The following is a 130,863-nucleotide window of genomic DNA, read 5'->3' on the forward strand; positions in this document are numbered from 1 at the left end:
TCCTTTGCATCCACTCCTTCTCATCTTATTATTTTGTTCAGTTCTATAGCTACCATCCCTACCACATGTTTCCTTGCATAGCTTGAAATGACCATTGTTTATTGGATTCTCAGTAAAAAAAAAATACCACATATAAAGAAAGACCAGAACAAAAGCCAGCATGACTGAAAAGCAGGGTAAAGTCARCCACTAAAGCAAGAAAGCATGCTTCAGGAAACTCAAGTACGAGCACGTTAAATGAAAAAGTCAAGACAAAAAAAGAACATGAGAAGAAACTTGCAAAGGACATAGAAAAACTAATAGCAAGCCATCAGCAACCGCTATTCACTCCAAAGTTCTAAGGCAACTCCAGATGAAATAGGAAAGCACTAATTGTGGTACACCACCTCTTGCATAAATTTGCTTYGGTATTAAAAGATGGCCAGCACAAAGTCAAATTTTCTTTAGAAGTTCGAGAGAGGAAAGGCAAATCATAATCAATGAGTTGCACAATACTATGGGTATGTTAGTAGAAGTTATTCGAAACAATAAAATTACAGCACATATGGATAAATATGAATAGAGGAAGAGACAACATAATTGGTATTATTTGGGGCTTTTTTTAGGAACAGTTGTGTCTCACAAATTTAACGATTTTTTCTGAATAAGCAATTAAGAATATAGACAGAAAATATCCCTTTGATAGTGTCTCCTTGCATTTCCAAAGGTCTTTAAATAGTGTTCCTCAGTCATAAATAAGCTAAATAACATGGGGTAAGAGGAAAGATCCTTCCATGAATGAAGAATTGTTTAGAAGATCAGAAACAGCCTAGGAATAAAAAGCTGGGAGAGTCCCATGGGTTCTGTGCTGAGACCTGATGTCTTCAACATATTCATAAATGAATTAAAGGGGAAAGAATAGTGAGGTAACAAAGTATGGTGATGACAGTAAGTTAGTTAAGGCAGTAAAGGAGAGAGTTTTAGAAAAGCTTCTTTATAACAAATGASTTGACAAAGACACTGTAGATGAAACTAGCTGAAATAAAAGCACATGGGGAAAAGCATCCTGAGCTTTATATATGAACTTTGGCTCTGGGCTTACCCATTACAAAGCAGGATGTACATCTTGAGGATTTAGTAAGTGGAACATAATCTCAATACTTTAAAACAGTCAAAAAAAACATGTAGAATAGTAAGAATTACAGACACAGGATTATTCCACTGTATGCGTCAGGCAGCTGTATCCTGAAAATTGCGTTTGAGTCCTCTTTCCTAAAAGAAATAAAGCAAACTTGGAAAAGATAGCAAAAATGGCAACAAGTATTACTGAAAGTAGGAATGCTAAACATTTTTTCTCTGACTACATTTTATGAAAAATAATAGCTACTAGTATATTTGCATATTAGTATTTAGCATAGAAACTGCAATATCTTCCAGAGGCCCCTGTCAGCAGCAAAATTTACTGCATTCACACCATCATGCAGACTTTTGTAYGAATAGTACTCCAGAGGTTACAGCCTCAGAAGGCATTTAGTATACAGGACATGARACACAGGGAAACAGCCAGATAAAATATTTTCGTGAACTTCGTATTTAAACAGTCAATTATTCCCACTAGGGCAGCTGTGCACCACTGCTCCCTTTAGGAAGGAAGAAATGGAGAGTGATATTCAAGAACCGACTTTAATCATTCCCATCAAAGTCTATGTAAACATCAATAGCACCTCCAGTAAAAGATATTAAAGGCATATGCTGAATTTGATAAAGTATCAGAGAGAGATGTTCTTCTTCCCTCAGCAGAAGGAGTTCACGAGTAAGCACAAAAAGAACACTGCCTGCAGAATACACAATAGATAAGATTAAACCTACATGTTGCTGGAGACCCAACATCATGTCATTATTACGACTTATACAGGAGAAGGAAAAAATCAAAAAAAGAGAACTTTGATGGAGTAGAATGCTGAAGAATTTTGTCACCATAACAAGATGGTTCACCATGATGAATCCTAAAGGAAATCCAGGGAAAAAAATCCTAAGGAAAATGGTACCTTAGCTTTTAGATGGGAGGAATTCAAAAATAAACTTCAAACAATGGCTGTAACACTTTCCTAGTGATTTTTACCAACCAAGAAAAAATTTGCAATCACATCTCAAAACTGTTCCTACAGCTCTAAAATGCTAGAATGGAGCATTGGCTTAAGCTAAAGCAAAGATGACAACTGCATTTGCCTCCACAGGACTGAATTCTGCAACAATGAAACAAACAGTGTGGTCCAAATGCCATGATCTTATGGATTCATTTCCATTATAGGCTAAAAAACAATGCAAACAAAACTCTTTGCTAGGATTTGTTCTACCAGCTACACAGTAAAAGCTATTTTCAGCTACAAATTTAATTTCAACTATTGTTTATGTACTTAGGTAGTACATAAAGTAATAGAGGTTTTCCTACAAGTTACAGAAACCATACTGTAATTTCTTCAAAATCTTCTACACAAAAAGAAAAATAAAAGCACAGAGACTAATCTCCAAATTCTTTCTTCTTGAGAAATATTATGACTTGCGACCAAATCCAGTGATACCAATTTCTTCTGTGGAGTACAAACAAATGCATCCAATTACTGCAACATTGATGTTAAGCTTCTGAAATCTCTGTTTTTTTTTCAGTTACCCTATTTTACAATTACCAATCTGATATTTCTCCTATTTTAAGGTAAGCCATACTGTTGCAAAATCRTCTGAGGTACTTAAGGGCCAGTCCTGCAAAAGATATAAAACCACAAATGTCTTTGCATCCTGTCAATAATTCCTCATAGTGATTAAGAGCTATCATCTTTATGAAAATAATAAAAAAAAGAAGCTTCATTTTATTGTCCTTCAGCCTATCTTCTTCATTGTAGGACAGCAAGCAAAACCAGTAATCGTTCTCAAATTTGACAGTAGTTCTACTGAAAAAGACTTAGGGTTTTGGGCTATAATTTGCTTAGGCACATTGGTCACAACAACAGCTCTAATTCCCAGCTTTGTGTTGAAAAGTACAAATAAACAGCAGAAATGTGTCTTTAACCACAATGAACTAGTTGCAGCAGTTGTCTTGAACCTTTGGTGGGATTTTCATGATGAAATAAAGTACAATTAAAAAACAACGTAAAAGAACAACAAMAAAAAAAGTATTACTTGTTTGCATAGTTAACCAATATAAGTTGTTGATAATAGGAAAGAGATGTTTGTTTATTAATATAAATTTTCTTCCACTGTTCATCATTATTTTGGAATACTTCAGAAGAAGGCCTGATTTCAATAGGAATTCATACTAATTTTAATATCAAAGTTAGCAGTGCTCCAGCTTCCAAAGGTATGCTGGTAACACAMAATTTTAGTGCTCACCTAAAATTATGGTATTTCTTTTTCATTCTACAAGTTGTTGAGCAGCTCTCTTGAATTCTAGTTACAAAACCTCTAGCTCATGACAACTGACAAATTCTTTTTTTTTCCTGGCCAAAAGGCTTCTTGGCTGATGATCTCCTAAAAATAGCAAATGTATCCTTGAGCCAGTTTTCATTAACTACATAGTCAGGAAAGTATTCACAAATATTACAAATTAAATCATGCTTTATGTTAGATATGAGCAATGAGGTTAGAATGGATTTTCAATTCATGTTCAGTGAAGAAATTATTTGAGGTTAAAGAAATTTTGGAAGTCTCTCTTTTCTGTATCTGTAGTTGTGAAGCAATGATTTCATGCTTGCTATAAACATAAAATAGCATCATTCTTATGAGCTGTTAAAATCCAATTCAGCTCTTTGAAACATGTAAATATTTCAACTACTGCCTCAACAATAAGAATTGATCCCAAAGCAATCAGACCACAGTGAGGTGACTGTAATCACCTCAAAAGGTGACAAAAGACAAGTTGGTCCCTTTCCTTGCAGCCCATCTCAATTTAATGTACAGACGATTTTTTGTTATCCTTACCTATTTTCATGGCACAAAAATAAGMAATTGTGAAATGCAATAATATTGACAAAAATTATATTACTTGGTGAGCATTTAACTGGGCAAATCTGCAAATTCATGTCTCATGACAGATACAACAATAATTGCAATTGCATCAAAGTCCACCTGTTGGATACTTTTTTCCACAATACAAACACAACACAGCACAGTGCAAACACATTTTGCACTATTTACAGTCACAAGTGTAGAATACAGTTTTGAGGGGATATATCCTCCTATGGGAAAAGTCAAGTCAATTGTCCATTCTTAAGTAGATAGAGCACCACAAATAGGACACAGAGAACAGTTAAAAAGACTGCCACTTCAGTGGTCAGCAAAAGAAGATTGAGAGCAGTGGTACACTGCATGAATTCTAGAAATCCAAAAGAGACAAATAGAATAACAGGCATGTTTAAGGTTTTAGAATAAGGTCCTGGAAAATAGGTATGTCATAATCTTTATTTAAAAAAAAAAAAAAAGGTAAAAGTGCACCTAAGATGGTTATAAACTTGCAAATAGCATGGAGTCTGTTTAAAGATGCCCCACAGGAGGCACATGTTGAAGGTAGACCACCTATTTAGGAAGATCTACAAAAAAGGAATGGTAACAATGTGGCTAAGTGSGTGGGTGAAAGAATAGAAACTTCAAAAACTGAAGTGGTATCAAAATAAAGGAAATAAAAAGAATAATTAAATCTTATGAGTGGATTTTAAAAATAGCATGCTTCAGAACTGAAATTTGGAAACAACTTTCAAAACCTGAAGAAATAATAAATTTTTCTTGAAATAGATCAGAATCTGGAAGCCTGTCAGAACAGATAATTTCTATACTAAAACAGATCACTCCAGTAAGATCACACCATAACAAAGATGTTAAAAGAATATTTTGGATATGTGTTTATTGTGGAAGACCTTTGGAATATTCCCATGATGGAATCCATCTTTGCAGTGAATTTAGCTGTCTGTTTCAAATTTAAGTGACTATAGAAAATGTTATGGAACAAATAAACAAAATGAACAACTACAAACCACYAGGGCCAGCAGTGTTCTAAAAAAAATCTCAGGGTAAAATAGCTTAATGCTGTTGTGAAACAACTCTCCATATTATATTGGTATCTAAGGACTGATGCTATGCTTTCCAATGGAAATCTGTAGAACTTGGGAGCAGTAAAGGACAAGTTGATAGACTCTGTAATAGAGTTACATCCACCAAAAGAATTGGTGGAGAGAAATCTGGTATACTGAGGAAACATTAGCACAGTTTTGGTAAAGAAGTTAATGTTCCCAAACTTTCTGGGTCAAAGCACTTGGAAGAAAGAAGCAACTAGTGAAAGGAGATCTGACTGGAGTCTATTTGGATTTCCAGAAGTCTTTCAAAAAGGTCTTGCATGAAATGCTCTTAAGGAAATTAAGTAACCCTCACATAAGATGCTTATAAGAAGAAAAAGGTTGGAAAGCAGGAAGCAGAGGTTTGAGTAGTTTTCACTGTGAATGGAGATCAACTGCAGGCTACACAGAGATCTATGCTAGTCAATATGTTCACAGATTACCTGGAAAAGTAAAATAATTTACGACTTTTTTAACGGAAACACTCAAGTACCATAGAGAACTTTTAGAAGGACTTCAAAAATTTTATGGATTTATAAAAGGAATGGAATGGATATTCAGTGCAGGTAATTGACCTCAGTGGAGAAAAGATCAATTCCAATATCATATATAAAATGATGTAGCCTAAACTGGCTATTACCAGGACAGATTTTGRCAGTACTTCTGAAATAATATCTTCTTAAAACTCAGCAATGGTGAAAAAAACAAAACACACACACAAAAAAAAAAACCCCCACAAAAATCAGATGAAGAACTATTAGAAAAGAAATAAAGAACAAAACAAAAAATGTCTTTGTGCTATTGTATGAATAGCACATCGATGCTGCGGTATTGTTCTCTTTATTTCAAAAAGGATATTTTAGGAATGAGTTCAGAGGAGGGCTACAGTTCCAATCCATATAGCAACCACACAAGCAAGATCTCCTTGACTCTTTCATTTGGAACATGATCACTGGGTTGGGGAAGTAGGGAAGATATGAAAGATCTGTCAAATCACTAGTATTAAGGCTAGAGAGAGACAGACAGTTCATTGAAATTCTAGCTGCACGTATGTACAGACAGTGACAGGGAGTATATATGCGTGATGACTCCATTGAGGCTCTATATAGGGCCAGACCCTGAATCCTCAGTATGGAGTAGRTGAGCTTTGCGAGACAGATTTAGCCTGGACAATTTCACCATGCCCTGCAACTGCAGTTGCTTTCTTTGGGCCATCAGGACAGGTCTCCAGACTGTAACATTAGAACTCCTTTGAGCCATTTTCCCATTTGCAAGCCTTAACTCTGTTATTTTGCCATTGGTAGGGGTTACATGTGGAGTTATCGTCCATTCCCGCCATCATGGCTTTTGAGGCAATGTTGGCTTACAAAGATAAACAGAATATCTCAGATAATTACAAGACAATAAACGAAAAGATCCTAGTCCTGGCTCACACATTCAGGAGTGGACAAATTCAAGAGTCTCAGGGTCTTCTTTCTCGGATAACATATGGAAAGACAAGAGAAAGAATATCCAATATATTCCCCAAAAAGGCAGGACTTTCCAATTCCTGCTATTTACAAAAGAGAGAGTAATGTCTAGTGGATATGTTTTTCTCTTTTGCTTCCAACACCCCCCAAATCATTTTATCTCGGCCTGTCTTCCAGCTGTTAGCTACATGCCTGTCCAATTTCCTTACTTCTTTGCACACATTCATACATGCAATAGATGCTATTTGTAGGAGGAAGTGAGGAACTGAATGAGTTCCCTGCAAATTCAGACAATATTCCTATTCATAAAATAAAAACTCATTTTGACAGGCACATTTTAGAAACATTTAATTAATTTCCTTAACTAACCTCCTCTAACAAAGAGAGGTGTTAACCTGAATTAACACTGACTGCATATAGATACAGCTCTAGRGTTAATGCATCCCTTAAACCACCCACCTCATAAAAAAGCCATCAGTCTGAAAAGCCATTGAGTTGCTTGGTGCAAACATGCATTGTGTAGCTTATTTGACCAACATCTGTGGAGCCAGCTTCTTGGAACATCAGTTAAATATTGCTTGCCTCAAGGGAGCTCTGGTTTGTTGTCCACAAGAAAGAGCCCAAGCAGAATCCTCCATTAAAAATCCGTACCTGGGAGAGAGTAATGCACAATTTCTATTCCTCTCCTTCTTTTCCACCAGAATCACCATATTTCATGATAAACTTTAAGAAGTGTGATCTGAAAAGAACCCAGCTTCACAGAAGCTGGGCTTCACAGAAAGGGGCTTTCAGTTTTCACTATGAAGATTCTGATGTTCTGCTTCTCATCAAAATTGGCAAAACTAGATTTACCAGATACCAGATTGATCTAGGTGGACTTAGTCTTAAGATCATTGAAATTTTGGGAGGATTAAGGTGCAATTGTGACAATTAAAAACAGGTTAAGTCAGCTAGCAAAGATACAGCATGTTTCGAGTACAGGCGGGGTGCTCTGTCTGACCATCTGTCAAACTCTGAATGTCATACTCATTTCCCAAAGCTCTGCAGCTCTGTGATGACACTTCTGTGCCAAAGATTCATCTGAAATCATATTCTATTGTTTAGCTGGCTGATTGATTTGCTTATTCCTTCTACTTTCAGATGTCCATTTCTGATTTAGACCGTATGCAACCATTTCTTCATTACCTTCAGGTTTCTGCTCAGAACAAACCATTTCATAATACAGACAAAACCTACCACTTGTGGTGTAGTACAAAAATAAAACAGAACTGATAATAACACTCAGAATAATTCAGGTTGTGAATAAAAAGTTTAAGTATTGCTACTGCAGTATGAAGCCATCTAAAAACATTTATAAGCAATTCTTCGAACTAAGTAACTCATCTTAATGAATTATCCACTCCATAGCAGATATAAGCTCCTTAGATTTGGAATATGTTTTTCACCGGGCTTTATTTTTATAAAAACTAAAAACAGTATTGATATTACTGAGCAACTTGCAAGAATTGAGGTGTCTGAATTGAAGGTTTCAAGTTAAAAAATTGTAAAGTTTTAAGATGGCCAAAATTAGAAAAGGAGCCTAAATTTCAGTAATTTTGATATATCAGTTAGACTGTAGGATGATATACTACTTGCATTCAGGTTACTGTTGAGGGACTTTCAAAATCATGCTTACATGACTGAAGATCGAGCCCAGTGTACTATGACCTGCACATGGGCATTATCAGCAATGTTATTATTACTGATTTAAAAGAATCAAAAGAATGGAGAATGAGCTCAAAGGATGGAAAATGAATAAAGTCAAGACAAAGAAGGAAATTTCTTGATCATTTTCTTCCCTGAAATCAATGGAAATTCCGCTGTGCCCTTGACTGAGACAAGATTTTACCCAGAGACTGTATATATGGCAGTCAAAAATTGATCTTTGATTCCTTCATGTCTTGACTTGTGACTACAAGGGGTTAAGTTAGGTGATGCTTCATTTCTAACTAGTTTTACTGAAGAATAGAAATTCTGAATCTTACCCAGAATCATTTTTCTTCTTTTCAAATCTCAATTACATTCCTGCATCTTGGTTACAAAGTAGTGAGTATTCACAATATCATCTAATGGAACTGCCTTAATAAAGACGTTACACAAAGGTACAAACTCAAATACCTAATCAGTCTGAGTTAAGCACATCAGGTTTTGTTCACTCAGCTGGAAAACTAATATTTACTCAGSTTGGCAACTCTTTGTGTTTACTGGTGTCTGAATGTAATGTACAGATCTCTCCCAAATGGTATTTATTCAGTACCTGTGCAAGCATCCACTGGTTAGATTAAGCAGACAGATTTCCAAGTGTATTTGACATTTCCAAAGAAAATGTTTTTAAAAATCCTTAATGCGAGTAAGAATGCTGCTTTCCTCTATTTCAGACTGTCAGCTGTGCACATTGGTATGCTTTTATTGTCAGTCTCTTTTATTTTTCTTTAATGTGTGTCATTTAAGATGAACAAATCAATTAAGAAAAGTGGGGGGGTTTTTTGGTTTTTTTTGGTTTTTTTTTAAGCTGTGGGCCAGTCTATCCTTACAGTCACAAAACAGACATAGATGAACTCCCTACTTGAGAGGCAGTCCTATTGTGTGAGTACAGCTCTCAAAACGGGCTATATGTATTCCTGACAAATTGAAAGTCATGTCATTCAGGCTATCAAAGCATTGTCTTTTACTTAGAGTAAATCTGGAGTAGGCTAACTTGTTACAGTAGCATGACAAAAAAAAGGAACTAAAACACATATAGCAGTGCAGTTTTAACTTCAAAGGACAACTTTGGTTGTAACTCACAAGACTGTCCATGCAWGGGTTGCAAACTATTTTCAATCTTTCTGTCATATTATCTGCTCTCCTGTGGACAAAATTCTGTTCATAATGTTTGCATGTCAGCCTATTTACCCTTTCATCCTCTTGAAGAAGGCAAATCAACATCTAGTTGTTCTTTTTCCTCCCATTAAAATCAGTATTTCTTCTTCTTGTAAGTCAGCTCATTTTTTTTAGTATTCTGTGTTGGGCCTTTGTCTGTGATTAGCAAGGACTTCTCACTCTGATATCATCTTTTCCATCTTTAAATTTCTCTCCTAGAATTGCCAAGTGGCTGTTACTGCTCCAGCAAATAGCAGAGATGTTGGATCTACTGCTCAGGATGACTTATGCATGCAGAGCTGCCTTTGTTCTTCTATGACCAAACTGAATTTCTGCAGTGGGGACCTTGTAATCCCACATTCTACATCTTTTCTTATGTAGTATAATTTTCTCTATGTATATTTTATGAATTCTACTTGTTTTGTCCTCCTCAAACACTTTTTTGCCATTATGTCTCTTCTGCTCTTCTGCTACTCCCACTTTGCTACTTCTGCTACTACTTCTGCTACTACTACTACTTCTGATTTGTTCCGTTCTTAACAGTTCTGTTTTGTTTTATAAACGTTCCTATATGGATTTGTCTATGTATCTATGTATTCCTTTGTCAACTTTGACTTAGGCTTCACCAGCACTGGACTGTGGAAGGAAGATTCCCTTGGTTTTGGCAGTAGCACTCTACCCTCTCCACACAGAGATAGGAAAACAGATGAGAGAAACAGTACTGAATAAGTTATGGAAAAGGCAGGAAGGAAAAATAATCCAGTCAAATCAGTGACAGCTATCCTTAAGGCGCTCTCACTAAAGCAGATCACTAGATTACAAGGCAGAAACCCCAGATAYACATTGCACCGATGCTTTTTCTTCAACAAATATATTGTTTCCTTTGTCATAAGATACTGAGTAAATGACATTATCTCATACTGTAAAGCAATYTGAAACTTTAATGGCAAATACGGGGCACATCTCTAGTTGTGATAATAGAAACTGAGTATTAATGTTCAGCGCAGTAAAAGTATGACCACAGAACTGCAATAAGTAAAGACTATACTAACTTATCTTTACRTACATGGTATTGAAGCTTTGATGTTCATTATTGTCATTCAAATAATTTGCAATCAATGATACCTAACATCTCTGGGGAAAAAAGTGATTTTCAAGAAAAAATATTGTCTGCTAGTTTAAATGAACTCACAGGCTCACAGGCTACTTGAAACTTCCCAAGGTCATATAGAGTRTCTCTGTCTACATTAAGAAGGAGTTTGACACAATTTGACACAATAGAAGAGCATCTGTAGATCAAGCAAGCTGTTTCTGATCCTCCTCTGTTTCAGTTTATGTTTTTCAAGACAAACAWGATTCATTACAATGGTCATAAATGTGGTTTGAAATTATCTGAAAGAGCAGTGCTTGGCTATGATGTCTCTGTTGGTGGGCTGCTTTGCTTTTAGTATGCAGCTGGCATGGAACTTCAAGAGTTCAGCTTTCTCTGAAAGGAGCCTTGCAACACTCCAAAACTGCTCTACCAACTGAACTAACATTAAATAATTTTTTTCTCTAGCAAATTGTACCAACCTTACTTTTAACAACTGAGTTTTGATATAAGCTTGTGATCAGATACAACTCTTTTRGAAGACAGCATTATTTGTGTTTCAAATTCCATAGTTAGTTCCTCAAACATATCAGCTGGAACAAGAGATTAAAACAACCATTCAGAACCGTGACACCTATAATGAAATTCTGAGACTTATATTTCCAAAAAAAAAAAAAAAAAAGTGAAATACTGCTGGTTGTACATCCAAGAGATTTTCAGAGTGTCTAAAGGGTATTGCTTTCTTTCACTTTCATGATGTGCAATAAAGCGAGGAGGTAGCAATGCTAGGCAGCATCTTGTTAAATCCTTCCCTTTGCTCTGATTACTGTTTGCTTTTCTCACACTTCAAACTCTTCTGTTTTCAATAATACGGAATATTTCTCATTCATTCACAGATAATAGTCTACTTTGAGAGCGATGAAGCAATCTATATATGAATAAAGAAAATGTCAAAGTGACACTTTACAGAATTGCTTCACTTCCACAGTTCCTGTGGAAATAAAGCTCAGTTTTATTATCAGTTTGAAAAAGGCAATGCAATCATCAAGGTATTTTAAATCACTCAAAATATTGTGCAATCCAATTAGGTTACAATACTTTGAAAAGAAATAGTTTTAAGGCACTTTTTTAAATACAAAGGTGGATAAGAAAGATTTTTTGCAAGGTAAAGATCATATTTACAAGTACTGGTGATTCTTTGCTCTTGTGTTTTTGAACCAGTATAAATTGTATCCCTCCTTGAAGCTTTTTTTTTTTTTTTTTTTTTGCCAGGATATGTGCCAATGGAAAGTCTGATCAACTTTAAAAAATAAATCACTTTGGCTAGCTGTTTGTGATATTCACTGATCTGTTTTTAAGGAAGGTTTGTGAAATTTTAGGAGCAGAAAGGTGATCATTATGTTTCAAAAGTTCTAATTAAGATGTCAGACTGGGCAGTGGAATTTATTTAGAATCCCATGTAATTTGATTGTGTTGGCCTATTTAGATAAATTGCTTTGGAAAGACAAATAACCGAGCTACTTAAAATGTCCAAGGGGCCCGGGCTGAATTCCTGTGTCTCAAGCAATGACTGAAGCAACAGCCTTTTGTAACTAGCAGCCAATCCAACAATAGACATCCAAGTGTCAATGTCTGATACAAAGAATGATACAAGTGCCTGGATCATCGTCATTAATAGAATAAACAGTACACAGTGTTATTTAAGCACAAAATGCTCAGCTTTTTTCTCCCTTTGAACTGCAGACCTCTGGAGACAAGTATTAAAGGAAAGGAACACCCAATGTTTGAAACATCTGAAGCTGAGTCACTGCTCTGCATAAACCCATGGGATTATTTGGGTTTGTTTAGTCAGTGTGATTTCCGCCCAGCAAAGGTACCAAATCTGTATGTCTAACCCAGGATGCAGAATATATAATGACTGGGCTCTCATTAATCTGAGATGCACTCTCAAATCCATAGTACTATTCTTGAAAATTCAAAATACTGACTGAATTAGTAGCTATAGCCAATTTATCAGTCTGTACCACAGCGAACTTTAAGYTTTGTATCACCTTTTCATCTTACCAATGGTGAACATCGAGAGAGGAAAGAGTTCGAAAAGCATGTTTAATTTGCAGAAGAATTAAATTCTTGCTGCTGTATCCACCGCAAGAAAATTTAGGCACGGACAGCTCTCCAATGAAAGACAGTTAAGCTTTTTTTATAATCTCCCCTAATGGCATAATTCTGACTCTCTAAGCAACTTTCCTTCCTTGGTCACTTATTTCATCCACTGCTCCTATGCAACGGACCACATTTAACCATGTGGTCCTGCTTTATCTTTACGCTTTTTTTGGTGGGGGGGGTTGCACAGTTGACTCCAACCTGCTTTTCTTGTACTTTGTGTCTCATGCGACACAACCACCGTGCACTTTCAGTGGTTTAGAAGGAGAATTGTGAGGTTGCCAGAAGAGATGAAACAAAACTTTCTCTTTGAGCTGGAGGCATGGAGAACACAGCAGTGCTCTGTAGCACTTTGGCATCGTGGTGGGAGCATTCTGTGTCCCCAGGTCCGCTTCCTGTTCCCAGGCTGTACTTTGGATTATGCTCTGAACTCCCTCCAGAGTAGCGGGACACTCGACTACATTCATGCCAGGCAGCACCAAGGAGGACAAGAAAGGTATTTGCTCTTTCCTTGGGCAGACCCTGATTGTTCCCTTCATTTTTCCTTGTTAAACGGGTAGAAAAGRCTTTCCTAGCCGGAAAGCACGCAAAGCACAGGGACAATTTTGCACGTCTTTGCAGCTAAGGTACACGGTCTAGCACTGTTTGGAGGCTTTATTGGGATGGATAATTTATACCCAGCTTCACTTCCCCTTATTTGCATCTGAGTTTCCAGAGCTAAATGAAACAAAACTATATAGAAATTTAACTTACTGTTCTTCTTTTTTCTTCAGAAGATAAAAAGAAGACTAAAGCAATGGGAGTTAGGATAAGTTATTGCTATAGTTAATTCTGTGCTGGTACCTGAAGTACTAAATCAATCCAACTTCCAATTCATTAATCTGGTTTAAAGAAGAACAGTGTGTTATGGCACAAAAACAGAATAATCCCAAAGCCTTGAGGAACTGCAGCTCACATGACAGGCATGTATAGGAGCTCCCAGCCAGGGTAGCAGGCAAATTATGTGAAACATTAGATACAGGGTAGGACCTGGCATGCTCAACTTCCCCAGCGTGTTATTTTATATAATTAAAATTAAATTCTTTGGATTTCTTTTCTTTCTTTAAATAGCAAAAAAGATTGGAAGCAGGACTGATACTTCCTGACAGCTGTGACCAATCACAGATTCCTGGCTTTTGAAGTATTTTTTCCTGCCCTGACGCGTGCATTTTCCTTCAAGTTTTTCCTGTGTTGATTTACTCCCTGTTCTCGTGACTGATATCTAATTCTTCTCTGCTTGATATAGCTGTGTCCCCCCCAAAGAAACAAAAGTAGTGATGTAAAATGTACGTACATAATCAAGGCCTTTTACTTTATCTTTAAAAAAATAAAAATAAAAAAATAAAAAAGAACAGCAGAATGACCCCCTTCATTTTAGGGTAGAAAAAAAGTGCCACTGAACCTTTTTTTTCTGCTTAGCCCACTAACAAAAGCAACTTGTTATATTGTTTAATGTCACTTTTAGTGCAGATAAAGAACTTTATCCATAAATATCTTAAGCAGATTATTGCAGAGTTAGAGAAAGTAGACTTGGGACCAGCACTCTTCCTGGTTTAGCCAAAAGCTTGAAGCTTTGCTTTGGCCAAGGAACTTTACATGCCTGGAAATTAAGCCAGAAGTTAGAAGTGGATATCACTCCTTAGCTACCACATGAGAAGCAGGAGGGCAAATTTAATTACAGCTTTGGCATATGGGAAGCAAAACTACAGAAAGAGTGAGTGCCAACAGTAAAAGATTTTGCAGAAGCACTAACTCGCTGAGGTGACTCACTATACGAGGGGCCATTTTTTATAGTTTTTTTCTTGAACATAATACTAGTTATTTTATTTATCAGCCATTTTTATTGCATCCACAGTATTTGGCATTCAGCCAACACAATAAATAATCATTAAAACTTCATCACATGTACAACAGAGAAGACAAGCAAATACTAAACAGAGTAATGGAGCAATGAAAAGTAAGCTTTTATATCTCAACCCCAGCATAGCCTCCAGCATCATGCTGGGACATTGTTTCAGTACTGACTCAGATGGAAGAATAACCCCTGTTGCGTCACCCRCATCAGTCCTCCTGGCACCATGGAGGACACTGCTGTCTGCACTGACTTGAGGGTAGAACAGGCCCTCCCTTTCTACTGCCTTTAGCACAGATACTGCCAGCAGCCAGCCAAAACCCTGGTGGTCATAGCAATTGTTAGGGAAGAACACTCCTCTGTTGCACAAAACAATGAGCTTCCACCAGAATTACTAAATGAAGAGGGCAAAAAAAAGACTTTGACTTTTCAGTGTCAGGCAAGAAGGAAATACTTCCAGGGTAGGCAGAGACCAAAACTGATTTTAGAACCCAGTTGAGCACAGCAGTGACTGAAATTTTTGTACATCGAGATGCTTCTCCACAAAATGGCAGTGACAGAACATGCGGAATAGTTGGAGTTTCCTTCATGAATCTGACCAGAAAGTACCCTAAAGAAGCTGGAATATATAACCTTACTTGGATTGTCAAGAGGCTTCCTTAACAGAGGGATTATGTACATGTTAAGTCATGATTTGATATCAGGAAAAAAATCTCTAATTAACTTGTGACAAGTTAATTGCCTTCTGGCAGAAGGCAGTATCTGGCTCCTCCAMGGACAGAGGCTGGAGTTGAGAATAGGCAGCAGGAAGAATCAGGGGACAGATTAGAATGACTGACAGAGAACCACCCAATGGGGACAAACGAATAAATATGAATAGGCACATGTAGATAACCCTGCAGAAGACTTGTACTGACTGTAGCAATATAGTTCAGGGATTTGACCTGCTCCAAGAGGGAGTATGTGATGAGGCCTTGAGTCAAGAAGACACAAAGTGAAGAAGATGATTAAGGAAGTGGAGCATCTATCATATGAGGAAAGCCTAAGTGAGCTGGGCCTTTTTAGCATGGAGAAGACTGAGAGGGGATCTGATCAATATGCATAAATACTTGAAGGGAGAATGTAAAGAAGATGGGGCCAAACTCTTCTCAGTGGTGGTCAGTTARTAGGTATAAATTAAAACACAGGAAGTTCCATCTCCATGTGAAGACGAATTTCTTTCCTGTGAGGGTGACAGAGCCCTGGCACAGGCTGTCCAGGGAGGTTGTGGAGTCTCCTTCTCTGGAGATCTTCCAAACCTGCCTGGATGCCACCCTGTGCCCCATGCTCTGGGTGTCCCTGCTGGAGCAGGGGGGTTGAACTAGATGATCTCTAGAGGTCCCTTCCAACCTCAACCTCAATTCYATGATTCTGTAACAAGAGCTGCAAGTGGATTAAACTAAACTCTCTATTGACAGCAAACTCTCTCTAAAGAAGACCACACAAGTTTTTAAACTGGAAAAGACAGACTTTATCAGAACAAAAGAGAGAAAAAATATTCTTTCTAAAAAAGAGAAAAGTTGAAATGATTAAGTAAAGCTGAGTAAGATTGAAAGAAGCTATAAACAAGTTTTCTCCTGCCCMAAAATCAATCCTTTCTTCCAGGCTTGGTCTCAGACCAACAACACGGTGGTCTTCTGAGTTGCAGCAAATTCTGTCTGGTCCTTTCTAAGGCCCCAAGGATGTTTATTTCCATTTCCCCGTGAGTTTCACTGTGTGTCTGCTCCCTGATTCTCTCTGCAATATCCTTGTTTTGCCTCTTGGTGAGCTCTCATCCTCAGACAGCCGAACCCCACATTCTACAATCTTTCCCTAAGCATGTTCAGTCATCACTTGGGCAGGAGTCTTCTGGCCTTCCTCCAAAGGTTGCTGATCCGGTGTCTCTCTCTCTCTCTCTCTCTCTCTCTCTCTCTCTCTCTCTCTCTCTCTCTCTCTCTCTCTCTCTCGGAACATAAAACATAAACAAATAAGATAAATATGACCTATTGTGTACTGATTACAAAACAAAAGAATTTGGGAAATCAAAAATTATGAGTGTCCTGAGTAAGGTCAGGAGATGAGCTGCCAAGAGAGCAACTCTGAGGAACTCTCAAGACATGACCAAAAATCTGGCCACAGAATCTTAAAACCCTTTCTCATAACTTATTAGGACCATAACAAATTGATAACTAGGACTCACYTCTGTTGCTCTTGTTGGTTACAGTGGTAGGTGCAGCATATCTCACCTCATTGCATTTCTGGAAGTCATCACAAAATTGACTGTTAGATAGCTTGAATATTGCTGCAGAGAGTCCATTCCAGAATTATTAATTCCTTAGATAAGAGCTAAATTTTCAGCATTGCTTATAATTCTCTTTCCCCTTCCATGTTTCTCAGGAAATTTTAATAGACCCAGTCTTGCACTCAGGTTCAGTTCCTATCTGAACTTGATGTATGAGGAGGTATATGGGACCTCCAYATACCAGATCCCCATATTACAGCTTAAGCAGCTCCGGCCTCACACAAGCATAAGGTGAGGGCTACACTACAGCAGGAGTGTCTATATGAGACTATAACAAAGGTATTTTCTTGAGCTTACCACTAGAAATCTGGGGAAAACAATTCCTCTACAGCTCTTCTTTTAATCAAACCTACCTTTGTGACTCAGTGAAAAACCCTATTTGAGCTGTAGTAGGATGCACAACAAAATGCACAGAAGTTCTTACTCATAACCCTCCTGTCTTCTGGAAGACCATTCGTGCTTCTAGGAGTGGTTTTCAGGTGGCTGCTTCCAGATAGCACTTGCCTCTGTTTAATTTCTACCTAAAAAGTACCTATTAGGATACTCAAAAGGAGACTAGAATAAGCGTTATGTTTTCACATGGAGTTGGCCCACATCAAGCTGATTGAGGAGAAAGTATCAAATCAAACACATCTGAATGGTGTACAGTGTTTGCACCTCACCTGCCACAAGTTTTGAAATCTTAGGATGTGGAGAACTGTGGAGCTGCACAGGTTTGCATTGTCAGGATCTAAAGCTTAAGTTTCCACCAGCAACCGTATACTGGTGCCCTCTTCGTGGCGAGGCAGTGACGCCCCATTGCGTTGTGACCGTACACAAGGTCACATCACACTGCTGAGGACTAACCACACCAGATCGAYCCCATTAATGCTGATGTCCACCCAAAATTCCCAGGAGTTCTGACAGATCTTTCTTCAAAACCTATTGACTCTTGAGAGCATTCTCTAATCTGTCCCTTAAGAAATATAAATTGAAACAAATTAATACAAAATTTGCATACAGATTTATACTTTCAATGGCTTTTAAAAAGTATCTGTAGTAAGCCTTGTTCTGTTTGCCTTCTTACTTCTGTTTGTATAGCATTTAGCACAATGGGATCCTGCTCTCTAACAAAGAGTTTTAATAAGGCAAATAATATATATTTGATGTTCCTGACTTCTTTTTTTTCCATTGTGGATACTTACTTATTTATTCTGTTTTTTGTATTCATTTCTTCTTATAAAATGCAAGCAAAAYTCTATCATGTTCTCTCTGGAGTTCCTGCAACTTTAGTTAAGTACAGACCTTAGAAAACATTTTAAAATGTAATATAACTGCTTTGCTTTTAATGTGTTTATTGTAAATAAGAAACATGCTAGCTGGCTTAACATCTGAAACATCCATCGAAAATAAATATCACTAGGAAGTAGATAAAAGTAGAATAAAATATACAGTATTTTAAAAGTTGCAATGTATATGTCAGCCACCTATAATAACATTTTTACAATTTATTTACCTCTTTAAAACATCTTCCAAAATCCAGTATCTTTGAGATGAAGTTGTGCTCTTTGTTCCACTGTAAGGTAAAAATACCAGCCAATAAAAATCACACAAAACAAACAAACAAAAACCAAAATGAACTTGTACTTGAAATCTGACCTTCAAAAGCAGTGGGAAGTTTTTGAAAATAATAGTTTGTTAGAGCAGTGTTCCCTTCATCCCCCTGCTTTAGAACCACTTGAAAACATGCTTATGCTCATGCAAACTAACAACCATATGGGAAAAGTATTTAAGAAATCCAAGTACTTCTGAGATGGAAAAATTATTTAAGAAATTCAAGTAGTTCTGAGAGCACTGGAATTGATGAAACCCCATTTTCTACTGTTCTGCACCTTACAATTGAACTGTAATTGCTGCAGCCCCTTTCCACCTTGGCCTGACCTGCCAGCTGGACCAGAGGCAGCTCCAGGTTTGGCTAGTTGTGAGCAGCAAGGAGCTGCCAGCTGCTGGCTCGTGGCTGCCAGGGGAGCCAAAGAGAAAATGCTGCCTCTCAGGCACCTGGAAAAGAACTGGGAGAAAAGCAGTTTTAGAAAGCACATATTATGCAAGTCGCTTACAGGAATTTATCATCTTTAAAAAGTATGTTCTCTGTTGGATCAAAGGAAAAAGAATGCCCAAAATCAGGCTAGTCTTGTGAAAAATATAAATGAGCTCAACTTGTATTATTGCAGTTAACTACCCCTGTTTTGGTATCCTCCAGGCTCAATTTCCTGTAGCACCTTGGAAACCCAAATATACAATAACTTCCTCTTTCATTTTGGTAATAATTTGCAAATACATTTGTTAGAAACCTCTGATCTTAGACTAAATAATACACTCTCCCATAGTTTCAGTTTTTCACATGAAGGTGACCAAATCTTTCCCTGCTTTCAAAACATATTTTTTTTCTTATTTTTCTTTTGTTTTCTTGACACATTCTTGTTTTCCTCAGTGGTGTTTTTTTTTTTTTTGTTTTTAAATCTCTTCTGGCTTACTACATTTTTTAAATCCAGTGTTGCTTTCTTTGGTTGTCCCTGTAATATTAAAGCATAATACTGTCCAAAAACTTCTGTGGTGCTGTAAAATCATTTTTGCTACTACTGTAAGTCCATATACATTTACCTGTAAGGAATCCAACTACAAAATTTGGACAAAAGATATTTACAGGTTATATTATATAATAAAATTGCAGATTTATAACCGAATTTGTGCTCCTACACTTTGGAAACCAATTCAAACACAGAAAGATTATATACCTGTGTGAACAATAAAGTGTAGGATGGTTCTRTGTTCTATAACTCACATTCTCTCTTGCATTTCTCTGCCCTGATCACTTTTGGACCTATTTATAAGTTCTCACATGGAAAACAGTAGTATAGAAACACCACATCAATATGAAGCAAGAAGAACTCCATACCTTGTTGAAATGTTAGAGGATAGGCAAACTGCATGCAACAAATTAAACTGGAATTTGGCAAGAACATCCAGATTAAAGGATGGATGTTGGTGAAATCTGCTAAGAAATGTATCAAGGAAAGTGTTGGCCAAAAGCTTTATTTATTTTAAATAATGACAGCTGAGATTTATTCATACTTAATGTATTTTAGGACAATTCACCTCTATAACACCATAAAATAGGATTAGCAGATGGGTAGCAGTGGCTGGAGCCAAATATCACTTTTTTATATATCCAATGAAAAGCTACCATTATTTAACCTCAATTACTAAATGTTTCCTTATCATTTCTAATGCAAGAATGTGTTTAAAATATATCCCTTTAAAATAGCATCTATCTGCTGCAATAAAACATTCCACTGTCAAAATTGCTTAATGCTGTTTTGTAACTTCAGTGCATTTAATCTGTATTATTTTCTATTCTTCTATTGTTTACATGTATTTTTAAGTCCTTGATTTCATTCAACAAAACCACAGGACACCAGCTCTGTATCAAGTATCAGTTGTTTTTTCAGCCTTATTGATCTCAGCATTGCAGATGAAACTAGACTTTGACATCCTGATATTAGAGCCTAGCCTAGATGGTCTGAGAAGAAATAAAGATATTAGCAGTAAAACAATTGCATTTCACAAAGCTATACAGAAAATATGCAAAAATGCAATTAACAATATAATTACAGATTTTCAAGGAATGATTTCTCAGCATATAATTAAAGTCTGCCATCTTATCAAGAGAAATCAGAAAAATAAAATTTTGTATGCAATGATAAAATGCATATTATTTTATTTTTGCTTTGTATTTTAATGTATAATGCAAAGCTGTTTTTCTATGAAATGCTTCCATAGAAATTTAGCTCTAGAGTTCTTTAGCGAGAATGATTTTTGCTCTGTTAAACACTGAGATRGCTCAATTTTTACAAGTTTAAGTGCATTTCATTCCAGCAGTGGTTTATTTAAAGTAACAAAGAACTCATTCTGAAATCCTGSTGAAACGCACATGAATGGATCTCATCATGGCGATGGACACGGCAAACCACACCTTCCTTGGAGGCCTGTAATGAAGACCATCTAAACCAGCTGTCTGATTTCCCTTTTTATTACAGAAAGATCTAGTATGCTGTAAGAAAGGCACGTATGCTGTAGAAACCCACATTAGCCAGATGAATCTCTTTCACCCTCTAGCAGAGGCTAAAGACACAACAGCTTTGACTCTTATTTAAGAACACCTCGCAAAAAATCAGCAATTCAAGGCTAAGGGCCAAAAGACCCACTCTTTTTTTAACGCTGTAATGTGAGTATTGCAGTGTATATACTGTAACATACAGAGACCATCCCACACAAAAACCAGCAGGTTATTCTCTAAACAAAGTTTTATACCAGTAATAGAAGCAAAATAAAAATAAAAATAAAAATAAAAATAAAAATAAAAATAAAAATAAAAATAAAAATAAAAATAAAAATAAAAATAAAAATAAAAATAAAAATAGAATGCAGGGCATATCACTGTTCTTAGTGGCAAGTTAAAAAACAAAATCAACCACAACAAATACATATCAAGCACTCATATGAGCAAAGTAATAAATTCACACAAAACCAAAGAGATTCATGACATACAACATACGAAAACTACTGAGTACTTAAAAAAAATGGCAATATTAGGTAAATTAATAAAGATACTAGGCATTGATAGGAAAAATAATTTATTGTTTAGTTTACCAAAATGATAACATTTCATGTTACACTTTAAATTATGARTAATACCCACTTTGATCCTGCAAAGGTATTAATTATCACCTGAGACGCAATAAACACAACATTGCTTTAAGGAACAGTTCGGAATAAGCCCCAAGTCAGCAAAAAGTAACGAAAATTGACATTTCTGTTTCATTGGTTAACATTTTATATTCTGATTGCAGGGAATAGGTACATATGTTGAGTTTAAATAAATACATGAAATTTTCAGGCAGAGCTTTATCCAAGTTTATACATAAAACATATAACACCAAGCCACAGTTTGCAGTAACAACTCAAAGTATGGTACACAGCTTTAGATGTAAGATATAATTAACGTTAGCAACATATAAGAAAATTCTTATTATAGGTACTTGTATTTGTTGAAAAAAATCAAGGGAAAGAAAATATTGAATCATGAGTGTGAAATTCAACTCACACATTTTATCTGGTAAACTATCCGTACTTTGGGAGAGATTCATTATATTGAAAATGCTGCAGTAACCAATACTAGCATGGAAAAAAGAGTGGTAATATTTTTGCATTTTCATCAGTTTGTATTGAGGATAGTTAGAAGTGCAGTGGCTTTTGCTATAAAATTTAATTTGCTTTAGTGTTCCTCAAAAATAAAAGTACCCATAGAAGAGTCCAAATGAACCCCAAACATCATATCTTTTAAAAAAAGTGTAAAATAAAAAATGAAGCAATGCAGTCTGCTATGACAGTATCTACACAAAATAGTGATTTTTTCAATGAATTTTAGGCATCTGTTTGTTCACCAGATCATACTTATTGTATGTGTTGAAATGTGCATGTATTGAATGTGGAGGAAAATATTCTTTTTTTTTTTTTTTTTAACTTAATGTGAAATCCTATTTCCACTGCTATTAGAGACAAGACCTCCGCTATCATCACTGAAGCCTGAATTTCTGCACCATAGTGGACTTCACAGCGCAGGATCACACATGTTTATGCATGGTTATGAAGAAGAATTCATACAATTATGTGGACAGGTCTAAATATAAACACCTTTACATTTGGGAAAATCAAATAGAGAGGGATCTACAATTCTAGTTACTTCAACAAAGTCAGCTTCAATATACCATATCCAGAGCATTTTAATATACAGGAATGAAAAGTAGAAACATGTTTATCCATACACATATATACTTAAACTTATGAGAAAGAATAAACAAAATGTAAATTTAATAAAGATGTTTACACATTTTTTCCCACAGTTATGTCCTCCACCCTCTACTGCGAGTTGCATTAAATAGAAATGTGATCAGGGAAACTTTTTTTTTTTTTATTAAATCAAGACATGCAGTCCTTCCAGCCTTTTATGTCAGGAAATAATTGCATGTTGAGAAATTTTGTTCTACCATGTCTCTCTCCATTACATTAACAGGTGCAGAGAGGTCCAGAGATATTAAAGCTACTTCTTCTCACAGTGTAAAAGCAGTGGCAAGAGTGGACTGCAAAATATGATGTAACATGCAGCATCACATGCGTAATAAGGCTGAGCAATTTGAGTTTGAGAATTTCCTAACCTAAATTCTTGCTCGCATAGGATCTATTTTGTTTCAGACTTAGAATATTAAATACAAAACCTTCTATATTTTGAATTAAATAAAAACAAAAGATCCAGAGAAAAATTACTCATACACCAATTCACTTAATTAGCACTACTTGTAATGAGGTATCCAAACTAGCTTCATTTTTAGTTAATTAAAAAGTGACAATATATTACTTTTTTTTTTAAAAAAAAAAAAGAAGTCTAGAAGTCTCTAGAAGTCAAAAGTGACTGTTTTTTTCTCACACACTCCAAGAGAGAGAAGAAAAAAATAAATAACATTTCCAATATGGACACACAGAAAATTCAGCTTCAAAAATGACTAAGGTTCAAACACAGTGATTTACAGAATGGACACTCTAGCAAAATTACATACAGACTAAATGGATACGTCTTTGTCACCTTCTTCTGGTAATGTAATACTGAGGCAGGAATTTGAATGCCTAATACGTTTGTTAAAATACATTGGACTAGCCAGTCAGTACTCCATATACTAACCATTTTCAATGGAATTGTTTCAAGTTTTATATTCAGCGCACGCTGCACATAACAATGTTCCATACAGGGAACTGTTAAGTATAAATCAAAGTGAACAAGTGTCTCATAATAATAGAGGCCATGAAATGGAGTTGATGTCTGGTGACTAATACACTCAGGGGCTTCAAAGACGGTCTATAAAAGGAGCTACTCAAGTTTAAGAAATGACGTGTACTCATGAAAAGTGTGAAGTGTTTCTTGATTTTGATCATTTTTACCCCCCCTYGAAAAGAACTGATTATTCAACTTTCTAAAAGTTTTGTCAATTTTTATTAGTTGAGATGAGATGGTACTGTCAGAGTTGAAGCCAGCCATGGAAGTTTCACCAAAAATGGTACGATCATTGAGCTCCATACACAAAGTAGGCTTATGCCACAGACGCAAACTTTTCTCTTGGCCAGCAGTAAGCACAACTCATCTTAATCATTTCCCCACACTGATTACAAAACTGTGACACTGGTGCTTTCGGTGGAAAGCCTTCCCAGCTTGATGTTTCTTTAACGATGTAAGTGACAAAGAAAGCCACATTAGCAGAATGATGCTGAGACCATCTTTAGCAAACCTCAACATGACTTTCCAGAAACATTTCCCTTGCCAGCAACTGTTTCTACTGATGGCAATTTGATATTGACACGCTGACAAAATATACGTCATAATATAAGTTTCTAAGTTCCTATGCTAAGCACTTAGGCAGATCTCCTAAAACAGTTAGTTGTCTCTTTTCTGCCTGGAATGAAGAATATTTCAAGTCTATTGCAGTGATGTTGATCCTTTACTATTTCCCACTACAAAGTGATATGGTATCTTTTAGAAAATATAGACAAACTTATTAAGATACAATTATTATTGCCTGTGGGATAATCCTTAAAATTAAGTTGCTTATGTTAGTGAATTTACCTTGGCTTTATTTCAGCAAGCAGAGTGGCAGAATTCATATAAAAAGAGACTATGCAATAAGAAAGATCTGTCCTCTTCTTACTGTCATTCCTTGGGCATATCAACTACTGAAATGATTAATGTGGGTTAAGTGGAGAAGTGATGGTAAGTTAGTGGAATGTCATCTTCTGCTATACTAGTGTAATGTAGATGACAGATGAGAAAAGCAGTCTTATGATTAAAACAATTCCAGTCTGAAAAGACATGGAGTTAACAGATAATAAATCAATAAGTCTGGTGCCTAAGCAAAACAGCCACCTGTCTGAAAAAATATAGCAGGATTAACCTTAAAAAAGTTATCTTGCACAGATCATGAATTTAAATGCAATATTTAAATAAAAGTATGCAGTACCTGGCTCAAAAATATTTAGTATAAAATAGCACCAAGAGAACACCAGAATAAATGACTAGAAATTACAAAAAAATTATAACTGTATTTTCCCAAGGTATTGATATTACAGGTTTTGCATCTCCTTGTGCAAGGAAACCCTAATTCTCATTCTTAAAGGTACAGAAATTTCAGATGCGCAAATTTAGCTTGAGTAATACAATAACTATTGCTTTTACTACAAAAAATAGATACTAGATGTTGCTGTATTTTAACCATAATAATTTCTTTCATTTTTGCTGTCAATATTCCCACAGGCATTAATCTACTATTTTAAAAGCCCAGGTTATCAGATTCAGTTCTGCTGCACTTCCGCATCCAGAGCAAATATTTTGTTCAGACTTAAAATATCATTTAATTTTGTAGATTAAAGCAGGAAACTAATGAAGTTCGTATCTATAACAACCTAGATATATTTACAGTAAAGGGTTTACAAGAGTTGTGATAAAAAGAAAAATAGCTTTGTACGATAAAAAATTGTCCAAAATGGAATCTTATTTAGGGTTCACTTTTATTTAGAAGTAAAAACTAGCTCAAAAATAGATTTTAAATTTAGACATCAAGAATGTATGTCTAATTAAATTTAGACATCAAGAATGTATGAAAGTATTCTGCAGTTATAATTTATTCATAAACTGCATTTCATTCCTTCTACTTCTATTTGTTTTTATCCCCATCAGTTTCTAAATGCTACAACTAGATAAAAAGCACAGGAATATGTGTGACGTCCTACTGCTCATCTATTTTTAACATCTCCAGATGTTGGTCTGTAGCTTATATTGACTTCAGCATTAATTACTTTGGGAGCAAAAAGACATGGATTAAAAAGATAAATATATTGGTAACATTTTTTTCAATACAGTTTTACAAAAACATGGTAAATTTTTKACATTAGCAATGCATACTTTTATTCATTATTTACAGTGTTATAAATAAGAGAATGTGTTCAGGTTTTATACTACTAGTCTTTTAGACTTAAAAAGCAATGTTACAAAAATATGTATTTGTTTATTATCACAGTAATACTGCAATTTTCATTCATGAAAATTCCCTTCAGTTTTACATGGTGCAGAGACTGCTTTATAAGCCAAAGAAAAAACTGATTCACAGACTCCTTAGAYCAAGAATGAATATTACAGACTGTGAAAACAGTGTTTTGTTTGAGCTAAGGAATTTTATCATATTTGCTTTGGTGGGATATCTGAAAAATGGCTGAAGACGTGGCTGAGGTCTTAATGACGAAGGAATTGAATATTAGCTACATATTATCTCCCATGAAAAATTTGAGAGGCAAATGCTAGAAAATAGCTTTGTTTTATATTGTGGTTCAGTTTTGACCCACTTCATCCCACAAGGGAAGGATACRGCTTCCTGGACTAAGTCCTATGTTCATTTTGATGTTTTTCCTTGGAATAATACAATTACATAATTAAAAAAAAATACAATTTATATATTAGGCAACTGCCTTCTTGAAACTATTTAAGAACACATACTCTTATAGTCCAATGTAAAACAGTAAAAAACGGTTATAGAAGTAAAAAGGAATCCAAGTTTTGAATATTTGATACTGAAATAAGGAAAGTTGAGGGGCCAGCACATCTCTTCAGAATAATAAACCCATTACTGGAAGCACAAAATTGAACCACTATAGTTCAGGATAGCATTTAAAAATCTGATTGCTTGAAATTAGTTTGTTAAATCCATAAATTACATAAATTAGTACACAAATATTAAGTAGATTAATTTACCCAACATTAAACCGAACAAAGACACAAAGCACCATTTGTATGTGTGATCCCACAGTTTTTGATTATTGAAMATTGCTGTGCAAGAATGGAGGAACTGGTCATCAAAGGGTTAAAAATGAAAAGAGATTTGATGACCAAAATGGACAGCAAATTTTAAGATCTGAAATATAGAAATGTTTTATAGAAAAATTATCTGCTTTTCTACTTTAAAAACTGAAACTGGTGAGAGGAATATTATTTCAGGCCAATATGGAAAAAATATTATTTCTCAAACCACAAAGGGACAGTTTCAAATACTGTCATGAATGGAACTTTAGCGTTCAATAAAAAGGAAACAAAAATCACTTTGTAATATGAAGCTCTATCAAAGGTGGAACAGAGACAAATATTATATGCTATCTGGACTGGAATGCCAAGAGGGTAAATTTAAGGAAGAATTTCCTGGCTTTAGAGACCAAAAGCCTACTCATTAAAAAATTCTTTTTTTGTGGTTTAATTTCTTCCCTTCCTTCAGCCTTTAAGAAAATTTGTGAGCGGAAATAAAACTACTGAAAACTACAGTCATGTGGCCAAAGGCAAATATATTGAGCACTGAACATATCTAAGGAGTCTTAAAGCCAGAATTCTTCACCTAGTTGTGATTTCTGTCCCATACTGTATGAAAATTGGTTTAATACTTGAGGTAATAATGAGTGAGTTCTGACTGCTTATCCTCAGTAGTAAAATATCATAAAACAGTAGTGAAACTGTTTTAAGGAAACACAGTTCAGATTTCTGAGGTTCAAGTGAGGAAAACTGAATAAATAAATAAGAGGGTAAGAATTAATATCCAGATTTTTACAAGTTCTTTTGGAAAAGGAGACGATACTATTTTTCAAATACTCCTCAGATGAGGCTCTTCAAGCTCGACCCACATACCAGCAGGCACTTCACATCTCAAAAACTCTTCCAGCTTCAGTAAAGTGGCTTGGATTTACGTTTATCCATTAGCAATCTATGCATCAGTCACCTTTTCAGAAAGACCTCATTACATGTTGTATTTTGAGAGCATGATTTATTGCATTATAAAATATTTTAAAATGACCTTTCTATATTTTTTTAGCCATAATTTGCAGGTACCATAAAGTCTGCAAGCTGCTGACATTTTATTTTGCAATTTTTTAACATTTCACCAGACAAACCAGCTAAAATATTTTAAATACTCTGTTTACAGCTGTGCTCTGATCTAATTAAAAAAATAAATTACAAATGCTGGATACACTTAAAGTAAGTCTGGTTTATGGCAACTGCGGCCTGAGTTAAACACTACTTCATGTCATCCACACTCTTTGTACACTATGACACAGACAGGTTTCTATTTGTCCAGTCTTCTCCACTGCAGGTGATTATTTGTTTATGTTTTTGTTCTGGCCCTGTCATTACTGTTCAGATCAGAAGAGATGGATGTTCCTGCTTTGCTTTCCTGACCTTCTAAATTAGCAGATGTGCCAACAGTTTACAAGGAGTCAGTGCCAGTACCACAACGCATAGCGTTATGCACATACAGAAAGCAAACATTTAACAGCAAAACAGAAAAAAAGGGACCTGAAAAATTGTGAATAGCTGTTTTTATACAATCAAGTAATTTAAGTGCATAGAAAATGCAACCAAAGTCATTCCAAGTTTTTTCCTATTTCCTTTTCTGATTTTGATGTTCTTCGCAAAAGGTTGTGTTTGACACAGGCTGAATACAAGAGGATTCTGTAAACTAAGTCCACTGCTCACAGAGTCCACTGGGACTGCAGGATACCTCTTCAGGTGGAAAGAGACCCATTTTTGTGTGGTGCATAATGACCTGGGAATTATGACCAACAGACCTACAGGGTTTGTAATACTAAAAAAAAGAACCAGTGTTTTATAAGGTGTTCAGAAGGAACAGGCTCCCTAGTAAGAAGGTGACAAAACAGAATCGTTTCACTGGTGCTTGTGTTGCTACAGTACTCTGACAGGTTTGGCCAATTTTTAAGGCACATTAGTGGTAACTTAAACAGAAGCCCTAAAGACAGGAGAATTAAACCAGGAYCATCAGAAACACTGGTATTTCTTGTGACAAGAGAAGATTCTGCTATGAAACGCTGTTCAAGACCACAGTGCTGTAGATAGGTATTCAATTTGTTTAGAATAGAGCCATCAGGCCCAGTACAATAGTGCAATATTGTATTCCCATAACATTTTAAAATCAATATGACATGTCTAAACTTCTAAAAAAAGAACAAAATAAAATAAATACATCAACATTAACCTTTGCAATTAACATTTTCACAGTCAGAGTGCACTGCCCTTCAATGTGCTTAATACAGATGGRTGCAGGTAGGTCTTCATGAAGAAACTCGTTAAGTGCCATACTAGAGCTCATACAAATCAACTTTTTCATAACATTTGATACTGTATATTCTGGCAGGAATAATAACTCTAAACAGTTGATAATAAAAATATACTGATCTGGAAAATATTATTATGAACTCTTGTCAATTTTGAAGAAATTTGTTTAATATTGATCACTTCTCTCTAATCACCTGTTAAATGACAGTTGTAAACTGAAGAACCTAAAGTCATAAGTAACTTTAGCACAAGTGTCTGTACAAGGCATTATAATGACTCTCATAATAAATATTAGGCCAAAAGTATTTTTTGAATTTTTTCATTAAGAACATTATTTAATGTTATAAAACATATGTAAGGAAAACTTCTGTGCAGGTGTTAATAAACATCTAGAAAAGATTAATGTCAAAGCTCTTTCACCTACCAATGCTTCAAGTATACAGCCAATTTAGACCAGGAAGACCACAGAAATGCAAGATAATGGAGCATAATCCTGGAAAACCTTTGGCATACAAATCATGTACAATATCAACAGAGCTTGTTMGTCTCTCTCTTGATGGTCTTTCATCTAAGTTTTTGGCAATAGGTTAATAACGAAAGGTTCATCTCTCTCATAAGCAGACTGAATTACTACTACTTTAAAACAAAAGAGTGGATTCAAATTTACCACAGACAAAGCTGATGCGTTTTTGCAACTACTGCTTCCCTCTTTCTGCTTGTGACTTCATGTCGTTGACAGCAACATTAATGGGGTCTTCCCTGGTGGCATTTATATCAAAAGGAACGATTTTTTTCGTAAGTGCTAGAAATAAATCAGATGAAAAAAGTAATTAAATATCTTCAGATAAACATGTACATTTTGCTGACTAGCGATTAATAGATTTTATATCAATAGCATACTTCACCATGCAATACTATAATACACACAACAAGCAATATGACAGTAATAAATATWCAATGATAAATATAAATAATGTAAACGTTTTAAAAAAGCAGAAATTAAGGAGAAGAAAGTGGATATCAACTCGTATAACATACCTTTTTCAAATGACCTCAGCTACACCATAAAAGTGTATGAGACAGTCCTCCSTGACTGCTATAATCAGAGTGCAACTTTTTGAATAGCAGAGTAAAATCTTAGCAGTATACAACTCATAGTCAAGTCAGGGAGCAAGTCTTCACAGATTAAATAAGAATAGTGAGATGTTTTCACTTCCATAAGAAAAACAAAAACATCATGCTTGGAACATTAGTAAAAGAGTGAATTAGCATTTTTTTGACAAAGTTTTTTTGCATTCACCTAGAATTATACTAGTGTATGCTGTTTTGACAGTATGGTCTTTGAATTTGACAATATTCAAAGTAAGCAAAAGTGAAAAACCATACAAATGAATCCTGGTCACACTAAATTCATTTGCAAAATACTGATTATTCCATATCCTTATTATTTCTAGAAGGCTTTGTTCTAGAACGGTGTCCCGCAGCAACATGGTGTTACAATATAGTATTCATTTTCCTTAGCTTACAGATTGTATAAAACAGTCAATTCAATTTTTTAAGAATTTGTGAAAAAGAGGGATAAAAAAAGGGTATCAGTATACATTGCAGAGGATGACTGTCATGACAATAAAAATCAACATTCAGGAGAACTTGCTTTTATTCAACCATGATACCATTCTTACTGTGTACTGTGTTGACACAATAGYGTTGTGTATCACCAGAGCTAAAGGGTCAGAGCAGACTGTCAGCCTAGCTGCAAAAGTTAAGATGATTGATGGCTATTTTTCTCTCCCTAAASGCTAAGCTAAGGAAGCCCTGCAATAGAGATTCCCAACAATAGAAAGTCTGAAATCCATATGGCTTCTGGGAAACCATCCAGGTCAAAATCTTGAAATGATGAACTGTACAAAGACAAAGACAGGAACTAATTCACAAAACTAATGCAAAGCATCTGTAACTCTTGAGATCTTTGTAATATAAAACTTAAGAAAAGTACAGTGGCCATGAAAAACAATTTCTGAGGATTATTCTTTAGATAACAACTGGTAGCTGACTTTTTAGACCAACCCTTTTGGTCTGATAATAATACAGACTACAAACATGTCTACTGATGGCTCCTCATATAAATTATTTTGTCAGTTAAATCTCTTCCTTTCTAAGAAGATGGCTATAGAAATGAGAGTCCATTCTGACAGCTTTTTTTCAAAATAAATTTTTTTCTGAAAAAGTTGTCATAATTGGAACAATTAATCAGAAAGACGARACATGAACAAGAATTCTGATTACTTTTCCTTTCAACTGTCTGCCATATTGACAACTTAATGCTAAAAATATATGTGGAGGCAGACTTGTTCCTTTCATATTTCCCACTCACCTTTTTATTCCTGCCTATCAATTTTAAATGTCAATCCCAGGATCCTTCTCATAAATTAAATTCCATCAGATTTGTCTCTCCTCCCCAGTACTTTTTCTAATGCATAAGAGAACCATATTTGGAAGTGAACTTCTAGTACTACCTTTTGGTTCTATAATCTTCAAGCTTTCATGACTTTGTGAGAGGGAATAGTGATAAACTAAATCACATAGCTTTTGAAGTACTTCTAAAGGTGAATACATAAATTTTAAAAAGTCTGTTTCTAAAGAAGTAAGGAGATAAATTGGTCACAAGAAGTAAGTGAAACAGATACATTTATTAAAAGTTATAGGAGGTATAGGAGCAATACACCTCAAATTAAACTTCACCATCAAAGCCTCAAATTAATATCATTACTGAAATTAAAAATCCATGGAGTTTATGCAACTTAGTGAAGTGTCTGATCTTACCAGCACTTGCCACTCACTGGCAATTATGAAACAAGCTCCTTAACATTAACATTACTGAAGAATTTTCACAGTTGTCAGGAAAAACAACAAGAACAACTTAACAAAAAGTTCAAAACACACATCTAGCTGGCAAATATGAAATTCAGTCCAAAGAAAAAACATTAAATCACTTATTAATATATTAGTGATTCAAATGCCTTGGTGTTATAGGGTATCRCATATATCCACAAGGGACATGAAAATACTTTCCTAAAGTTTTAAGCACTAAAATAACTAACAGTTCCTTAGCTATGTCTGACCACTTCAAAAGGCACTCTCTACTATTTGGAAAAAAATAAYAGCTAAGCAAAATAGTAATAATAGTAATAACAAATTGATTACTCTTCAATGTTCAATAATGTGCCCCATGTCAGCAAAGTCCCTGTTAAAAAACAACAGAGGTTTTATCCTAACAGTTCAGTCTCAAACTGCAAACCACCAACACTATGTCACTCATATGTGATGTTGTTCACCTACAATATTTATAATCTCTGGCATTCTTCTGTCAAATTCAATCTTCTTCAGTTCCAGCATTTTTACCTTGTTTTCTTTATCTCATCAGATAAAAAAATAAAAGCACTTTTTCGAACATTCATGTCCCTTAATTGCCTCATTTGGTCACATGTTAGAGAGTGAGCGTAAGAAGTTGACCAAAATTTTACACTTTATATATTACCTAAACAAGGTACCTATCTGATGTTTACAAATGCATTCTATTGTGACAGAGGATTTTCTTCACTGGAGAATGTATTTAATTTCAAATCATTCTAACCTAAAGCCTGGAAAGCCAGCATATCAAAGACATTTGAGCTCGTGGTGGAACTTTTCTTTTTTAAGGTTCTAAATTTGGTCTTTCTCCTTAAGCAGCTGTTTTTCACAAAATTTCTAGCAGTTCGATTATCTTGGAGAATTACCTTCTTTTGGTCATTTTTAATTGAAATTTGCTAAATAGTTAATATGTTAYTATGGGAAGAAATACTAAAGACAGATGTCATGACTACATGGATCTTATTTCTCTTGGGAATAAACCTAAAATAGATGAGCAAGTCCTAGTCTACTAAAGTCCTATCAAGTCCCAYTCAGGTTAAGCAATATAAAGATACTTGTAAAATTTTAGGAACAATTATGATGTATCGTTAGTTTTCAGCAAGTTTTTGCAGTGAAATCAGAGAAAAAAGTTGTATTTGGAAGGAAACTGTGGAGATCTGGACTAGCATCCCTGCTCAAAGCAAGGTCAATTACAGCAGGTTGTTCAGGATCACAGTTAGTCACTTCTTGATTATTTGCAAGGATAGAAACTCCATAACCTTTCTGAGCAACTTAGGATTTGAATATTCCAAAGATGAACAGTCCCTTTGACTCCTCAGTCCCTTTGAGTTTGGAAGTACATGCAAAAAATAAAAAGTGTTTTACATAGACTACATTAAACAAAACTAGATACAAAACTAGATAGGATTATTTCTTTTCTATACTCCAAGATGGCAAAGTCATGCTTTGGTGTGAAAAGACTGTGACAGGAATGAGGTTATGGAAAAACACCTTTGAGAAAAGGGGAAGCTGTTCCTGAAGTATGGATGTGATTAAAGCATCGACTCCTATGTTTTATTATCACCTACTGCAGTTATTCAGTATGCTTTGCTAAAGGATATTAATCACAACTGTCAGTTTCTGAAAGGAAAACAAACCTATTATCTTGAACCTCACCAGATCAATCACGCCTTTCTGTTGACAGGTATTAATATACTGCAGTACCTATCTTAGGACTAGAAGAGCTGTAGAGCTACAACCCGAGACACACAAAAGTCTGTAAGTGTAATGAAGCAGGACTTTCTTCACACATAATGTGATTTACTGAACAGGTTGTCTGCATGCAAGCTGGCTATATTGAAAAGAAACAGGAGTGACATCCTTCTGAAGGAAAGTTTTCTGATATGAGCAAGTGAGTATCTCGTACAAACAAACAAACAAAACTTCAAAAGCTTTTCTAAGGCAGCTGTGGAACTCATGAAAAGCACTAGCTAGAGATCTAATATGACCTATCTTTTACTGAACTGTGACAATCCGTACGAAAGATCCTGTCARCTTCCAAGACCACAAGTTGGATGTGCACGAGGAGTTGGGAAGAATAATTAAAAACAACTACTGAAGTAGGAATCACAGAATTAATGAATTCAACTTACTACTAAAATCTGTTGCGTGAGGCTAATTGGTACAGACGAAAGATTAGGAAAAATGCTTTGGTGGGGAGTATCTTTCATCTCTGAAAAGATAAGGACCTTATACAATAAGCCAACTCAACAAGAAATGCAAAATTTAAGGGCAGCTCGTTTCTTCAGTGTGGTTTTGGACGACAAACAAAATTCAGTGCATTTCCCATAAAACAACAAAAACCACGTACAAAACACTGTAATGCAGTAAAGTACATCCTATACGAAGACATCCAATATCTGAAACTGAAATGAAGCAAGACCTGTAGGAAAAAARGAATTCTTCATTCTATTGAAGTAAAGCAGCCTTGAAAGATGAAAATACTTTATTTGGTTTTGGATTTTTTTTCTCTCCATGAAACAATACTTACAATCTGAATCTGAAAGCCGTGTGCTGGACAAAAAGCTGCTTTGAGTTCGCCAACTAGAAGAGGGAAGAGCTGCCTGCATATCTGAAAGTTCAGCATCAATTTTCACATCCTGTGAAAAATAGTTTATTAGTTTATRTCAAACACAGCTATAAACGCTAATAAAGATACAGTAACATACATATGGCTATATACTGTGATTTCACAKAAGCTGGAAAATTCTGATTTTAATTCTCAGAATACTAAATACAGAATACTGCAGTTAGGTTCAAGATAATTTGTTTATGAATTTCATGCCCRTTTCATCATTGCAAAACCTTTGCAAAAACTGCTTTCCCCACAGTTTCCCTGGCAGCACTGCAAGACTTTCTTACTACAGTAAAGTGTAAAAATGTTCTTTTTTCCTGTTTGCATCACATTCAAGGTGCAGAACAAAGCATAATCAGATATCAGTAAGTGATGAGTTCATCACTAGTGAATGAACCACATCAATTTATTGAAACTCCCTAAGTAATAGTAAAGCTATTCATCCCCAAATATTTGAAGGTGTCTTTTATTTTTTTTATTTTAACCATAATATAAAGTCTGAATAAAGTTACTTTTGACACCTAGACCTATACAGCAGGGTTTGTTGTTGTTGAACAAAGACCCTAAGCTAGAAAAAGAAATCATTTTAAAAAGGCCATTTAAAGAAAAATCACTAGAAATCTTAATTAGCACTGTAGTAAGTGGTCSCCAGTTGCAATACCTTTCAAAATAAGATTGAAAGTTTGGCTTGATATCCAAATTACTTAGGTACTTGAAAGAAGAGATGCACAATTTTACCAGTTCATAGAATACTTTAYTTCACTACTGAATTTTCACCATAATTATCCTCAGGGAATTTTCTAAAAATATTTTGCAATTTATCATTCCTGCTACTATTAGGATTTGAAAACCAAACAGAAAACAAAACAGAATCCAACATTAATTTTGAGATACAATGTGCTTTTGTCTCATCAATGAAGAGGGATTTACTCCTATTAACACTAATGGGAATTATACATATTAATCCCCTTGTGTACTCATGAGAGACTTAATGCCTAAAATGTAGATCGGATAACAACAACTTAAAAAGAATATAAATTTTTTTGTCTTTTCATTCTGCTTCTAGAAATGCTATCGYACAACAGAACTTTTAGAACAAGCAATAGTAGGCACTTTTATCAGTATCTGCATTACAAAATGGCCTTTGCTTTCGAGAAACACTGACTTGTTTTACTTTCTCCTGCATGCTTCATTTATGTCTGCATGTGTATATAGTGCTYGACTAGATGGTTAGCTGTTTGCAGCAGGGAAATCATCTTAAAATACTTATATCCATCTCACATACTCATCTATCCTTGGGTTCCTTCTAGCTTTTTTTTTATTATTATTTTTAGACAGTATTTTGTAACATTTTTAACAGATTATATACACATACCACCATTTCCCCTGTTCTATCTACCTCTGGCCTCTTTTACTACAGGGAATCTTACATTTTAATCTATTATGACTTTGCTTCTAAGCTATGGATATTTTATAGGCAACTGATATGACCACTGAAAAGTAAGGAATGGGAACAAATGAAATCATAGGAGGAAAGAAAAAACAACTACCATCAGTGGATATTARCTTTGGTTACATTTTTGCTCCTTAAAATGAAAACAGGCTAACACATGTGATTAAATAAAGCATGTCGTAATGAATGTCAGCAAGCAAGCTGAAAGTAGGTTACTACAGAAGATGGTCATTACAGAGGAAAAWGATTATTTTTGTAAGTGACTGTATGTAAAATGGTTGATGTAAATCTTTTTACAAGAACTCTCCTTTTACAACATGCATTATCTTACCTTCTACCAAATATGTCTACTCTATTTAGTAAAAGCATTAGACCGTATATAAATAGTAATTTGAAACTGCCAAAAAAAGAACATACTCAAGAGTACATTCTTCCACCATTTAAATTTATTGACAAATAGTAAAAACTAGAAAAGCAAAACAACWACAACAAAGGCAATATACTTGAGTTAGACGGTTCCAGAGCAGGGTAAGAAAGGCAAGCATTAAAAAGGGATTTCTTAGACTAATCCAGCCCGATCAGTGAAATCAGATTAGCAGCCGTCTGTTACTTGTTTTTGAACATTCTGTTCTATTTGTAACAGCTGTGACAGCAAAGAGTACTGTATTGTCATGCAAAATCCAATTAGGCCTGTCTAAAAGGAAGCCATTAAATGCTTCCTGATGCCTAAAGAGAGATAAAATATTATTCTGGAATCAGCCGTATTCTGGATTCTTAATATAGAGCTCATATCATGCTAGTTCAGTAGACTCGGTCAGTTTGCGCAGTGTTACACTGTACTGTCAGCTGAATGCAGTTTTCTTCCACTTAGCTTTTCAATGTTTTCCAGATTTCAACAGTTATTGAATTAGTTACTCTGTGAAGGCATGAGAAATTTGAAAAATTGTAGATGATCACTAGCAGAAGATTCACTCTGCCCTGTTTCTTCCTTTCAATCCTTTCTTACAGAAGAACAGCATAGGTATCTGAAATAGCTTAATATCATCTTACACCAAAAACATATTAAATTAAAGGTCTCTGTCTTCATTTTACCTTGTCTATTTTTTGAAAGCGTCATTGGCCAATATGGTAACCTTTTTCGGTAGGATAACTGCTATGGAGGGGGTGGGGAACACAAAAAAGTTTGAATTTAATTGATATACAGTTCCTGATCCTAGATTTTGACCTCAGCTGCTTAAAGACACAGCTGAAAAAATACCAAAGAGTCTTGTCTTGCCTGGGATGGTCAGCAGAAGTATTGACATTGCAAACTATTGCAAACCCTCTGCTATTGGTCAAATGAGTGACCTTTAGCAAATAATTTCACATCTGTTTGCCTGAATTTTCTCTACTGTGAAACGGTCATGGTATCATATCTTTAGTACAGAATACAAAAGTCTACTACTATAAAAGTCACTACAGATAAATTAACATTTCTTTTCTTGGTGGAAACAGGTTTATCTTCCATATGAAAGGATACAGAAAGGAAAAGTCAACAAATAAATCCATAGTCCTTTTTGACAGCAATTTAACTAACATAGGCACAAGTAAATGTTTAAGAGTAGTAAGATACAGTATTGCTTTTCCATAAAATTTTTAAGATTTTGGAAATCAGGGCACTTTTTAATGGAAACACACTTCTGTCATCAATTTTACATGAACCATAGCAGCTATGTGCAAATGTGCCAGAGAAACATAAGAAAAATGGTATATTATTTCAGTCGGTACTTGTACTAYAAAGGTAATATTAATTAAATATTAAATAAAAACGTGGAGTACACACCTTCAACTGCTGGACTCTTTTTTTTGAAACCTCCAGTTGCCTCTGTAGGGAAGTCACTATTTCTTTATACTTCATAAACCGTTCCTCTATCATCTCTCTTCGGCAATGTGAYTCCTAGAAAAGCATTGAAAGGTCTACATGATTTTCTAAGGTCAAAATAATAWATGTTGGTTGGTTATTGTATATGTAGGCATTGCCAAGGATCATGAATACACCAAGAAGAATTAATTACTAATATTCAGAGGCAGAAATACAGGGGCTATATAAATGATTTCTTGTAACTTTACAAAATGCAATCATATCACAGCTTCTAACAAAGGAATTCTGTAATGGGGAAAAATTGCTCTCTTCAGAGAGCATATCTTGATTTAATTGTGATACTGAAACCAGAAGTGACAATCGCAGGCACTGCTTTAGGAATAAAAGGCCTGTGAATATATAAAGCTCAAATTTTTAACTTGCCACTTTAAATATTTAAATAATTGGGAAATTTTATCTTATTACAGTATTTTTAATTACTAACAACTAATATCACAATTCAGCACTTAACACAAATATTCTGAGTCAATCACTATGACTTTAGTTATAACCAGTTTTAAATATTTAGTTACATTAGAAAACATCACGGCAGTCTTAGGTTAGTAATTAGCAATAAATTTATGATCTCAACAAACCTATAATGATAAAAATRAATTAGTACTGACTAATACTATGACTATGACTAATTTTATACATGTTATTGAAAAGTCTATATATACATATCTAGAGGATATTAATTGACCTAAATAATTTACAACTGCTGAAAGTCACATCTTTCTTACTCCAGTATCTTTGAAATCTTCTAACAAGTTCAGTTTTCCAGGAACAGACTCCAGGTGGTCTAAAGCTACTCGAGTACTCTAAAAAACAGAGCACATGATACAACATAGAGAATTAATCAATGCTTTCAGCTTTTCATTTAAATCAAACACTAAAAAAAAAAAAAGCATTGCATCTATGGATTGCATTGGTTGCAACAAACATTGGCTACTTGTAAACAATTAGCAGTCAACACAGAAAAACAATGACAAAAATAAAACCACAGCACATTTCCTTAACCTGAGTCTCCATGAACCAGATTTTTATATACTGCACTTCAGCAAGTAAAGTGCCTATAGCAAAAATATAAATCTGCCCTCATAGTGTTTTTGCCTTTGTAGCTAAGCACATAATAAAACCAAAGCTATAGTTTGAAAATAGTTATTACTTRGCTAAGTACACAAAACTCAAATTCTGTATTTTCACATTAGATTGATATGTACTGTTGAGAGATGAATTATGACTTTAAAGAGAGTTGGGCTTGAATTCAGTAACAAAATATGGGCCTTTCACCTTCATGATAGTGACGCAAAAATCTAGCCAGGAGCAAGATGTAAAGGACTAAAAACTGAGCAGCATGTTTCAGTTCCAGTGCACAGGCAGAACTGATGAATAAAGAGCATTTGTAACACATGAGCCAGATTTCTCTGGAGTTTCTCATAGACTGCCCTCCCATTATTTGCTGAAAAGCACGTAGAAACAATACTCTGTAGAAGCAATGCGTTCCTAACAACAGACAGTATTTCCACTAGCATTATATAAACTATACTTCTTGGGATAAGTTTTTTTTAACCTTGTTTGGTTATCTACTAATAAATGCCTTCATCAACAGTATTACAGCCTAGAGACTTTAAAGCAAGAATTTATATAAATGACAAAATTAATTAATCCTAAAGTCAAAACCAGTTATGCTCTAATCTGTGCACACTAGGTTAACTTGCCCCTAAATACAAAACGGTTTGTTGTTAGTCTTAAAAGGTCCAAATCGTCAAACCAACAGAAAAAAACATCCTTTTCAGATCGTAGGCTTCAGACTTCAAAGAAAGAGTAGAGCTTGGAATAAGCAAAAGAAAAATCAGCCCACACCTCTGGGCAGGGTGCACTCTATCTCAAAAAGCCTTGTCCCTTATCGCTTCAACCTGCATAGCAATCTTCAATAGCTATATAATGATTCAGGACTGTATGAACATACTGTGCTGAGTGTAAGAACCACTTAAACATCTGTGGTACTATTAAACAACAAAAATACTTTACCAGGTATAGATACTTTATGAACTCTATATAGTTTTCAGTGTTACAAAAGAAAAGTTTATATCTGTGTAAGCTCACTTCTTCAGAAGAATGCTATTCTTTAAAAGCACAGCTTTAGGTATATTTATAAACTAAGGTTCAATCACATAACAATTGATTAAAAAAATGAAATGAGAAAAGGAATGAATTAACATTTATGTGAGCTGGCAAGTTAGGATATTATACTAACATTGTCAGTATCAATATTTTCATTAACCTTACTGCTAAAGTTATTAATCTAATGCATATTGAAAGATGTAATATAAATTATTAACATTAAAGTATATTATATTAAGAATATGGCTAGCATTAACATTTATGCTGTTACCATGACTGCCTAGTGACCACAGGCCTTATTTCACTACAGCTTTTTGAGTACATAAACAAGCTGCCACAAGCATGCTGATCTAAACAAGCCATTCTCCAAAGAATTCAAGAAGTAAAATGGCACTAGCAGTTAAGATGGCGATATATTACAATTTACTTCTATATAAAATAGTCTTTTCAATTTGGGTTTTTTTTTCCTTCTGAAACTGATGGGGTTTCAAACCATCTCTCCCATATGGTAAGGAAGGAATTTTCATTTTTAGACTGTACATTTAGTGAAGAAAGGAGTTTCCCACCCCACTGTAGTAGGGATACAAGACTCACTGAGAGCAAAAACAGAAAAATAGACACATACRACTATCGTGTTTACTATACATAGTAAGTAGATAAGTCCTGAATCTTGTCCTGCTACTCTTCACCTAGTGTTGAAGAGAAAAAGCATACATTCAAGCCAAAAGAGCTAGAACAGTGAGAACTCTATAATCACAAGAGAGAGAAAATAATTCTAGGAGAGAATTAGTCTAGGAAGAGTGAGTAGAGAGCCTACAAAACAGGGTAAAAGGATTGATTGAAGAAGGATACTTTAGAAATCAGGAAGAACYGTCAAAAGTAAAGCAGAGATTCTTTAGCCCTTTAGTGAGAATAGGAAAAAAAATCAGGAACACAAAGTGGAGATAATCTAGGTATAAATCTAAAATTACAAGAAAAGCTAAGGTGTTCAGGTATTAACTTTATTAGACATAAATAAACAGTTTAATTTTAAAAATGGAATGGGAATTATACAAGATTGGGAAAATTTTCCGGAAGATAAGCAAGGCACTTTTCCARATGGGCAACACTAAAGACAACATATAGGAAAAAGTGCTTAACTGTGAGGTTGACAACTGACCATAACAGATCCTGAAAAAATCTTGGGAGGACAGGAAGATGCATACTGATGCTGCTTCCCTGTGAATAAAGTTGGGTCTGTTAGAATCTGTTTTGTAAAATTCAAAGTCAGAACTAATACAGGTAATTATTTTTACAAGAAGCCAAATCATACTTTCTTTTTTATAATCAGCTGCATGAGAAATGTAGTTAAATAGATGTTGGGTTTTGGTAGCAAATTTAGGACCAAAAGCAATAAGTATTTTTCTGTCTTTGTAAGAACTCCTGTATTTTAATATATAACTGCATTTGTAATTTCTTTTTTGATTTACAAAATTCACAGTTCAATAATTTCTTAAGAAAAATTATTTTTCCTGTAACATATCTGTCTCTTTACCAGAAAAGAATTACAGAATTTGAAGATACACATTACTAAATTTATATATATAAATATATATACATAAATGTGTATATATATATTTGCATATGATACAAATTAGAAGAATATACATTTTATATATATAAAGATTCTTCTAATTTTTCAAGATGAAATGAGGTAGGAGGTCTACACATTGTTCAAAGTGATTTTCACATACTGTAATATAACACTGCTTTTATATATAAAAAGCTTTTTTTTTTTTTTTTTTTTTTAACTGTTTACTATATGTCTCCACTTCAAATTAAAATTGTCTAGAGGCATCTTTTGATCACTAATATTTCCCCCTTATAAACACCCACCATTTCACTGTTACCCTTGTAAAGTGGTATTCATTCATATCTCATGCGTCATTTACAGTGGCTTTATGTTCATCAAAGACTTGATGACTCCATGAATTTATGATGAGTTCCAATGTTTGTTGCTTCCACCACAGAGCAACACGTGGTACTGGCTTGCATGTGTGTTTGTAAGGTTGAAGAATATAACAGACAACGGATTCTCTACAAACAAATCTATCCACTTTAATGAAAAGAAAATTTAACTATATGGGAAGGAAAATATTGAATCCTAATGTTTAGCAGTCATCCCAGAGTTGATTTTCTCTCCCCTCCAAGTTGATTTCTTCTCCCCTCCAAGAAACAACCMACCTTCTCTCTTCTCCCACACAAACATGACAAACTCCTTCTGCACAGGAAACAAATAACCTAACCAGGACTTTTTTCTTGGTCCACTAGCAAATCAAAGCATTAATATTTTGAACTTATGGTATATGCTACCTGATCTGTTCTCCTAAGGCACTGCACTTCTCAAATGCAGGACAAYTTATATATTTGGAATGTCATACAGAACTAAAATAAATTTGTCTAGGACAGAGGATATTTAATATGGAGGTCTTCAATATACACACTTCATAGTTCATACTAACTTTTCTTTTTAAGTCTATGAAATATTTTTTTTTAAAAAAAAGAAATGAAATCTGCAATCTGTTCTCATCAACAGCAGCTCAGAACATAAACACCTGTCAATGTCTTAAGCCATCCTCTTTATGGCCTCTCTAAATGCCAAGAAAGGCTCTCATCAACTGCCTGCAAATAAAGTTAAGGAAGATACTCATCATTTGTTCTCCCCAAACAAAAAGCTATTGCACATGCTTTTTTATGGAAAAAAATAATAAAAAGAATCTCTACCTCAGCTTGGTTTCATTTATCACTTGAAGCTATCACTACATTATTAAACTTAGTCTTGAAATCAGAAGACCAATCCTCAGATCATATTCATCTCAGTCCTCACATTTTAGATCTCATCAAGAATCCTGTGYGTAAGGGATATCTGACTGATACAGGCTACTTGGACTTCTGAAAGATTTTTGAAGAAATTCCCTCATCAAAGGCTTCTAAGAAAAGTAAGCAGCCATGAGAACATGGAAAAAATATTTTCCTCGTTAGAAAGTCAGTTAAAGGATAGCAAAAAGACTGCAGAAGTAAGGGATCAGATTTCACACTCTAGACTTGTCACCAAGTGACMTAGCTACACCAGGATCTGTGCTGCTGAATACCTAGATAAAAGACCTACAAAGCACAGTGAGGTACCCAATGTCAATGTTTGCTGCTGCTAAGACATCCAGGGTAAAGACGAGGGCCAGCTGTGAAGAACTCTAGAACAACCTTATGAGATTCCTAAGATTTAATCATTACTTTGATGATTGCTGCTCATAAATCACGTTTACTCAGTGCCCAGACACTGAAAAGAGCAAAGATCAACATTTGACGCTACTAGGAAAGGAATAAGCAGCTAGAGAACATAATTCTCTCCTAGTATTAATCCACAGAGTGCTTGCCCTCTGACTGCTGAATGCAGTTTTGGATCCCCACCTCAGAACAGAAACAGGCAGAAAAGGGTTGGGCTCACAGAAGAGTAACTAGGATGATCAAAGGCAAGGAATGCTTTCCATTTGAGAAATGATTAAATAGAATGACTCCAGAGACTAGAACTCTTCAACCAGGAAGACAGATTGAAGGGAGAAATGAAAGAGAAATATCATAAAAGGATTCCAAAATAATAGAAACCACATCTAGGTCCAGACAAATCTGAGCTTTGAACAGCTAGAATATGACTGAATGAGAGAGAAACAAAATATGTGCCTGCCCTGTTCATACACACTTCCTAAGCAGCACTTTTTGGATATGGTTCCAATGTCTTGCTAGACTGACCATTTGTCTTACCCAGTATAGCTTCTTTTATCTGCTATAAAATTTTCACAGTCTTCTGAGCAATTTGTGAAGTGATTTCAAAGTGATAACTTACATACTAATGTTTTCATGGACAAAACTGCAACCCTGRTCATAAAGCCATTGAAAAAGACTGATATGTGGTGCACAAAAAAAAAGTTTGTTAGGGGAACTTCAATAAAAAGAAGAGAACAAAATAAGTTGARGAATGGAAGAGAAAGATGATTAAAAAGCTTTTGGTTGGCTTACAGAATTGATTTGTTAATAATTTAATGAAATGTACAGCAACCTCAATACAGATCAAATGCCACCCTTGTATCATTAATGACTACACTCCACTCTATTAGAAGAGATGGATTTAGCCATTCAAATAAAATGCAGAAAAGGATGTTGTGAACACCTGATGTAGACGGCAATTAAGTATTGTTAACTTATTTTCCCAGAAACTGGAAAGCTCTGTGCCATAAGGTACACAAATAATCCTAAGGAGAGCAATTGCATTTGTCTGTTCATTATTTAACAGGGAACAGAAGGTACTGATATAGTTCACTGATGGTACTGATAAGAGGAAGGAACACCAACTGTACTGAATGAGGCTGCATTCATGGCATGTTACTTAACAGCAGACTCTTCCATAGAGTGCTATTAATCTTTCTGTTTTTAAAATAAAGATTATTTACTTTGAAAAGGGGCGTTCTGTGTTCTCACAGGGAATGATAAAACAAATTACTCATTTTCCATGACTTCATACAAACACTTTGATGTTTAAAGTGCATGCGAACAGTTAATCCTTCTACATTGATGTATTCTTTGTGATAGACAGTTTCACACTGTCTCAAGGGGCAGATCTAAATCAAAATCAGGCACATATTTTATTTTTAGTCTCAAAGCTGCAAAGCTATATGCAAATAAATCAAAGCTGGTTTGTATATAAAGTTTGGCTTTATAGTCAATATATTGAAAACATAAACATAAACCAGAAACCAAACTTTATGGACTTTCATGTACAGTGCTCCTTTCTTTTCTGAGGTAGGTAAAAACAAATGGCTATCTGTATAGTACAGATATTTTTGAAAATTAGAGCTGACTTAAGTACCAGTTAGCTAATCCCCAAAGAATATCCATAAAAAGATTAAATGCAACTATAATTTAAACTGACAGCAATGCATTTTAGCAGGCAGTTACAATTCCGATGAAAGATATAATGTTAAAGGTGACCTGCAATGACTTTTTTTTTTTTAAATTAACTTAGCATGCGGAATACCTAAATAGCAAGAATAGGAGCCAGAAGTTAAGCAGCCTAAAAGCTATCCTTTGCTTTCCAATTTAACACCTCTAAAGCTGTGCAGTTCCAGCTTCAATCTCCAGCACTACCCTGAAATGTTGTAAATTCTGATACTGTGGGATCACAATAGATGCAGAACACAATGCATTAGGTAAACTCTTATTTTATACACGATGTGGTTTTTTTTTAAGACACCTGAGTTTCTTGACCCTCATATACAAAATTCCATGATAGCCTGGACATTCTATAACTTAGTGCATCTTAAGAGCATGAGAAACTTGAAGAGAAAATAACATATATATTTCATATCATTATATTCCAATAAAAGATTATTCCAACTATATAATTGCTTTGAGGATTTCATTACAACACACTATTGCTTATTGAGAAATCGCATTATCTTATAAAGGTGAAAAGCACAGATTTTTTTCAAGTTACACAGCACAGAAGTTCAATTGTGTTTCATTATACTAATTTTTTTTTGAGGTTTAAAGTACTGAGATAGTTTTTCAAGCTGAAATTGCATTCATAGTAATGAAAACCAAGAGACCTTTGTTAACACAGGGATCTAAATGAGAAGGCAGCGCAAATGCCAAAATAACTGAACTTTTAATTTAGATTCCAGACGTTTTTGCATAGTATGGACCATGGTTTAATTAAGAGCTTCATGGATGCTTCCTTTCCCATTTACAGTGACATGGACAGTCTCTTCTCTCATTCTTGAGCACAAAACATCCCTTTGGTAAGTACAGAAATTGTTTACATGGAAAAAATATTAGGGAAATTTCATGAATGTTCATTGTTTGATGCACCAGCAACTGGAAATGCGGAGGAGGCAGTGCTGTCTTTCAGCTATCCATGATGCATCAGCCACCGCTTGGAGAAATACTGGAAATTCCTAGCTTGGGAATCAATTCTTTATCATTTTCTAAAGCTTTGATCAAATAAAAAGACTTTTTAAATAATTACTGGAAATTAAAGGAAACATAACAGAAGACAGAGTGGGTAAAAAAAAGTAATATTATGGGACATACATTGTTAAGGGTATAAAGAATTTCATATCATTCATGAACATTTTCTGGAGTTTTGCAGACTAAAAAACATAATTTATATAAATATTTTGTATGTTAACATCAAATCTTTCAAAAAGCATTACAAACATTTAATTAACAGATGCTTCATAGGAAAGAGGAAATATTCTTGATCACCTTTTAATGTTGAGAGAAATTGCAAATACCAAGGTGCCAGAGAAGGAAAAAACGATTAGGAATCTGCCTTATGGATTTCCCCATTGTAATGACAAGTTACATGATRATGAAAGAATGAAAATCTTATACTGGCATCAACTGGTATAGCTGCTTTCCTAAGACTGTAGATTTCATTAAATATAAAACTCTTAAAACCATAATCAAGGACCTGGCAGCACACTGAAAACATTTTAAGTTTTAGTATGCTGTGAATGAAAAAATTTAACTAATTTTGTGGTAAGTAAACAGCATGCTATGATATCTGTGTATTACTCATATCTGTATATTACTATTATATCTGTGTATTAAAAGCATCCTTTTTTATTACGAGCATCATTCTATGGAAGAATTCATGGGCACGTATTTCAGAGATGAAAGTGTGGCATTCCTGAAAGATTCCCGCAGATGGAACACAAAGGGCCTCCTTTTAAAATTATATTCATGTGTGTATACACACACACACACAGTGTCCAAAAAAAGTCCTTACTGAAGAGCACTGTGTATCAGCATTCCTAGAAATAACCTATGATATCTAAAAAAGTGCATTCTCTTCTTTATAGATTTATTCTGAATTTTTTTTACTTTATCCTTTGAGAAACTAGCGTATCAGTTTACTAAAATCTGACTGAGTAGGTCAACACTTGTAATCTGTAAAATATGACATGTTTTCATAATATCAAAAGGAACGCTCTACTTAGGCAATATTTTATAATATTGAAATCACTACAGGAGTAACTCTAAAGTTATTTTCCAGACAGACTGTTAGACGTGCACCATAGCTATTTAGCAACAACTAAACATGAAACCATCATCCTGAACAAAAAGCAGTTTAATAAAGTTTGAAGCATCCTCTACATTTAATAAGCTGCTTCTCAACGAGTTCAGCAGTAATTTCTTATGTCAATCATTTTCACATTCTTTAACAAATATACAAGATAATATCTATCCTTAATTATATCTATCTGTAAATTTAGAATTCTAAGTCTCAGCACAAAGTTTTTTTAACGAACATGTATATAGTCACATATATATTGATCATATTCATAACAGCAAGATCATACTAATAACAGCAAAATATCTTAATCTTTAACAGAAAAAGCAAAATGTTGGGAAAAAAATTAAGGCTGGCTATATCAGCCAAAAATAAAGAAGAAAAAACACTAAAAGAACAAGTAAAACGTCAAATTCGAAGGGGCGAAGGATGAGTGGCTTAGCAGGGTATTCAAGCAAGACCAGTAACTATGTGCGAGGAGTACACAGCAGAAAGGACGAGCGGAGAGGAAGTGTCAGGAGAAAAGAACCCCTGGGCTGTGAGCACTCGAAGGCACTTCATGGGAGCAGAGGAAGGAATCAGTGAATCTTGGGAAAGTTCTGTACCCCCAGCACAAGGAAGTGAYCCACAGCTACCTGATGAAAGGAAAGGAAAGGGTGAGGTAGGCAGGACAGAGCATCCCTGAACGCGGCTCCTCTCTTAGTCATTTTTACAAGATCAAAGAAGGGCTGTGTTCCAGAAGAACGAGAAGGACTTTGATGTAAGGTCCCTTCTGGCAAGACACCACGGAAGCAGACCAAAGAGAAACGTGTGTTAACCCTTCAAGATTTCCTGAACATTCATAAGTACAGGGTATGGTGGCCAGGAAAGTCATGAGAGCTAATTGAAAGATTTGCTTCTTGATGGAAAGCAGATGGAGAGGACTTGAAGACACAATGAAATAAGGCACACACTGTGCRAAGTGCGTGGGGTACTGTCACCCCCTCCAGTTCCTCTGATAGATAGGGTGATTAATCAGAAAACTGATGCAAGTTTTAGGCTACTGCTAAAGTATAAGAAACTACATTACTAAGTAGGTACGCATAGAAATCTGTATTATTGGTATTCAAAATCTTACTTTTATGAACATAAAAAGTCACAACAGAACACAAATTATCATAACAAAAAGTAAATTCATATAAAAGAGCTATTTTACATAATAGTTACAGAATAATTAGAATTATTCTAAAGTTATGACATTGTAACAAAAAACAAAATCACATCCTGAAAAGCCTGACCCAAATATTCTGACCAACTGGTATCCTCACTTCTGAGTTCTCTGCTGAAAAAAGTCATCTCATCTATAGAGGAAAATATAACACATATGTTCACTGGAATAACTTCAATGGAATAACTGGCATGAGTGATTTAAATAAAAGGTTCTTGTCTTTTAAGTCATTGCCATTAAGGCAGAGAACTATAAAATGCAGCTGAAGTTACAAGCAACGCACATCAGCAAAGCCTGCACCTGCTAGAGGCACCTTTGCTTCTTTATCAGAATTAGATGCACTTCCCATGGCAGCTGCATCAATACAGACTTTTTCCCCAAGAAGAATTATGCACATTTGTCTAGAAAYAGCATAAGGACAAAGTTAGTAGTTTCATAAGAACCCACAATGAACTAAAACACTTATCTGAAGATAAATCATATTCATGATGCTAAAATATCAATATCCCTCTCACATTCAGTAGTGATGCTTCTTTCCTCACAGCTTCTGCTCCTGCCTCCTTTGCACACCCAGTAGGAACAACTAGTTGCACAGCTGTCTAGTGAATCAGACTGCAGAACTGCAGTGGGAAAAATAAAAAAAAACTCAAAATACAAAAGTTTTATAATAGATACCAGGTCAGGTGCAATGTCCTGAAGGAGACTGGAAATACTGCACTATCCTAGGGAACCAAGTGAGTTTGCTTGGGGACAGAAGGTTCAAAAAACTGCAGGTACTGCAGAGAGAACAGGTAGGGGATTAACTACCAGCTCAAACAAATTGCTGAGAGGAGGAGCTGAGAGGCCTCTGAGATGATGCAAAAGGCTTCTAAGCTATAAAAGGAAACTTGGGTTGCTGCAGCTCACAAAATCATTGCATTAGATTAAACTAATCTTGGACGCAAGGACCCGCCCTGCAAAACGAAATAATAGAAAGAGATTTGTTCAGGCCTCTATTCCTGCTCGATCTTACCTATGTTCTTTAAACTTCACAGGCTTAAGAAGTTCATTATCCTACCTTATAGTCAACAAAATTTGCTTTTCTGAGTTTAAAAAGGTTTTTTTTTTTTTTTTCTTTTTTTTTTCAGGCCTCTTAATATATCTCTGAATATATCTCTGAAGTGGATCTGTCCAGGCTGTTGTAATATTTCTTTCACAAATTCTTTTTGGCTAAGATAGCGAGTTCATGACATTCTCACACCAACAATTTTACTGGAAATTGCAGGAGGCAGAAATGAAGTAGATGTTAGAGAAAGGAAATAGAGCAGCCTGCCACACATGCCTTTCAAAATACATCCACCAAACCACAGCCTTGAGGTCATCGCTTAGAACAGAGCTAGAGATTAAAGAACTGCACTTATTGTTAGGTGCACATGATTTTATTTTCCTTAAAAGGTACATGCAGGGTAAAAARAAATCATTTTAAAAGCGACTCTAAGAAGTTTATGGTGGTCTCGCATAGAGCTGCACGAAACTTCATATATTCTTGTGCAGATCAATTTCTTCCCAGTCTCCAACTGGATGAGAAACTTACATAAAAAACACAGAGGAGTTTCTTAATGCAGCAAAGGAGTGGTCCAACTCAAGAAACTTAGCCCTGGATATTTGAAGCTTTTCTATGCATTTTGCCTAGCTTGTGCATGTCATGTCTGTTCACTCCCTCACCCTTTCTTGCATCTTTCAAGCCAGATGAACCTTTCCCTCAAAATACTCCCAGGAAAATGTTGTCTACACAACTTAAGGAAACAAAAATAAGAATCGTGTTGTGGTTTGAATTTTGTTTCTTATGTGTCTGTCCCWCTTCCATTCTCTTTGAACCAAATAAGCACTGTACTTTTTGACTGCATTGCTGTAATCACTCAGGTGACAATAAGAAAATTCTACAAAGAAGAGAATTTTATGAGTATTTTAATTATTATGTATTTAGCGTTATAAATGCTGCATAGATATGCAGCTATGTATACATATATATGTACACACTGTAAATTGAAGGATTCTTATCTCTCTCTCTCTCTCTCTCTCTCTCTCTCTCTCTCTCTCTCTCTCTCAAACAAGAAGCCTTCATCATTCCTTTCCTCCAGGGCTTTTCTATCATAGCTCATGGTGATACATTCAGAGAAAATAAATATTACTCTGTGTGTGTTTAAAATCTGTTAAGGGAAAGGCAAGACATTGTTCCTATCCTTAGGGAACTGAAACAGATAAAAAAGTAAAAATTACTCATGTTTTTACAGTATTCACTACTGGCTATCTAACATCTGACTTTCAAATGTACTTAACTGTGTGTGTATATATATTATATATATACACACACACATATATATGTATGTGTGTGTGTATATATATTATATGTATATATACACATTATATGTATATAATATATATACACACACATATATATATGTGTGTGTGTGTGTGTGTATATATATATATATATAGTGGAATTGAATTTAGCTATTACTACAACTTAGCAAGTTACAACTTAAGCAACTTACAACTTAACAAGTCACTAACCCAGAAAGAGAGGAAAACAAAATTATTAACTGTCTGTGAAAATATCAGTTTAAATGATTTGCCAAACATCATAAAAGAACTTTATGCCAAAAGTAATAATATGCCTTGGGAGCAACAGCCTCACAATGACTATACTTTTCTTGCCTGCAGTTTCAGGCAAGAAAATGTCTTAGCATCATATATCTTCCTGTCAGTAATAATGAAAGCCGTGATTGATTTCAAGTTGGATTTAGCACCATAAACTTGCATCCAAATGCTACCTCCCAATTTGCATTAATAAAGAAAATGATATTTTACACACAAAATAACCTACTTCCTCTTCCTTATCTAGACAAAATATAGTAACAATGTTACTACAGAAAATGAGATAGGAAGTATATATATTTTTATCAAAATACCCAGAAAATATATACATGGATTGAATTTGTATTAAATTGTGCTTTTTGCAATAAATTACTCTCTGGCTGTACCAAGACTGGGAAGGCACAAATCAGTTTATTTCACGATTCCTTGATGKCACCCAGCATATGTTGCCCTTGCCAGTGTGCAGATGGCTTTTGAATATCTGCAATACTCCACAACCTCTCTGGGCGCTCTCGTCCGGTGCTCAGTCACCCTTGCAAGAAGACAAGTTATTCCTCATGTTTAGACAAAATTTCCTGTGCTCCAGGTTGCAGCCTTGATATTGTCTCAACACTAGTTTCTTTAGAAGCTATCTTTTAGATTAGAAAAGAAACTAAAGGCCTGATAAATCTACTGCATATAGTATCACAATGCCTATGTCTACATAAGAGCAAAAAAGCATAGTACAAAAATGCTAGGGATAGCCAAGAAGTCCACATGGTGGAGCACAGTGTCAGCCAGGTGCCTTACTAGCTTGAGGCATCTGGATAACCCTTTTGCATTCACTCATTGTACATAGATGCCTTGAGGTTTATGTCCTAGAAACTTAATTTCTTAAAATAATATTCCTCCATGCTTTTAGTTGCAATGTTCACGTGCACAGAAGAACTGATTCTGCTGGCACTTTCCAGTGTAAACATGCAAAAAGCAAATACTTGGAAAGATTAGAATTGCTACATGGAACAGAATAGTATCCTTTGCTCACTTCTACCACACTTCTCTTGAGGAAAAAGCTGTACAGGAAAGGTACATTACACTGTATGTTATACAACTGGTTCTCAAATACCATAGCAAAAACTTAGAGCTTACAGAAGAAAGCGCAGCCTGTAACTATCATATGTATCTTTATTCACTTTAAGTTAAAATGAATACAAAAAATTGAGAAACAAAAGGATTTTTTTAATACACAAAAATAAGATGTATTTGATAATTTGGAAAAATAAGCAGCAATCTCATTATTATAGGTTTGAAAATAAATTCATTAAACTTACCATTTCTAGGGCCAGAATACGTTCCTACAAATAAAGCAGAACATGCAGTTAGAAATTGAGGAATGTAAATGGAAAATAAGTTGAGGAATGTAAATGGAAAATAAGTTGAACAATGATGAAAATGCCCTTCTTATGCATTTATACAAGTCTTACTGGATAGGGACTACAGGTCTTGACTAGAACTCTGAAAATCAGTCAAGAAAGAAACTTTTGAAAAACTTGCTCCACAATATTTTCTCAATYAGCACTATTAGATTTTCTTACCAGAAATATCTCTGAAGAATGACTGTCATCCCATTAATAAAAAAATCCCATGATAGACAAATAAAAAGCAAATAAAACAGGCTTGTTTCAGTTTTAATCCATCATCAAATAGAAAAAGTATAGAATATACATTATCCGGAAAATGAGCCAAACTAAAAATACTCTTCCATTGTGTATACAGCAGGAATTTACAGAAAGTATGAATTTTAATATTCATTCTATTTAAATCCTTAATAATGTTAAGAAAAATAATAAGCTAGTAAAATCAAGATGATATACTGTGGTACTATTACCACATCTGAACTAGGCATAATATTTTCAGGAATTGAAAGATTATACACTTAAATATTTAGGCAAATTCATAATTATAGTATTTAGACATTACAAGAATTCTCAGCTTATTCATCTTGATCTTAAGAGGTAAAAATTCTAAGCAATTAAATTCATTTCTGCAATTTTGGGTTGTTTTCCAATATTCTGTAGAATTCTAGAGAAGTCCTGAAAAAAAGGCCTACTCGGGTGAACCTCTTATGAAGCACTACACTGTCTTCAGACATAAAACATACTAGATATGTCTAGGTAGAAACCAGAGCTTCCTGCATTTTCTCTCTCTGCACAGTAATAATAGAGGATCCCAGATCTTCTTGAAATATCTAGAATCTAGAATAATAATGTAGAAAAATAAGTGATGTTTTTGTTAAAGGAGTTTGACTTGTCAAAACACATCCATATACAGAAGTAAAACTCAGCTATATCGAGCTTTTGCATACCAATCTTAGAGAAACTCAGGTCACATATTTAGATAGGACCATGTGTTAGGTAAAGGTATCTGATGCGAAACAGCAGAATCAGGATCACTGGAAATGCAGGCAAGCACATATATATATATATATATATATATGTGTATATATATACACACACCATAATATACTCTTATGATGGAACTTTCTCCAAAATAAAATTACTCCTGATTCAATTTGAAGGAAAGCCATTAGAACAATTTGTCAACTACAGGGCTTCACATGAAAACAGATACAGAACTGCTTCACATGAAAGCAGATCCTTTTACATTGATGTAACCAGATACGCACCTGTGTAAACTGCTTGCGCAGACGAGCTCTCAGCCTTGTTGAACTTGAGCTGCCAGAAAGCTAGGCCAACATTTTTGTTTGAACAGGAAACAGCTGGATTGGTGTGTTGAGTAATTTTTGGTTCTTGCAAGTTGCTGCTCCTTACCGGATTAAACTGTTTCTGTTTTGGTTTTKGGCTTTTTTTTGATATCTCTAGCCCTCAAAATGTCCCATATTCAATACAGGAGAAGAGAAGGCTTTAAAGAAACTCCTATGGTCAAAACTCAGACCAATATATAATTTCATTTTACTTAACAGCTGTATCTTGGTTAATTTCCTCAGACATTTTTCTGCTTCTAGTAGAGCTCTAGAACACTGCATTTTGTCTAACCTTTTCAGTATTCATGCTGTGTATCACTTTCTGCAATTTGCTAAAWTTTTTTTTCAGTTTTCTGAAGATTATACACACTAACTTCCTACACTTCAGTGTTTAGTCATTCCAGCTTCGCCGTGCTTTTTAGCCAATTTCTTTTCAAAGGAATACATGCTTTCTTTGACTGTTACACTTAAATACTACTCCAAGCAAAGCCTAAGGTAAATCATACTTTTAAAGCGCAAATTTTAGGTAGTTAGCACAAAGAGTTTAAATGCTAGATGACACAGTATGAGGATTATTCTACCGTATCAAGTTCYAGCATACAGCAACTGTTCCCTTAAATGACAGACATTTAAGGTTTCAGACATTTAATACACTGTCTTTAATTAATATTGAATTAATAAACTGCCTTTAATACTGAAGTAAGAGACTTTAATTAGCAGAGGAAAACAATACATTCCAAAAAAATCAAACCTATCCAATGAAGTAGAATAAAAACCCTTTTTGCACTTTTGAATTCAGATTTGTATATTCATGTATGTTTTCAATTAAGTTAGTAGCATGGCATAAAGAGAACAACTTAAAAGAAGCAGCATTCTTCTCATTGATGTACTAAATTGTGTACAAATTCAGCTACGAATCTCACTAGATATCAGGTCAATCTTTGGCTCCGTATGTTTCCAAAGCTGAACTTATCTTAAGTTTTAAAAATCCTAACAGTGTAATAGTATTTAAAAAAAACTAGATGTTACAAAAAGTGAAGTTGGTTAACTTAATAGAAGGCTTACCTGTAGGGATCCCATTTCTTCCTCTTTCCTTAGGGTCTTCTCTATTAGCTCTGTAAGATGAAAAACAGAACTTGTAAAATTGAACTTACTTTGTCACACCTTGACAGAAAAAGCAAGGGGTAATACTATCTGTGATTTTTTTTTCATAGATTTCACTGTATTCCTTCTGAGCTAAATTAACTGATAAAGAGTCAGCAACTTGATTATTCCCAAGCACGAGCAACTGAAGACATGAAGACAGTTTGGTTTTCAGAAGTGAAAAAAGCCATTCCAGCAGACTGACAGAAAAACTCCCCTATATTTTAATCTTTTTTTAGCGCATATGAAGATCTAAACAACAGAAAAAAAAATCCTTCTGAAAATTAAACAGGGCAGGCATTGTTGACTACTATCATAATAATTATCTTTTCTCAAAAAAATGGAATAAAACAATTTTGACAAGCAAATCCCACTCTGTGAAAACACTGTAATCTATATATAAAAAATATAGATTTTTTAGATTATACACCATAAAATCCTGTCACCTTTTATTCACTTCTGTAACAATTAGATATCTAGGTAAAAACATGCACATATTTAATATTTCACATTACCATGTAATTTCTGAGTKCTGTGGAATGTGTCACCTGACTTTATCTTCTATTTCATTTCTATCTCATTCTACCCTCACAGTCCTTATCAATTTTTGACTGCATGCAAATTTGAATCCTATTTTCAGGTACCAGTCTCTTAAAGGTGGTGCAGACCATGTGCAATAAATTCTAGTTACTTCTTTTATAAATAGACACATTTACTTGCTGCTCTTTCTTCCTAGATTCTATGCAGCTTTCTTCAACTCCTTTCTTAAAATTAACAAAATAACTTTCTTCATATTCTCTCCATGTATTTATGTTTTTCTGGATTATCCTTTGGTTTGCTTTTCAGCACAGTGATTCAACTGCCGTGCAAATTACTGTGGCAAAATGAGTTGCCATCAACATTAGCTAGTGATAGAATTTGGGTTTGGAAACTGAATGCCTTGTATATTTTCCTTGGGCATATTCCAGTATTGTAATTGAGCTGGTAAAGTCAGTATTGGAATAACAGCTTTCTACTCTGCTTTATTTTAACATTTGAAATTTCATTTTGCAGATTATACACACTCTTCTAAGTGAAAAGGATGGTAGTACAAAGTTCCCTTTACAGCAGCTAATTTCTGTTAGCAGTCTCTAAACTTGAAAGATTTGCATCTGAAAATATAGCTATCTAGAATACATTCACTTTATTATACAACAACAAGATGCTTCATAAAATCTGTCTCAAAAAGGACAGGTAAGTATTGCAGTGATGTTATAAATGATTGATTTAGCTGGAAGTGCTCTACTTTAAATACTTAATTTCATTAATGATAATTATATTAATAATAAATTTCATTAATGATAATTATATTAATAATAAAATTAAGACGATCACCACTAAAAATGAGGATCCCATTTAATATTACATCTAAATAACAGCATATTATCTCCAAACTGAAGCAAAGAGAAAAGTCCATTAAGAAACACAACATACCATAAAATTCTTTAAAAAAATGAACATTCTTAAGGTCAGAATATCTTTGCTTACTTAATTTGAAAAGCTCTCATTTCATTTAAAATTTTAAAAGATTTCCTCTACTTAACTACTTCTACTTAAATACTCCCGCAAACATACAYGTTTATATATTCAGTGCCAGAAAATAAAAGTACAATGACTTTAAGTTAGCTAATGCATTTTGCCTGTAACAGACAGAAATTGTGACTGGCGATAGAAATATGTCCTTTCATGCAGTGGACCTAATCTTGATTTCTCCAGCCTTTCTTTCCTAAAGGAAGTTGCAATACATCRTGAGTGTCTACACAGAAGGGACTCTGCTGTGACCTTTTTTCAAGCCCTAACGCAACCACAGGAAGAAAACATCATTCTCCTGGCCCACAGAACACGCAAGTTTACAGATTGTCTAGAAAGCTCAGCATTAACAAAAAGATATTACAAACACACCTTCAGACATTGCTTCATTCTTCCCAAAAGATGATTAACACATGGAAAAAGGGAACTGACTTTTACAATTAAAAGTATTCMTCATCAATGTTTTTTCAAGCTCAATAAGCACCAAACAAAACTAAGCAATACTAAAATAGTAAGAGTTAAACTCCATATAATCTAAAGTTTACATCTCAGCTATAGTTACTGCTATCCACCAGTGAATAGCAGCTGAGTGTCACTGAAGTTATATCACCATAGTTTAGATTTATCGGATCAAAATTCCAGGAAATAGATATGTTATGATTTAAAACATTCCATAAGAATGATTATCTTGTTGTTTGCGTCCGACACTAAAACAGAGTATGCCRCAAAATATTCTAAATTTTGACCTAGAGGTTAATATTTTATACTCCATCAGGACTCCTAGGTAAGTGAGGAAAGAAGATATGCAGTTATTCAGAGAGACCTTTTTCACCTCCCACTTGTAATTTTCACTGATGGTGAAAAGCATCGGCACACAGATTTAGGAGCAGATGTTTAGCGATTGGAACGGGTAAAACACACAGCAGTCCTGTCTTATTTATACTGGCTGATCCACCAGTATGACAATAACTCACTCCAGAATGTTAAAAGCAGTTCAACTCTCTGTCTCTCTACTGGGACTAACAAAGCTGGGAGTTCAGGAGGGTGATTTCATACAAGCTGGAGCAGCTTCAGGAGAAAAGGAATTATTCTGAAAGGACATTCCACAGTCATTAAACATCTTTCATTCATTATTACGCAGTAGCTGAATTTTAAACACTGCACTCCAGATTTTAGGAAATGAAGTTGCACAAGTTCACATTTTAAGAAACTAAAGATGGTGACAGAACATGTTTTGCTGCATATTCTGTACCAAGACTGGTATGTCAGAGAAAAAGCAACATGGCTAAAGACCAGATTTATAATATTTACCACCAAGAATTAAAATTCTATATCTGTACTTTAACACTTTACCCTAGTAAAGGGGAATATGCAAATACAGAACTGTACCAAAAAAAACTCACAAAACAACAACAACAAAAACACAGTTCTTATTATAGTCACAGAGGTCTAGTCAATATAGTAGGTCCTAAAACGTAAATCAGATTATTCTGAAGTTGACACCTGCAACTTGGCTCAGTTCCAGAGCAGATTTTTTTAAGCTATCCCAGATTTCTGCATGTGGCTGGCACAGGACTCGCACCCTTCTAACGAAGTTGCAGGTCATCCAGGAAACTCTCCAGCACCTCACATGGGCAGAGTGCCGGTCCCAGAGCCACTGTGGACCAAACTTGTCCACCTGGCAGAGCAGCTACCTGCTCTCCACAGCCCACAATGGGAGCTGAGCCCCCCAGGCTAAATGCACACACCTGCACTTAGATGCCCATTTCAGAATGGGCACTGCTTGAGTCTGAGTCCCATTTCTCCCTAACATAAAACTAATGGGAATAAGTATATTAATTAGCTTCTTTATAAGTATTAATGAAACTAGGTTTATATAGTGCTATGAATATCGATATTTTGGAAAGAAAAGGTTTAGTGTTATTAATGAAAGTTAATGAAATTCTATATTAAAGAAAGACTCGAACATTAGTTGGGATTCAGTCAATGAGAGCTGCTACACAGACTTTTTAAATGGTGCCCAAAGAAAGGGCAATCTTAATCCTTCTCATCCTGTGGCATTAAAATAAAAYATCCTAAATCTTATTCAGTATGAACTGTGGTTTGGAGAAAAGYGTCTCTGGTTTGACTTTAACATCATCAAACTAAAGACAATTGTTCTCCAGTCTCTGTTCAACTAAAACTCAAATTAGTACTTTCAGTTACAACTTAACAAAATAGTTCTTGATTTTCCCAAGTTTGCAAACTTAAAAACCTATATTTTATGTTATACAAGTATATGGCACAAATTCCTTCGTGGGACATCACTTAATTAGATACTCTGATCACTTTGCCATTAAATTTGCTTTGATCAAAGACTGCTGCAGATTTATTTCAACTCTAATCATTCTTGCTTTAAAATACACATCACATATTAGTATTAGCATTCTGGTAAATGTCCTCTCAGTGTCTTGCTAAAGGTGCAGGAACAGTAGAGGTTGAGCAGTGGTTGAAAGGTCTTAAAAAATAAAAAACCCTTTTCTCTAGAATTCTTTAGGATCATTAGGTAGCTTGTAGAATCTTACGTTCGYCTTACATTACCTGTCTTACCTATCACACACCTTCCCCATACTCAGGCGATGAGATTTTCAAATCAAGAGATTTTTTAGCATGTCAACTGTTTCAGCAGAAGAAAGGACTAAAATATAACATAGAAACCTAATTATCTGGGGAAGAAAAAGYGGAGTTCAGGTTTCTCAGATATTTCACTATTCACATCATATTCATGCCCATGACTTCCATGATAATTTTGTGAATAAAATGTACCATACTGGGTCAGACCACAGCTCCCCTAGTCAACATCCTGCTTCAGGCAGTTAAGCAGTAGTGGATAGGAAAAGGACAGAATAAAAACCAGAATGTTACTACACTGCCAGCATCCAGCAAYGAACAATTTAGAGACTTCCTAAAAGAAAGTCCTGCATCTGGAYCATCCATAACATATCCATCCCCCTTGTAGTTTTGGTTGCCAGAACATTTTGCAACAATAAGTTTCTACAATTGAAGTATGCACTGTGTGAAAAAATTACTTCCTTCAGTTTTAAGTTCAATGTCTGAACTGTCAAGGGCTTATTAACATGTATAAATTTGCTTCTAATTTATTTTCTTCAATCTTTCTTCCTGATGTTTCACACCATTATTTCTCATTGTTCCCTTAAGACTTTTCTTTCCACTTCAGTTCATATTTGAGGCAGCCACTCAAATGGGAACAGTTGCCAACATTTCTTTCAGTAAACCTCTCCTAACTTTTCATTTGTTCCAAGAAGCTCTCCTAAGTTCTCCTCTCCACTTCTAACCTCTCTGTACCTCCCATTATTGTAATTGCTGCAGTGATTGTCTTATACTGAATTAAGTAGTTCACATTCATGCTTCAATAACCAGTAACGTATTTCAGAACATTTCAAAATATCTTTTAATAATTTCTATTTGAAATATGAGAGTAAAGGAATCTATACTACAAAATCATCTACTACATATACTACAAATAMAAAAATAATAGTTCCAACATATTTGTTTTGCATTTTTAAGAGACGCCTTTGGATAAGGACGAGATAGATATTTTTCTAATATTGACATGTGAGTTTTTAATGCTATTTCAGGCTCTGCCACTGGTGTTCATATCCTCTTGGGAATTTTCTATACTTTATTTTTAAAAAGTTAAAGAAAATATTTTTCTATTTTCACAGAGCTGGTGTGAGAATTAAATTGCACTGTAATCCTTGCAAAAGATAGTACTAAAACTGCAAAAGTCAATAACAGCCCCACATTTCATTATGTCCTAGAAATGGCCCAACTTATCAGCTGAGGGAGATGCTGAAGTATGTTTGTCAAATTTATTTTGAATAGTATTCATTCTCAACAGAGACCTAACACAGCAGGAGTAAGAGGAATGGTGACTCTACATACAGGTAACATATTTTGAAGCTATGCAGTTGTAAGCAAACCATTGCTTTCCTTTGAACGAAGCTGTGTGCTGACAGTCATGTTGCAGAGGACTGCAAACAGCACCTGGGGGATTCGAATCTCACGTACTCCTCTCACAAAGGCAATTATAACCAGAACTGTTCTCAGTAATGAGTGTTGCAGTGATCACTTGGTCACACACTCAGAGATCTTGCTTACAAAAGAGAGGAATAGACTGAGGTCGCACTAAGAAATAACAACTTTTTATGAGGAATGAAATCTTAGATAGATTCTTTAATAATATAACCAACAATTTTAGAAGAGAGTATTTTTCTTCTGAAGGGAGAAACAGATACTAGCCAACAAATACTAGCAAGAATAGCTACAAGCCACTGAGGTTTCCGGACATTCATTGAGACCTAAATTCAGGCCTCAAAACTCTATTCACAGACTTCATTGCTCTGAGAAAGCAATTATCATTTACAATACAGTTGCCAAGGGACAAATCTTCATCATGTATCTCTAATGTCTACAAACAGAGGAAATACCCAGTGGCATGGAAAAAAATCAGAAGACTGACCTTGAAATGATAAAGCAAAAAGCTTGCCTTACTCTGAATCAAAGACAGGTCCAATATGAAAATACAATCCAGACAGACAATAACTGTCCTCTAGATTAAGAGCTGCAGAACAACCTCCCTTTCAGAGCAAGCAGTCTCTTGCTGTCAGTCAACATGTTGAATTTGATTTTTTTCAATATAGGCTTTCAGCCTTCTTACATTAAAAATGTTTTCTCAGCCTCTGTTACTATAAAACTTCTATCTGCTTATATGCCAAGGAGCATATTTCATAGCACTAGGAGGCGGRGGGAAAAAAAAAAGAAATAAAAGAAAAAAAAAACCTTCAAGTCAAAGCAAGGTCTAATAAGAAGGATGACTCAACAGAAACAGGTTTAGAAGAACGAGGGAGAGAAGCAAGGCCCAGATGGACTACCATAATATATACCTAATATAGGTACAGAACAAATGCACATGGTTATATATTATTTAAAGAGTTGCTCTCCTAGCCCTGCCACATATCCAGAGACTTTACCATGGCTCTTGTGTCATTAGTAATGTATAGCAACTAATCTTCACATGKGCTAAACCAATCATTACATTCATGGGGGGGATTGTCCACATGACAGTGTAAAACTTCACCAGGATTTGTCATCTAGAGCTATGAATGTTCAGGGCCCCAGCTTTTGTTTGCTATCTGAARCAACGTTCAAATAACCAAGCCAAATGCCACCCAGAAAGGAAACAAATGCCTCCTCCAGAATCTAGTGGGATGATATATCAAAATCAACACAGCTGGGACAGCAGCACTTAGCTATTCACAGCAGCACTAAATAATTGGTGACCCAGAACTGAAACACTACAGAAAAATACCTTCTGTTTTGGAAATAACCAGTTTGTTCAACTTTTCCCTACAAAAAAACAGGAACCCATGAAGTCAAACCACTACTACTTCAGTTTGGGGCTACCTCATTAATCAACAGTTTGCCTTGATCCCAAACAGCCACTTCAACTATCCTAGCAAGAAGTATTACATGTCCTACAATAGCCTTATTCTACAGACTTTCATCTGATTAACCAGCTTAGGATGACATCACCAAACCTTTTCTCACTTGAGGCCTTTCTTAAATGACCTATAAACTAATACCACCTTTATACTTCTATTTTATTTACATATATATTTATTAGCATATATTTTCAAAAATTATTTCATCAAAACAGATAAAAAAATCTCACAAAAAAACAAAACCACAGTTGTCCAACTCATACAATAAAACCAAAACCTAAACAACATTRCAGAAAATAGATCCAGTAAAGCAAGAACACATCTGAAAGACATAGCCATGAAAATTACAGTAGGACACATCAAATAAGAATCCAAATGTCAAAAGTAAATGTTTCCATGTTTTTTAATCTAATAACTTGATTTGCTGCTTTTAAAATTGTTTAGAATTTCACAATGCTGTCATTTCCTGATTACAAATTAAATACCTACTTACGAAGATTAAATTCACTTTGTACAGACCTATCCCAACTGGCCAAATGTTTTTTTCCACAATAGTTTTCATTAGAAACTATATTAAATACTCTAGAAGAAATATATATATATATATATATATCATGATTATATAAACCAAAAAAATATAACGACTAATGTTCAAGTGAGGCGCTTGGAAGAGTTGACATTTTAAACTGAAAATAGTTGACTTTTTTTTTGTATACAGCATGCAATTTTAACAATTTTCTCCCGAATGCAGCAACATTTCCTCTCTGACAATGATTAAAATCTCCCAGGATCATGTCGAAAGAAATTGAATTTGTTTTCATTCACCAAGTACAAACTTGAAAAGATAATTTGTCATTTCTTGTTTTAGAAAATCATGTTGATATGTCTACAGGCAAGGCTGCTACATAAAGCTTATATGGCATATATAAATGACACAGCAGGAAACTGAATGCCACTTTCTTCAATAAGTTCTGTGTCTTAATATCTTAGTTTTTCCTTTTGTGGATGTTTTATTATCCTAACCATATTTATGCATATCAGCAGATTTCCTTTTGCCTACATCTAAAAGGATGCTGCTTATCTTAAACTCCACAAGACACCAGAACTGATCATGGAGCTAACAGCTAAGAATGTGCCTGAGATTAYGGGCATCAAAGTTTGTGAGACAACTGATACAGCTCATTGGGACTGCAGTAACTGGGCAAATTGTAGAGGGCTAAGATAGTACAGCACAGCTCTCCTAGCTGTAGGCAATTCTTCAGRGCTCAGAAATGTGCTTCTTAAAAAGTCTGTTTGAAGATGAGAGGAAAACATTCCATTTGTAACATTCACAGCAAAGGATAGCAGGTACCACAAAAAGGAGAAAGATAGAGGAACTGACATTATTTCTTCCCATCAATCTCAGAGGAAAAAAAAAAAACCAGTGTTTTAGCAGTTAAACATTTTAATAAAGTGTCAGAAGAATCAAGTACACATGCACACACACGCTAACTTTGGAGGATTCAGTCCTATAGAGGACTTACCATTTATCAGAAGTAAAAGATAAGCTTTTAGTTCTACTTGCTTACTTACAGGCTTACTTCTATAAATTACTAAGGTCCAACTTCTAAAAAGAAATTTACTTCACCCAGATAGATACATACGCACACTTGGAGGAATCAAGGCTTCAAGGAATCTGACATCCTCAGTAAAAACTAGAGGTCAACGTTACATCAGAGAACTTCCCAAAAATTCCAGAAGTTCCCTCTTCATAATTAGACAGCTATTAGACTTGACAGTATAATGTCAAGTATAATGACAGTATAATAAAACTAGCGGTTATATAACATTCTATATCTCAAATGAGATTTAGAAAAAAAAATACAAGAAGCTATAAACTGGCAATTATATAGAAACCCACAATAGCAACATCTATTYCCAACTTTCTCAGCTATAGCTTGGCTTCAAGTTTCTCCTTCAATGGGACAGTCCTGTTGTTGTACTGTCCCATGGTAACTGATGATATACCAATGAGATTTACCAACTATAGTAGCAAAGACTAGTGACAATTCACTTATACCTAAAATGCTATTTTAAAAATTCTGTTATCTAAATGCAGCAGCTTTTTATTTGTTCCTGTAATCACATGCAAAAATATCAACAGCATAACAATTTTAGGAAAATTCTCAGTCTAAAACATTTAATATATAAATACCCAAGATAAAAAATCTCCTATRCTGTAAAAATATAAAAATAATTTTTAAAAGAGCATGATCTTAAAGTTAGCAAGTTGATTTTCATGTATAAGGGATATACACAGAAACTGAACTTTTCCCCATCTAAGAAAAGTCGAAGGGCAAAATTGCAGTATCAACATATTCATCCTGAGCAGTGGAGTAAGCATAATTTTCTGCTGATGCTTGGCTTTTTATTTCTGATCATTTTAATTCTGAGAAACTCATCACCAAAAAGCCAAATTTACATTGCTTCCTAAGTAAAAAGGTAAAAGGGGATTACTCTCATCAACAGAATGAAGATTACACAGAGAAGTGAGCTGTATGAGCATTATAGCACACACATAATGTAAAACTGAATTTGTTGTACGCAAGCATTGTAAATTTTACCTGAAGATTTACAAGAGCTGTGAAATAGCTAGGCTTACAATAAAACTGCTATTTTCATTCTCTCAACACTATAAAATTTGTACCGATACAGRCATACAATTAGCATTTAGCAAAGAAGTGGCAAACTGAGTCTGCCAGAATCCCACGAAAATGCCACTGTAAATCTGAGAACATATTGTACATCCCACACACCTAATTCTCATATCTATTTACATCTTAGTTATGTGTCATGTTTAGTCTCAGCAAAATGCCAGAAATGAACTAAATATTGCAAAGTTGACAAAACGTGCGATGTGTCTTCATGATTTTTTCTTATAAAAAAACATTTTATAAAGTATATTAAGAAACAGAAACCCAGGAACATTTTTAATAGCTGAGGTGACATCTCCTAGAAGAGGAATTAATTTTCCACAGTCTCAGGGAAAGAGAGAGGAAGGAGGGAGGAAGACTGTACCAAGCTAGTATTATGCGTGCTCTATTGCATATGTCCAGCCTTAGAAAGTGTAACTGTCATGCTATATTGGTTACTACAAGCTCTATTAGGTAGCTATTGGTTACTCCTTTCATACCATCTCACAAGTCCATATAGCAAATTAGTCTCTCAACATTTGTATTCTGTGATGAAAGTATCATACTTTCACATTTTTATACCCCTTAGCAATCTTAATAAACTGTTAAATTTCTCTTCCCCCATGGTTTTATTTTATTTATTTATTTTTTGCATAAGTTGAAGYACAAGAGGACAATAAAGTCCCTGAMTCTAAAACATTTTAAGCTCTAACTCTGAAATATGTTTTCCACACTGATTCTATTGTCACAGAAATTGGACAATTTACATAAGTTCAAATTATTTGCTTAGATCTAGAATTTCCCCCCTAGATTTACTGTCCAGTCTATGCTCTGAGCAGTATAGGTTAATATGCCAAGCTTCTCAAATAGCTGGTAAAATTTGCATTAGAGAATAGATTAGCTAATTTCAAACTAAACAGGAGAAAGGATCATAAAAAAGGGATGAGATTCCTGTGTGTTAAGAAGATGGCTAATGAAAGTCTATGAGAAGGTGCTATACATCCATACTTCTTACAAAGATTTATTTGCCCATCTCTAATATCTTTCTACTTATTTATGTGATCTTTAGTAACAGATTATGAAATTATTTACTTCTTTACTTAAAACATCAGATAACTGTTATTTTAAAAAGGGCATTTAAAGATTCCAGGGCTGTCAGTGTTGAAAAAGGTGTGTGCGTTTTCTTGTGCTGAAAACTCCGCTTATTGTCCACACAGTAACTAAATTTGACTAGCAATTTTAAGAGCAAGATAGCAATAGTCAACTGCTATATAGTCTATTKCACAATAAGTGTTCTGATTCTAAAAAAAACAAAATTATTTCATGTCATGTTTATCATAATATATCAGGTTTTCAAGCCATATTCTTTATATGGTATACTGTAAATTGCCTAGCATACTGTTACAGTACAACACATTCCTAGTCTTCTCCAATTAACATTTGGCTCTTTAATCTCATTTTTTCCAGGGGATTAACTTTATCAGTTATTGAGATTCCCAAATTAAATAAAGGCTTCTACTACATCTTGCAAATGACTGTCTTAAAACTGGCTTAATGTATATTTTATTCAGTAGGAAATTGTTGAACAGGCTGATAGACAATAGTATTACATCCCCTTTTGGGATAGCATCTGTTTTTGTTGAATCTTTTTTACTCTGCTAAGACAGTGGAAAGAAGAATTTAAAACAATTTAGTTCTAGAATACAGAGTTCTCTCTCTAAGGCCCCAGATTAGGAGCAGAGTTGACAAAAATGAATAATTGTGGATATGCAACTTCTAGCACGCCTAGAAAAGAACACGTACAAAATTTAAGATAAAATAGTGCTGATGCTCTTTTGTTTTGACCCAGAGACTCATAATTGTAACAGTTAAATTGGTGATTCAGGTGGAGGAAGTAGCTACACAGCTTCTGATGACCCCACAGTATTTACACAGCTCAGACAAGCACCCTGATTGCAGTTGGTGCCCATTTCAATCAACACAGATTATTGACACATCTCCAAAATCTGTATGGAACATGACTGGTTCCTGAATGTCTCCAATATTGTAATGATAGCACTTATGTAAATTATATTATTAAAAAGATACCAATTATACCTGTAAATTAGCATAAAGCATAAATCAATTTGTATACTAGGTTAATCAACATAAATCCACTTTTAAAAATAGAAGTCAATTGCAGAAGAGTATATAAGCAGTTGTTAATAAAGTGCTAAATGATAAATGATACGTCTTCCATTGTGTACAGCTTAATTTGTGAAGAATATTTTATATTAGATCTAATCCATTTTTTAACAGGGTGAGATAATAAACTAGCATATGAAAAATACATTCATATATCTCAAAAATCTTATAGTCATACAATTGATTCCTAATCTGAGGAAGGAAAAATAACTTTTCATCATTAAGTAGTGATTTCATCATTAAGCAGTGACGATATTAATATATTGTTTTTATTATAATTCATTCCTCTGAAAGTATAATTTCCTTCTACATAACAAGAGTAATCTATTGATTTCATCAAGACTGCAAAAGAATTATTTTTATTTTATAAAGCAATTCCATAAATCAGAATCAGTGTTTTAAAAACAGAAAAGAAATAAGTTTCAATTGCAGTGTACAGAAAAACACACTGCATTTTAAATAGTCATTTTAAAAGAGCCAGAAAAAGCTTGGAAGCCTTCCAGTGACTATTTTCCCCACAATTAAATGTTTTACTATGCCAAAAGTCAGTCTGGAGATGTTATATTTTTGTGTGTGTGTGTGTGTGTGTGTGTGTGTGTGTGTGTGCGCACGTAAATATGACACACACAGAAAACAAACATACGTATGAACTTAGGGAAGGACAGAATATGTGGATTATTTTAATTTTAAATATTTTTGTAAGATGTTATAAACATTAAAAGCTTAAAGGTTAGACTTTACCTCTTTTCTATTGTTTGTTTTGCAGYGTCATTTCACTGTAATCCACACAAACGCTATGGTACAACGTCATTAAATCCATCTTTGTGCGTAAGTTGCATTGTGCAAGAATGAAGTATTAATATTTTTCCAGCTCTTAAACGGAATGAGCATGCACATAGTTGACTATTTGCATTGCACTCTTAAGTAAGAGGTTACCTCAATAATAAAACAAAGCCCAACACGCTTATAATCCCTTTAGTGTTCTTTATAAGCACCAGCTCAACAGCCTYGGAAAAGGAAAGCTCTTCTTTGTCCAAACCAGGAACGACACAAAACTAGGCAATGCAGTCACACAGCTCGTGTCCTGGCTGAAGCAAAAGTAGCCAAGTATCCATAATACTAAAGTCTTTTTTACTTTAAACAGGCTCCCGGTAAAAGTAGAAATCAATAATATTTRTTAAGAACTGAATAGGGAAACTGTGGATGTTGACCGAACCCATTTTCCAACTTCAGACTCATACAGTATATGAGTAAAATGACTTTGAAAGGTAAATGCCTTTATTAACCTGGATAGTGGGAGTTTTGCAAGCTTTTGTTGTTTTTGTTGTTGTTTTAAACCRATTTCACCATCTTGACAAATTGTAAAAGTAATGAGAAAGAGGTTTTTTTCTAGTCCAGGGATTATCTTCAAGCTTTTGTAAGATTTTACGTACATGTGTGTGTGTGYGCGYACACGTGTGTATATATATATGTACACACACATACATGTATATACACACACATATRTTTACACACCTATATACATCTCCACTAATAAACCATTATAATTGCTATCTCCACTACACCATCCTGATATTCTAGGTACACACTCCCTGAAGTATCCTCAGTTACGCTCAACAATTTAAAACTGCAGGACACAAAGCTAAACAAAACACTCAGCTTAATGCAACTAAATGCTTATGTTGATTGACATCATTAGACTACTGCACAAACTCAAAAACAGAGTCCGTATTTTCTGAAATAAATTCTTACCTACATTTTTCTCTGTGAACTGAACATTAAATTTGCTTCAATGCTCTGTAAGCAAAAAGAGTACAGTTAGCATCCTAAGCTATTTCTAAATAGAATAAAGTAATTTGGAACATGATTCTAAGAGGGTAATAAAGACAAACACAAACTGTATGGCTGACCGTGCATGATACTGTCTCCTAGCATCATCTTACCACAAAGTAGAGCTAAGAGATATATTCTAAACCCAACAGTCTTGAAAAATACTACTACTTAATTAGATAGTGGGAGCCAAAACACTGTGCCAATGTCTTTGAAAGCCAACATAACAATAACCAGATAAAGTTCTACTGCTCTTCAAGCATACTGTGTGCTCCAAGACAAATATCTTTCCAATTTTTTTTTCTATTTTTAAAACAAAAATTATTCAATTTCTGATTCTGAAATTCTAAAAATGCTTAGGCACATTTATAATCCTTCCATTTACTTGAGATTGTGCTTAATTAACACTATCATTTGAACTGTTCTCTAATACAAAAATATGCTCTAGATATTTTAACTATATGCATTCAAATAAAATGTTTACATTAGAATTTTGAATTTGATGTAGTAACTTGTCRAGAGTCTTTTTTTTTTTGTTATTTCACTTTGCAACGTAGACCATTATTTCAGACTATAGTATTTTTAGAGATRAGAACACTCAAGAAACCAATGTATTATAGGCACATCATCAGTAATTAAAATCAGAAAGCCTTTTTTTATTCGGACAGCTGAAGTATGCATGGCGTGTATGTTGATGTATGAAATTCAGTCTTTAGAAGAGGTATAGATCTTAGGAGAAGTTCTTGGTATACTGTTAACTTTCTCTAGTGATATGTATCTAAGCCTATACCAATAATAAATACCTTATTTAAAGGTGCAAAAGTGTGAAAGTAATTAACATCATAAATAACTTGTACATTTAAATGCTTTCTGTTAAACACAGATTGACAAACATAGCAGTATATAATGCTGCCCAAAGCTGAGATACGTACAAACTGAACTGCAATAGAAATGGCTGTATTAAAAATATATATATTTCCTAAAAAAAATCATCTAGAGCTTAAGAAATTAGATGGGCAAAKAGGACAGCTGGATTTATCCTTAGTTCTCCTTTAGTTTTCTTACATAACCAGAAGGAATCACATTAGCTCTAAGAATCAAACTGTGAGTCTCTACAGCAAGAAAACAGAATCTTAAGCAACAAGGTTTAACAAGGTTTAATAACCAGTGACATTTACTATATAGGCAAAAGCACACAATCTATGCACATGGCTATTAAATTACCTTATCAAAGAATGCTACTGTCTTTTCCTCAATAAAATATATTTGAAAATATTCAAATATATGTTCCCATTTTTACAAGARGAGTCAAATTACAAAGTGAAACTTGTTACTTCAAAAACTACTTTACAGCTTATTGTTCAAATCTCTGATACTGTATGAACTATAGAATTAATATGCTTGTCTTGCTTGGCTTCAAAGGCATCATCTCTGAATTGTTTTTAATTACAAAATCCATATTTTTAAAATTAAAAAAATGTTTTTTCACATTCAAAAGTACCATCACAATTCCCATGTTGTAAAATACTGTCAAGAAGATTCTGCCCAAAACAGTAAAGTAAATAGAAGCTGATTTTTAGGGACAACAGATTGTTATCTTGAAGCTCATTATTATGATACATTCATTAAATTGATTAGAACTTAGCAATTTGTCATATTTAAACCACTGGAAGACAAACAAGGCATACCAATTAAGCTGTTAGCTAGTTTAATCTTTATATAGGAAAAGCAACAGCTTTCTTTTTTCAAAGAACCACTTACAATCCCTATTTCTTTAATTTGAAGAATTTTGTTTGCATACAGTCAATACTAAGAAAAGATTTTGCTACTGCTGAACCTTTTTCTCAAAGAGATACATTTTTGATACAGAACATATCTCTGAAATTTCAATTCTCCACCTATATAATACTACTAACTATGCAATACTATTTTCAATAGAGAAGTTTTAAATAGCATATTAGCTAAAAGGATATAAAAGTTTTTTATCACATTGAAATACATATTCCAACACAGCCTGACAAATCCTAGATAAAAATACATTAATACATKAATTTAATAGATATTTATGAAGTGCAGCACTACAAAAGACTTTTGGGTTATTTGTTTGTTTCTAGAGCTTCTTCTTATGTTAAATATCCTAGACAATTAGTAATTTTTGTTTTATTTCTACTCATATTTCCAACAAGTTTTGTTGTCTTTTAAGTAAAAGTGATTTTGACTGCAGCATTAGGTCAGAGGACCACAGATGCCTTGGTTCATTTTCATTTCCTGTAAGGCAGTGTATTATTTAATTAAACAGGCATCTTATCGTAAATTAATAGTTTTCTGGGAAGCATATTTCTACCTAATTAAGACTGACTGAAAGTCATCATGTTTTATTACATACATTTCAGGAACGCTTTGAATTCGAGATACTACATTGAATATGCCTGCAGCTTTAACTGCTGTAAATCAGTGATACTTCTCGTATCATTTATTCACTATGGAAACACTATACAACTGACAGCCTGATAAAGCCTTCCAGACTAAAACTGGAAGTTCTGATAAAGTTGTATGACTGTGTGCAAGATATCTGTTATCATGTAGCATTAAAGCCCTGCTATTGTATAACGATGATATAGATCCCCATGTACAGACTCCTTTGCCACCATCTCAACTGCTGTAAAAACCAAAACCAAATAATCTGAWTAGTTCTTCGAACTCCAGCGCTTTAGTTTTGTTTAAAAAGTCATAACTCACAGAAAGAATAAAAAGATTAATTAACAGATTCTAAGTAGCTACTATGCATTAAATTTCTATCCCCAAGTTACTTTTATTCATTTTGATTTAGTTTTCCATATGTGTAGTTACGTCAAGAAGTAAAACTAATAGTTTTAGCCTCTTGGTATTAAAGTGCACTACAAACTCTGCAATTTAATATTTAAAGGACACATCTTTATAAACCATAAATCTGTACACAAGTTTCAGATTAAGTATTTAAATTATMCGATTGAGAAAGCAGAAGTCTTAAAATAATCTCAGGTACAATTTGACCCCATTGCTTACCTTCAGTTTTTCACAATGGCAGCCATATTTTTATGATTGTATAAAAACATAATGGCATAAAATTTTAGATAATTGGAGCAATGCATCACCAGACTGCTATTTCCACTCTTCCAATACAAAAAAAAGCATCCCACAGGATAAGATTTCCAAATGATTTAGGCTTATTTCCATTCCTCTAAGATGCTGAATGCAGGTTCATTTTGGCAAAGTTTAAAATAACTTAGAAGTCCCCCCTCCTCCTTCCCTCATCACATTTAGAGGGGAAAAAAAAAGYGCAAACATCATTTAAAGGGCAAGAACACTCTCAAGAAGAAATTATTTCAATAGCAATTATAGTCCAGCTTTATGTATTTTTAAGTTCATCATTAAAAATATATATTATGGAGAGTTTTTCCAAAAGCCTACAGATTCATTTTTGCATATTCAAAAAGAATTTTCCTTACTTGATGATACAATTTACTATTTAGTAATATAGGACCTTAAAATATTTTCTGATGTTCCTTGATACCACAGATAGCATATAAGGGTAACAGAGGATAATATGTGACAAAAGTAAAACAAATGAGGAAAAAGGAAACAGGGTTGAAAAGGCAAAACAAGGATGAAAATTATATTCAAAATAGTGTATGTACTTCACTATTAAATTATACATWGTATTTCATAACAGAAAAACAAGCAAAATTAAGATTTTGTCAGTATTTATGTACATTTTGAATCTACCTTAATATAATATCTTTGAATTTGTATTTTCCACAGCTGAAAGAAGTCACAAAAAAAAATAAAAAAAAAAAGCCAGACATTAAAATGAATGGATACCTTGCTTAAGAGATCATTTTCTTCCCAAAAGTCACTCTTTGCATATTTTTGTAGAATATATTTTACCTAATCTTCACAAATGATGAAACTAGCACCTAAAGTGATATGATTAACCAGAGAAGATGATGTTATCACTCAAACTAACCAAAAATCTGAGAGTCTGTTCTGAAACTGTTTTGTATCCTCAAACCTAAGGCAACGCACAGAAATTTCTTTCCTTCCGATTCTTGACTACAGTAAATGCGATTAGGATAAGAGAGTGAATGATGAACTCAATGCAAAAAGCATAAAAACCATAAACTTGTCCAGTATAATTTTGTGTATGTGAAAGAAGGGTCTAACAAATCTACTCTTGTTTAGGGCTGCAATTKTTACCATTCACAAGGCCTTAAGAAGTAGTGTAATATCAGAGAAATYCTAAAAAACTAATAACTTAAGTGAGACTACAGAGCACAGATGTTGAAAAGATGAATAGAACAGTCTGAATCACRTAGGATATGTAAAGTAATATCTTGCAAACATAGTCTTAATATAAAGAGCATCATTGTAAGCTCTGCACAGCAGAACAATGAACTTGCTCTTACAGCACTACAACTTTATCTACACAGATTTATAAAACATGGCATTGAGAAGGTCTTGCTGTACTCACCAGATCTTATTTTGATAATAAAATATATCCTTATTGACCATTGCAATCTTTTTTAAAGTAGCTGTTATTATTAAAAGAGCCACGAAAACTTCATTAAAGAATGATATTGAATACTATGACTAACTTCCAACATTTCAACAGATTCTTCTCAAAATTTCAAATGTTCAAGTGTCTCTCTACATTGTTTTCTCTCTGTAGTCATTCTTTTAACATAAATGAGATGTAAGGCAACAGATAAATAACTTACCTATAAAAGATATTTATGTAAGCATGTAATATTTGTTACCCAAAACCACATACTCTTAACAACTTTAATTAAAAAATTAGGTCAAAATTACATCACTTGAAACATTTCAAAGGGATGTAAGCAATCACAGAGTGCTGCAGCTTAATTTTTCTTTTAATTCATTACTTAATCTATGTATACAGTCAATTGTCTTCAGAACTAAGTTCGAGAATACAAATACTCTAGCACGCAGACCAATGTGGCTAAAGCGAGTAAATTCTCACTAATGCAAGAATAAAAGGATAAAGAAAGGACACCGAGGTAAATAGGACCAGAGTCTAAGCTCAGTGTTATCCACTTAATACATATTTTTAAAAGAAACATGATATGTTCCAAGATAATAGCTCCTGAGCTGCTGAAACTATCCTGAGCTAAGACRAGTAAATACATTGTGAAAAAAACATTCATACTCAGAAACTGAGAATTCATATGCACACCTAAGAGAACAATTTTTTTAAACATATTGTTTATGCATTTATGAAGACGGCAAAAGATTTAAGGGGTTTGGGTAGCAATGGAAACTTTCTCCTCATGAAAAATAAAAAGGAAACTGTGTTTTCTTAACTTTTAAGTTTTCCAGGATAAACACAGTGAGATCTAACTCAAGAAGTCAAAAAGTTACTGAAAGATTACTGAAAGATTTTGAAAATCCTTTATTTGGGCTAAAATAGCTTTTTTCAAGTGCTCTAACTTACATTTTAATGCTCACATATTTATGTTCCAATTACTTCTTGTGAAATAGGTTTCACTCCACTTTAAATAGTAGATGAAAAAATATTACAGCAGTTTAGTTTCGCTATTTTTAAAATTTTACCATAGGTCACAGTAAGGGTAGATCTAGCCTWGCCTACCGATTAATCCTTTACTATTGAATTGCGCTTCTGCAGCAGCTTCCCCTGCAGCTCAAGAATGTCAGTTCTTTCAGTTTCTGTTCATATAAATTTTTTCCATGTCACAAGTTTGCTCTCAGTGTCTTGACTGAATCACCTCACCTTCCTCTATCACATTTTTTGAAACAGAATGAGCACAGAAATTAAGGGTCATACACTGTTGGGCCTGCAACAATTAGCTCCGACTCTCTATTTCCTTGTGGAACTTCCCTTGATTTGGGGTAAGTCATTTTGTCCCTATGTCTCCATTCCCCWTTCAGAGAACAAATAATAATTTTCTATCTCACATAAGCATTTTAAGCATGACAAAATATTCACACACTAAAGGCCTAAGAAGGAAAACTAGAGTCAAGCAGACAGGTATGCTATCCAAGATRATCACTGCAACAGAACTAAATTCAAATTTTCAAGGACAGTGCTGAAATTAGTGAATCCAACCACTGAATCCTATACTTTTTTTTTTTGGTAATCAAATTAGCACACTGCAACAAAATGCATCAAAACATAGGAAAAGAACCTCTATATAAAACACATTCTGTAATTTTATTCTGAAGCATATTGACAACATCAAAAAGAAAAGTATCCTTGCTTAGCTCATGTAATTTTACACCTAGAAAATTATGGCAAGCTTCATGACTAAATTATCCAAGAATGCTTATGTGTTACTTTTGTTCAAGAAAGAGAGCTGACGTTTTCTATTGACCAAACTAACTAGTAACTAAATCCTAATCAAGTCTGTATGACCTGTGGGTGCTACAAGGCTCAAATATCAACTTTCATTGATTTATGTGTTACTTACATGTCTGTGCTTTTCAGACAACCCAAACTAGTGAGATCAAASCACACAAGAGAAATCTGTCCCAGGCTTTGAGGCCAATTCAGGAAGACATTATTTTTCCTACTTAAAAACATTTCTGTATAACAAGATCCTTGTGATTTGAACTAATTTTGAAACAATTCTGTAAGTCTACCTCATTGTGCTCAGAGATCCCAGAAGGAAAGTGATCAAGAGGTTTAGTAAGAAATTTGAACTTATACCTTCTATTTCCTCAGACTTTGCCCACTTTGTCAAAATATTCAATACTTTGTGAAATGCTATTAAAATAGACTTGAAATGGTATTTATTAAGAAATGACATGATGAAACATCAGAGTGGGTAGGATGCTAGATGAAATTAAGCAGTGAAGCGTCATCCACACAAACAATTAAGGTACAAACCCTCAGAACCTGAAAGCAGTATCAGTGTCCTCTTCTTCAATTCTAAGTTTTGTTAGGTTTAATATTCAAAAATATTGGCTTTTTTTTTTTTTTTTTTTTAAATTTCTCAGCTCTCTAGGACATTGTGATCCACCAGGAAGGGAAGAAAACTGTAGCTAATCTCAAAGTACCATCAGAGAACTAAGGAACTTAGGTTAGTTCGCAAAAAATCCTGCAACTCTATATTATATTACTATATTTGCCTTAATTTCCTCTTCTGTCATTCATGAATCTTTACATCAGCTTACTTTTATCTGTCAATATTATGCTGTTTAAACAGTCAGGTTACACCCCAAAGGTGGACTATGATAATACTAACACTTTTGTAGAAATTCATAAGGTGAAGCAAAAATCTGATAAAATTTCCTGAAACATTTCAATAAGTAACTTATTGAAAACTAACGTTTTCAATAAACTAACGTTTTCAATAAGTAAGTTTATTTTTAGGCATATTACCTATTTCAGGCATATCCACTTTATTGTGGACGTCACAGGTCTTTTTATTCTTTCCCACAAGCAAACATGAAGAAATTGTAATAAGATATTTGGGATGAAGCTCAGCATACAAATTTTGAGTTATAGTTTTTCTATTTTGCTTTTTTTTTTTCATTTTTCTGTGAATTTAAATTAGTGGGCTATTTTTATGCACATATTCAGAAAAACATTTCATGCTACACCTTTGGTGCACAGAGACACCCAYACCCACAAGCACATGGTCCTTTTTTATTAACTGTTCCATCTAAAAGCTATATCATTCTAAGTGCAGCAGAAAATAATTTCATCCATTTGCACCAAAATTAACTGAACTATCAATGCAGTCAACTGTACTTCACTCTAAAATGAAAGCATAGAGGAGCTTCCTCCACAAAATAATTTGCTTCATTGCCGAATGTCATTATTCGGTGACTTTCTGCTCTGGAAAATCCAAAAACAAATTTTTGTTTTCTAACATTTTATTATACTGCATTCTCCTTTTGGTTAGAGATTTTTCCTGTGTTTAGTTGTGTTTTTTTTTTTCTTTCTTTCTTCAATTTTCCTCAGGAAACTAACTTTTTAAAACTGTTGGATATTTGWCCTAAATACTCTTAAAACCTTTGCTATTTCCCTTTAAACAGAACCACCTAAGTCATCCATTTGCCTTAATATTTAAACAAAAAAATCAAAAAACAACTTTTTGTAAAAAAAAATTAAATTTCTAGAAATACTTTTAATGAAGATTATAATGGGAGCTTTGGGAAGACTCAGCAGCAGTTATAGTTAGTTAGTTCATCTGAACAATCCTCAATTTAGACTCAATTAGCAGTTTTTGGTTGATCAAAGCCTTTTAAATGGACCAAAAATAACTAGAGGAGGGACATCTAGTCATTCTTACAAGAATGACTAGTAGGAAATTAACTATAGAAACACCTATGGCTACTTATAACTGAAGTCCTTGACTGTTGTTCCAAGTACTTCAGCTAGTGGTTCCCATTTCTCATCTGAGGTTGCTGTCCTTCAGCTGCTGTCTTCATGCCTGTATATACATATATACAAGGGTATATATGCTGACCCCAGGCTTTAAACCCAAACACTGTCGTGCATTGTCTACACCCTGTCGTCTTTTCATACATCCTGTTTCTCATCCTTTATTTAGGAGAATTTAAAAATGCATTTATTTCTTTTCTGTTTTATAAAAAAACTAACAGATCTATAACTGTGTTATTAAAAGCTGTATTCCCTTTTGTTATTTCCCCGAATGAGCAATTAGGGGAGGCTCTTCAATGTCTCTTGAAGTAGACAGAAGAAAATACCATTTACTTGGAATTCCAAAAATTGTAACATGTCAGGTAACCAATGTAACCACACACATTTATAGGAAACCAGGAATGTCCATTCTAAACAGAAGGCACAGGATTACTTTCTTTCCCCCTATTCCATGAAAACCAGTACTTTTCACCACAGTGTAATATAATTAACTATTTTCAGTTTAATATTTTTTCCACGGCAACACAGCAGASAGTTTAAAATTAAAATCCATTCTATTAAACTGTGACTAAGCCTCAACCAAAGCAGGTACTATAGAATTAAAAATTTAATCTGATTTGTGTTGTTTCCAGTGCACTTAAATTAAAAATGGCAACAAAAGCCCCAGGGAGATCATCTTAGCAGATAGTTATTCAAAGAACACTAAAACACTATTAATATTATAACATGGCCTTGGCGCTATCATTTTAAACAAATGAAGGATAACAATAGAAACACTCAAGCTTAAAGGATCAAAGCATGTTCTCTTTCAAAGTTCCTTATTCAAAAGTGGAGGTAGAAAATCTCGATAGGATCTTACTGTTCTTGTAAAGAAAATAATTCGCCTTGTTCTACAAACTTGTTATTGTTAATTGTTATTGATATTGTTATTCTGTTACTAATTGTTTTATTTTTGTTAATGTTTTAAAACATTTGTTAATGCTTGAAAAGGTTTTTTCCAAGAATAATAAAGTCAGCAACCAGAAGCCATGACTAAATTATAGTCTGATCTAGTCCTAGTCTACATCCATCTGAAGTGATTACTATCAAAACRCTTAAAAAGTAGTAAACTTTTAGTTTAATAAAGTTTCATAAAACGAGTGGCCTATTGTTACCAGTATTAAGCCTTGAATGGCAACCTGAATAAAATTTGTATGGACAGCATAAAAACAGAAAATCCAATAGGTTCCAATTTCTTCTGAAACTGAGGCAACTGAAAGTTATTGTCACAACAGTGAGATGTGAAAACATATTGAAGTTTAGTATTTTACATAAAAAGGTTCAATGAGATGACATCAGTCATTATAGACTACACCAGCCCATAAAACATTTCAATGCTGCTCTAGGTTTACCAACAAGTCTAAATTTTAGCAGAAATACTTAATCCTTATTACTCAGGTTAGAGTCAAACTTTAATAAAAGTAAAAAGAATCTCTCATCATGCAGTCTTTTAGTTTTCAGACTTTGGGAAGCTCTTCATTACCAACTCTTTCAGACAAAATTTTGTCAGAGGATCTACTCAAATAAGGAAATTTTGATCCCTGGGCCCAGGGTCAGTCCATTTGCTTGTTGATCATTTTCACAAAGGTGTCCGTTTGCATAATTCCTTTCTCTGAGACCAATATTCACTGTGCTAGCCATCTCTTTCTTTTGTTGGATTGTTTCCCTTCTAATGCAGACTGTCAAGCTCCCAGCTATCCGCATAATTTTGATGCTTTCAGAAGYTTGTTCTTCTGCTAGTGTAATATATTTTAGAGAGCGAATTAGCAAGTGAGCACTGGAGAAGTTAAAAACACTAAGAGGACACTGAGAATATTCTCAAAACAGTGCATGTCTTGAAGTAATTTTAAATCTTAACAGCACGAATGAACTTCTTCTAATGAGCTTTCTTTTTTTCATATGAAAATTTCGGTCCCYGTTTCCTTCGGCTACAGGAGAATGTCCAGAATCCTTCCTTGCAAAGCACCTATTGCTTTTAAAAATGTGTTTTCCTCACCACCTTTGGTTAAATTATTGGCCTCTTGAATGTTTGTTGAATACAGTCAACATGTCTTCAGGAATTTGTTCCTTATGTCACAACACACTGCGAGATGTGAACTTAGAAGAACTTAATTTCTTAGAAGAATGCTGCAGGTATAAGTCTATAGTCATTCATGTTTCAGATACTTTACAGATTCTCAGACTGCCTCATAAAATGATTTAATAGAAGGATCACAGAGGTGTGTGAATAGAATGAGCAGAGGCATGTAATGTTTTCCATACATAGGCCAACAAAATGCAAATAAAATGAAGCAAGATTTTCAGCTTCAAAAAGAGAGCTGACAAAAGGGGATACGTTAAAGGTCTGAAATCATTAATGAAATGGTGATTAAGAGATGTTACTTACCCTTAACTGGCATTGTATAAGCTGCTTAAGTCACATGTACCATTTAATAACAAGGAAATTCATATTTATCCTTCCTGCTTGAGGAATTCTTTCTYGTCTTCACAGAAAGGACCTAAATCTTCCCTTAACTTACCGCACAGTATACAAAGCAGGGTGTATACATCCTTATCAAAGGGTAATCTGAGGACTCTTTTGTTCAAATACTATAAGAATAAAAATCTACATACACTCCTAACTTATCCTTAAATTACCTCTGAGGAACAGCCCAGAATTTGAATATTTTATGAAACTATCCAGTCTGGTTCAAGTCATCTCTTACAGAATTGGCAGCCATTTAGCAGATGAAAAAGGAACAAACCTTAAATTCTAAACACAAATTTTTAGCTGTATTATACTTTTTTTTTCTCCAACCGTTACGTTTTTACAGTCACACCCCAGTGCAAAAAATGTTATCTCCAATTATTATGGGAATATGGGAGTATGTATTAACAGATGTTAATTCTGGTTTTATCTAGCTTAGTCATGTGGGGAGAGGTACACAACATGTAATATCTGACTAATTTTCCAACCACTTAATAGAAATCCCATCTCGGAAGATAAAGGAAACTTCTAAGTATCAGAGCAGTGAACATCCGGAATGCCCTTTAAAAACGTAATGGGGGCAAATAACACACGTTTGAAGATAAAGTTACAGATTATGAGGAGGCTCTCAGAGAGCTGATGACTCAACTGATGATATGCATGAATTCTTCCTRATGATCTATTTTACACTTCATTAAACTTTATATTTAACAAGGATCCATTCTTACATGGTTTGAAAAAATCTGTATTTATATATAACACTAAAATACAGAACTTTCTGAAGATGAAAAATAAAGGCACATTGTAAATTACCTGTGTTTACTAAAATACTTTGATTTTACTATAGAAATATTCTTCATTTAAACAATGTGCTCAATTAAACTTCAAGTGGCACAGTGTAAGTAATCTAGTACATATATGAAGAGGTAAATAATGAAGAGATCTTTCCTGCTTTCCTGATATGCTAGAATAAGCAAAAAGTCCTAGACAGTCCTAAACATCCTAAAAGCAAAGTGCATCTCCAAGAAACTGTTACCTAATAAAGTACAAGTACCTCGGCTAATATTCAGGAATGGTTCTTGTCTCAAGAATACTGGGGCCACCCCCATTAAAAGTCTACAGCCCTCAGTAAAATCTGGGTAGGGTTTCCCTTTTGTGCTAAGTGCAGTCGGTATGGATGCCAGCACCCCCACAAAACTCCACAGCAAGAAACACACACCTATAGCGGAAGCACACTAGACTTRCGTGGTATTCCATACATAACATGCTGTAATTCATCCTATTTAGTAACAAAGCTTATACTACTCCTTTTTACAATTCAAAAGRGGGGATGAGGAGAAAGTTTGCCAGTTCTTTGTATATCTAATTTAAGCAATGGAAGAACTGCAAAGAACTTGGGATATATTTGGAATTTTTTGACAGATGAAAAGCAGCATAAATATAAATCAGTACTTCCTTAAACCCTTCTACAATTTCCACTTCAGGTTATGATTTCATATACTCAAATACTACAGTTGAAAAATAATCATTTCCACTGACCACACTGCAAATTTGTGTGTCATATAGCCATTGTACCAGGCTGAAATGCAGTTGTTGGCAAAAAAAAAAAAAAAAAAACCATACATCTCTTATGCACCATAGGAAGTCTAATTAGGAGTATTTCAAATATCTCTATTGTCTTAGAACAAAAATGGATCCAACAACTCACCTCTCTTTTCTCTGTGGACTTCTTCCAAAAGTTGTTCTTGTTTTCTAATTTGTTTAAAGAGAGACTGATGTTCAGACTCCTTAACCTGTGCCAAGTGCTTGAGCTGTTCTCGGCTCTGCCGTAGGTAGCATCGCAGCTTCTTTTCCTTACTTTCTCTCTCCTTCACCTCCTCACACAACCACTGAAGCTTAGTCTACATTCAAAAAAATATGGATTGTAAAAAGGAAAGAATTCTAATAAAAGTAGCAGGGCATAAGTGTTACCTAAGCAAATTGCCTTTGGATTGCACACAATATTGTTAGGCAGTAATATAAACAATAAATTGTTAGGTAGTAATAGCTACCTTATTTGTAGCTATTATTGTGTAACAATAATAAAAGAGGATTTTCAGTTATATTAAAAGGGCATTGCTCGACTCTCAAAAAGCCTCAAAACGCATACACATATTTTAGCTGATAACCTGTAAATGGAGAAGCAATGCATGGATTTTATATTAGAAGCATAAACTTGCAGGTATATGTATGGAAATTCACACTGAATTACAGTGTATATATAGACCCCAAAAGATATTCCCTCATCTCAGAAAATCTTTCTCTCTCCATGTTACAGTAAAGGAATTCAAGCATTCAACTGCATCAGAAGTCACAGTAATTCTTTATGGTCAGCAAGAGGCAACATTTAAGATTCATTTAAGAGGGAAAAGAGAGCTCATAAATAAGATAATTTATGATCAATATAGTAAATGTAGCAGTATTAAAAGAAGACTACAAATGTATATTAATGACTCAATTCTTTAACTAGAAAAAAAGTCCTGTGTCACTCAGGCTCAAGTATTAACATACTCTGAACCCAAAAAGGCAAAGATACTATATCACAGAGACCCGGGGCTCAAGGAAAGAAAATGAGATATATTCAGTTTATTAACTATAGGTCTGTACTTTTTTTTTTTCCCTGTACCAGGTTACAAACTTTTTTTCTCCCTAACTTCAAATATAAGCTATTTTACACAAATGTAGCAGATCTGGACATCACAAAACAGTAGGAAGATTCAGACTAATGTCAAACTCTGCCACCCACTGACATCTTCCTGAACAGTGTGACARATAGCAAAGTAATTCTTCCCCTTAACAATTTATGTAACAAAGGTAGACAGAGATACTCATGAAATCTAAGCAATTTAAATATACAGAGAACAAAGCACGCAAAAATGAAAATTAAAGAAATATCCCTAATATGTTTTAAACTGCATGAAATGGTAATCAAAATATTACTTGCAGACAGAAATTTTTATGAATAATACTGGATGCAAGCTGTGTATTTAATAGTAACTTTCAGAAGTCACTTCTGAAAGGCTATTTGTATAAGAAGCAAATTTGTAGCTTCTAGAAAGTACAGCTACCCAGTAAGAAGGATCAATAGCCAGATGAAGCAAACAAGCCAGTTCTGAAAAAGAGACAATTAGCAACTAAYTCATTTTCAAAACCAGCTGACAATGTGAACAGAATACTTATGTTAAGAAAAGATCGGTACCAAGGTAGTTACTACAAATTTTCCCTCCCTTGAACTAGATGCAAAAAAGAAAGGGGGAAAAAATAAGACAATTGCAGCTTTTAAATATTCATTTGCAGTTGTAATTACCAGAAATGGAAGTGACTACCTACAGTAGCAAGATATTTTCAGATTTATTTCTTAAATACCTATCTTTTTCACTTTTCACATATGGAGTACGTAAACATAGACTAATGAAATATGGATTTTAAGTTCTCATTCTTTCTAGTTTCACCTCTGCTAGTTAAGGAATCTTATCTGACAAATATAGGCTTATGAAGTGCTCTTTGCCAGGTCTGTAAAGCACATACATCAATAATCTTCATCAATAAATTAGCTTACAAGCCAACAATTTAAATTTGTCTTCAAGAGGTAGRGGGACAGAGTTACAAAATGAAAATAAAGGTTAGATATTACCAGTAATCCCTCTAAAGATGTTTCCAAGCATATATACATGCCATTATAGGATTCAGAAACTTGAAATGAAGAAGGAAAACAGCTCATTTTCCAAGAATACATTCTAWTATTCTTTAGAATTAATAAAGAACAGTCTTATTTCAAAAAGATAATTTCTTGTCTTGTTATAACCCCAAAAGAGAAACTTAAATCTCCTGGCTACATTCTCATGGTTTTTTTATCCCAAAACAATTGACAGAGCRGGAAATGCTGATCTAAAGACTATACATATATTAATGGAAATTTTTGCAAAAATCTGGCTATAGGTATCTTTGGATAGAATCATATTCCAGGTTTTGTAAACAGTTGAAATAATAATCTATGAGTACCAAAACTGCTGCTGTCAAAGGAATGCTGTTCTCTTTTGCCTCTTCCCCTTTGCCTTTCCAAACACTTTCTACTGAGTAATTATAGATGTTGGATACTAGCTTATTCAGTAGAATTTTGGCAATAATCATTTCAGAAAGAAATCGGTATTACCTTTGTTTCTGCTAACCAGCGATGAGGATCATTCAGCAACGTAGGTGTAAGTGATATTGCCTATGGGGAATTGCGAGAGAAAGGAATAGGCATAGAAAAAGGAATTAGAAACACAAAAGAAAGATTCTTCTACTTAATAAAAATCCCCAGATAAATATTCTTTGCTGAGAATCCAATCCGGTAATCATATCTACAAGTGTTTTGAAAGAATTGCTTAACTATGAATTAGTCATACTTAAAGGTAGATTTTGTTTAGAGACACAATAAAGTAAAAAATAAGCTGTTATATCCTGAATTTTAATATACTTTTAAGAGTTACTACACTGAAAAGTGTCTGGCACTTGCTTAGAAACTACCTTTTCATCAATATTAAAAAAAATCTGTTTCTTTAACACATATTTATAAAGTATTAAAAGGTGGCAGGACGAGACAGTTGAGGAAGCAGTGAAATCTAAACCAGCGAGCAGGTTAGAAAGCATTTTCATCTCTAGCTTTTATTTTGGAAAAAAAAAAGAAAAAAGAAAAGAAGCACAGAAAGGAAAAATAAAAAGGAAAAAAAAAGAACTTTAACCTGATATAAGATCCTTTCACACCAGCACACAAAACAAACTGACAAAAATTACTGGCAAAATAAAACAGTAAACACTAGGAGGCAGATCCTCCTAGTCTCTCACTCCAGTGCATGGCAACATGCAGTTCTACCTGCTAAACATCAATCATCTTACTTTTTATAAGTTATCTATACCAAATATGTCTTCCTCAGATAACAATGAASAAATTCTACTACAAGTATCCAAGGAGATAACTACAGGAGACTTAAACCTTAAAATTACTTTGAATTTCTCCGCAGAGTCTCGGGAAAGAATTTCACAAGCGGCATCAATTTCRTTTCCTATCATTGTTAGGATGGATTCCTGTTCCATTTCGAAATGATGCAGCTGATCTTTGAACTGCAGTCTGGCTTCATCCATCCTTCTCAGATGATCTTCATTGCTAATTTGTTTAWCCTGGAGCAAAAGAAGCAAAGCAAAACAAAGAAATTCTTACATTAATAACATACCAATACTTCTTTTTGTCTTAAACTCACACTGACCTCACTTGAGCACTGAGCTGAGATCTTTGCCATGTAATATAACACCTTCTTATCCTATTCATTTGTTCCTCTCTCCAGTGCCTTTATTCACTTGCAAATCARTTAGGTAGAAACTGCTATTGAATCCAAAATCATCAACCACCAAAGCCCATTTTCAAAGTTAAAACCACACAATATATCATAAAATCCTTTTTCATCAGTAGATAAAAAGCCCACAAGCAACACTATTCTTTTCATCTTTATTCTTAACACAAAGATCCCTGAAACAAAACTGTATTTGCAATCTATGCTCTCTCCAAGAAAAAGCATTCAAAGAATAATACCTGAGAGTAGTGACCAGGGAGAGGAAAGCAAAGCATTTCATATTGTGATACAATGCCTGAAYAACCATTAAATATGATGTAATATGTAATATTTACAAGCAGTCTCTTTACCTTATCTACACCCAAAATTAATCTCATTAGGTTTTAAACTGAACACCTATTGTTATTATAAATGAAGTACACAATATCAAAGTAAGAGTTTAAAATTAAATTGAAAAAAATCCACAAAGTTCACAAAGAATCTACAATGCCCATGAGCATCTCTATTCTGATGACTGTTCAGTGTTTCATGAGCAGTGAAGGAAGAATTCTCTTGTACTGGGCTAAGATAAATGATTATATGACAAAATTTATTTTTAAAAGAATGAGAAATTATTAAATTGACRTACAGCTGTAAGAACTTTACAGCTAAAGGCTCAGATATTCTTTTTTTTAAAAAAAAGGATATCATGGAAAAATTATAAGCAATTTCTTGCAGGACRCAAATTTGATCCTTTATTTAATTTACACATCAAATTAAATTTGTCAAAGATGAGAAACAATCTTTCAGTGTTGGCAATAAAATCTCTATGTACAGAAATACTCATCTAAAATCAGAATGTTGCAGAAGAAATTTAACCTATAAGGAGCATTGCATACAATATACTGACATAAATAAAAAAACCATATTAAAATGCAATGTTAGGGGACTAATCATGTAAACCAAAAATAAAACTTTAGAAAACAAAAGAGTTCATTAAAAGATGAAAGGACTACAAAAACTCTGGATTTACCAGAAACGCTGAAGAAAAATTAAAAGTAGTGAGAATGCTGGCAAATACCCAGCAATGGGTATCCAACACATGGATAAGCTGAATAYTAAGCAACAAGATGGGCATGTATCTCTAGAAAAAAAAAATGACAAACAAAAAAACAAGAACAACAACAAATAGCAGCAGGATCAAAATGTCTTTGGAAAGTTTGAAAAAATCTGTTTGTCATATTTKAAATATTCAATCAGGAAATAATTTTCATAAAATTATATATACTTATATAAAAATATAAAGAAACAGGAATTTGGTAGGATATGTTAGTTACCCATATTAGAATTACGGAATGCAACAGGATCAATATTCCTTGCCTGTTGAGGGATATAATCCATGTCCTGGCTAAAGCTCTTTCATCTTATCTGATTTATATTTATACACGTTCTTTAGTTTGTTTGTTGTATTTGTAAATAAATTTGATTACATTTGAAAAGATCTGAGAGACTAACAARTTAGAACGAGAAAAACAGGTACACTTACCTTTTCCTCCAATTCTTGTTTTACAAACTCATATTTTTGCCTAAGTTTTATATTTTCCTCTTCATTCTGGGTTAATTCTTCTGTCAGCTTATCATACTCAACTTTTATCTTTTCCAGTTGCCGACATTGAGCCTTGACTATATTTTTCTCTTCTGCAAGCTCCATCTGATGACAATAGGAGAACAAAGACAGTATTTGAGCTATTTGAAAACATTCCCAAACTGCAGACCATCAGGTACATGGGATGCAATCAGGGATGAATGATTTTATGTCATTTTTTTTACATTTAAGTTACAGTAAGTGTAATCATTTGTATGAAAACATAAAATATATATTAAGCAACTCATACAGTCAAAACTCTTGTATGCTATGGCCTCATATGACTGGTTTGTGATTAACTACTGTAACAACTTATTAGTGCTGTCAAAAAAGCTAAACAATATGGATTTTTCCTTTACAATCTAGAGAAGTCAAGCACATTATCAACAACAGAAACCTAGAGTCCAAAATAAGATTGATTAGTTTAAAGGAATACTGATGTCTGCCTGGTATGTTGCAAAATTCTGCAAGGCCATTCAAGCCTAGCACAATTCAAGGTTTTTAAGAGCAGAAAATCGAAGTCTCAGATTCTGCAGTATAACTCTGCTACACTCATCAGCTGACATCATCTTAAGAAGCCTGGTGCTTACACAACTTTTCCACTACCAAATTCATCTGGAATCAGAAAGTTTATAGCTGTGTCATTTCATTTTAAGGCTAAATATTAAACTCACAATTGCAAGGAAAAAGCTTCAGGGAGTTTGTATTCGTAATGTCTACAAATCTGTGGGTTTGGGCCTATTTATGTAATGCACAACATATAAATGTAATCACTGAAAACTGACTGAAACTGGCAAATTTGCAAAATTCATCACATTAGCTATAGAATGCAAAAAATACATAAAGCAAAGAAGAAAATTATGCATATATTACTTGAAAATAATTTCAGATTAGTGTATTGTGAGTCCCAGTTACACACAAAAATAAACTGGTGGATTAAATTCTTTCCTGAGGAAAAATAAGTAATTCTATTCTTCCAATTACATCTTAAATATTAATTTTACAGAGAAGAAATWGAAGGGGAGAAGTTTTATAAATTAGGTTAAAAAATAGAACTCATGTGAAGAATAAAATCTCCTCCAAGGGCTAATTTAAAGAAAGAACTTTAGTGTCCACAAAGAGAAGATTCCAGTGCCTAAAATGTTTACTATCAATACACCTACAAAGCTTTGTATCCTCTTCAATCCTTTCTGATGGTAACTGTACTATAAARAATTTGCAGACAGACAGTCCAGTGTAGCACTACAGAAAATCATAGAAAGGTAAAGCAGAAAGTATCACACAGRGCCTACAAGAGAGAAAGAGCTGTAWGGGATCACATAGCACTTCTTTTTACAAGCTGAGCAGTAGCTGCTCCTGTAAACACAGGGCTCCGCACCTCTATYGTCTGCAGCTCACTCATAGAAATTCTTACTTGAGCTAAGATTAGGCTTCAGGGTCATAGGAAAATTTTATATCTTACCTTTATTCCCTAAGCAAAACCAACTTAAACAACCCTTATAGTTAAGTTTTCATTATTAACAACTTTGGTACAATGTAACATATTTTGCCCGACTTTTGTATATGCTGTGGAAAAAGGCTGAGGCACAAAATAAGGTCAAGACTGCCACTGTAATGGCAACCAACAATCATTTCTGGGCTTATAAAATATTTACCAGCCTGATAGTAAGTTTCACAAATAAAGTTTTTGCTAGATTTCCCTAACCTCAGTCTTCAAAATAACAATATTTTAAACTGTTTGTTAAAAAGCATGCCAAGTTCACCTTAACTTGGAAGAAAAGTCTGCCCATTTTTACTTGGCATTTACTTTCCAAGTAAAATCTAATTGCAATGAGGAATTCAGGCAAAAAGGAACAAAATCACCAGTGCAATGATTTGTCTTTATCAGATGCTCCCACAGGTTGTTAAGATTATATTTTTCAGTGTACCTACAGCCAGCCTTTGATAAGTATCACACTTCGTCATTTTGTGCACTCATAAATAAAGTTGCCTACCCTACTATCTTACAAAATCCATTTCCCTCAGGTATCCCACTCTATAGACACGGAGCTGTAAAAAAATGCATAAAAACTAAAAGTCCAAGGAAGTCATGTTTTCGCAAAACAAACACAGAAAGTATATTTTCTTAATATCAGGCTTTGGTACAACATTCACTATCAATATTCATCCCACCATCATGATCATGGATCACATTTTGGTTACTTTGAAACTAGAAAGAGCTTTTGACCTAGATTTATTATCAGCGTATGTTTTTACCATGAACTTCCACAATGACCTGCAATAGAATACATACATTTAAAATATTTTAAATCCAGTACTTTGTTAACTTCATCATTCAATAGAGGAAAAAAATGGCAGTACACTTATTCAGAATACCTTTAACATTCTAATCTGAGCCTCTGCATCATTTTTTTCTTGCTTAAAGAGCTTCATCAACTCCTGAACATTTTGCTCATTTTTGATTTTAACGTTCTGTAACTCCGACTTAAGATCTGCCAACTCCTGCTGGTGAACTTCTCTTTCCATCTTCAGTTGCCTGTTAGCTGAAGTCATCTCCTGATGTTTAGATTCCTGCTGCTTCTGGAGATCGGAGAGGGTCTTATGTAATTCCTTTTTGGCTTTCTCTTCTTCTGCTATTCTGTTTGTCAGTTCCACACGTATTGCACTTAAGTTTTTTACGTCTGCTTGCATTTCTAAGAGTCTTTCCTGATCTTTTACATGGATCAAGTTAGTGGTTGCAAGTTCTCCTTCTAAATGTTCCTTTTCARCTTGCATCTGATTTTGTACCAAGACCTGCTTTTTCAACTCATTCTCCAACTTATATACAGTACCTCGGACTTCTTTGATTTCCTCCTCTAGAGATATCTGGTGAGACTTCATCTCCTTCAGCTTTACCTCTTTGCAGTGGAGTTCCTCTTCCTGCTGGGCCCTCTTAGTAAGGGCATCATTCAGTTCCTTCTGAAGATTTTCTATTTGGTGAATAGCAGAGAGAAGCTGACTTTTGAGATCATCTTTTTCCTTCAGGGCCTAGAAAATACGAAAAAGAAATCCATGGCATATGTGGTAATTCAGAAAAATTGTTGGAAGACACTATCCAAGAAAGTAACACATTTTGCTCTGTGAAAGTACAAAACATTTATTTGATATGAGTTCAATTCACATGTATGCAACTTTTCTTAATAATTTAGGCGTAGAACAGGTGTTCTTGAAATTAGATCTGTGCTTAACTGACCAAGGCTCCTGAGTTGGGACAATTCTTTAAACTTTCTGCTTGAATCAAGATGGAATTCATATTACATCTGCCACAAATCACATCAAAACACATATCTTTGTTGCTATAACAAAAGTGATAAAGAGACTAGAAGATATTTTTTTGATGCATCATACAAACTATCGGATTTTTTTAAACTAGCTTAAAGAACTTCTTTAACTTCTTTACTTACACAGAGCAACAAAAAATTCTTTTTTTTTTTTTTTTTAAGGGAATGAGGGGCAGGAGAGGGAGTGACTCCTCCCCCTCCCCCTGGGAAAATAGCAATTTTCAACATTCTGATAACTAATCTGCAAATATTTGGAACATATTTCATAAATGCAAACAACTCCTGGAATCCGATTATGAAAGTTTGCCATCACCTTCTTGAAGGTCTGTACCGGAACCGAGGACATCACACGAGCATTTCTTCTCTTGCCTTTTTTTTTTTTTTTTTCCCCCTCAGACATTGAATTGTCTATATATTTCAAAGTCAGCTAAATTAAATTCATCTAGTTCACTGAAGCTTATCACAAAATTTTGCATCTAGATGGTTTATACCCTCATACGGAAACAGTCTGTGATATTGCAGAGGACATGAAGTGTCATTTGTGGTTTTTTTTCCTCTTCCATAATGACTTGCAGTTTATTTGATATTYGATATCCTCCAATAAAGAGATGTTCTTCAGATGTGAAGAACTCATCTCAAGTTTTTGGCAACATTATGACATGACAAATATATTCTTTTAGAATAAGAAACAAGATTGAAGCTGTTTTTTTTTAAATGGAGGTAAAACCAAAACAACTGCATTTAACATTTGTATGCATTTGTTGTAGAAAATGTTAAGAACAAAGGAAAAAAACACGTCAATGAATCTTATGTCGCAAATCTAAATGGAATTTCAGTCTTAAATAGCAGGATAGCAGAAACCATGGAGCAAGCTAGGGAATTCAGAAGAGAAATAGCAACCCCAGGAGGAAGGACATTTTAGATCTACTAGAAYTTATTAACTTCCGTTAAGGATTAGTCGCATTGTGGCTTCTCCTGTAGTTTTGACTGTACTTGCATATACCGGATATATAACAAGCTGAGAAAAATATTATTAAATTAGACAACACAGAATGAATGGAAACTGACCACACTGCACAATGTATATCTGCTGAAAATTACGATCTTTGAGTAAGACAAAGTAGATCAGGTCTATGAGATTTAGTAATTTCCACATGGAATGCATGCCACCCAAAAAATACGTTAAAAAGGGGTGCACAACACTATAAAAATGATTTTAAGCCATACAATACCATACACTTCAGCATCATGGCATGCAGATTTAGAGTAATGCTCATGACATGAAGCTTAGCACTATCCTGGCCATGATAGGATCAGACATCTTTTGACCCAGCCCCCAGAAAATGCAAAGAAAGACGGATTCACTACAAAGAGAATGATGCTTTGACACGATGCATAACTTGGAACACGAGTTATAACTTAATGTGATTAAAAGTTTATGAAAAAATGTGGCACAATTTCCTCAAAATGTTAACTAAAACCGACTTAAATACTTATGCAGTTAACAGTATAAAAATCAACATTAGTGAAGAAACTTTCCTTTCATTTTTACAAAATAAAGCTTTGGATAAGTGCAAAGACTGGAATAAATTGCAGATAAAATACAGAATTTGGAACTCTCTACTTGAGAGCTTTTATATCAGTTCATCTCAGACCAATAATAACTAAAAAATTGCCATTGATTAGCTGGTTTGAAGTCCGCCAAGAAGCTTCAGTTGAGAATTTAAGGTAGACTGTGAGTCACAGCTTACATAAACTCCATATCTTTAATTCTAAACAGCACAGAAAGGGTAAAAAAGACAAACAAAAAATAAACACAGTCACAAATATTTCTCTCACCTGACTGTTCTTGTTCAGCAGGTCATTAACAGTTTCATTTTGTTTTTCCATCTCACGATCCAGTTTCTTACATTTCAGCTTCCACTGCCTGATGGTTTCCTGTGCTCTCACCTTCAAGTCCTCTTTTTTTTTCTCTGTCTCTAACCTAAGTGCCTCGGACTGCTTGAGYTCCATGAGGTACCGCTCTGCTTCCTTGGCGCTCTCTTCAACTTGCTGAGCCAGCTCAGCAGACTGGAGTTCAGTTTGCCTACGTCCACTTTCACAAGCTTTGTAGGAATTTTGTATTTCCTTCAGCTGGTCCAGCATCTGCTGCTGCTGCTTTTCTCTGTTTTCCATGTCAGACATTAACACCTGAAATTAGAGTAACAAATCATRAAAATCCAAACCTTAAAGATACACACTAGGAAGCCTCTCCAAACAATAGAGTGATGCTTAAATTACATCCCTATCTAAAATATCAATGGCCTAAAAGATGGTTTGACTATCAGTGAAAATACTGTTAACCTATCTGCAGTGGTTTAAAAAGAAAAACAAAAAAGTCCCATAGCTTTTCATATTATATAACAACATCTCGCATGGTATTAGCATGTGATATAAAATACATTCTTATTTTATCCCATATCTTATTTATTATTGTACCTCTTCTAGTTGTTTATTTCATTGTCCATCTGTGCAAGAAGGAATCATTGACCAAATCTTACTATTTGATGTGCAAATACAGAATAAAACAAGAGKCACAATAAATACAGACAAGAGAAAAGAAAAATAGCAAGGAAAGAAAACAGTCAGCAGAACAGAAATCAGTATATAAACTTATACGGAAGCATCAGCACAAGGGTAGTATAGAAAGATCTGAATAGCAACAGACTACAGTAGCTTGGTAGACTTTTCTAAAACAAACTGCAAGTTATTAGCTTGAAATGCAGCAAGCAGAAGTAGTAACACTGAACTGATGAGTAGGATCACGAGGAATGGATGAGGAACGTACTCAAAACACAGTAAAATAAAAAAAAAAGAATGAAGCCAAGTACTTTAAAAATAGTGGCATATATTGAACATCTGGCTTTATGAGGAAAGTCTCCTAAAGTCAGGAGTTCCTGACATCCTCCAAGTCTCATAATGTCATGAGGCATCCTCATGAACCTRCCTCCAAAAGTATACTCAGAAATCAGTTATCGATGCTGCACTACCAAAATTGAATTTTATTAAGCACGTCAAGTAGAAATTTATATTAGCATCCTGTATTTCAGGCCCATCCAGACTGACTTCATACCATTTGATATATTCATTAATAATTTAGAATGATTTAAGATGTCTGCTCTGTAGTCAGTCTAAGATGCTATTTAGCTTCAAGGGACAGAAATACTTTAGAGAAGAAGTCAGTTTTCAGAAGAGCTTAAACAAATTAGAGACATAGTCTGAAATAAACAGGATGCCATTCAGAATAGAGAAGGGAAGAGTACTTTGCCTAGGAAAGAGTAATCTACTTCTCAGACATAATATGTAGAATGACAGGTTCAATAAATGCCCTGCCACATTTTTTTTTTTCTTCCTTAGAGAGGCCATAAATCGTCAGGAGTCTTTTCAGGATAGCATTTGCTGTCCTAACAGCAAGGATACATGTGCACTMTGCCCACAGGAGGGGGACAATTGCCACAAGTAAGAATATCAAGCATATCAGGGCAGTGTTTTATTCATACCTCCAGAAAAAGAAAGTTGTTCAATGACTGTCTGAAAGGGGTATAACACTTAGCAAAGTGTGCTGTATTACACAGAATCACAGAATGGTTGAGGCTGGAAGGGACCTCTAGAGATCATCTAGTCCAACTCCCTTACTCAAGTAGGGACATCTAAGGCATCCATTAGGTGCATGGAAGGTTCATGACATATATGAGCACACAGAGCATACATATAAATGAAATACTGTGAAAGCCCAGCAAGTATGAGGATGCTTCGTGGAAGCGAGCTGTATTTGAGGACAGGTCAGGTATAAGGAGTTGCCCTTCGGTCCTGTATTGTCCCTCTTTACTGTTCATGTGCTGCATTGACACTACTTTTTGCAGATGTGTCGGCACATAGTATACAGCTAATGCGGAACAAAACTCCATTTAGCAATTTAAAATATTATATAAGTTTTAATTCCCCTTTTTTGATTTTACCAGAATTAAGACTGTTTTGTTAGTCAACACACAGACTGTTATCACTGGAAGAACATTTTACTTTGCAGTACTGAGTTGTGGAAGTACAATTCTAGAGTTTCATTTTGCAAGGAATACTTCAGCCATTACTTGAAAAGGAATGGAAATTATAAGCCATCTCTGCTACTAGTAGTAGTTGATAATTAAGCTGGATATATAGTATTACACTTCTCAATCCGATATGAAACCCATATTTTATTTTACAGTAGCAAAATATTTCACAACCAATGTTTATGCTTGCATTCGACTGTGATGGTCAATGCCAAATACTCTCAAACAGCAACATTTAGGGACAGCAGTGCCCTTCTCACTTCTTAYTGTTAGGCATCAAATGCTAAGGGACCCAAATTTGTACATCACAGCAAATGGGTACAGCCATAYCTCAGGGTGCAAGGAGGATGATAGACACCTCACTACTTTAGCCAAAATTGTTCTGGCAACTTGATCCATTCAGAAAGGCTGTTCTACCCCTATTTTAATGCCTCTCTAAAACTCCTACTTATTTTGACACAGAGTAGAGAGTATATAGCACAGAAAACACAACATACCATGTATTCAGTGCAAAGTTCCTCTTAACACTTAGAAACAGGTGAAGTTAGGCTAGAAAGAAGGCTAAGACATTTGGCACAATTTACTGTAATTCAAAACCAAATGCCTTATATCAGTTATCATGTGCAAACATCCCACAATGATAAAATACAATAAACCACATTGCACCCCACTGCAGTAGTTCTATTAGTCACCTAAAGTAGACCTGTCTATAATTTTCTCCTTCATCCCTTTTCTTGCCCTGTCTCTCAGTACAGTCACTGGTTTCTAATAAGAATCACTCTGCTTGTCATTCTGTTATGACTTTCAGCAGTGCTGTCAGGAACTTAATTATTTCTCTTACTAATCTTTGCTGAATACAGAACTCTAATATTAGTTTATTCATCACAGTCGGATCTGCATCTCTCACCATCAGGATGTATCTAACCATCAATAACCATTGATCCACAAGGTCTGAAGCTTTCACACAAGCACAACAGGCTCTGAAGGTTAATGAAGATTGGTAAGTTGAAGAAGAAAGTGCAAAATCAAATAGAAAGATAAAATGCATACATTCTGTCAAAAATCCTATTCCTTCAGTAAAAGATACATTGCACAAAGTCAGTTTTATCCATATTTTTCCTAAACAAAGATAAAACAGTTTTCTTAAGGTTGATACGTGGTTTTATATAGGTTTAATTCTTTTCACTTTGACAAAGATTGCATCTATAGCACTATTTTTGAATTTAAAAGCTACTGACACAGCAATACAGTTATCAGCTGGTTTGTGGGTGGCAAGTTACGATTTTCTCTCACGAGTATTTCTTTTATTTTAAAACAGTGTTACTGCTTTTCAGATGACCTAATTGACTCAAACTGAACATTATTGACTAAACACTYCATCTTTACAGAAGAAAAAACATAAAAATGAGTTTTAATGAGGATAAAAATAAATGAAGACTGAGACATCTTTATTATGGATAGATTCTATTCTTAAATAAACAAATCTTTTTCCCCTCCAAGCTAGCAAGCTTTTAACAAAGTAATCTTCAGCTGTTATGCACTGAGTAATAGGGTAACTCTTTTGACATAGTTCGAACAAGAAATCTTTAGCGAATAAAATGATTTCATAAGCTAGACAATGTACCATAAAGTTTGAACCACATATTCTTTTAGGTCTATATTCCCTAACAGCTTGGAAGAAGAATGGCATGAGTGTCAGTGTTCAGTGCAAATATTCTTCCCATATATTAAAGATTTTAGAAAGAGCTAAAACAAACTAAAGAAAATGCTGACAAGAGCCAAAGACACTATAATGGCTTTTCATGTGCAAATCTAGTTTCTTTGCAGAAAGTAAAAAATTTAGAAGTCATATCTCTTTAGACATACTCACTTCCTATTGCTTTGGAGTAACATGAGAGTTTGCAGACACAAATGGAGAAAACAGAGTATTTATATTTTATCACTAAAATTCAGGCATTATATGTTTAGCTTTTATCGATAACAGCCAGGTCTAGGTTATTTCCAAGTAGTTCCATAAAGAACAATACACTTAAAATAGTTATATATGTTTGCAACGTCTAAATATCTCGGAGAAGCAAGTTCAGGTATACTCACTCCTAACCATGAGTTCATGTGTTTAAAAATAAATAAAAATACATAATACATTTTACCCTTCCCGTTTTATATCATGCTGTGATTTTATGGCAAGCAACTAGGACTAAATGTACAACTCGGAACATAAACTGCTGAAAACAATGCCATTTAAATAAATCAAAAGGAATTTATATCATCACATGTACATGCACCAGAGGTAAGGAGTCACATCCTTCCCACTAACCAAAGACAAATTACACTCAAATCAAACATGACTGGTCACTTCCAACTGGGATTCTGACTATCTGATATGAGCAGCTGTTAGAACAGGCTTGACAAAAGGCTTTGTTAGTACATAAGTTTAGAAATCCACATCCTTGTGTTCCTTGATGTCCTACTGGAAGAAAAATATGTAACAACAACAACAAAAAAGTAGTTATTTTCCTGTTACTGCCTCTGTAGGGGAATGATAGTGGGAAGCAGATAAGAAGTACAAAGTATTTTCTGTTGAGACAATCAGAGAAGTCAAAGATTTTTTTTTTTTTTTTTTTTTTACTTGCAGCAGTGACCTTATCTGAGCCTTTTTTCATCAGTATGTCCACAGAGCACAAAGGAGCACTAGAACCCCATGCCCACTCCCAAAAGAGTGCTCTGCCAGCAGTGGTATTTAAAAAGACTTTCTGTGGTTTGCATCCCATTGACTCCTGCTGCCAGAGTCATTGGAATTTCTCAAGTCCAACAAACCAAAGAATACAGAATGTCTCAGGTTAACCTGGACTTGTGTAGGAATGAATCGGCTAGCCAGGCCACAAATGTTGGGCATCAAATGAGTTCTACTTGCCTCTTCCTAGACAGGGTGTTTGTTATTGTTTTTTGTTTTTCTTCATTATCTAAGGGTTTTTTTTTTTTTTTGGAACACTTTTTTTTTTTTAAAGGAAAATCCTCTGCAAATTCAGTCCACCTTTCAAAGGTATCTATAGGATAAAACTAGAGAAGTGAAACATTTGCTCTTACTTGTCTCTAATCTAGAACATCATCTATCAAATGATTTACAAGGAAAAGTTACCTGTATGTGTTCTGCAAGCTGTGCTTTCTCCTTGTCCTTACGCTCCAAGCATCTCTTCAGTTCTTCTACTTCTGACATTACAGCGTTATGATTCAGCTTTGCTTTCAGCTCCAAAATGTGTTTCTCCAGTTCTTGCTTCTCCCTCTCATGTCTTTCAACTACTATAAAACAGTGGGAATATAAAACATACCACCTATTTTTTGTTTCCTCATATTTGTTTCTTCATTTGTCTTTTCACCATTTTTTTCTCCACRTGACTATTTTTCAATTCTTGTTTTTAATCAAGACATCAGTGAAAAAAGGCAACATGTACACCATAACATTCTACTAAATGAGAATGTAATTGTCTGCTTATTCTTATCTGGTCATTTGGATAAGATAGTTTTAGATAAAAAAGGCAAATAAAGAAGAGAACAGGGAAGGGAAGAAACCATGGGGAAAATTTTGGTGACAATGAAATTCTGCGATAAACTACAAATTCAAGATTTTATCAAAAAAATCATTTCCTAATTTGAAAATCATACTATTTCTTAGTAATACAATTCTACAATTATTCTCATCATGGATTTTTATGGGTAATATTGGTACTAATTAACTTTATAAACGTGAGCTGTTAATCAACTGTTTTAGTTCAAACAGCAGAGGAACTGGACTGAGGTTAAGCAGAATTAGTTTCTAGAGTAAATAATACATCCACTGCAAAGTGAGAGAGCTGTACCYGTTCTAATTCTCTTCTCTTCTTGTTCATCCTGGGAGCTCTGGCGATGCAGAGCAGCATGTGAAATTTGATGTTGCAATTCCACACGATCCTCTTCTGCTCTCAAGAGTCGGGAACGAAGATCCTGAATCTGAAACATACACACAAGTACAAAGTGCTTAATAAAAATCCAGAATAAAGAATAAATAGGGTGCTGCTTAAAAAAAGCAAAAGCATAACAATAACAAAAACGTTACATAGCATTACATAGGTAATAATTTTATAAACAAATCTCAAGAGCGCCAACTGGAGCACTCTTGAGATTTGTTTATAAAATTATTACCTATAATTTTATACACACAGGAGACACAAAGGTTGGCAGGTACACCGAACAACTACCAACAACAACAGTTCCTAGGTGTAGGTCAAACAACTATTCAAAATGAACCATTTTATCTCATTAGGTTGGTAACAGCAGTGTATTAACTTCCCTAGACCAAACTCAGTTCAATCATTTTACATGTTGTAACTGTAACTTTAATATTGCATTGCTAGTAAAAAATCTATACAAATTTGACAACATATTTTATGTAAATGTTGTTCATTAAGTGTATAATATCTAAGTATATCATATTCTTAAGAAATATAGGGGCTTTTAACGTTTTATTCCTTTCTATCACATCTTAACACAAAGATGACATTTTATACAATTAATTACTTTTGAAAGAAAATATGTCATATTACAACCAAAGGAAAATAACTTTTAGCACACATCTATTGGAGAATGTATGTGATATACTATTACATTCCATACACAAGGAGGTAAATTTAAAACAGTAACATATCCATCTCAAACATCTGCCAGATATTCAAGACAAACAGCTAATGCTAACTCATCCATATGCCAGTTACTCTCATTTATTTTAACTCTTTTTTTCCTCCCAACTTCTCTGCAAGAATTCAATAAACTTAGGAAAATAGTTACTTTCCTRATGCTATAATCCAGGTTCATACATTTTTTAGATTCTATCACATCTACATTAACAGGCACTGTTTGGAGCATGTTTTATTTTCCTAGCACAATAAAATACATAATGACAAAAATTTCTATGTCCCTGCATGTCCCTTGCACTCTTGTACAGACAAGGGAATATTTATTAATATATAAGTTATGCTAGAAGACACTATGAAGGATCATTACRAAGTCTGTGTTTATGCATTGAAACAGTATCATAACTATTTTAAAAGCTTGAAAGCATGAAAAATAAAAATAGACCTCAATCCATGTATTTTAGACTCTTCTTATCTTACTGATACTTTCTTTCCATGCTTTTTCTTGCTTCCCCAAAACAATGTTAGCAGAGTACAAAATAGACAGATAGAGCATGACAACTCAGACCTTGCCTAGGATTAAAACAGGAGGATTTTGACCACACAAAAATAGCTACCTGACACAAAAGGGCTTCTCGACTGCCTTCTGACTGATCCAGCTTTTTCCGGGACCGCTCCAGTTCCTGCTCTAGCTTTTATTACCAATTAAAAAAAAGAAGAAGAAATGTATTCATCATAGCACTAATTCAGATTTTCAATATTTAAATAAGTAATACTGGCAGAAATAACATAAACATCTATTCAAAAGTAAGCTACAGAAAATCCCTACTTATCAAAAATCTTAAAGAAAACTTTTACACATACTAAATCATTGCCATATTTATCTTCATTATATTTGCAAATTAAACTTAATTAAAATTAGAGCCTTTTTTTTTTTAACCAATATGGCATATGCATAAAGAAAAGAATCCAGAAGAAAAGAGTATGAGAACAATAAACAATCAAGTCAAGAAGTTTTTAAATAAAAAACTRAGAAATTTTTCCAGGCAATGTTTAAAATTTGGGGGGATAATTTCAAACTCTGAATATTATGTCACTTTCGATTTTTTGAAGTCTTTGTTATACAGTTTATTCATAGAAGCTTTGAAGACTACATGTATTGATAAAACTGTATAATTATGTATATTTTGTGTTCCTTTGGGGTTACAAAGGAATTAAACTTGAATTATTCTGGATATTAAGAAAACYGAAAAATTGAAGTGTTTAGAATTCCAAAGAACTAGAATCTTTCATAATGCTAACAGAGTTTAGAAATGTGTAATGAGCAAAACGAGGTACCATTTTGAAAAACAAGATACGAAATATTTTCAGTGAATTTTAATAGCTCTTTTGCCTAACTGATTCCTCCACGAGAGCAATAATAGACTAGAATATGACATTACAGACAATTAAAACCAGGGGAAAAAAGACAGAAAATTTAAGTCTTACTTGGTTCTTTTCACTTTCATATTTCACAAGTTTATTTTTCATGAGTTCTTCTGTTTCATCTGATTTTGCATCTCGTTTCTTTAAAGCCTTTAAAGGAGAAAAAAATATATTGGATCATAACTATAAAAGTTACTGAAGTCTTCTTTACAAGTCTGTTAAAATGAAAGAATCTGCTGATATGTTTGAGAGAAAAAGTGCTTTCTGACTATGTTTAATATTTCCAAATAAAGCCAACCTATATTGCTAAGAAAACATAAATATTAGACAATGCATAATAGACAATGCATAAATACACCCATGCCAGCACTAGGCCAAATACAAAGTCAAAACTAGCATTAATATCCTTCCAATCTATAGACGTTCAGACAGCGAAAGCTGACCCCAGACACTGAGATGAAGAAATAAGAAGAGTTTAGAGATAGACATCATGCAGCTTTTAAATTAAAAAATGCACATTTATATTCTAATTATTTTTACATGAATCTGAACAAATGCTTAAAATTACAGCATTAAGTTAGGATCAACTGGTACATCTCTGATCAAAGATTACTTACTTTGGGGGAGTTCTGTTTTGAGGAGTGATGGGGGAGAAAAATCTGTGGGACTGGATTATCAGAATTGTCAAATATTCTCTCAGTTACTCTAAACCCTTTTCCTATCTCCCTCAAATTGAAGTATCTAAAGTCATCTATGTTTTTTTTCTAGAGCATTTTATATCAATAAAATCACCTTGAAAATCAGACTCAGAAAGTTTTCACGCTCTAAAAAACAAGACTCTTCACAGAATCACCGGCAAAGGAATGCAGTAGCCTTCACAGATATTAAGGACAGATAATAATTTACAACATGAACATATAGTTAAGTTTTGAGAACTGAAAATTTAAGAGAATCATTGAGTTATCTTAAATATTTGTTAGAAACTCCTGCTAGTAGATTTCTAGCCTTGTTGATATAAATTGATGTAAATTTCAACAACTGTGTCATTTTTCTGTTTCTTTACCACACTACACGACCAAGCACTTTTAATGCTTGCCACGAGTCACTTTACTAGAGATCTTATTATCTAATAGTTTTTACTTTCTTCCAATACCATGAAGCAGAGGTACATCTATTCTTTCCATCATTACTTGCCAGAACTATAGCAGAACAACAACAGAAACACAGAGCCTTTGGAGAGAAAGGTCTTCTATACAGTCTATAGACCTCACTGTATAGGGCAGAAAAATTTCACTGTATCAAAGTAATGGTAAAAGACCAACCTCAAGCATTCAGCTTCACAAGGTTTGCTTTGGAGAAAATAAGAGGCTGTGTGCACCTCTCAGGATTACAGCCTCATCTCAAACCACATGGTTTTCAATATGGTTCTTCAATATAGTTTATATTAAAATCTGACTCAGTGGAAGATATTTATTATAACAGCGCAACTGAAAGATCCAAAAGTATTATGCTMTTTAATGAAAAAAGCTTTGGTTTTACTGATTCATACTCAGATACTGCAAGATTGTAACCTATTCAAGATTTTGTTTAACTATTCATTATGGATCCAGGCCTACCTTTCCAGTTAATTATGACTGCACACAAATCCTACACACTCATTTGCTCAGAAAAGGCTCTTGGGAAAACCCCAAAAGCTACAGGAAAAAAACAGACAAGAAGATCAATACTTCAGCTAATGCTTTCACTGAAGAATGATTTTTTTTTATGACTAGATATATTAGTTCAGAAGTATATTACAGAGTTGCCTACTAACTGCAATTTATTTTCATTTGCACTAGCCAAATTAGAAGCTCTGTTACATACAGTCAGCTTCATGCCAACCTTATTTTCAGTACTAAGCTACTCACAAATATAGGACTAAAAATACATCAGAACTTTATGTGCAGAATTTGGTATTCCAGCATCTCAAGGAAAACATTAAAGTTAAGATAGAATTAGAAATGCTGTGAATTTTTTCAAAGATTTTCCCTACTGATAACAAAGACTGCTTCTGCATCACTAATGCATCCTAATCCACAGGAGAAGCCACAGAAATCAATATGCCATCTCAGTTTGTCAAGATCACTCAATGATATTTAGGCCATTAAACAGTAATAAGTTCAAATAAAAAGGCAATCTTTCATATAACTGATACTACAATTAAGAAGTTCACTTTTATTTTCTGGAGGTAATAAAATATATCCATATCCWTGTCATTATTAAGAAAAAATAGTTCATACTTGTATACACATACACACACAAATACATACGAGTTACTACCTCACAAAGAAAATGGGACTACAGTAAAATTAAGAATATATCAAACGTGCACTGCTGCAGATATGAAATGCTCATTTTCCCAATGTGTGTTAGCTAAGTAATCTGTTAATCAATCCAAAAGGTCCAGGTTGGCCAGGAGATTGACATAGAGGTTCTGTGACTTGGCRAGTCCTTGCAGAGGAGCAAATCAAAGTGAGAAAGGGGAAAGGGCAGAACCCCAGCAGGAAGCTGACAGCCTTAACACGCATGTCCACCAAGGTCTCATCTTTGCTGCAGAAAGGTCACAAATAAGATAGCCCAGAGAGCCAATGTACATAGATTTAATATATAAATATATAYACACACACACGCTTACATAATATATTAAATATTGTGGTACTTATATTACACAGTACCTATAACATAACACGATACGCATAATTACTATTTTATTTCCTGAGTGAAAAACTATTTACTATGCCTTGTAAACTATAGTTTGTTTTAACCTTCATAAATTTAATATGTATTTTATATACACACACGTGCGTATACAAAACAGAAAACAAAAAAAAAAAACAACAATATAAATTGACTGTACAAGGGATTTTCCAATTTATATCCTTGGCAGCCTGGAATAGGAAAAAACAGGGGAGCCTGCTTTTAAAGATGTCTCCATGGCATGGTTTTGGGGTGGACCATGGTCAGAAGCAGGATAAGGCCTCTCATAGGCYACATGAACTTCCCACAGGTCTTTTCCTGAAGTTTACTAGCTTGGGATGCTATGGGAAGATTTAACACATGCACACCACTATACCTCATCCACATAAAGTAACTGCAAAACTTGAGAGTCATTCAGTCCTTGTTTTATATAAGAAATAGATGGGGAGAACAGGTACTACAAATGTCTGAGGCCTCTGTAACAACAGTTCTCAATCTTTTTCAGCTAATAAAGATTTTTCCAATAGAGATGAAGATTTTTTATTGCAACATTAAGCCTACTTTTTTCTTCTCTCTAATAAAAACTGATGATTTGGGAGTAACCCACAGACCACAAGCTGAATTTCTATCAGTATGAGACTGATCAGTACAACCTATTCATACTAACAGAAATAGAGACACAAAAAGTAGTAACACACCACAAGGGAAAGCACATCCYGGGCTGCTCCAAAAATCAAGTTTTTCCCCTTATCTGCTACATTAACAGCTAACATGGGTCCAGCTGTGTTACYTAGACAAACCAGTCATCTAAAGATATTTCAGTGACAGATATGAATGAGACCTGGCTATACCCTCAGAGAGAGATGCCAGTCAGAGCCAAAGTACAAGCAAAACACAGCATGTGTAATGGGGGACTGGTGGAACCTGGATATCGGTTGCACAGAGAAAAAAAAGGWAAAAATTGCTTCCAGGCCTGTCAAAATTAACAGCTTAAGACATTACTACTTTACTACTTGATACAGCTAGGAGGTTCAAAACATTCTCTGATGACATTTCTGTTTGCCTAAACTGTGCAAAGCATGAACAGTTGCTCTCATTTCATCAAAATCCAAGGTCAGACAAGGCAACTAGCAAAATCATCGGGACATACACTGTATGTAACAATAACAACTCATCTTGCTTTAAGAAATGGGTATATAATCATAAGTAATAATAATAAACTAATAATATTCTGGAAGGTGTCTTCAGGTTCAAAATCAAACTATAAAGAAACTCATTTGGTGTCCAATTAAAACAATTATGAGATTCTCTAACTAATCCATATATTCAAATTTGTAACACTGCAAAATAAAACACTAAAATGAGTGTATTATTTTCGCCTAATCAGAGACAGGTTTAGAACAATGATATGAAAGTGAACATGCACTATTTGCACTAGTGTCAAGTTTTTTGAAATAACTAGGTAAAGCTTAAATATTCCATGAATCCACACTAATTCAAAAGACCTAGATACTTCTCTCTATATTTTTGAGTGTCTGACTAGACACAACACTTAGCCTACTGATCTAGAATAACAACACAAAACTTGATGCTAAAAGATGCAAAATTCTAGATGCCAAGTTCTCAGTATATTTCACAGTTAGTATATAACCAGATGTCACCTCACTTTAGGACTCAGCTGATGATGATGATGATGATAATAGTGGCATAGTTTGCACATCATATGACAGACAGACACAGACAAGCAGCCAGAGAAAGAAACAAATGTTTCGTCATGTTCAGTTGGACCCTGAAAATGTATGATTCAGTAGTTACAGATTAGGAGAATAATTCTCCTAGGATGGTAAAATACTGACAAGTAGTGGTCTGTTATGGGCACTGCACTTTCCTTTAAAATTATAACAAGTATTTAAACCTCACAAAATTGGAGAGAAACAAACAAAAAAAAATGCTGATCTAAAAAGCAAATGTGATTTTGATTTGAAAAGTGTAACAGGCAAACCAATGAAACAATTGCCCCATTAAATAGCCACAACTTCTTTAAATAAAACTCCTTCATAAATCATTCAGGCCCAATTAAATGATGGGATTTCACAACTCAGTCCAAACCCTGCCATTCTTCCAGTAATGTTACTTGAGAAGCATCTTAGAGAAATAAAAGAGGGCAGAATGAGACATTAAATCTACACAATGATCACCACAAGACTGAGGCCACAGACAAAGCTAACAGTCCATCTAACTCATAAATCGAAGTACAAAGGAGAAGAAGCATACAAAAAAAAAAAAGAACATTTTTTAGAAGTGATGTAGAAATATGTTTCACCCAAATAACTCTTTCAGCAAAAAGTTTAGATATTTCCTTTCTTTTGACTAAAGCACACAAAAGTGCTTCTAACATTTAAGAACAATGTTGCTGAACTACTTCTTCAGCAGCAACTTGGACTATTGAAATCTATACTATATTCCTGTTAACACTTATTTGCAATAGAGATTTGCTGCTGGCTTCCTCAGTACATACATACTACCCATACRCATTTCACACACTTCAGGCTCTCAAGGAGAAAGCTCTCTGCCCCAACACGTAGCTAGCTGTAACAGACATAAGAGGTACCATAGGAGACACTTCCCTCTCCCACAAAACATTTAAATGAAGGACCTCATATCTTCACAGTTCTCAATCCCAAAGTTAAAAAAGAGCAATCATCGAAAGAGGATAAAGGAAAAAAGAATAGGAACTTGGCAAATGAGTATCACATCTCTCAAATTCTATTAGTGACAAGTAATATCCTGTTGCAACGTTCTTTTTACAAAATGAAACTCAATTGCTACCACCACCTCCAAGCTTTCTTGCACAGGATGAGCACATATTACAGCTCACTGACTTCTATTCCATGCTTTATCCCTAAACATGCCCATGCTTCATCAATAAGGGACATCTCATTTATTGGAAGCAGATTTGCTGCTGCTTCTGATATTCTTGAGGCCAAGAGAAGCATCACAAAGGAAGCAACYGATCAAAAAGCCACGCAGCAGAGAGATGCAACCTGTGCCCTTCAACCAAGGTGAAATTATTCTTAATGAATGCAGATGTCCACCAATAACCTTTGGGTGAGTGCACACTTGTGTTGWTCTATACAGAATGAAGAGATCCATCTTGTCAGGAAGCAGGTCCTCAACCTCATTAGCTTCATCTCCTGAGAGTTCATCTGAGTGGACTAATGGGACCCTTACAAACTTTTTCAATGAGATGAGTTTCACAGAASTATGAAAAAGGTTATTTCAGAATAAGAACAAAAAATCAGCAAATATATTGTGTAAAGAAGCTGGTGCTTTTAAGATATAAGTTGTAAGGCAGTCAAGTAAGCAAACTTCCACAGTGAAGTCTGAGAATCTCTTGAAACTTTCCTTACCAACCATCCAAYCTCTGTGGCAAATCTATCACCAAGTAATGAGTGATAAGTCAGAGAACAAGTAAAATAACATCATTAAAGTAATATATTTTACATAGGTTCTGAAGATTTTTATCAAGAATGTTAGCATTTTCTTTACTAAATACTCACTAAGTAGGCTTTGCCTAGATGATCTAAATTAAAATTTAGGATATATAACTATCATGAGAAATGGTATAAACAAGCAAATTTTCTATCATTTAATGTCAGATCTAAGCTCATATATATTTCACAGAAAGATTAAAAAGTAAAATACATCAATTGAACCAATTAAGTTGAAGCAAGCAATGAACAAACTGACAAGCTAACTAGTACTCAGATTGAAAACAGAACTGTTGAAATAACAAACTTTTTCAACTTCATACAATGAATGTCATTTATGTGTATTATGTGCTCATCATTTTAATAGTCTCCTGCATATAAGAAAAAGTGCTCAGTTACTCAATCTGCCATACCTAGTTGAGAGTTGTTTTATTTTTCAAATCAAGAGTAGATCAGTCCTAAATTTTACATGAAATACAAAAGGTGAGCTTCTAGAAGGAAAAAAAAAAAAGAAAGAAGTATCCAGCCCGAGGGCTCATAACTCAAATGCACAATAATATGAAAGCCTTTGAAATACACTTGACCTCATTCAATTGAAAAAAAAATATTTCTTGTCAGGAAATCATTAAAGCCAGTATCAATCTATCTCTACAAGCAGTATAAAAAGTAATTTTCGGTCTGCAGATAATATCAAATCACGCCAATTCTTTTCACTAACATCCTTCTATTGGACTAAACATCCAACAGATTCATTTAGAAGTGGAAGTAGGCATGTTAAGATCTGTTTCTAAGAAACTCATAGTAAATAAAGTATTTTCTGAAACATTCTGGTTCTTTTCATCCTTTTTTTTTTTTTTTTTTTGAGGGAGCAGGGAGGATGGAGTTTCAGGGCAGGAATGCAACTCTACTTCTGAAATACAAGTAGAAGCATTACATGCATTTTGACAAACATTACTTTTACCCATATTAAGAGAGTATATTCTCATCTCAACTGCAACCTCTCTGAAGAGTCCATAATCTTATATAAAATAAAACTCTAAACTAATACTCCTCAATAGCACTGCATAACTTATATGTATGATTGGCAAAGACTCAAAGAGCGTAAGGCTGTCACTAATATTCAAAGTTCAAAATATGGAATTGCACATTTCTTCTCACCTATAGTCTTTTATAGGTCAGACAGAGATGACATTACAAATCATATCTTGAGACTTAATTAAAAAGTTAGAATATTTGAGACTCACATATTTTCCTAATAGCAGTAGAGTCAGAAACAAAAATGTATTTTTTCATAAATTCTCTAAAGAAGCCATAAAAAAAATCTAAGAAAGTTGCCTTCAATTTTGTTACCTAACATGTATATTCATACTTTTACCCTAAACAGTATTTTATACTTCATCAGATAATTTGCTTTAAATGAAACTAAATGAAAATAAGCACTCAAAGGCTGTCTGTCCAATCCACTGCACTTGACTGTTAGTCAAAATTGATTAAAAATACATTGTTCATTGCAAATTTTACATTTTAGARTATGAAATGTTTCAAATTAAAAACAAAAAAAATCCATCTAATGACGTGAGTTTTTTGACAGTATCATAAGTAGCAGGGACTGTTCTTGCTATCATCTGGTATCAAAATCCATAGTGAGTTGATACAGTTGAAAGAATGCACCAAAATACAAGTATTCCTCTTGTTTCATAGGAATGGGTTCATAAACACAGCAACATCTAATTTAATTTGGAAAACCTGGGAAGTCTTTACTTGCATACCTCTTGCAATTGAATGGACATTTGTCCCAATTGGTCTTGGCGCCTCTCTACAAGCTCTCTTTCCGCACGCATCTTTTGTTCTATCTCCTGAAGTCTTCTCTCTACTCGTTCTGACACCTTGAAAAAATAAAAGAAAAATTAAAATAAATTAAAAAAAAAAAAAAAAAAGCCTGCAGGAAATAAGTGCCTATTACAACAGACTTAAACTCCTATGAGGAAACAGATAAAGAAAGTATGGGCCAGAAAGAAGGAAAAACACAACTTCTATTTCATGAAGTAAAATTGTCAAATATTTCCAGTACGTCTTACTCTACTTGGGTGCAGTATACAAATACAACCGATACAAATATCTCAAGTCATTTGTTAAAGCAATTTGAATAAAAAAATAATTTAACCTGCTACTAAAACCAGAGTTGCTTTGTCATTGCATTTCAAGCCGCTAGCAGACAGCTCCCTCTCGTGGGCAACAAATTAAACGAACATAATTAAAAGGTAGAGATGAACAAAAAATATTTATATGTTATTTATCTCTAGTTTAAAATAAAAGATTTTGAAGAATCCTTTGAAAGCAGTGCAATTATTAGAGTAGTCCTTTAAATGAAAGTTCCCTCTCCACAATCCCCCCCACGACCACTGAAAACAATTACATCTTAAAAAAAAAAGACAAAAAAAAACCCACCCTAACCCATGTCCTCTCATGGAACAAAACACAAAGATGCATGGGCCAACAGCTCACCCTAAACAAATTCTTTCTAGTACAACGAAATGATGCCCACTCTGATACAGGTTTTACTCTTTTTCCCTTAAAAATACAAATCTGCACCCCCAAAATGTCCATATTTTGCCATGCTCTCCCACACCGCAAAGGCAGGGAGCACGGGGAGACAGACTGGCCAGGCAGAACAGTAGGGTACAATCTGCCATCACCCTTCAGCAGGGACAGACTAGCTAGTAGTTCTCTCTCAAGCCATCAATTCTCATTCAACTTGTAAAAATTAAAATTCTTAATACTATTTTCATATTTAGTGGAAAATACAACTTTCAGAAACTACTAGGTATGGATCTAATCTGGATGGATGGACAGGTGGACTGACATGGACATAATGTGTCCTGATTCTTAATAAAAATAATCAAGAAATAGAAATATATTAACCCAAAAACTTTTATGCCCATTTAATTAGAGAAATAGCTCAATCATTTCAGAAAGGAAGCAACTAGCTGAACAGTAAAAAATGAAGAGTAAAAACAAGAGCAGAAAAGAAATCCAATAAATTTCTTTGGCTTTTCTATATATCTTGTTTTTAGTAATCAATTGCCATTTTACAAAGCTGTCATTTTCCTAATAAAGATTAGACAAGATTTATAGAACAAAACAAGTAATCCTCATTGAAAGGTTCTGTTGATAGTTAAGACAGCTAAATTTTACTCTGCATTAAAAATTGAATTTGTATTTAATACTCTAAGACATTACATTTCATTTTCATACTGCTAAGTTCTTGTAATAATTAACTGAATATAGATTTAATTTTTTAAAATTTAWTTTTTTTCCTCTAACTAAAGATCTTAAATAACAAATCTAATTATGATTTCCTTCCCCTCGCCCAATATAAAATTTATTGATAGAAAGATGGAAAGATCTGAACAGCATTTAACTACTAGTTTCAGATGTGCATGGTGGAGTACAAGTTCTCATTCTGTATCCACTACTTTTATCGCTGTGTTCCTACTACTGAAGTAAACACAAGGCACGTGTGCGGAAACAAAAGTTTAACAGGAGTAACATACTTACGTAGCAACAAAATCATAATTAAGAATACATTTATACTCAGGCCTCACCAATACAAGGAATTAGATGTAAAGAATGTAGCATGTAACAGCCCTTTTGTTTTTAATAAAAAACATGTCAGTTTGAAAACTAACCTTTTATTAGATACAGGAAGAACATGGAAGTTCTTGTGCAGCAGATTTTTTCTTGCAGAAATCCAAAAGCTTTAATATGGTAGGGGAGGAGACTGGGAAACGAGGCACAGAGCATGCAAGTCTAGAGCAAACCAAGCTTTATTACGCTGTATTTCGCAGGAGAACTAAGTGCCATCCCTTGCATCTTTCTGTGCACTCTCCAGAAAAGCATTTATGTCCTGGCAATGTTTAATGACCAGAWGTCCTGGAATGCAGTAAACTTACCTTTCCACTTTGGGTAATTTAGCATTGTTACACTGCCACAAGCTGGGTCACTTCACTAACTACTTTTCCAAGTTATTTATGCTTTGGATTAGCAGGTTCCTCTCAATCTCAGGTCAAATCCCTGAGATTTTCTCTGAAAATAATGTTTTTCTATGCTGAAAAAGTTTAACCTTCCTACTTTTAKCATTTTACGATAACATTCGGAAAGATCCCTTTTCACTCTGAAATTACATCAGCTAGCTTTTTATCCTCTTCACATCTTTCAATGTATTTCATTGAAGTCATTGCTATAGCGTATTCACGTCACTTCCGCACTGGAAACATTTTACCCATCTCATTTCCCAACATTTTTTCAAATTTTTGTTTTGTTTTGTTAATGAGTTAATTGGTATATGCAGAACAGACCCTAAAACTCAGTTCCCTTGCTTCCTGCCAAATGACTGACAACACTTCTATCATACTAGCATATATCTTGTCCTCTGGATCTTATCAGAAGACATTGAGGTGTAGACAAGTGATTCACTGAAGAACAGCGCAGCAAACCTCTGAGGTGCTACACTGCAGATAAAATGCTAATTCTAAATTACTGCATTCACTGCATAGTAGAATGTGATATGTCTTTTTAAAGCATGGAGTATCTGAATGATAATCACAACACTAAGAGTTGTGCCTCTGTATTAGGCTTTCAGGTAACAGCAAAAATATATGAAAATGGATTAGACTATGAAATTTTCCCTTCCCACACTAGCAATTAAGCACAGAAAAAAAAGAATGTCCCACTCAAAAACAGGGCAACATGTAGCTCATGCAACTAAATATAATCCTGTGGAAGATGCTAGATGCTTAATATGCAAAAAGAAGCATCCTGTTTCTTGAATTTCTCTCCTGTTTTTCAGCTTTCCACTGGTACACCAATCCTGCTGACTGAAATCTATTTCAATAGATTTCTGTTGCCTTCCTTGTTATTACCTGTTACCTATTTATCGTGAGTGAAGGATGGTGAATTGGGATGTTCCTGAACTGAAATTAAGGCACTGAGGACACACATTTCTGTACAATTTCTTATGAGGAAGTTGAGAATAAAAATATTTTCTCCTACAGAATCCTCCTTCATCTATAAGAAATCGAAATCTCTTCAGAAGAATTTCTGGAGACCAAGAGTTAGTCAAGGATCTTAAAATTCTACAGTAACAGACTACAGTTTCCACAGGCACTCTAATCCCATTCTTTACTGTAGCTACCACTGCAGTAATTTTTTTCCTCAGCATCCAAATTAAATCTCTCTTCTGCTTCATGCTTCACGAACGGAATGGTAGATCATTAGGCTTTGAAAAAGGGCCAGTTTCTCTGACAGGCAGGAAGCAGAAATTCTTGATTCATCAGATTTGAGGTTATGCTTTATGTATATGCTAACGTGAAATCTATGATAATGCTAATTTTCAGGGCAAGTCTTGTATGTCCTCAGTTTCTYAGGCAGCAGCACATCTTGCCCTAAAATTTTATGTGTTGATACTAAACTATCTCTCAAGATCCTTAATTCAACAATGTAATTGTCACCAATACCAATACTGTTTGCACACATCCCTTCTTGATGCTAGCACACTTAGCAATTGCACTGAGTAGTTGTATTGAAGTCAACTGATCTTGAAAATCATCCTGGTTAAAACTTACTGAGCTTGCTCCCATTACATAAGGGATCAAGAGATGCATACCCAAAAGCAGCCCATAACAAGGAAAACTGAGTTTCACAAATATCAGAATTCTTTATCAGAGTAACATCATTTACTCTTCTAGGCTATTAGGGAAAAGCAGAGCTAATGCARGCACAGCCTGTTACATTTTTCCTAGAACGCTGAAGAGGCAATCTTCCTTCTCTGATAAATTCTAYCGTATTAAACCCGCAATTGGTATACACAGATTATAGCCTCTGGCCTGAAGTCTGAAAAATTAAAAACTATATCTAGAGTTTCTGCCCCCTGACTTTGCAACTTCTCTTGTTTCTAAAGACTCTACACAAAGACTGGCACCTGACTAGATTTCTTTCTCATTTAAGTGAAAGACACTCTGAAGACTTATCTTTTATCTTTCAGAAGTTCTCTTTGCTGAAATGTTAAATCAATGTTTCAAGTTAAATAGCAGCTTTCTCCAAGATCACTAATTTGAAATAGAAAGTTACATATTTGTTTATACTTCAAACTAGCATCTGAAACATGAAAACTGTYGGATACTCACCCTCCTGCAATGAGATCATCAAAACAATATAATAAATATAAAAAGAAAGTGTTACCTAGTACTAGTAAAACTCATTAGAGAACTTCCTTGGAATCCTAAATTCCTAAATATATATCACTTTTTTTTTTTTAGGATTATTTACACTCACCGTTTCTTGTCTTTGGGCCTCAGTGAGCTTCTCAGACAACTCTGCTAGAGTCTTTCTCATTTCTGCATCAGTTCTTCAAAGAAAAATAGAGGTAAGAGTGGAAGTGCAAGAGTGCAAGCTCTTCACTTCAGAGTGCAAGCTAAACACAAACCATCTCTTGTACTTTCAGGTTACAGTAATGCCTTCTATCGTGTACTGCCTGTAAATTCCTACAATAATTAAAGACCAGCCTAAAGAGGTAAAAATATGATAAAAAGCACTATTCTTTAAGTGAAGATAATGAAGCATCAAGCTTGGAAGGCTACGTATGATGTTAACAAGTACAAAATTATGAACTTGTCTACACAGACACATCTATTATACAAACCGATGGGCATTATTTACATACATAAATACTGTATCATACGGGTCACGTGAAACAAGCAACTATCAGCACTGACTTCATGTACATGTTGTCCAATCTTCACTCTCCCCAGTTTTTTTTTTTTTTTTAATACAGAAGAACAAAGAAATCTAAGAATTATTTAAAATTTTAGAAGCACAATTATTTTCTACAGGGTTCTTCATAGAGAAATATATTCTGTTTATACCGGTTTCTTCTTGAAAGCTCCCGACTGATGTCATCTCCTAGACGAGCTTGTTCACTACTAAGATCTCGAAGAGATTGGTGGAAAGAATGTAGCTGTAAATTGAAGTACACAGTTTAAGAATTTCTGTGACATTTCCAACAAAAGTGCATATGCATACTAGATACGCTATCTTTTAAAGAATTAAGGTTAATGTGAAAACCCTATCATCAGTTGCTTTAGCATTAGCTATTATATATTTGTCCTGGAAAAAAGGCCATGCACACAAATAGACAGGTTTATTCCAGCAGAGGTAGCCACTCTGTCTGAAAGAGCAAAAGCAGATACTGACATTAACACTATCTCTAGGATACAGAAAGCCTAGAAGCTTATCCATTAAGGCAATTTTATATTTTCTGAAGAGTCATCAAGTAGACATGGGTTTCTGAGAAACACCAGTGCCATACACATCTGCCTTCTCATTTAGTCCGCCTGAAGTACAAGGGCAAATATCCTACTCAGAGGTATAACCTAGAGTTAAAATGAAAAACTGTCAGCCTCAGGATCAACTCGGGTTATACRTATGTAAGATGGCAAAAGCAATGAAATTCTGAGAAATCAACTGAAAAAAAAAAACCCACCATATAAAATTCCACATAGAACTTCAGCATATGGAGATGAACCCTAATTAAATACACAGAGATTAATATTCATTTCTGTACATGGCCGAAAGAGTACAGATATTATTTCAGATATTGCTTTTGATACCACCATTCACATCTTGTATGAAACTTTAGATAGTCACCTCTGGTATCTGTTAGTTTCATAGTGCAGAATGGCACAGTACATGACACAGGAAGCACACTTCAAAGCCAAAAGATTCTTAGCTTCATCATCAGAATAAATTCCTCTGATGTAAAAGTAAAGAGGCTACAGGGGGAAGGAATTCCTCTTAGTGCACTGTACCTGGTCCAAATTATCTGCCCCATTGACAAAACGAACACTTGCAGATCTAGACCTTCGATGTCTGTTGCCCTGTGAGTCTCCATAATCCCTGAGGGGAGAAGTAGGCACGAAGTGATGATTCCCTTTGAGATAAGAGATAAAAATAAGTAGGAAGGCAACATTTCATAAGGGAAATTTTTACTTCTGCTTTAAGAAAAACTTGCCTCTGATCTTCCCAACATCAAGGGCAGTACAGCAATTTTGTTCTTCAAACTGTTTGCCCAAGCAACAGCCTTTCCTCTACATGAATCTAATACTGTTTATGTGATTAGTATTTTCACATGCCTATCACACTAAAAAACAGTTTCAAAGCTTTTGACTAGAACACATGAAGGTTACAAAGGAATATTCCCCAAGCTGACCTTTTTTCTAAAACATAAATAAATAATTTTAAAAAGTATTTTTGGAAAGGGGTAGAAGAAACAACTACTATCTCTATAACATATATTATTTTAGCTTCATCTTTTTTCCTCAGTCTTGTCAAATTTCACCCATGTGCCTATAATCTTATGCATTTTCCCTCTTTGCTGTGAAGCAAACTTCAAAAACGGTACCACCTTTCAAATTTAACTTTATTCCATACATACCACAATATATGCAGCAGGCAAGGCAGCTTTATTCACGGAATGTCTTTTTTCTTTGAAGTAATCAGCAATAGCTTTTCACATCAGTATCTTTACACAAATGCTTTGGGTTTTTTTAAGTTTCTTAAACTACAATAACAATACATATTTCAAGTATACAGTAACATCTGGAATATTTTACCTGACACTGCGTCACCATCCAGATCACTAGGGTATAAGCTTGATAGAGAAGCACTTCTCATTCCAGAGTTTCGAGATAACCGCTGGCTCTTTAACTGGCCTATGGACTGTTGTAGCGTTTCTTTTAGCTGGGGAGAAATCATAAATCTACTGTTGTACTAACATTGGCAGCCTCAGCACCACAATACACCAGGACAAAATAAATAAGAGTTAGCAGCAACTCCAAATAACATCCAACAACATTGTGCAAAATCAAGAAAGTAACTTCAAAGATCTGGAATTTAGTTAATTCAAAATCAGCCTTACCTACCAATCTAACCTATGGCCCTAGAGTTTCATTAAGTGACTGTACATCAAAATCTATTTGCACAATTATACCTTCTAAAAGACAGCAGCCATTCCTCACTTAAGAGTTCAAAAAGACCTAATTATATTCCAAATTAGTTCTCCTTTCCGTTGTTTTTTTATKTTGTGCACTTGCTAACCTCGGGTCTTAGTTGTAGGTTTTTGATACCTCTTTTTTTTTTCCCCCCACATAATATCTACATAACATCCAGATCATCTGTCCTTGCCCTACCAGACCACTTCTGTTACAGTGGTTAAATTTTCACTTTATTATTTGCAATTATACATTTTTTTAAAGCTTAAAATATTGCTTTATATCTTTTCTTAGCCTTTTCAAGTACATATAGTTTTTTGTTATTATACTGTATTATTCAAACAAGTTAATTATCTAGGTAAAAATCTCAAATCAGAATACTTAAGGATGTTCTAATGCTTTCTTAAAAAGACAAACTACTTGAGGGAAAAAAAATACAGCAATGTATATATTTAACAAAATTTTAAAAATAGCTTTTGTGTTGAAAAAGCTAAACCTTAAAATAATCTACAAAAGTGCCTTAGGCTAAAAGAAACAACAGCAATAACTCAACTTTCAAATCTAATCACATCCTGACAAAGGCCTATCCTGCATCGCTAATAATGTTGAATTAAAAAGGGAATTAAGCAAACATGCTCAGTCTGTGTGCTCCAGCTTCACCTTGCTAATTTTCATATTCTCCACATGACACCAGATGCTAGATCATTTTTTTTAAAAGTATCACAACAGTGTTAAGAACCAACAGTCTTATGCTTCAGTTCCTTTAGAACAGAGCAATGCCAAGAAATTATTAAAGATTTTATACTTTTATTAGCATTTTTATTCCACATATTTATATTTATTTTAAGAAAATAACAGTTCTTTAAGGTATTTATAGAATGAAGAAAGGCTAATAATAGACAGAATAAAAAAATACTAAATGCATGAATTTGATTCAAAGATCCTTAATGTTCAGCAGCTCACCAACTAGAAGCCCCTTTTTTGACATCTCTCACACACAATCATCTCATAACAGAGTCCTTCTGCTCATCTATAAGCCGTTTAGGCGCTATCCAAATAGTACCTAATAGTTTGGTCCTTTCCATGTTACTTATTGCTACTTTTATTTAAGAGAAAAAGATCAGTGTCAAAAAAAAAAAAAAAAAAAAAAAAAAAAACACCCACCACTCCTCCCTTTCTAGTCTGTGTTTTTCATTTCTCCCTTAAAGCTCAGTCAGATGTTCTGAGATTCAGTTAGGGTCTTCCAACACTCTTCCAGTTCCTGCTATCTCAATTACGGCTCTACATTTTTCAAATGGACTACCCCATCAAGTAGGTAGTTAATAAAAGCTGACTTTTCCCAGAAACACTACCACAAAATGCATGCAATAAATTCTGACAAGTTAGGGAATAAAGGAAAAGAGCAAGATTTTTTTCCCCAACTCACTTGCATTGTACTACACATAGAGGAGGGCTAACCAACTGGACAAGGAGACTAGAAAATAATTTGCTAGATTAGTTAGTTCTTATTAGTTCTCATTAGATCTTCAAAAAAAATCGTGGGAGCTATAAGGGACTTGAAAGTGTTAATCACATTCAATGTTAGCCAACAAAACAAAAAAACCTTTCTTAACACAAGTAGATGTTTTCTCAGGTTTTCCATATTAAGCGATTTATTTCTCTCGAATATTAGTAAGGCCTAAACCAAAGCACTATGTACTAGAGTGCTGGACATCACACAGAAGCAGGTGAACTCCCTATAGCCCAGAGCAGGAGGAAAAAAGATGAGATGATGAGATACAGCAAGGTGGTAAACATTATCCCTTAGCGAGACATCTTTAGAAAATTCAGCTAAAAATCCACAAGAAAATACACTGGAGAGCATCTATAATCATCAAACGARAAAAAAAATACAGAGCAATAGCAAACCCATCAGGAAAATCTCACTGCTCTAGAACAGGGCACACACAGATTACAGCATTCCCACGTCTAGGGAATCAGGAGCAGGATGAACAGCCAGCAGCCCTTGGAATACAGTTGAGAACGACCAACCTCCTCAAAGACCCTATAGCCTCAGTAGCAAATTTCTTACAGTGCTACAGTCACAGCACACATCTCAAAGCAGGTAGTCCAACTAGTTTCAAAACAAGAATGGGAAACAGCTGCTCAGCAGCCCCAGGGTTCCTCAGGGAGAGGAGCTCTGCAGTGTAGAGAAGGGAGGCCCACAGAGACTGAAGAGCAGCAGCCTCTATATCCATCCTCCTATTACATCCTAGAACAAAAAGGGATATCCTTCACCATCCCATACRAGCAATACATTTTGTTACATGACAACACAAGAATTCCTTTTTTATTTTTTATTTTGGAACTCAGGTGCAATACGGGTTTGGCAGTTTTACTTTAAGTCTAAATGTTTATAATTATCCCTAATATTAACCTAATTTTGGATATATGCTAAATACATGAATGCATTTACAGCTTCAGTCCTTCATTTGGCCTTTTTCCCATGCCCATTGCTTGGGCATGCACAGTGCATTAAAGCAACCAGCAGCTACCAAAACACACGCATTTCTGAGCCAGCTTTCTGCATATTCAGAATAAGTCACTAAACAAGATAAAACACTATTCCAGTCAAAACATRTGGACTGAATACAAATGAATAATAATTTCCCTAAATTATTTTACAATCAAAACCCTTTCAGGACAACTGCTGATATTTAAATGCACATTAATCCTTTTAAAGTTACAGCAGATGGCATCACCCAGCTGTTCTTAGAATGTTAATACCATTTAATTAAAAGAAAAGGCCCTTCAGCTTCTCAAGGTATCATTTCACACCACAGAAGTTGACCRCTTCTTGGCATTGAAACTTTGATATAAACTGATCTCTACTTCTACAGTAAAGAAGACCAGCTCAGATMTTTTATAACCAAACAGACCATCAACAACCAACCTTCTTTATCAAAAAAACCACTCATAATCTAACCCAGTAACATTCTCTCACAAAAATCTATACTTCTGTTGCTTTAAGAACTTTATTATTTCCTTTTATTTTAACAAACAGATGTGCTCCAATACTGTTGTATAATAGTAAGTCGGAGCACATCCACATATCCTTGCTACAACATCACGGCATGTGGCCCTGTGCTCTCAAAAACAAAATAYAAGTAACTAGAAGTCCATTAGCACCACTAGTCAATTCCTTTTTGATTATTTTATCACATCCCTACAGTAGAAAACTTTCAATAAGTATGTTGCATTATGTTGCACTGGCTTCAGCCAACAAGTAGAAAATAACATCTCTTATTGTCAAGTCAAAGCAGTGATTTTATGTTAGATTTGCCCTTAAAAAAAGCATTGGGCAATTTTGTTTCTTTTTCCTTCTCAAACTCAAACTTCCATTATTATTATTATTATATATGTCAAGTGTAAATGCCAAGAATATCTAAATCAGTAAACCTCATTTTCCTCTCACCTAAAAGAGACACATAAAWAAGCATTGGATAAAAAAGCATCTTCAAGTCCAAAGAAATTTCAACTTCTATTGCCAGATTTTGCTTTTCACAGTTATTTTGGATATAAATACAGCTATTTTTGAACTCAAATACTCCTCTGCAACAGTTACATATACACATATGCAATACTTAAGCTGTAATTCCGGTACACCTGAGTGCTTGGATAAATTTCTGAGATATGCAAATCCAGCTTCTAAAGAGACTGTTTTTAATTTAATATTATTCCTCCTGCATTTGCAAYAGGCATTAAAGAACTACATCATAGTGGATTTTTATTTTGAAAATCTTAACGAATCTAGGTCTTCATCCTTCCATAAATATTGTCAGTTTCCTAGCTTTCCCCAATTAAGAGMAGCAATATTTTCCAGGAGAATTAATGGCTTTAAAGATACTCAGCAAAAAGGTGCAACACTGGTCCACWGGTGGCTTACATAGTATAAACATGTTTGCTTGTTTTGTTCTTTTTGCATCCTTGTCTTTGTGCTTAAAAAGTTATAAAATTCCTGGAGCAGTCCACCAAAACAGGGAGCAGAGCTCTGAGAATGATTTATAAGATGGATTCTATTCTAATACTTAAAGCTYAAGCAGGAAATGGTTAAAGTTTTCATATTTCTCCTCAATCTGTGACATAATCAAAGGCCACCTTCCTGACACAGGAGAACAGACACAGGTCCAAACAAAATTTCTGAGTGAGATCACATTCATTTGGATGTTTTTATAGACTACCTTTGGGAATAATGACAATGAACTACATYTAGTATCATGAGTTAAAAACTATTGACCTTAAATTGTTTCTATACCCAAGAGAAATTCCACAAGCTTAGCAGCTCTTATCTAACTGTTTCAAGGCAATACACCTGCTCCAGTTTGTTTGGAGCCAAGTTATAATTCTTTTCTAACCCCGGGGCACTGATTCAGTTCTCTGTGTTGCCACCTATTTTCAAATTTGTAGAACCCTAAATATATGAGATTTTTACCCTTCCTTAAACTCAGACAAAGTTGGTTAGCAAATTGAGAATGTACTGTTGAATAGAAGATCAGACAATATAATTACCCACTGCAATTAAGATTTTATCTTATTATGATCTATTTATGCAAAAGAAACATGTTACCTAATACTCTATTTTACTAATGCATGTTGTACTTGACATTCCATTCTCGTGATATATATTACCCGCTGCCAACAAATTTTTAATTATCAACATCATTTAAAAGAACACTTAAAAAGTTAAGACATAATGAAAGTTGCTCACAGTTGCTATGGCTTCAGTTTGTTCCTTGTTGTATTCTCTGTATTGTCCTAGCATATAGTCAACATGTCTCAGATTTCTGTTGGTATCCTTGAGAAAGAAATGGAGGAAAAGTCAAGAGACACGTGTTTAAGAAAAGGTTGAACATTCCAAACCCTATTAAAGTAATCCTGAAGATGAAAAGTGCCTCTAAAGATATATATATATATATGTATATATATAAAATCTCCTTTACAATACAACAGTAATGTTCTAGCTTATGACTAAAAGTTCACACCATTTCAGCTACTTTGTAGAAAAAAAAAATCTAACACCACTTTGCAAGATTAACAGATTCTACAGATTTCTAACAGATTTCTACAGTAGCATTTTCATGACAGCTCTGGACATCTCAGCATGGCCACTGCAGTCCTGCCCTCCCCTTCCATGCTATCTTTCCTTCTCCTTGTGAGAAGGATCATGTGGAAGGCCTGTCTGAAAAACAGCCCACAAAAAGGAATTTGCTTAAAAGGAGAGTTTCAGAACAGCACCTAGGAAGAGGTAAGACACAAACAACATTTTGACAAATGTCAGAAAAGCAGCTTTTAAGAATTTTGTCAGTATTTTTATTATACCATCTCTTTTTTAGCTTCATGATTTTCCAGACAACATATTTAAAGAATAATTTTAGCATTGCATATGATTTTTTCTCTTCTCACACATTAAAAAATATAAAATAGTGTAAATTTGTAATTGAGCTCACACTTGTGCTGTTCAAACTAGAATGGCACAAATTTGCAAATATTTCTTCTTACTGTGCTATTCCACATCTAGAAGTTATGTAAACTCTAAGTTGTATTGTGAGCAAGGAGACCACCTACTGTCAGTTCAGACACAGTACAATCAATGACCCAAATCCTTTTGTGCTTGCACAGAAAGCAATGTTGCCCATCCCTACAGTATCTTACACAAATTCAGAAGTGCAAATACTACGGACATTCAAACACTATGAACATTCTTAATACAACCTGTAAAGTGCTTGCTAAAGTGTGGATCTTCTCTGTAACTTCCTCAGCACCGTGGTTCCAAGCTCTGTTGTGAGTTGCCCTCAGAGGCGGCCGCCTTCCAGCTCGACCCCTAAGGAAGTTGTCTGAATCGCTAGATGACTCTGCCATTGGTATCTTGAAACCTAAGCAGGAAGATCAGAAAGAGTAATGAGTCTTAAATACTGACCATAACCACATGGTCTGACTTGCACAGTATGAAAAATAGAGGGAAGAAAACCACAGGCTAATCAACTTAAATTCAATACATTATGGGGGGGAAAAAAAAAACGACTCTAAGCCTTTCTAAGACTATAGAAAAGTTTGTTCTCCAAAAATGCAGAGTAATGGCTTATGTCAAATCGATTGAATTCCTTTAGCAACAATTAACAAAATGTACTAATAGGAAAGGAGCAGTAAAGTAAAGAAGTACCAAGTGAGAATCCAGAGTAACTGCAATAGCTCTTTTCATTAAGTGATCTGATGACAGGATTTAATGTGTTTATCAAATTTGGAGCTGATGGACTTTATATCCATCCTGAAAACATGTTTGTATAGGCAACATGAGGACAGGGGGAAAAAAAAGGAATATTTGGGAGCTGTAGTAAATCCAAAATTGAATATGAATCAACTGGGTCATGTTCTAGAAAGAAAAAGCTAACACCATACAAGAGGAATAAGGATAAAGCTGTTTTTATAAATTGTGAAATATTAATTCTTCTTTACCTAATGTTGATTCAACATAACCCAATTTACTGCATTCAGTATGGAGCAATTTAGATGATCAGAATTCAAAGATATTTTTGAGGTACCGAAAAATACAGTTTGGGAGAAAAGAATGACATTTGCTGAGAAGGAGGTAGAAAATTGGATAATAGTCTTCTGATGTGGAGAAGGAAACTATTAAAAGTTTGAGAATAAACAGTCCTAACTGCTGTAGTTAAATAAAGCAGTAAAATAAAACAGTAACTGATTAAAATCACAACTTTGAATAGGTAGCCAGAAGATTTTTCTTTTTTAAAAAGAACAATTAGGCAAAGGAGCAGATTGCCTAGGGGTCACAAAATAATCACAAAATAATAAAATAATAGAATAAGACTTCTACCAAGATGCAAGAGAAGCTTCTGCTGGAAGAAACAGTCTGAGGCTGCTTTGRGGAAGAGCAAACAGACTGGCAAACTCCTCCTTTCAGCCCGGTATTCAACACAAAATCACCATAGCACAATGGCATCATTCTTCCTGCCATTATTGCAGAGGTTTCCAAAAGAAACCATGGCACAGATCCAATTCACATACTGTACTTTATACAAGACTCTGCAAAAATACCAAGTAGCCTCTATATTTCGTTTTTAAAAGGTTGTAAACTTGTGTCTCCCACACCTGGATAGAAACCTTTTGAAAATGAAAGGAGAATAAATCAGCATAATCATGCCTGTGCTCAAGCACACCAATAATCCTTGGAGCCCTTTTTCTGAAGTGATAAATTGATCCCATCTGCCCTTCCCTTATCTCTCTAAAGCACATTCTGACTGCAGGAGTCAGCATCCACTGTTCAGTACCTATCACTCTAGTCAATCAAAAAGTATATGTGAAGCTGAGGAAACATTAACACTGGAAATGCAAAACAAAGCACACGGTATTTTCTAAGACAGAGAAAAACAGAAGACATAGCTACTGCTAACAACCCGTAGTAATTTTCGTATTTACCATAATTCTATATCTGGCAAAAAAGAAAATGTATTTGTTCCTGCTAATAACTACATAAAACTGCTTTTTTTCCTTGATCTTTAAGGAAACTTCCTCCCCTCCTGACATCAGCAAGATCCATATCCCAGCACACGGCGCACAGGTACAAGCATGAAGTACGACTTCCAGCAAGTTTCCTATCACTAGTTCTACAGCCCTTCTGGCCATTAGCACCATTTTTCATTTCTCCTATAACTGCACTGTCAGTTGTCTTGGCTAAAATATCACTTCCCGCTCTTACCCACCAAAATCACAGTCTGCTTTCCCTTCCAGTCTAATCAAAACACCTCTGAGTGGCAGCACGATCGCTCCATGACCCAATAAGTCAACAAAGGCTGGGATCAGCAACCAATTTMCAAGCTTGTTAAGCTCGGAATTTCCAGGCCTTACAATTAAGGCATTTTGTGGAAAACTCATTTAGGATATTTAGCAAAGCATGCCTTAAATGCCTATTAATGACAATATTAAGAAGATAGAACAAGATGAGCTTGGAGGAACTCAGCTTTGGAGGAACTTGGAGGAACTCAGCTTTGACACTTATGTCCATAGGAAATATATCCATAAGAATCTAGTCTTCCTCTGTTCATGGACCTTTGCTCCAGGCACCTGTAAATTTGCCAGACTATTATATTTACATTTAAAATATATTTAATTTCAATGGCCATAACCATGAACACTGTTAATGTTCAATGACTGTTATATTTTATCTCAACTACAAAGTCATAGGCTTTTTTTTTTTTTTTGGCAAATCGGATTCTTCAGAACTGATTTCAGAGTTCCACAGGAAGCAACTATTTCTTTCCTTCTCCCACACTGGGCTAAAAAGCATACACTGGATTTATTAATCACGTATTTAGACCCTGTACAGAATTATCTCATTAAGTGGTTAGAAAACTAACTTGACACTATGAAATTCAGATAGCTCAAGGAAGAATTCAGTAATTCCAAGTGAAAGAATAGGCACTTTTAAGTTGGAGAAGTTTAGCTTCATAGAAAAGTTAACTTCCGCATTTTTAAAGGAACTATGAAAGCTTCACTTTTAAATGACTATTTGCTAAATTGAGTTAAAACAAGAGCATAAGAGCATTTCTTTTCCATAAACCTAGATTGATTTCAGCACATGATCACACAACTGGTGTGTCAGCGAGACACTTGCTGGCTTGGGGTCTTTTTCCAGCTTTGTGTCCTCTTGAACAAATTTTAACTTCTCTTGCAGAAACAGAAACATTAATACCCAATATGTTCCTTAGAGTAACAAAAAAAAAAAAAAAAAAAAAAAAAGGTCTGTTTCAGCTTCCTTGCGGATTTCCCTTTGGAGAGACAGGCAGGGTGAAACAAACAAACACGAAGCCCAATTTCAGCGGCAGCTTCTCCAACTCAAGGCAGCACGAGATGACGAGAAGTGCTCACAGACGAAACCTGACTRTTTTTCACAAGCTCCATCCAGCTCCACACAGACAAACATACATCGCAGGGGAACTAACGGGGTGTTAAAGTCTTGCCTGAAGGCTTGTATTTAAAATGGGGCCCCAAACGTCGCTGCCACCAGAGCTGGGTCCCGGGACGCTCCCGGGGCGCTTTCCACGCAGCGCTCCCGCTGCACCGCAGCTTTCCCGGGAGGGGGACACGGGAGGGGGACACGGGAGGGTGTCACACGGAGACTCCGGCCCAGCCGCATCGCTGTCACCCCGCGACTGCCGCTCGCGGGGAGCCGAGCCCACAGCCTCCCCCACGCCCTCCCCCGGCGCGCGCGGGGCCGCCACTCACCGGGCCCGGCCGCGCGGCACCTGCGGCCCAGCTGCGCGGGGCGGCCCGGGCGCCGCTGCGCAGGGATAGCGACCAGCCGACCCGCTCCGCGCCGCGCCGCGCCCGCCGCTATGGCAACTTGAACCTGCCGCCCTGCCACCAGCGCCGCGGCTGCTTCCGGGCGCCGGGCGCTCCGCGCGGGGCACTCTGGGGCGGGCAGTCCGCGGGCGGCGAAGCCATGCTAGGAGTACCAGAGCGGAGGACTACAACTCCCAAGAGGCTTTGCGGGCAGGTGGGCCGCAGCCGCCGCTGCGGTGACGAAAGGGCAGGGCCGCCCTGCGCGAGGCCGTTGGTGCGAGTGGCAGGTTCGGGTCCGGGCCTCTCCTCAGGGCTCCTGCCTCAGGGCTCCTGCAGCTGCCGCCACCGCTGCGCGGACACGGATTCCCCGGCGCTTGTGTTTGCCAAACYATAGAGCTAAACAAACAGCAGGAGCTAAAACAAACAGGGTTTCCATGGCGTGGCAGCTGTCTGTCCTCGCGTGTCCAAGGGACAGGCTGCGGTGTGCTGAAAGGAGGCGGGAGCTGCTAGCAACGCGTCTCAGTGCATTTCTTGCAGGAAAAGTAGCTCCATTCTGGCTTCTTTGCTTTGAATGTCTTTAGTTAAGGCAGACAGCATCCTCTTCCCAAATTTTGTATATGCTACAAGAATAATTAGTGAGAAAAATAAAGTCCTCCCTGGCTGCAAAATGCTGCCCCGTCTCTCATTGTGTTGGTGGTGGCGGTTACAGGCCCGACTGCAGGGCGAGTCGTGGCTCCTGCAGCATCTCCCCCCATGGAGCAGGTCAGCGAGGTCTCAGGATGCACCTGGAATCTCCGGAGCCCTGGGGACTCTCCGGGTTTAGCAGCCGTCAGACGGGCTGATCGTCCACGGCTCCCAGAGCTGCTGCCGGTGCCCGCAGCGCAAAGCAGAGAACGGAGAAACAGCCCCAGTGATGCCYCTGGGTTTTGTAATGTTAACCCAGGTCAGCTGTTTGTCCAAGTCAAATCCAAGCATCATCTGGACTCTGCATTAATGAGCTTGCTGTGACAGCTGGGTCTTTTTTCCATAGAGTGTTCAGGAAGCATCCGAGCTTCCAATATGAGATGTTTGTTAGTTACTGGTTGGTGCTTGCTTAAGAGCACCCRCTTAACTCGCTTAAGAGCTGTCATTTATAGAGTTCAAAACCCAAATTCCTTCATTAATAGGTATTATAGATTCATAAGAAGGTAAAACATTCTGGGCTATATTAATTGTCACTGGGCTTAAAAGCCTCATTTGATTCATGATTGTTTTAATTAACAGTCATACTTAACATACTTCACAGCCATGCATAAAAGCAGATAGGTGTCATCAACAAAGTCAAAAAAAATACAAAGTGTGCAGTCTGAATTACGAGGCCCAGCAGGTTTTTGTTTTATGTTATTTCTGATCCTAAGGATACATGGAAGAGATACAATCAAAACAGAATGCAAATACACACACACACAAAATGACTAGAAAGTTATCCTTAGCTGAAGAGACAAAGGCACTATAAGGCTGACAAAAAAAAATAAAATAAAAATAGAGCGAGCTTTTAGGGTAAACACAGAGAGGAAGAAAGGGACTTGTAGCTGTAATAAGAGATCTATTTTCTATTCCTTCTGCCTTCGTGTTTTGGAGAGGACATCATGTAAGCCTCTGTGGATAAGAAAGATTACAAGTGTACCTGCCCGAAAMCAGCTTTCACGGTTGTCAGCTTTACTAAATGCTCAAGTCTCAGGGGCAGTTTTATCTTTAATGTTCTCTTAGAGCACATTAAGAACTGACAGAGCTCAGGCTTCACACAGGAGTAACTTCTAATCAGTTTCCAGCCGGCTGAGTACTTTAATTTCTACAGCCATTTTATGGTTCTTTATTGTCAAATAATAAATAAATAAAAAGGTGAAGCACAGGATCTCTAGATCTCTAGATCTGGATCTCTAGAGGTCCCTTCCAACCTTAACCATTCTGTGATTCTGTGGTTCTGAGAAGAGTTCCTTAAAATTCTATAAAGTTCTATACCTATCAATACTAGAAGTTGGAGATAAATTGGTTATGTGGACACAAATCTTCCAAAATGTGCAGTAACTTTTTTCMTTAGCTATTCAAACACTTGGTGAGTGGCACTCTGCCAAAGCCTTTATGTAACATTTTCTGGCAGAAAAGTAGTTTCTTCAGATACGAAAATAGGAACAGGTGGGAACTGGCATATCTTGTGAGTGTTTAGAGCAACCAAAAGCTTTGATATATCAGAAGAGATATAAGACTTTATTCTTTACTGAATGATTTTCCCAGGTTAAACATTTCCTCGTACATATATTATAAGATTTAAGTGTTGATATCTACTAATCCCCCCAGGGGTATAAACACAGAATACCACATACAGCTAATTGCTTCTTTGGAAGCAGGAACCTGTTGTGGTTGTCTGGTTTGCCTATAAACCAGTGCAAAGACACCCAAGATGTGGTATGAAGTCTGTCGGGAATTATCTGGTACATTTTATTAATTCAAGTGCAACAAACATTAGAATGGCAAAGGACTTGAGTAATGAGTCAGGGCTTGAGACTGGCATGTTTACAATATTTCTCATCTTGAAATAATTATGTAAAGTCCTTCTCTCCTAGATTCCAGGTACCTGGAGGTGGAGACTGCTGTAGCAAATCTTTCATGACTGAGATGAACTGAGGCTAATAAACATCCTTCTATCTGACTTGATCCTTCCAAGTCGTATTTCATGCACTGGGCCCCAAACACAGATACACCAAAGCAGATAAGCAAAAAAAAAAAAGTGTGGTGAGGCCCTATGAGACTAGTTTGGACTTCTCACTTCAGCTCAGGCACAGGAGTACACGGATACGCTATTCCAGTGGTCTTTGCACTCTGTTATCTATTCAGACTGTATTTGCAGCCCCTCTGAATTAAGAGCAGTGCTGYATGTCTATTGATTACTGCGACTGGATATATATTGAATATAGAATATTCCACAGCCCCCATATTACCCAGCATATTCTAAGTTACACAAGGAGATCATCTCTTGACTGCCAAGGTCAAACTAAATTTTATATGTCCAATACACTAGGCTCCATCTCATTTCACTGTGCCTCGGTTTCACCTTTCATGGAGTAGAGGATACAGTGATGATGTGATAAACCATCTGAGGATCTGTTTAATCTGCTTGTCGGTGCAATTCTCTGACAAACATAACTGAAAAGTGTGCATTCCCTGATAAATTTTCTTAGTTTTTATGTATTCTTTGTTATTTTACTGTTTTATTGAGCAAATGACCATATGAAATAGTAAGAAGTATTTTTTAAAGTATCATCCTAATGACAATTGAATTCAGAGCCTGGCAGAGCTTGACAGAAAAACACAGTGAATGACTGTAGYTGTCACTAGAGGGAGCACCTGTAACAGAGAAAAATGCGCAGCCCCTTTTGCTAAGTTGAAAGTAGTGGGAAACTGGAGAATGAATCTGAAAAGGCAACGGGAAAAAAAATCTGCAATCTGCCTGAGTTTTAGAAGAGATCTTTCTGTCTTTCTTTTTCTTTTTTTTTTTTTTCTTTCGTAAGAATTGGAGCATAAGCAACATTCATCACTTAAATCAGCTTCATTTCTATGTATCCAGGGGACACAGGATTTTCAGAATGTGTTCTTAAGAATGTATTTGTATTTGTGGGGATACCTTTTAGTACATTAAAATTTTAAATATATAAGCAAAAACAGAACAATTGTTAATATTCTGCATACTACTGTCAAATTGCCAGTTACCTTTGAGCTAATAAATACTGTCATTTTTCAAAATTGATACAAACAGAACAACTAGATATTGGTCGTTTTTGCATGCTAAGATACTTGCGGTCTTTTCAAAATTTGATTTTGAAAAAAAAAAAATCAAGGAGAAATCAGCAGGGCCTCCTTGCCAGGGCCTGCCCATTACCACCCAGGGAGCCTCGGGCACCCCCAGGGACACAGATGGGTCTGGAATGGGATGGGATGGGATGGGATAGCATGGGAACTTGACACTCAGGTCAGGATCCAAATCAGCAAGGCACAGGCAAAGGCCTGGCCTGAGCTGAAAGGGGGTTCCGGTCTAGAAAATATACATTAAACAGTGGTTACTCCTGAAACCTGTTCATCTACAACTTGAGTAGTAGCCCTGCTGTTTCTTKGGTCTTTTATAGCTGCCATTTTTGAGCCTTCAGTCCTGCCTGGGAAGATGATTATTCCTTCCATGAACTCTTCTGGGCTGGCCACGGCTGGCATGCCAGACCTCCTAACACCAATGCCACCATGCGTGGTCCTTCTGCTACTGTATGAAAAGTAATTCAGAGGGCTTTGCCCTCAGTGAAGGAAAGGAAACAACTTATCCTTCCTCTTGGGTAATTGTGTCCTGAGGCACAATTACTATGGAAAAGCTGATGCAGAGTAGCCTATTATTAAAGGCAGTTAGCATAAGGATACTTTTAATATAAAAAGATGGATGAATACGTTTGAGTTTATGATAACCCACTAAAATGACTCAGATCTTGACAGTACTTATCTGCCCATCAATAAAACTATGATTCCTTTGCCATGTTCACACTCAGTAATACAAAAAAAAGTAGCACTGAATTCAGAATGAAAGTGAGAGAGGCAGAGTAGATTATGCCACTGTTTTAAAAAGACAACATATATTGATATTTTCTTTTCAGTTACAAATATTTCTTTTACCATCCCCAGGAAGATCACCATTGCAATTTAAAAAGAAAAATAATTTAGAAGAGCAAAACAGACAATTTGAGCAATTCAGTAATTTTGAGATTAACTTTGTTATGCTAATAATAGGGTAATTGGTTCCTCCAACTTTCTATTCTGCTTCTGGGTGCTGTTGGTGTAACCTGCTTTTTKGGGGGATTGGCAATAAAAATGGTAGATGCCATAATGTTCAAAATCATTATTTCTGGGATTTCACAAGAAAAATCCACTTTGGACTCGACATGTTTACAACGACATGTTGAGATTTGTCAAGCAGTTTGTTTTATGCAATAATGTGATTAAGAAACTGAAATGATTTAATTAATTTGTTACACATTAAATGGATTAGAGATTGCCTCATATTACTGTACAGAGCAAAGTCATGTAGCTTGCAGAACCAACCAAATTCAAATTACTTTAAAAGGACATGTTTTCTATAAACCTATATAGATTAACATCTGCTTGAATTCATTAAATTCTACATTAGCTGTTTCATGAACTGAATAGGACTGATATCATATGGATATACCTATACAAGCCTGAGGTGCTTGCATTAAAGCAGGTCATAGATGTACCCAGTGGCAGATTTGRGGAACTTCCATGTACTTCTAAGATTTATTGAAAGCCTAACAAACCTTAAACCAATCCCTGGGTTTTCTGTGGCTATTTGCAGGACTGATTCCCTGTGGCAACCTTCACTTCAGTTCTTTCTTTAGTTATCCGTAGAAAGCCCTGAGAGAAAAAAGCAAAAGCAAATAAATTACCAAGCCAGGCAGCACAGAGACTTGCACACTCAGGGAAAGTTTGATGTTTTCTTTAAAATGCTGTTAAAAAATAAAATGGCTTTTATTTCTCACAATGGCAAAGGTAGCATCATGGGATGACTTAGGAAGAGTGTCATGCACAAAAATGGAAGGATCACCTCTGGAGACAAAATTTCAGGATAGGGAAGGTAACTGACATTGAGATCTATAATGAATTTGACTCTGGCTGACCAGAAACTCAACAAACACGGAATGCTTCCAAGCACAAAGTGTGGATCACCCTTTTGTCCTCTGTGCTGTCAATGTGTGGTTCACACAGCTCTACTAYGAACTGGTTTAAATTCAGGCAAACRACGACGAGTGCAGCGATTGAGCAGGTCCCAGTGCTGTGTGTAACACAGCTCGCTCCCTCCTTCAGGTGAGGGCTGCACAAGAGCTGCAGCAGTTACTCCAGCAGCACTGTCACTAGCAGCAGCTCTGTCATATCCCAGTCCCTTCCTSCTGGTCAGGCCTCCTGGATGGCAAAAGCAACTTCTCCGTTGTTCTGCGAGTCATACTATGTCATCCAGGCTGGTTATGAGAGGATAGAGGTTAAGCTGGAGGGAAA

General features: G+C 34.9%; 1 protein-coding gene across 1 annotated transcript; it reads right to left on the reverse strand.

Moving 5' to 3' along the window:
* Positions 1 to 29,511: 29,511 nt before the first annotated feature.
* CEP128 (centrosomal protein 128) lies at positions 29,512 to 121,341 on the reverse strand. The gene is made up of 23 exons (XM_026048312.1): positions 121,195 to 121,341; positions 120,191 to 120,277; positions 115,066 to 115,192; positions 114,262 to 114,383; positions 113,320 to 113,411; positions 112,730 to 112,802; positions 108,166 to 108,282; positions 100,233 to 100,319; positions 99,362 to 99,436; positions 97,935 to 98,064; positions 97,217 to 97,377; positions 91,829 to 92,179; positions 89,046 to 89,696; positions 86,571 to 86,735; positions 84,702 to 84,875; positions 83,869 to 83,928; positions 81,385 to 81,577; positions 54,927 to 54,976; positions 52,429 to 52,452; positions 38,783 to 38,860; positions 37,962 to 38,075; positions 34,603 to 34,711; positions 29,512 to 29,964 (listed from the first exon to the last, which is right to left on the reverse strand). Exons 1-23 carry the CDS (start codon positions 121,339 to 121,341, stop codon positions 29,858 to 29,860), a joined length of 3,294 nt encoding a protein of 1,097 aa, XP_025904097.1. The 3' UTR covers positions 29,512 to 29,857.
* Between the last annotated feature and the right edge of the window lie 9,522 nt (positions 121,342 to 130,863).

The sequence above is a fragment of the Nothoprocta perdicaria genome, unplaced genomic scaffold, assembly GCF_003342845.1.
Source record: "Nothoprocta perdicaria isolate Ctin4 unplaced genomic scaffold, notPer1 scaffold_53, whole genome shotgun sequence".
In the NCBI taxonomy this organism is placed as follows: domain Eukaryota; kingdom Metazoa; phylum Chordata; class Aves; order Tinamiformes; family Tinamidae; genus Nothoprocta; species Nothoprocta perdicaria.